Below are 144,179 nucleotides of genomic sequence, written 5' to 3'. Positions count from 1 at the left end.
TTAGGATGCTGTGGCCTTATCAGATCTGCTTGGATCTGCAGTTTAAAATAAATTGGGTTATTAGAATATGTAGTATGGTCAACGCTAATGAGCTGATTGGTTTAATTACATAAGAAAACAGCTCTAATCATTGGAGGGTGGGGGTTTTGATGGTTTTGTTTGTTTGTTTGTTTGTTTGTTTGTTAACTAGTAGCAGCGATGATGCTAATGTTCTCTGTGCTAAATGTCTTCTCATAGCACATTTACTATTTGTCATGTCTGGTGAGACAACCTTGAAAGTTTAAAAAAGGAAAAAAAATAAAACCACAGTGAAAAGCTGTGCCTGATGCTGATTTTCTGAATAGAGACATGTTTTCTTACCTCTCTTCCTTGTCAGATGGAAAGTAATACCCAAAGACTTCCCAAGCTCAGAAAAGCCGTAGAGATATGAACTAACACCCCTCGTCTATTTTTAAATGGAGAGAGTGTTAAATGTCATCTAGGAGGACGAAGTCTACTTACAGCAGCAAGCCTAAGCTGTTCACTGTTCACCTTTTTCACTGCATATCCTGTGTAGTGAAGGTCCTTCGAGTTATAACTTACTGTCATATGATTACTAGAAAAGTAAATAAGTAGAAATGATTAACATATTTTAAAACTTTAATAATGGGCTACCCGATCCCCAGAAGACACCTTTGTCAGCCACCTGGTATCTTTCTGATGAGGTTCATCGATAAGTACATATGCACTGACCCTGATGAAATTTGTAAACCACATCCAGGACAATTAAATACCAGATATTGATGAGCCAGATCAGTCACACGGAGTCACCTGCTCCACTTAATAAATCAGGCCCATGTGAGAAAACACATGGAAGCACCTGACACAAGCCACACGTTGGGAATGGATCGGGAAAGAGCAACTGACTATGAGCCCTGCTGCGTCAAAATCAACCTGTGGGCAGATGGGAGAGGATGACTAGTGAATGCCAGCAGAGAGGTGATCTCACCTGGAAACAGGAAACCAGCACTAGGGATTTTTATCTAACACTGGTGTTCCCTGCAGAAGTCAAACTATTTAACCTGATTGATAGTCTAATGTTCCTTTAAAAAGTGTATTAATCTATTAAAATATCTTAGAAAAAGTAAGCTACTAAAATACCATAGCAAAACCAGCTGCGGTTTGCAGGATCAGTCCACCTGGTTCTTCTGTGAGGGCGAGCTCCGGCTTGCAGTGCCTGGTCTCATCTCTAAATGTAGCATCATGAAAGTTGTTAAATGCTGCAGAATTCACAAATTAAAAATATGAAGTATAAACAGTATGTGCCAAGCAGAATATAAATGGCTATACTTATGCTGTATGGGAAGTGTTGGCCATATATGTCCCATACGCCAGAAGGGTGTTAGGTGAATACTAAATACCTCAAGAGCAGAGTTAAAGGTTGACCCTTATTTACGTTTATTAGACCATATGCTTTGCTGTCAGGGAGCATGAACGCTGCACACTGCAGAGCTGAGAGCAACAGCCCTATCTGTTAATGCAGCTCCACAACTACCATCTTGTATTTTTGATGTGGACCCATTACTGAATGTCAACAAGATCTCCAGGGCCTTATCAACTTAACAACTGAACTATCAATGAGAGTGTCATTGTCTTCCAGGATGTACACCTTGATCCAGAGTGGGTTTTATATCTATATAAAATACATTTAAAGTATTCCAACTTTTTAGTAGATCAAGATGCATAACAGAATAGATGCAATATTTTATGAGGTGTTTTGGTTTTAATACTTTGGAGCCAAGAGTGAGGGTTAGGAGCTGATCACTGGAGGAATTATATGTTTTGAAAAATGTTTTCTGTATATCACATTTGCTGCATGCAGGATAGATGTATGTATATTTTCATTGAAATAGAATGTGCAGTGATATATTTCTTCATTTCAGTCAAATGTAGATGTCTAGCCTGCCATTATAGATGATTAGATAGCTATATTTACTGCTCTGAAATTATTCTTAATAACACCATTGCTCTCAGCCTGCTTCTTAAGCTCCAGAAGGGAAATTGGTATTGTCGTTAATTATTTTCAGCAATTCTGAATACAATAAAACTGCACACACTGGAATTACACGTATGTCTGTTCATAAAAACACACACCCCACTGCTATAGAACAACAGGCATTTAAGAAAAAATGAAAATCCCTCCTGTTTTATCCATACATCATAAATAATAGGTATATCTGTGATGGATGGTGTACGGAATAATGTCTTACTTTTCTCAGCAATTGCTTCACTCACTTATCTTTAGAATACAGCTCTTGCTAACAGCAAAGAAAGGGACACCTATTTTCCCCCATGGCCATTTAAAAGTAATAGGCTCACACTATTTGTCATTTTCATTGCGGTGTGGTTAGTAAAGGAACAGATACTGAAGCCTTATTTCTCACTTGGCATTTGACCATGAAACTCCAAAATTGCAGGTGTAATGTTTGAAGTATCCAGCAGAATACGCCTCATATGCTCCCTCTGCAAGGGGGCCTGGTTTGTAAAATCCAGTGGGCTACATCCGAGGATGAATGAGTCACCTGAAGTCAGACTTAATAGTCTTGTTCATTGTTTGGGTCTTGCAAGTCTCCAATTTAGATTCTCCTTAGCTTGTTGCAGATGTTCCAGAGGTGCGGACCAAAATCAGCCTCTGGAACATAGCACTTTTCTTTCCCTAACCTCCTACATGGGAGCCACACACACACTGGCCCCTCATTATCCGCTCAAAGAAATGGCTAAAGGGGCTTGGTAAAGCATAACCTGCACTTCTATATTCGTTCTGCTCTGTGCTAAGCCAAGAGGAGGATGCTAGAGCGTGCCAAAGCCCCTCATTTTTTACCATGAAAAGGAAAAACAGAAACTACGAGGTACAGCCTGAAAAATTAAATGAAACAAAACAAAAAAAAAACAAACCAAACCAAACCAAAACAAAACACCACCACCACCCCCCCCAACAAAACAATAAATAAGTTTATTTTACCTGAATCTGACATCTTTCTGTTAATCAGGTAAAGCTTATTAATGGATGGGCTCAAAAAATGGGCCTATTTGGCCTGAATTCACCCTTTCTGACATTAGGTGCCTCACATTTAGCTGATTTGTCTCAAGCTGGTTTTGGAGCTCTTTCGGTAATCAAAGGTGTTTCATCTCCTAAGACAGATTTCCCTGAAGGGCAGCTTGTTCCCTTAATTATTTTACACTGAATGTAGCTAAGTAGATGACAGTTTTTCAGAGAGAAAGACAGATGAGATGAATCCCACCTTTGGGGCCCTGACCCACAGAAAATGAATCAGCAATGGACAAATCAACGCTATTAAAATAATTTGAATTTCCAGTCTTAATAACTCTTGAAGGTGAGAGAGAAGAGCTGCATAAACTTAGAAAGAACATTTCTACTTGAAATGATGAAGATGCAAAAATGACATTTCATGTAAGGCACCTGTTCTCATGGAGTGACTCGTTTCCTGTACTTTCCTAACAAAAATATTTCAAGATCCTGTCTCTCCTAAACATTAAAAGACAAGCTTGATAGTAGATATACTGTTATTTTGCACGAGTAGATGCTGCATTCATTTATAAGGCTTTAAAATAATTCTGTTTAGCAGCTTGATCTAAGATGAAGGCACGTGCCCATTACTTATTCCTAGTCAACAAATACAAGGTACATAATTTACACAAAGAGAGCAACATCTGGCACAATCCTTGCTGCTGGGAATAGTGGAAACTGCACAAGGTATCCCCATTATCCTATCAGCCTAATTTTGCTAAGCTCATTTTAATGAAGCGCAGAAATGTGACTGCCTATTCAGCCTCTCATCCTGGGAACATATTGTAATTAACTGCCTGAGCAGCTGTACGGTGGTAGGAGAAGGCTTTAAATGATGTGACTCTGTTGATATTACTTGTGTGAAATGATTCTGGAGATTGGAAAGGAAGATCTGATTGCCTTTTATGGCAGCGTCTAAAGCCTAAATGAGTTCTGACACCTGAAGGAAGAAGAAATAACCTGCAGACTTCACGTCAGCAGTCTGTAAAATGCATTTGGAAGCTTGATCACCGTGACCTAACCTTTGCAATTATTTCAGCCCCTCCAGTTATTGTCACATATTTGATCTTCAAATGTTGTTTAATTGATACTGTGAATGTTAACATAAACTCAATTGCAAAGGAACAGCTATTCACTGTGTAAGTCAATATCTTCATTATCACAAGGAACCAAGATACCACCAATGACTTTTCTCATGAGTAAACAGCAATAGTTCATTGAAAGCCTGCAAAAAAATGAACTTAGAGAAACTATTACAACACTTTATTAAATGGGAGCAAATGGAGTTAGTCTGGCAGACAGCTACAGTCTGTAAGGCAAGGACGGTGCAAGCCTTGAGTAATACATTTAAGGCATTAATAGCAATGGTTAAAATACTGTCTTCTGTAGGATGACATAATAGTTCTGCAAAGCTGATTGCTATCTTTGTTTCTAAGTAGACTGAGAGATTAAGACAAATTATAGTATAGAGTCCATCATGGTGAATTATCATTAAATGCAGCTGTGAGCCAAAAGGCTACTTAAAGACTTCTGCACCTCCGAGTCCTGTTCAAGTCACTTATGTCAACAAAATGAGATTTGAACTGAGGAAGCCTTCTAGGTTACACTCCAACCAACCGACAATCCACCACTACTGAAATTTCACTGCAAAACAGTGATAGCAAATCACCGTGCAAATCCAAGACCTAGCAAGAAAACATATCCTAGATTTTACAGTTTGTTTCTGATCCCAGAGTCCTAATCCTCCACCAGTTGCCACCTTCAACAGTCTGCACCACTCTTTTAACAAAGCCCTCAGGAACATATGTTAAGTTTTGAAGTTGGGCTTCAGTTTAGTTTTGTGGGAAAGCTTTATGTGTCCAGGCTCAGGCTTCCCCTAGGAGGGCATGAGACGTGCTCCTTCATGTTACTGGAGATGTATGCTTTGCTTGCCTGTTTGTCTTGCTAGATGCAGGGAGGGTGAGTTGAGGGTGTCAAGAATGTGCTTAGAATTGTGTGATCACAGGGAAGCTGTGGGAGGTCCAAGAAAGAGTATGGGAGAGAGCAATCTGGTTAAACATCTCATCCGCCTTTAAGAACCTCTGCAGATGTAACCTGGCATCTGTTTGGGAGGGCTAATCCAGTGCAAAAGCTGTCAAGAGGACGTGTGTCTCTGAGTGATCCTGGAGCAGAAGCGAGCAAGGCTGTTCCTTAGAAATGCCTGTGATCTCATGAACATTTTTTGTTTGCCTCTGTCTGTAAAAAACAAGACATTCGCACAACTCACATTTATAGATAGCCTTCATAACCACATATCTTGGCTAGCAAAGATTTTCCTCCATAACTGCTTGTTTGCAAAAATCACTTGATGCATCTTGTTTAAGAACATAAGGTCCCCCGTGACGAAAACATTTCTCACAAGCTAGTTGTGTATTGTTCAGTGCAGAAGCTTCTGGGCCTTATTAGTGTTATTATTTGTATTTCAGAGAGCACCACAGAGATTTGAGAACAGTTGTTCTTTGGCTGGAAGAATGGGTTTCCCCATGAAGAGCTGCTTCAGGGACATTAAAATCGAAAGTGGAAATGCCACAGCACAAAGCACACAAAGTGGCATTCTGACATGATTATGGGGGAATATAAATTACAGCCACATTAGTACTAAGTACTAAACATCAGCATAAATATTTGTCTATTCCAGCTGTAGATTCTAACAGAGATTTAGACACATAAGTGCCTAATAGTAGCAAAGCATTTGTTCTAAGAATATGGATTTTCATATTTGTGCTGTTATGAGCAGTATTAATTCTTCATTTGAAGTACATTTGTCTTCATTATTCAGAGTATCCTTTTTCATTAGCACTGGAAATTCAGTCAGAAACATGCTGTATTCATTCCACTGATTATGAGCTAAACTACCCTCTTGGGTGAGAAATGCAAAATACATTTATTCTGCTTTAATTAGACCTCTAGCAAATCCTTGGCAAATGGCAATTTCGAGCAGAAGACGAGAGAGCTATTTCCTTTAGTCTCTCGCTGCCATGATAGCAGGATGACAGAAGGAGCTAGGAGTTAATAGGAAACATTAACCAAAATTTGCCCTTGTAGCAGCTAGCAGTTCAGCTGTTGTTTCATATTTCTTCCATGACATCACACGCACTTCCAGACTTTAACATTTGTCCATGGCCTTCAGGGAGTGCACACCATGGTAATAAGATGAACTGCTTTTAAAAGATTGTGCTAATACCGTCAGGGCTGACACAGCACTGATGCCAATGGAAGTAAAGGAGAGCGCTGAACTCCTCACCTCCGTTCCTATCACAGGGAGGATGAGAAATGTATACCCTGATGCTGCCAGCATTGCAAGCTGTCTCCAGCTGCCCACAACCAGCAATCAGGATCAAAGGGTGGGCAGTGCCAACATCCACAGTCCTCAAGGTTTGAGTGCCGTGATGGAGGAATAGCAACGGGGTCTATTGGGGTGGGGGGAAGAAGGGGCACTGAAATCTCTCCCTTGCTTTTTCCAAGGAAACCTAGATCTGACCATCAGCTTAAAAATGCAGTTGTGCTCTCCAGGGATATAGGTATACTGAAAGATTATTAAGCTGCATTGGACCATCCCAGTAGTTCTTTATGGACTGGCTGGCCATTGGCAGGTTAGAGAACCACCCAATTTCGCAGCAACAATATTCTTTGTCCTAAAAAAAGGACACTAGCTCATGGGAAAAACAGTGACTAAGGCATCAGTGAGATATAAATTCTTTCCCAGGCCTGACCTTTGCCTGCCAGCTGACTTGGGATGAGTCACTGGCGTTTAACCTCTTTCTCTTAGATGCTTCATCTATTCAGTGAAAATCTTTTAGGGCAGGAGCACCTTCTTAAATTGGTTTGTCCAGCACCAAAGATGACTGAGTTCCCCAAGTGCAACTGCAGTGTATAAATAGTAAGAAGGAGGCCAGCTGGCTGCAGAGTGTAAAAGGCTTATGCGCTCCATTTTTTGGCCTTTCCAAATTGTGTAAACTTACAAATATCAAAAGGAAAGAATCCATAGGCAAAGGAGGGGGGCATGAGGAGGAGGAGGAAGGGAGGGAAACCACGTACTAATGGCTTATGATAAATCACTTGGCAATTCATCATCTGGCTTCTTTGAGATAAAAAGCCAATATAAAGAAATCAGGAGCAATTATGTCCCAGCCTATGAAATGTCTTGGGCTGTGCTCAAGCCTTCATTTTTCAGCTTATGAAATGTCTTGGGCTATGCTCAAGCCTTCACTTTTGATTCTATATGTTTTGCACTTTGTGTGTTTTGTCTCTTCTGCGAATAATGGATTCTACCATCATTATTAGTTATTATTTTCATTATGGTATTTATTATACTCTTGAAGATACAGGATATGGCTGAAAAGTGACCAGACTGCAATTGTAGAATATATTGGGTTTTAAGGAGTTCTTTCATGTGCCTAATGAAGACATAATCGGGATAAGAGGGCTGAAAGCTGAAACTTAAAGATCCAGCCTGGAATTTTTTTTTTTAAAACAAGAGCTGCAGAAATTTCTGCTGGAGCCAAGAGAAATGGTTGATAACTCTCTCTCTGGGCTTTTCGGACCAATCTGAGTGTTTCCCAACAGCCCAGTGGCCTTGATGACATTCAGCATAGCGGGGTGGAATATTGCTATCTTGGCGTGGGTTGCAGCAAAGGTCAGGCTAACAGGGACCCTTTCTGGGCTTAAAAATAAGATACACACAGTAAAAGAGGTGCCAAGCCTGGAGAGCCAGGAGTCTGAGAGAGCTGTTGTAAAAATGCAGGCCTCTTACAGGTTAGGGTGAGGAAAAGTACATGCCATATAGTAATAGGGAGAGTATTCTGTTCATAGGAGTGAGCATGACAAATAACACGGAGAGGCAATGGAAGAAAATGGATTCTGCCTTAGCAAAAAGAGCAAATGGCTGCCTGTAAGGTATTAATTTAGTTGGACAGTACGTCTGTACCAGTCCTCCTCATGGAGTTAAACACTCTGCAAACAGGGCAAAGGGGAGCTCTCTGCCTTGCAGAGCTCACGTGGTAAATGTAAGATGAGAGGCAATAGGCAGGCAAGGAAAATACAAGGAAACCAGCACACGCTGTTGGTCAAAGTGGTAAGGCCAGAGGTTTCAGGAGAGAAAGGACCTAAGCCCTGCTCACATAGCAAACAGGTTTTTTAGGGAGGGCTTTCAGAGGATAATCATGACAGAGCAGTTTCAGAGCTGTCTGTGGGGTTTTCCTGCCATTAGGCGGGAAAGGGAAGGGGAAGGGGAAAGGCAAGGGGAAACTTCAGAGAAGGCACAGAGGAGCTCGCTTGAAAGCACAAAGCAAGCAACCAAGCTGATGCCAAGGCCTGACTGAGGACAGGAAGATGAAGAAGGAGAGGAAAAGAGAGCAAAATGTAGGCGGTGAAATATTTTCAACTATTTTTTCCTGGATGTACTGTAGGTGTCCTAGTTTCAGCTGGGATAGAGTTAATTTTCTTCTTAGTAGTTGGTATAGTGCTGTGTTTTGGGTTTAGGATGAGAATAATGTTGATTGATACACTGATGTAGTGCTAAGCTGTTGCTAAATAGTTGCTAAGCAGTGCTTACACTGGTCAAGGACTTTTCAGCTTCCCCTGCTCTGCCGGGTGCACAAGAAGCTGGGAGGGGGCACAGCCAGGACAGCCGACCCAGACTGGCCCAAGGGCTATTCCATACCATATGACATCATGCTCAGTATATAAGCTGGGGGAAGAAGAAGGAAGGGGGGACATTTGGAGTGATGGTGTTTGTCTTCCCAAGTAACCGTTACGCGTGATGGAGCCCTGCTTTCCTGGGGAGGGCTGAACACCTGCCTGCCGATGGGAAGTAGTGAATGAATTCCTTGCTTTGCTTTGTTTGTGTGCACGGTTTTTGCTTTGCCTATTTAACTGTTCTTATTTATTTTACTTCAATTATTAAACTGCTCTTATCTCAACCCACGAGTTTTCTCCCTTTTACCCTTCCGATTCTCTCCCCCATCCCACCAAGGGGGGAGTGAGCGAGCGGCTGCGTGGTGCTTAGTTGCTGGCTGGGGTTAAACCACGATGGGCAGGAAGATGATGTCACCACAGTGATGAAGCCAAGAGATGGGGCAGGCAATAGTGCAGCATCAGGGCCAGATTCAGGGCCATGGTGAGACTACACATGCACAAAACAGATACAAGAGACAGGCTGAGGTGTTAGGTAGGAGATTGATTGTGGTGCAGTCTTCATGTACTGCCCAGCACAGGATTTATCCACAAAACAGCTGACAGGACAGATTTGCTCTTTTTGATGTTTTTATAATACATGCTTCAGGAGCCCTCAGCCAGCCAGCTGATCTAGCCTCTGTCAGCCATAGGTGGGCCGTTGGCTCATCACAGTAAGCAAATGCAACTATATTGATTTAAAGATGTATGAGTTTCCTGCTAGAAAATCATTGTATTCAATGGTTTCTTCATTGCATTTAATCATGAGAGTAGGTTTTCCATTATATTCAAATGACATTTTTTCCTTTTCTAGGAGACAAATGGAAAAGCACATAACAAATGCATGGAGAGAGGCATTTTTAAACAAGCCTGCACAATGCAAGCAAACTTTAATGACAAGAAAGGTCAGTCTGGCAGGTCCTTTTCACACACAGGTGTGCAGTGCAGAACTTTCCAACTGCTAAACTGTTACTAAAATAGTGCTCAGGACCAAACGAAACCTTCCTTTGCTCTCTCTTTCAACAAGGTTCATCAGCCCAGACAGAAACCTAAACTACTTTTCTCGGAGTACAGTCAGGTTGTTGTTTCTCTGTTCTTCTCCTGGTCTCACAAATCTTGAACTCCGAGTTCTCCGGAGGGATGGAGTTCATGCCCTTGGAGCATGATGGCTAGGGACATGAGAGACAGAGACTTGAAACCCTTCACATCAGGGAAGGTTAAATTCTTGCTTTCTAGGTACTGACTACTTCACTGTCATGGGTTTGAACATCTGTGGTTTGTCAGCCATGTGGATGTGTGCATGGCAGAGGGCTCCTGCAAATATAGCACCATGGGCCAGAAGTTCTCCAGGCTTTTGGATAGAATTAGGCATTAGTGCCCAAAGCTGAATGTCAAGGGATCTTGAAGGTGACATGGGCACCAACCTGATCTGAATGGGTGACAGCAGAGATGTGCAATGTTTGCATTTATATGGACAGGAAACTTCGGGGCTGACCCAAGAGACACGTAGACAATGGACAATAAGGAGAATATCAAGACAACTACCGTTTTGAAGCAGTGGTCTGAGCTGTGGTATCCAAATTCTGCAGAACATTAGTCTAAATTCAGTCTTAATTTAGGTGACTTTAATCTTGCCTTCACTGCAATTACGTGGAATTGAATTGTGTCCTGCACTTACTTCTGCAGTAAGGTCTTCAGGGACACCTAGATCTTAGGGTGGTATCAGAACACATTTATCATCCCCTTACATTTTCATTAGTTTTGTGACTGTGTCTTCCTAACCTGATACACTGTTTCCATTAGTCCTGACACAGAAACAGTTGATCTGACTGAAGGGCCCTTGCCTACCTTCTTCAATATTTTTTCTACGTTTCTAGATCTTGTACTTATTCTAAGTTTGGAAGATAGCTATCTGAATCCATTCTTTCTTAGCCTATCATTATTATTTTTTATATTTAGGTCTCAGTGCAATCGTTGCAAAGAACCTCAGTCTTGATCAAATCTGTTTGCTCTTCTCCCTCTGGTCCTCCAAAACAGTAATTGGATTGTTGCATAAGTCTAGTGAAAATAGCATTTTCCATTTTCAAGCATCAAAGGTCTTCACAAGTATTTATTGATTGCTGTCTCTTATGAATCCTCTTTGAAGCAGGTAAGGTCTGTTACATCTGTTTAACCAATGGATAAACAAGCCTTCAGGTTCTTCATAGAGCTTGAATGACATACTAGCATCGATATTTTTATTAAATTCCTTCTTTCACGTCAAACTCTGATAGGAAATTTCATCCTTCCCTTGCAAGCCTGGGTTTGGACTCCACAGCCCATGAGTTTTACTACCACTCAGTGTTAGTTGAGTGCATTGCAGTGGAGTGAGGCACTGCAGGAGCTGGGGCAGAGTACTGTGGTCTTCCTCTGATCTGCCCACGCTGTCACAGAGATGTCAGCAAACTACTACTGGGAAGGTTTTCTGGGCCCTGCTGGCACTCCAGCTGTGCCTGGGATAATCTGCAGAAGGTGGCACAGGCCAGAAAATGCGCAAGAAAACTTCAACGAAAGTAAGTCGAGGCATTCACATCCCTCTGCGCTCCCATGCAGTGAGATACCAAGGAGCTGAGATCCCACCTCTCCATTTGATCTCCCTCACCTCCTCCAGTTTAATAGTTTTCATATGCCACATGCTTGCTCAGGAACTTTCAAAGGGCAATGAAACATTTTGGCCTTTACACAACTGAAATACTTTTTCAGAATGGCTTGAAATGCTTTCTTTTGAACCATTTTGGCGCCAAACTGTGTTTCCCTACCAGGCATGCAGCCCTGAAGGGGACCCACCAGTCTTATCCACCAGAAACCGCGTTACCTGGATGGAGGCACACACCTACCTTGGATGTATTCTGGTATCATTTTTTCCATGTGAAATAAATTAAGCTCTTTTGGTTTTCTCCAATAAGAGAAACTGCTGGGTTATCCTTTTCTCCACCTGCTTCAGATCATATTTCTTTTTCTCAGGCATGAGAGACCAGAATTCCCGTGCTATTCTAGACAAAGTCTCACAACAGTCTTGTATTTCTTTATCTCCATTAAAAGCATCTTGCCTGGTAATCCTAATCTCGGAAATATGTTTGAATGGATAGTCAGGTATGTCTCCTCTATTTTACATCATGATCTCCCATGCTGCAGCCAAAATTCCTGTTCTCAAGGCCTGTGTGACTTGCATTTCATTCTGATATGTTTTAGGCCACCTCCATCCTATGGTCGTCTAACTCTTCCTAAATTATATCCCTAGCCTGCTCTGAGATGAAACTGCTGCTTAATTTTTATCATAAGCAATTTTCTTAAGTTTATCCCTGCTTTTTCTGTAGCAGTTGTTAATATTTTTTAAATATTATTTTCCAAAGCCAGAGACCTTTATTCCTCTGTGGTAATTTAACCCTCATCACAACCTCTTGTAAATTTTCTTTTTAATTTCATCCCTACTCAGTTCACAGTCCTTTACTGATACCCAGTAAAGTATCAGTATCATCTTAAGTAGTAATTTCTTACATGTCAAGAGAAAAATGCATTGTTGCCTAATTTAGAGAATCTCATATCTTATCAAAGACGACTTCAGATTATTCTAGGAAACCTGTTTTTGACAAAGTCTTGTAGCATATTAATTCATTTCTCTGTACATCTATATTTTCCCTATAAATTTCTTCCAAAGGCTTAGATATAACTGGATTCAAATTAATTGGCTTTTAATTAGTCAGTTCTTTTTTTTTTTTTCACCCACTTCAATAAACCTACTCCAGTCATCTGATTTGACAAGATCTCTGATGAGAACAAGAGATATGCAGAGAAACTGTGCAGAGGAAAAATACTTATCACAATACCACAGGTCAGTTATTTTTCATTAGTCCACTGAAATCCACAGGGCTGATGAAGATGGGCTTGTGAATTCAGAGTCAGATATTACAGTCTTGTCCTTAAAGCCACCCTTTTCACGGGATTTGGCACTTCAGGCCAGGGTGATTTAAAAGCCTGCCATCCCCAAATGACCCTGCCAGATTACTGATTAGGTGTGGTGCTGATTTCGCTGTTGCCAGTAAATGTAAACCACTATCAATCTCAGTTGACTTTAAAACTTCAAGCTGTAAACTGTGCAGGCTGACAACTCAGATTCACAATTGTCTCTGATGTAGCTGCAAGAGTTGAAGAGTTTATCTTCCAGGCTGGTAACCTCTTCAGCTACTGTGGGTAAATCCAGTGTGAATCAGAGTCAGAATTGCTCTTGTTTTCCCAATTATCCAGCTATCAATGCACAAAGAGTCATGAGAGTCATGCTGCAAATCTCTGCTTTCTACTCCAGAGGTCTAAATCTTATCAGAAAAGACATGATTCAAAATACTATAGGTAGACTTCAGCTATTCCAATTGTCTCATCAAGCAGTGACAATATATTCGTATTAATACGAATTTCATCAGATTATTGTATTCCAAGGCCTGGGAAAGAAATATGCCAGGAAATAGATCCCTACTGTTCATATTCTAGGGAAAATTCTGACTATTCATTGCTGCAGTTAATGTTTCAGTTGGCAGCTACATCAATGACAGGCTGAGAGATGTGAGAGCTGTTGCTCTACAATTAGACTGCGCCTTGTGGAATAAGCCTCGATAGGAGCAAAGAGCTTTGTGCCTGCTGCCGAGTGATGGGATTAGCTCACATCTGAGCACAGACATGATCTTGACATGCAGGAGGTTTTTGAAAATTATTTGGACTGAGAGCTAATAAAAGTCTATTGCAGTAGTTGAGATTTGAAATGGCAGGTGCCACAGGGTAGCCGACAAGCACAGAGAAAAGGATGTGGTGGGACATGCTGGCTGCGTACGATGGCAAATAAAAGTTCCTGCACCTTGAAGTCAAGTGGTACACATCAGCTTGCACCCACGCTAGTAAACCATGGTAGTCCCCAAAACAAGGTGGCTGCACACAAACCACGTTGGGGAATGATCCCTGGACCATGCCAGTTGTTGAATTATATCCAGGGACTGCAAGTCGGAACAGGACAAACTCTTGACAGGGAACAGTCTAGGGATTTACCAGTACATCAAGCCACATTCCTGTGCCCAGGAGTACGCTGGAAATTACAGAGGCAGCCTTGGTATGCAAATGATGGAGAACTGGTACTTCACTGGTAGGGCAGGAATGGTGGTGGAAAGGTTTGTGGTAGGGCTTGTTAGCAACTAACCCTCATGATATGGTTAAGAAAGTCACCGATAGGGCTGGCTACTCTACAGGCATGAATTAGAGCACCTGGTCCATCATGTAATAGAGAAGTCACAGCACAGACAAGACTAGAAAGCATGGACTGGTGATGTGCCTTTCCTCCTCAGTGCCGACACTTCCAGGCTGGATGAGGCAGACCCACAGCTCCCGGTGCTGGTTGTAGGGCACTGGTTCACGCTTGCTGACTGCAGAGGACCGGGCAAATTCACTGGCCTCGGAGCCTGAGGTTTGCAAAGTGCATCCTGAATGGGTCTACACATCCACATGACCCACTCTGCTGGGATGGAGCAAAATCTTTGGGCTGCACCTCCCATATTCATGTATATTGGGAAATATTTATTGCATTTTGACTGAATTTCACTCAAAATGTGCTGTTTATCCACTGAGCTTTCTCACCTTTGTATTGGGTTGGCCCGTTTAATAAATTCCTCCTGAGAAAAATAAAAGGCAATGTTTCATCATTCATGTGTCATATGCGACTTTTGAAAACGACCTTGCATGCAGAGATTTTTAATTTCACCTGGATAAAGAAACCTTTAAATAGGAGTTAACAGGACCTCTGCCATGCACAGTCCTTGTATACCTAAGAGCAACTTCTATGAAAAGTAATGGAAGAAAAGGAGAATCACCTACATGAGTGCAAGTGGATTTTTACAAAAGGCCAAAATAGGTGCATTTATAGATGCAAAAAACGTATGCGTATAGATATATGGCAAATATTTTTTGGCTGACAGTAAAAATAAACAATTTCATCTTTCAAGTGACAAATGACTTCTTATTTGGCAGAGTTGATTAAATTTGTTTTGTGGCTAGGAAAAAAATGTGCTGTAGTTCACTGATACAGAAACAATTAAAATAGATTGGTTTTGCTGATGCAATTCCAGGCATGAACTAATTATCCCTTTATGAAATCACAACTGTAAAAGGATAATTAATTTGAATGAGTACAATATATCATAGAGACACGAGTGAGTACAGCACCTATTTTACCTCCACAGTATTTTCTTATAATCTTTAAAAACTTAATTCTTAATAGTGGCTGGTCTACTATTTGCTTGTTTTTTATTTTATATGTACACATGCATTAATGCGTACATTTCCCTCACAGATATATATTTAGACATAAAAATGTTGGGCTTCAGAAAAGCAACAAATTAGCTTGGAGCGCTGTGGAGGAGCCATGGTTTACTTAAATGACACAATGGTTTCTAAACCTTCTCTGAAATTTTGTTGCTTTCACAGGCTGTCCCAAAGAGTTCATACAACATGAAGCAACTCTTACTTTTTTGGATGTTATGTGAAGTAGTAGAAATGTCTCCTGTTTCTTTTGCCTAATGGATGCTCTGCCTAGAGAGCAGAACTCTGTACAACAGCACGTTTCTTGCTGACCCTTGCAAATGCTTTGACATGCAGAAACAGGATATATATTGGCATCCAAAAGTCTGAGATCAAGTGGAATAACACCAGACGAGGGCCACAAGTCCTACAGAAGAATTTCAAGGTATGACATGAGAAAAACGGCTAAAGGAATTTACATCATAGAGTGTGGAGAACAAACACCTGACAGATATGGTGGTAAAAAATATTTGAAGAATGTGTTAAAATAATGTCAGTAAGAGTGGAAATTTAAGTATGCTATTTGGAAGTGATCAGTGATCAGTTGTCAGATCAGTTAGCTAGTGGAATAGTTTATGTAGCGCAGTAATAACTTGGAACCACTGAGGAGGAAGGCTCGGTGGTACTTGCCCATCACGAGCGACTGAGTCACCACTGCTGCATCTGTGAGAAAGGCAAAGGTGTTCCTTGGACACATGAGATGAGACTTTTCCCAGTATTTACAGTGAAATACAAATGTCACTGCATCTCACAGCACCGTGGTGTCCTTATTCCTGGAGCAACCTTGCCTGCTGTACTCTGAGCCAGTGAGGTCCCACACTTGAGAACCCAAACTGGGCATGGTGAAGAAAAGGCCTGTAATGCAACTGGGCTGCTGTGCAAAAGGAAACTGAGCACACAGGGCTTGCTCAAGCTGTCATGACAAAAGGAGAAAAAATTTATTAAAAATTACTTCCTTCCCTCCATTTTTTCAATTGCAGAGGGGCAGAACTAGCTTAATGCAGGACAAATAAACTGGGCATTCAATAGAAACCAGGAGAAAGTTTCCAACTCTCTGAGCACTGAAAGCCTGGATCATGGCCAGTAAACATCAATAACAAGAACAAAGCAATTTTGAGACAGATCCTGATCAGCAGATGGAAGGGATAAGAAACCGTGTGTACCTGTAATAGCAGGAGGCAGAGTCTGGTGATCCTTCCAGCCTAGTATTTTAGGCAAAGTAAAATAGCACAGCTTGATCTTCTAAGGTACCAAAGAACAGTGACCCATGACTCAGGAAATTGTCCTTATTTGTGACTGACCTGAAAAACACACAGGAATTAAACATCTATTTAACTACTGGACTGATTAAACATCTGTTTAACTACTGGACTGAACAAGCACTGCAGGCTAATGTATTTAATTAACAGGAACTAATTTTCATGATGCAACACTGCATTGTTAATATAAAAAAAAATCACCTTAAAGCAAACTGAAAATACAGCATAAAATAAACTGTATTTAAGATGAAAACAATAGGAAAATACTGCAGTACTGATTTTATTGTTCATAGCAGAAAGTTGGTGGTGGCTTCTCTTAACTAACAGAAAAACAGGTTTTACATCATCCAAATGTGAAACTTAAAAATGGGCACAATATATCATGTTCTGTGTGTTTATTCTATTTGAAAGTTGCATTGATTTTGTGTTATCCCCTACTTTAAGTGTATACTATTAAAGATGTATGCCATTTCCATGCTGTCGAAATATTCTGTTATTAACACAGAGGAAGGAGGCTTTGCCCAGTACCTTAGTACCAGCCATTAATACCTACTTGCCAAGGATTTTGGTGGAACTAGAATCATCAGTGCCTTCTATTGGAAACAGCTTACCAAAACAGTAACAAAAAGAGAGAAGAAAAAGGAAAAGTTTGGATGTAATTAAATGGGAAGATCATTCTTTCCATTCTCAAAGCACAGATTCCAGTAACCTAAAGAGTTATTAATGGAGCCAGTGTGCTGATGATCAAAAGAGAAGCTTGAAAGAAGTAAAGATTTTCAATACCATGCTGTTTTCACGCCCGCAGGCCTACAGCCAACGTAGTTATTTCTTATGAGTAAGTGCAAAGCCAGGTTAAACCAATTAATTTTTTTATGGAGAATGTGCTTTCAATTTTGGAGATATAACGAAAACCAGTTTGTATTTGGCATTACTTAACAGGAGGGAGCAGCGAACTTGGTTTAGTTTAATTATTGGGACTGTTTAGATGTTCTTTTATGATGAAGTCATTTAAATCAGTCTAAACAGCTACATGCCAATAATTTTCAACACTTCATTTCCATGATTTACTTGAAAAATTTGATTTATAACTGCCCTACAGCCCTGTGTTGTCTATATTGGGTGTACTGGATTGAAAATACAAATTTCCCTTAATGCTCCCATTTTTCAGCAGAGAAGCCCTAGAAGAGATTAGATAGGGATGGAAAGAATTCCCAGAAACTTTGTATTTTGACAGCAAATGAAGCAAATGAGAAAAATGAAAGAAGGAAATGAAAAGTCAGTCGCCGAGGCGGCCTGTTCCAGTGCCAGCACGATCGGCAGCGGAGCGTTCTAGCGTGGTGCACAGCGGGGTTTCCTGAACCGGGGAACCTCAGGGGAGTGGAGAGACCCACCAGCAGCCCACAGCTCGTGTGACAGCGGCTGACAAGACCTGGGCTGTGCCAGGAGCAATGGCAGCCAAGCCACACCATGTATAAAAGAAAACCCTGGGGAGCACAACAAACGGTGCAAGCAAACAGGGCGTGGTGCGGCAGTTTGCATGGAAGGGTGCACAAGAAGGGTGCTGTAACTCTGCCAGGTCGGCCAGGGAGCAATGGTATCTATCATTGAGTTAGCAGGGCTCACTGAAAGAGCTTTAAACTAGATTTGAAGGGGAAGAGGGATAAAACCAGGCACACTAGAGATAAGCTCTATGATATAGTTGCAATCACAGAAACATGGTGGGATGACTCACACAACTGGAGTGCTGCCATGGATGGCTATAAACTCTTCAGAAGGGATAGGCAAGGACGGAGAGGTGGTGGGGTAGCCGTGTATGTTACGGAGGGTTTTAGCTGTCTAGAGCTTGACGACGATGATGAAAAGGTCAAGTGTTTATGAGTAAGAATCAAGGGGAAGGTCAACAAGGCAGTTGGGAGTCTGTTGTAGACTGTTATGGTTATCTGTTATGGTGGGAGTCTGTTATAGAGCACCCAAGCAGGACAAAGAGGCAGATGAAATATTCTATGAGCAGCTGGGAGAAGTCTCACAATCACTAGCCCTTCTTCTCATGGGGGACTTCAACTTACCAGATGCCTGCTGGAAATACAATACAGCAGAGAAGAAACAGTCTAGGTGGTTCCTGGAGTGTGTGGAAGATGATAACTTCCTGACACAGCTGGTGAGGGAGCCAACTAGGGAAGGCGCCCCGCTGGACCTGTTGTTTGTGAACAGAGAAGGACTTGTGAGCAATGTGATGGTTGGAGGCTGTCTTGGGCGTAGCGATCATGAAATGATAGAGTTTTCAATTCTTGGAGAAGTAAGGAGTGGGGTCAGCAGAACTGCTACCTTGGACTTCCGGAGGGCAGACTTTGGCCTGTTTAGGAGCCTGGTTGACAGAGTCCCTTGGGAGGCAGTCCTGAAGGGCAAAGGAGTCCAGGAAGGCTGGATGTTATTCAAGAAGGAAAACTTAAAGGCGCAGGAGTAGGCCGTCCCCATGTGCCGAAAGACGAGCCAGCAGGGAAGAAGACCGGCCTGGCTGAACAGAGAGCTTTGGCTGGAAGTCAGGAAAAAAAGGAGAGTTTATGACCTTTGGAAGAAGGGGCAGGCAACTCAAGAGGAGTACAAAAATGTAATGAGGACACATGGGGATAAAATCAGAAGGGCCAAAGCCCAACTAGAACTTAATTTGACTACTGCAGTAAAAGACAATAAAAAAATGTTTCTATAAAGACATTCACAACAAAAGGAGGGCTAAGGAGGATGTCCATCATTTATTGGATGTGGAGGGAAACATAGTGACAAAGGCTGAGGTATTCAATGCCTTCTTTGCCTCAGTCTTTAATAGTCAGACCAGTTGTTCTCTGGGTACCCAGCCCCTGAGCTGGAAGACAGGGACAGGGAGCAGAATGAAGCCCCCATAATACAAGGGGAAATGGTAATGGCTGCTCATGGCTTAGACAAGTGTACTCTTGGCTGGGTAAAAAAACTGACTGCATGGCTGGGCCCAAAGAGTTGTGGTGAATGGAGTTAAATCCAGTTGGCGGCTGGTCACAAGTGGTGTTCCCCAGGGCTCAGTACTGGGGCCGGTTCTGTTTAATACCTTTATCAATGAACTGGATAAGGGGATCGAGTGCACCCTCAGTAAGTTTGCAGATGACACCAAGTTGGGTGGAAGTGTTGATCTGCTGGAGGGTAGGAAGGATCTACAGAGGGATCTGGACAGGTTGGGTCAATGAGCTGAGGCCAGCTGTATGAGGTTCAACAAGGCTCAGTGCCAGGTTCTGCACTTGGGTCACAACAACCCCATGCAACGCTACAGGCTAGGGGAGGAGTGGCTGCAGAGCTGCCTGGTGGAAAGGGACCTGGAGGTGTTGGACGACAGGCGGCTGAACATGAGCCAGCAGTGTGCTCAGGTGGCCAAGAGGGCCAATGGCATCCTGGCTTGTATCAGGAATAGTGTGGCCAGCAGGACCAGGGAGGTGATAGTGCCCCTGTACTCGGCACTGGTGAGGCCGCACCTCGAGTGCTGTGTTCAGTTTTGGACCCCTCACTACAAGAAGGACATCGAGGTGCTGGAGCGTGTCCAGAGGAGGGCAACGAAGCTGGTGAAGGGTCTGGAGCACAAGTCTTATGAGGAGCGGCTGAGGGAGCTGGGGTTGTTTTGCCTGGAGAAGAGGAGGCTGAGGGGAGACCTTCTTGCTCTCTACAACTACCTGAAAGGAGGTTGTAGCGAGGTGGGGGTTGGTCTCTTCTCCCAAGTAACAAGTGATAGGACAAGAGGAAATGGCCTCAAGTTGCACCAGGGCAGGTTTAGCTTGGATATTAGGAAAAATCTCTTCACCAAAAGGGTTGGCAAGCACTGGAACAGGCTGCCCAGGGACATGGTTGAGTCCCCATCCCTGGAGGTATTTAAAAGACATGTAGACATGGCTCTTAGGGACTTGTTTTAGTGGTGGACTTGGTTTATGTTGGACTTGATGATCCTAAAGGTCTCTTCCAATGTAAATGATTCTATGATTCTATGAGTGGTGGGAGCCCTCTAACTTCCAAAATCTGTTCTCAAAAGAGCAGCTTGATGATATTCAGTGCAATCAGAGATCCAGAATTTTCACTCACTCCATAGACACCTTTAGCATTCGATCTTTAACAAATCTTAGGGACATAGCCAGTAGTATCTCATAGGAGGTCAGTCTGCTGAGAAAATTTGTGAAGGGTGGGTGAACTACCAACAGACTGTGAAGGTCAAAAGTATTCCCAGTCCTGAAAAGGGGGAATAGAGAGGACCTAGGGTAAATACAGACCTTTCAGCTTGGCTTAAAACCACAATGAAGTTGTGGATCAAATCATCAGACCAGCCATATGTAAGAATCCAGAAGATAAGGAGTTAGATAAGAAAAATACCCATGTGCCAAGAATTAAATCATGACTGAACCTATTTAATTTCCTTCCAAAACTAGATACATGTTCACATGGCAGCGAAGAAGTTTTGGATTTCATACAGTTTAATTGGCACAATTTTGGACACTATTTTCCAAGATATTATATTATAAATAAGAAAGAGCAGTCTAAACAAAATCACATATAGTAGGTGTGAAAATAGTAGGACGCTGTACCTGCGTTTCACACTAGTATTGTTCATAGTGTTGGTTGGGACTTTTATCAGTACTTCTTTGCCAATTTGAGAAAAATGCATCGGGTGGGGTGCCATCCTTTTGCTCAGTGTTTAACAGTGAGTCTTAATGAATTTTCAAATGGTGTGAAGGCACTGCTGAGCCTCTTTGAGAACAAGGTCAAATTCCCAGATGATCCTGACATCTGAAACATGCAGGGTGAAATTCAATATGAAAGCATGCAAGGCAGGAAGAATCCAATGTACAAACGCACGATATGGACTAACTCCCCAGGCAGTAGCTATTCAGAAAAGGAGATGAGGGATATAGTGAGTCACAAGTTGGAGCTGAGTCAAGTGTCCTGGTGTGTGAAAAAGCAAAAATGATCCTGGGATGCGTGAAAAGCAGCATGCAGCCTGCAGAAGATGTGAAGCTGCAGACCCTGCTGTAGACATTGATTAGTATTTGTAATCATATAAAGGTTTTGCTGACACAATAGCGAGAGCAGGTCTCACAGAAGATGTAGTCATAGATGAACTGTTTGCCTAAGATAATGCTAAGGAGGTCAGGAGGATGTCACAAGTGAACAGTCCTGTAAAAACGGGGTAAGGGAGACAAATTTATTAAACACAGGGTGTGTGGCATCCTTTGCCAGGAATGGAATGGGCACTTTTATACATTATACAAAATAACACGGGATTGTTTTGACCAGTGTATAATATTAGGTTATATGACAAAAGGCTCATTTGCACACGCACAGAGGAGCCCAGGGGCACTGGGAGAGCCCTGATACGCCAGTCAGAGACGCAAGCTGGTGCCCCAGCCCCTGCCCTGGGAGCGACCGACTGGCTGAGTGGCAGTTTGGTGGCTATCCAAGGTTAACCCACCCGTATTGAGTTTGTGTGGCAAGGTTTTGGTAGCAAGGGGGCTACAGGGGTGGCTTCTGTGAGAAGATGCTAGAAGTTTCCCCCGTATCTGATAGAGGCAATGCCAGCTGGCTCCAAGACGGACCCACTGCTGGCCAAAGCTGAGCCAATCAGCAACGGTGGTAGCACCTCTGTGATAGCATATTTTAGAAGGGGGAAAAAAACCTGCTGCGCAACTGCAGCTGGAGAGAGGTGTGAGAATATGTGAGAGAAAGAGAATGTAGTGAGCCACGAATGAGATGAGAAACATCAACTTCTTCAGTAGGATTTTAGTCTTATCATTTATAAGGGCATGTGGGAAGGGAAGAGTCTGCTTCATTAAGGCTATCTGATCAAGGATATTTTCAGTGCAAAGGAGGTCAGTAAATTAATGGGATACATGATGAACAAGAACACACAGAGACACAAACCTGGCAGACAAGAGATAAAAGACAATGCCAAGGACCAAAAGTCTCCACTTACTAATTGACGGGACACCAAGAAACTGCAGGCACAGCTTTGGAGAAGGCCACCTGCACTTTGCTACTGGTAAGGAAAGGGAAACAAGAGGAACAGGAAGATTTGGGATACTTTAGGAGCATCCGTGGGACTATGGTTTACATGACAAGGTTTTGGTAACGGAGGGGAGGCTGCAGGGGGGGCTTCTGTGAGAAGACACCAGGAGCTGCCCCTGTGTCAGACAGAGCCAGCTCCAGCTGGCTCCAAGACGGACCCACCACTGCCCAAAGCTGAGTCCATCAGCAATGCTGGTAGTGTCTCTGTGATAACATATTCAAGAAAGGGTCAAAAACGCTGTGCAGCAGATGGGAGAAAGGAGTGAGAAAATGTGAGAGAACCAGCCCTGCAGGCACCAAGGTCAGTGCAGAAGGAGGGGGAGGAGGCGCTCCAGGTACTGGAGCAGAGATTCCCCTGCAGCCCATGGAGGTCCACGGTGGAGCAGAGATCCACCTGCAGCCTGTGGGGGACCCCACGCCAGAACAGGTGGAAGCGCCCAAAGGAGGCTGTGACCCCGTGGGAAGCCCGTGCTGGAGCAGGCTCCTGGCAGGACCTGTGGACCCATGGAGAGAGGAGCCCAGGCTGGAGCAGGTTTGCTGGCAGTTGTGACCCCGTGGGGGACCCACGCTGGAGCAGTCTGTTCCTGAAGGACTGCACCCCGTGGGAAGGATCCACGTTTGAGAAGTTCATGGAGAACTGCAGCCTGTGGAAAGGATTCCGTGCTGGAGCAGGGGAAGAGTGTGAGGAGAAAGGAGTGGCAGACACAACGTGTGATGAACTGACCGCAACCACCATTCGCCGTCCCACTGTGCCACTTCGGAGGGAGGAGGTAGAGAATTTGGGAGTCGAGTTCAGCCTGGGAAGAAGGGAGGAGTGGAGGGGAAGGTGCTTTAAGGTTTGGTTTCGTTTCTCATTATCCTACTCTGATTTGACTGGTAATAAATTAAATTAATTTCCCCAAGTTAAGTCTGTTCTGCCTGTGATGGTAACCCGTGAGTGATCTCTCCCTGTCCTTATCTCGACCCATGGGCCTTTTGTTATATTTTCTCTCCCCTGTACAGCGGAGGAGGGGGAGTGAGAGCACGGCTTGGTGGGCACCTGACATCCAGCCAAGTTCAACACACCACACCCATAAACCTGGATGAATTTTTTGCCACCAAAGCAAGCCTGTGGTCACGCTGTGAAAAGCAAGACCATGGATCAATGGACGCAGTGCACCGACAGCAAAAGATGACAACAGCCACAAGAGTACTTCTTTCCTTCTCATGCAGCCCTTGTAAGACCTCAGCTGGAGAGTAGTTTGGGTCATTCAGGAAAGAAATAGGTCAAATGGGGGATGGACAAAGAATGCTGGACTTTTAATTTCAGCATGATCAGTTCAGGCAAGAACACTGCCTGTGAGAACTGTGAAGTCCATACTGCTCAGAGCTGTCTACAAGCAGGTTAGATCATCATGCTGATGATGATCTAAAGCTGATCTTGTCTTTGGTGAGTCAAAATTCACTAAAAAGCTTATAGGATGTCCCAGTCACTGACAGATTGCAGTGAAGACAGACACCAATTCCCTGCAACAGCTTTCACAGAAAACGATGATACAAAAACAATCATGTAAAGAGCCAGGACAGACTCCTCCTGATGGGAAACATTCCTAATTACATCTGTTTTCAGACCTACATGAGGCAGGCTGCTTCCTTTGCCAAAAGCATTTGAGAGCTGTAGTAAATTAAAGCAGAAGTCTCCAAAGTTTTAACCACACAATCTACAAAACCATATTTCATGTACATCAAGCACATTTCAAAATCAATGACAACCATCTAAAGCAGACGAGATCATTCTAAAAACTCATGAACAATTGCAATGTATTTATTAGCTCAAAAGCACACTGATATGGAAATGTTTGATGTAGCAGAATATATTGTATCAATTTCATTTCTGAAGAAATATATTTTTTAAGCTCCGATTTCTAAATACAAAAGAACAAAATACATGATAATAGATGTGGGCCAGCAAAAAATATATATAAGTAAATCTAGCTTTTTGTCTAGGACTGGAAAGGCCTGTCAGAAGATATAGTAAATGCTAGGGCAGCAGATCTTAATCCCAATAAAGAATGGTCCTTTCTTTAAAGAGTATTTTATGCATTTAAAAAATAGAGACCTACTTCTGTCTCTTTTTTAAGCTTGTATATCAGAAGGAGAAAATGTTCTGTACCAGCCTCAAGTGAAGTTATAGATGCAGCTCCAGAGACAGAAGTATTACTAAAATAGAATTACTGGGGTAACGCATAGACTAGTTTTTACATACTGAGTTCATGATTTCCTTACAAACTGACCAGGGTCCGAGTTGTGGAGAGGACTCTCTAGCCCTGTATAAAAACCAAAAGGTTGTAAGAGGTCAGACAGATCATTAAGTGTTGTCAAGGGGTGCCTGTGAAATGGGCTGAAGTGTCCTGTCTGATATCAGACACCGACAAGGTCTCTGTAGCAGGGACCAGGACCCAGTAATCTGACCACTCCACAAAGCAAGGCCTCCTGCTGTTTGCTCTCCCATGTGGCTCGGTGGCTTTAGCTGTGAACCAAGTGACTTTTACAGAAAATGCCACATCCAGGTGATGGGGAAGCAAGGTTGAGTCCTCTCATACTGGGGAAAGAACTGAATGGAGGTTTCCCAGACTCTGAACATGCTATGGAAAAGGTAGTCAACATACAACGTTGACTCATCTCAACAGAGATGATACAACATAGGTATCATCTCTGCAAGAAGACCGAGTGCTCTGACCACACAGCAGACTGATGAGCATAGCATGCAACACCACAGCAAGCACCTGGATTTCCTTTGTTTGCCTCCAGGCTGCTCCCAGTCAATGTGGAAAAACAGCCCTCATCTGCTACCAGGACATTGTTTCACCCCCCGGAGAGGGAGCCTGCTCCCGGGGAAGGTATTTTGTGGAAGCACCAGAGCAATCCCTGCCCCCCAGCCATACAAATCTTAATGGATCTCAAACAAACTATTCCAAAAGAGATTAATCACTGCAGATGGGGAAAAAACTAGTAGGCAGTTACTGAGACTGGGGATGGACCAGAAACCTGGAGTCAAAGGAGAGGCATGCCAATCCAGCGGTACAGACACATCCTGAATTACTCTATGGAAATGCCTGCTTTCGAATTAAGGATCCTACAGCCACGCAACCATGGGTGGTTTTTACCGAAGTGATTTACTCAATGCAATGTAGGAAGAGTGTGGCAGAGCAAGGACCAGCATGGCAGAGCAGAGACCCTCTAAAAAATCTGTGTTAAACTAGGTCCTTCTTAATTTTGCTCACGAGTTCCTTTCATGTTAATATTCTGCTGCAGCCAGGTGAAGCCAGACACAACACACAGGGTACCGAGTTGCAGGGAATAAACCTTTTTAGCAATGCCTGGCAGCAAGTTAGGATAAGTCAAAGTTCCTCCTCTGTTCTCACCCTCCCAGCAGAGAGGAACAGTGGCAATACCAAACAAGACACATAAGCGCTAAAAAGTGAGATTTTTAAAGCATCAGTACACTTTTAGTAATCTCCGGTGTTATTAATAGCATCAGTATGGGCATTTATTTTCCCTGCACTGAAACTAGAGTTTTAATCCCCTATTGATTGAAGCTGAAGTGCAGGACATACTGCAATTTATGTGATTGATTCACGTACCTTGAGGGAATCAAGTCATCTGTAAACCAAATTTTTTCTTCCCTTACAGGTCCCTGTTAGATAAATGTCCCTGTAAGCAAAATATCTTCTTTAAATTAAGGGCAACAGGTCAAATACAATGCTAGCAAAAGCAGGCAGAACTTCAGTGAAGCCAGAGTAGAAAATTGGACCTGATAAACACATTTCCTTACGTTATGAGAAGGTAACTTGGATTCAAGGAAAATAACTTTTTTAAGACTGAGAAGTTACATGATTCCATACAGAAGATACACTTGGCAGCACCCAGAAAGTGTTATTCTCCTATATATATATATATTAAGAATGCATTTTTTTACCAAAATAGCAGGTTATTGCAAGTGCCCAAGCTAGTGTCCAATTCAAACACCTGGGATGGGCTCTGTTTCTCAGAAGGTGCTAAGCATTCCCCCTACTAAAACTACGAGTCTTCACTCAGGCATAAAATGAGAATTTTAAATATCCCAGTCACTTCATGAAAGGAAGACTGGAAATCTGTTCAGAAACCGCACATAAATCACCTTAGGAATAAAGCCAGAAGGAGGAGACAGCCCTGGGTGCCTCTGGCGTGTGTGCTCATGATCGACGTCTCCTTAAGCATTCTCTTTAAAAGCTTCATGTCAAAGTTTCTCCAGTCTCTTGACAGAGTTTTTGCTACATTCAGCTCAGCAGGGGAAGGTGTGATAACTTAGGATGAAACTCAAAAGTATTTCTGGTTCATTTGAAATAGGAGCAGCCATGACTAGGTAATAGAAAACAAAGTTCTTTTCATTGCTGTGAATCTCAATGATGCCGTCTCAGGCAGGAACGATAACATTTGATTTTTCTTCTACATTTGTCATGCAGGGACTAAGTGCCTTGGGGGAGGGAAAGAAACAACAGCATTCATACATGTATATATTTATTTATATGTTGAATGACAAGGCTAAGGAGCTGGCGATATAATACAGGTGAGCTTTCCGATCTACAGCACTCAAAGCCAAGAGCTGAGTAATTCAGTAATGTAAAGTTTTGATCTGGTTTGTGTAGAAATCTAATTTATATTTTCGGATTTAAGTGCAAGTGGGCAACCGTTGCCTGCCCCAAGAGTGGATGGCAGCCTTTCCAGTCCCAAGGCTGGCCTGTTTCTGTCTTGCTACACATATACCACCTCAAACTGATGAAGCATGCTGTCATATTATAGAGACACCTCTTTGCAAGCTGCACATGAAAGTTGTGAGTAAAAGATTTGTTATTATAGGCTTTTTTCCCCCCCCTTTCCTTTTTTATGTATTATTATTGATGGCAGAGGTAAAGAGATTCAAGACTCCCCTGTGCACAGTATCTTCCCAACAGGGTGAGTTGTATGGAAATCATTACTGGAAGACACCTCTATGAAACAAGGTAAATGAATCACTTCTTCATCTTCCCCACAGAGAATGACTTTTACTTATTACACCGTTACAAAGCTCTCTTGTTAAATTTAGCTATGGAGAAGATGATCTCTCTTTCTAGTCACACCAATGTCCTGACCACTGGGCCGGTGGTTGGAGGTGGGTGAGGCAACATTTGGAAAACTACCTGTGCTTCCAAAGCCATGCTGTGTCGTTGGAATGAGCCTGGATATTTAGTTCAACTCCCTTCTTCCTAAGTAAGTCTTCATTTTCATGCATTCCTGTGCAGCCGCATCTCAGCTGGATGTAATAGTGCCAACATTTTGAAAGGAAAATTGCTTTCTGTTTTTCACAGTATTTCATGCATAAAGTATCCCTAAAATGCAACCGCTCAGCCTGTGTGGAGCAGGGCAGCTACTGAGGCCTCAGGAAACGAGTGGGCTGAGGTCTCTTCTGCTTTTCCAGTCTTGAAGAGGCTAGATCCATGACCCTTACTGTCACGAGCCAGGGACTCAGGACTACATTGGCACAGGGCAGGACTGAGAAAAGGAGGACGACGTTAATGGACGCCTTCTTCAGACTGAGGAGGACTCATTTAATTTTAAAATTATTTGGAAAAACAAATGGTATCTGAAAATTTAGTGTAGTGAAACTAAACTGAAAAAAATGAAAAAATGACGGTTTTTTCCATAGTTGGGTGCACTGTATGTTCATTTCTGCTTGTTTGTCAGTCAGAATCATGCAAAGAAAAGTTTATGATCTACTACCAAGAATAGTTTATCATGTCTGTTTAAATGGCTATGAAAGAGCTTCTGGAGGAGCGTGAAGCTCTATTTATGTTATAGGCAAAATCGCAGTAGCAGAAGACATATTTCTACTCACTTCTTGTGGGAAGTGAGGATTTTATCGTTCCTTTTAAAACGTGTTTGTACATAACTCTGTCAGAAGGTGCCAGACAACGCCATAAACACAAACCCTCTGTTCAGCTGCCCATAAAAGAGCCCGGGCAGTGCCCCAAGCCCAAGGGACTGCTCCTCCTCAACTTCTAGTCCTGGGGACCAGTGGTGGGAGGGCTGCAGGGCATCATCTCCTCCCGCACCGAGAGCCCATGCTGCCGCTGGACCGCGCGTATCTCACTCCCTTCATCTCACCCTGTGAGATACAGCCACTGCCAGCTGCTCTTTTGTTAACGCAGATATTTATATCAGATTTAACATCACTCAGATTTATCACAGCCTTTCCTTAAACCAGTGTGAAGTTTATCCTTGCTGCTCCTAGGGGAAAGTATTCAGAGCCCAGTAAAACAACTCCTCGGAATGACTATCGAGTATGAACTTAATAACAAAACATTGCATCCTGGGATTGACTGCGATATCTGATAGTGCTGCCGATGCCCTTTTCTGTTTTCTCACATTTTGTTACTGTGGATGGGCTCAGCTGCCTTCCTGCAGCTGTACAGCGCAGTAGTTAGGAGGAGATGGAATATGCAAGTTATTTTGTAAGCTGAGGATTAGAGAGGGCCAGGAACAAACAAATGCTCAACAGAAAACCAGCATGAACTGGAAGACAGACACACAAAGCATTTCCCTCGACTCAGCGGAGCACAAAACCATTCACGCCCCAGAAGGGTCCCCACGGTGTCCTACAAACCACGTTTATGGAAATGATGACTCGGAACTTCCATTTCCCCTTGCTTTGCTGGCAGCGCGATTATAAATCATCTCCAGCATTACAAGTGCACCTCAGACACAAAGGAGGTGAAAAAAGGGGCTAATTTTAACCCTTCAGTAATGTTTTCAGGCTGTCAGACCCAAGTTGTGTGTCTTTGTGAGAGCGAAATAGAAGGAAGGACCTAAGAGCACTTGAGAAAAAATTAAAGGTTAGCACAAGCACATCACTAATTCAAAGAAATCTTGCAGCCAGGATTTAGAAGAGCACCGGTACAAAGCAATAGGTTATAAATCCTTGATTCCCTTAAAAACACTAAGGCAAATCGTCGCAAGTTTGTTATTTACTGCCTGCCTTCACAGCTGCCTTTCAGTCTGAGCACTCAAGGAGAAATTTCTCTGGACAACAGACCAGCAGCGATTAAACTTTAAAATCCAATTCATGACTTTAACCCCACAATCTCTTATACTTTGTGAAGAGAGAAATTGGTGTTCCACTTAAAATTTAACAACAGAGCAGGCCCGATCTTGCCAGTTTGCACAAGGTGACAAACTTTTCAGAAAAAAAAAGAAAAAAGAGAACTTATGTTATTGGAAGGTGCTGGAGGGGAGAGACTCTACTGTTTCCATTCGGGGTTTTATATAGAGGATTTTGTAAAGGGAGAAAGAGATCCAAAACATTTATTGGGGAAAAAACATGCAGAATCTGTTCAGAACCCAGGCTGTGTCACTCCAACCCTGCTCGCTTATTAAATGGAAATGGAAGCAACCAACCCAGAATGCTCCATCTACTGATTAAAAAGAGAAAAGAAGAGGGGAGGGAATTGTTATCACTGTATTTGCAGCATAGCATGCTGACTTTTTCCTTTTCTTTTTTTTTTTTTTTTATTTTGGTAACTTACTTTTACAAGTGCTCCATTAATAATTCATGCTGCTTCTAAACGGCAGGGCAGCCGCTGTGTCTTTGTTGCATTTCACAATGGCTGAGTGACAACGGTGGCTCTGACTCCAGGCTACTCTCTTCGACTGTCTGCCGAGAGACACATCGCTGTCCTTCCTTTGTCATTCAGTCCCTGACACAGTTGTGACAAACGCCAGCATGCCCTGTCATTCCCTTCACCCTCCGATAACAGAAATCTGCCACTTTTCAATGCGCGGTCTGCTCTCTTGTCCCCCAAAGAAGAAGCTGTATGTTAATGATGCCTGGTGACGTGCAGGTCTGCTTCTGCTGGTTGCTTTTCCTCCGGTTACATATTTGGATTGACCACGCTTCAAAAAGCACAGACTTTAAATGCTGCTTTGGGATCAGCGAAAGCTTGTATGATAATGGTGTCTCCAGGGGGTTGAGGAGGGACAAAAAGCTCTCTTTTTTAGCAAAAGTGATAGGAGAAAATGTCAGATTTTAGGACAGATAATAAAAGACCACAGATGGAAAGAACTTTATGTTTCCCAGCGGTGCTAAGGAGCTTTTGGGCCTGAGCTGGCAGGGTGCGGCGTAGCCCCCAGCACTGCTGGAGGCTTCCCAAAACCTGTGCAGGACAGTGCGGGCAGGACACGCCGCCTACCTTCCCCATGTGCTGAAGCATCACAAACTGCTTTGCAGAGGTTCGTAAAGAAAACAATCCTGCTTCCTTCCTCAGATGCTTGGAAGCGGTGCGTTTGTTTTCGACGGGCAGCGCAAAGTGTTCTGGGGCTCCCTCTGACTGACAGCAACTTGCAGCCCCCCTCCCTCCCTCCCTCCCTCCCTGCCTGCAACAGGGGCACACGCTTGCTGCGTTCTGACAAAATCGCTCCATTCCCTTAATGTGCAATATCCATTACAGAGCATCTAAGCACCTGTTCAGGATGCCGATTCCAGGAAGGGGCTGGGAACCTTAATGAGTTTCCTAATTTCCAGCACTTTGATCTTCTCACATAAGTGGATGCAGGCAAGTGCAAAACAAGGATTAAGTCATCATAGCTAGAGATGCCAATACCAGTGTATTGAATCCACCATGCCCCGGGAGCAGGCTGCAGTGCCTTAATGGGGCATATCCAGCATTCACCCATCCTACCCTCGGCGAACGTTCGCTACATGTTGCTATTATAAACACAGGGGACAAGATGTTACAAGGGCATTCTTTTTCCCATGGAGACACTGGATGCTGCTGCCTTTATCCTTAGCTACAGCAGCGCTGTTACCAATTACAATCACTAAAGGAGAACAGCTGGCACTTGTTCGAACAGAGCGCTCTCTCCAAAGCCCGCTGAAGCCAATGGCAGAAGGATCTCCTTTCTTTCATTGGATTTTGGATCAGACTCAGAGAAACCTGATGGTTTAGAAAGCAGGTTTGTTTGGTTTTTGTTTTTTTTTTTCCCATTCCTTTGTTAATTCTCCATCTCATGTTTGTGACTAGAAACCATTTTTTCCAATCTATACCCTCAGTGACAGAGGCTAGGGAAGCATTACTCCCACCATTTTTATAAAATAAGAGATGTTAATTAAAAAGCTGCACAGCAGGGCTAGAAATATTAGAAACTAGAAAGGGAGAAAGAATGAGGCAGAACAGCAAGCAGGGGCAGACTTTTGATGTCCTTTGCACATGATGTTTTTTCCCATTAGAGTACTTTCACGGCTGTTCCATGCATTTCTCAAAGCTCAATTCGTCTTGCACGCAGACTTTACTGAAAGGTAATAAGCAACTCCTAGCTAGAGAGTCAATTAACATGTAATCTTTGACATTTTGAATCATCAGCAGCCGCCAGATGGGCTTCTCCTTTATACAGAATGAAACCTATTGCTTGAGTGTTTGAGAATTGATTTGATGTTACATTTTTTCCATATTCATCTAGACTGCTATGTTTTCCAGTCCCATGGTGGGAAAGTGCACTGAGTTTTGCCTCCGAAATTATCAACAAAACTCTTCTTTATCTCAGGGAGTGACAAACTGATCCAACAGTGACTGTGTTGGGAGATTAAAATTTCTTTTCCTCCTGCCATTTCCTTGACCATTTGGGGCCAAATTTTCATTTTCATACGTGTAGGGCTCTGCCCAGTGAGCAGAGGCGGCCTGCCGGGATGGCTGCAGCCGCTGCTGGCACCGCCCTCCGCTAAGGGTTCCCTCTCTTGCTGTATGAGCAGCTCAGCTGCCCCTGAAGCACGTACTGAGCCTGATGCACAATGGTAATATGATCTGAGATTACCTTGTATTATCAGAATGCAAATCCAGAGAAGTTCAGCAGTTGCTTCACAAGGCAAAAACCATGGGGAGAGTGTGAAAGGGTGGGCAGCTGAGGATCATCATCTCTACCTCATTCCCAAGTGGCCCAGACACTAGGTCCTTTATTTGCAGTGCAATAACAATTTGATGAGTTTTGGCAGAATACGTTACAGATAAGATAGTTCACTGGATGATGCAAGTGCCTCAGAATTCAACTTGCAGACTGGTTGGACAGGGACTGTAATTTCTCAGGTGCATAGGAAGCACCTACTGTGAAGGACCCTAACAGCTTTCAGTTGCTACAGCTACAGAAATATTTAATAACGGTAAGTAAATTATCATCATTGCTCGGTAATTTCATTCTGCATAATAAAATGGTATCTGTTAGCTAATAATATGGACATATCTAAATATAGCAGTTGCAATAAGCTCCATCTTGCTCACCTTTCTGCATTACTGTTGGATCCCCACCGGTCTCAACATGGCTGAGATTCCACGTCAGTTCAAACAATTGTAATTAGCTGTCCTTGAAAGATTAACAAGGAAGCAGGATTATATAGAAGGATTAAACATACACATGAAAATAACATACTAAGTTATTTAAGAAAAATTGCTGGTGGACTAATCTCTGGATCACCTGCGAAGGCTGAAATGTTGTGAAATTGCTCTGTATTATAGAGCTGCGCATTTTCTACATCTTGTCTAGCTATGGAGAATGATTGCAATAAACTGTCACCTGTACCCAGAAGAAAGGCTACAAGACTGTTGCAATGATAACTTCAGTTATTCTGGGACACTTGCTAGAAACAGTCACAGCTTGCAAGGCGTTCAGTTCATCTGAATGTCATGCAAATATATATATATGTTTGACATCAAGTGGTCTTTTTGCTGTTTTCTCTTAACACTTCTGAAAACCAGGCAAGATAATAGCAACACTCATGAAAGAGTGATTACCATCATTGTGTTAATGATGGTCAGAGAAGAAAGGCTCAGGCTCAATGAGCTCTGAATTGGAAATGAATTTTGCAAAAGAGGTAAGGAATAAATAGGAGAATCTGAAACCCAAATCCATGAGGAAGTGATTTACTGCAATTTTCTGTGGACTATTTAATCCTAAAGTAGAATGGAATTCAAGCCTTTTAAGGGAGATCTCTGCCACATTAATACATTTGCTGGATCACCACCACAAAGTGGCTCTGCCCACTGCAGTACGCTGCCCCCCAGTCAGATGAAGTGGCTCGCATCTCAGGTTCACTAGATGGTCAATTAAATCAAGCTGATAAAGCAGACGAATTCAGCCAAAAGAAAAATTAAGCGGCACAGAACGTATCGTTGCCAAGGCAGAAATGTAACACGGAGCAGATGCAGAGAAGCTGCTGTACTCCCAGAGAGTGCTGTGCGGGCCAAAGCAAGGAAACGCTACCAGAAATGAACGGCAATATGGTCTACATGATGAACGAGAAAGCCATGCCATGAAATGCATGACCCAAACATTGTGGTTGATTGCTAAAAGTAAAAATGAGAGAGAGAGAGACATTATCCAAAGGGTAATCCAGCAGGTAAGAGCTTACCATCTTTTATGAAGAGTAGATCAATGTAAGAAGGTTCCTAAGGAGAGAAGAAATTAATTGCAGTCAGTGTCGCTGGGGTATGAGCAGAAAGGTCACTAAGGGCCTGAAGCAGGAGCTGAACAGATTGAAGTTCCTGTTACACAGTGTTAGATGGAAATGCAGAATAATTACTTTTGCAAAGGATTAAACTGATTTAAATGGGATGAATCTAGCTGCAGCCCACTGCATTGGCTGTGTGACAGTAATTAATATGCAGATTAGAAAAAAAAGAGTAGTTTACTTTGCATTAAGGCAACATTTTGCTTTCAAACTTTCAGCAACATCTCAGGCCTTAGCATAGACAGATAGTGAGGAAGATGTCTTCCAATGCTCAAAGTTCTTAATGTACAGATGAATTAATTTTCCAGGCTTATTTTTAATGCCGAACAACTTAATTTGGGATTTAGAACTGAAGTTCTGGTTTTACATTACCAATTTAAAAAGTGTTTAGGAAAACAATGTTCAAATTACTTACAAACATACGTAATGAAGTTGGGATAGATGTACTTGCTTTGGCTTTTATTTGTGGTTTGCAGATATGTAAAGGCAACAGAAAGCATTAGACATGCTTAAATGGTCAAGCTAATTATTCTCAAATATTCATATTGCAGTAGCACTCACAAGCCCGTCACGCACTAGGGTCCAACTGCTTTATTCAGTCTGTCAATCAGACCTAAAACTGCATGGGCAGAGCCGAGCGGCTGTAACAGGGTCCATCAGCCGTCCCAGACAAGGCAAGGTGACGAATCGGGTCCAGGGTTCACCCAGGGAACGCAGTGAGGAACGGCAGGAGACTGGGCAGGAGGCACGGCTGCAGACAAAGCTACGGTGTAGGTCTGAGGTCCATCCGGGAGACAGGGGCAGAGGCAGGACTGGAGACAAGCTACCTACAACCAAGGCTGTTTTTTTTTTCCTTTTAGGAAACAAAGCCAGACGTGTCTCCAAAATATCCATGATATTTTCAATGTTGATCCCAGCTTCTAAAATACTTCTGTTGTCTGTCGGTTTTCTGTTATGCAGACTTAATAAGCATACTGTTATACCGGTCATGATGTAGGCAAGTACTCTTGATACCCATGTTAAGAAAAGAGAAACTAAGACTGGAAGCCCAGGTTGTGTTACATACTGCTTGATTTTCAAAAACTTTATGATACTCAAACACTTCAGAGGCATGCAAAGTACTCCTCACCTCTGATGACCAGACCTGGACATCTAGCTCTGTGCAATCTTCAAGATCATCATCCTATGAATTTCCTTTTCAAGATTACTAAAAATTAATTTTCAATCAAAAAAGGAATTGCATCCTTATTTAAGTTATAGCTACCTGTCACTAACTAAAGAATGAGACTGCTTTAACCTTCACTATTTCTATCTTACAAAGAAGGATGGCAAGAATAACTCAGAAGGATTGTGACACTATTTGCAGTCAGCAGACAACCTTATTATAGACAGCCTCACAAGTTTTGTGTAACTGAATGTAAGAAAGAGTTACATCTAGGGAGAAATGCTTTATTATTAGTTGTGCTTTTCTGCTAGGATAATGTACGCGTTACTGGTGAAAGTTTTAAACTACCTCTTTCACTGGACTGACTTCTTAGAAGCTCATCCCTTGCCTACAACACCATGAAAACAAAAATCATCACAAGGGCGCTTAGCTCAAAACACACCGCAGCACGCTGGGATCTTTGCAGGCCGTTACCTGCGGGGAGAGCTGTTGCAATGCTGTTTTACGCAAGACTTGACCTTTGGATGCTGAGAAACCAGCGGTGCAGCTCCTCACCAAGTCCTGAGCAACTCTTTTCCATCTATTTTTACAGCAGCTTTATCTCATATTCCAGATCTTGCAAGAGTCCCCCAGCCACCTGCGTGTCCGAGGCGCAGCAGTTACCACCCAGCTCCCACCTCAACCCACCGTCCTGTTGGATGCTCACTTAGTGGCGATGAGCTCCCAAGCTCATTGGCATCGGAGCATTAGTTCTGTTGTTTCTGTGCTGATGCTTTATAATCTCCACATATGCATAGCTAATTTTGTTTTTAACCACACTAGCTGTTCCTCTCAATCTCTAAAACCTCCTGAGAAGTGATATAATCCCATTGGTTCCCATTTTCATGATACATGCTCCTAAGACATGCAATTACTGCATGCATAATTGCCAGCTCACATAGGCTCGATTATTAGTTTGTAAATCAGGTATTTAACTAGTCTTTCTAAATCACTGGGAGGGTGATTTAAACACAATTTCATATACACTTGGGGTGTCAGCCTCAGTGAAATGGTTTGGGTTCACAGTAAATCACACAGTATCCAAGCCTTAGTGCCTTCTGTTTTATAAGCAGGATCTATCGTCTCAGAACAAGTAAAATCCTTTAATACACAGAATCCTTTTAAATTTCCGAGTATGTGGATAAAGCAAACTGCCTTGAACAAAGGTTGAAAAATGGTCCAAGCTAAGCATTCAGCATAACAAAAGAGCATCAAGTGATCTAAAAGCAGAACAAAAGTGGCAAGGCATATTCTTCTGAATATATAGCACAAGGGAATAAGCATGAATGTCCAATTCAGGTGGATCTTGGCTCAACTGGGAAATACGCAATTAAATGACAATCTGGCTTTATGCTGAGCTGTGATGTAGGACATCTCGCGTAGAAACCTTATTGATGCCTCACAGCACTCAGTGCCCTGAAGTCTTTGTGAAACAATTTAAGCATAAAGTACAGACGCTAGCAGCTAGTGAACTAGGTAGTGAAAAGAGAAAAGAAAGTAAAAACCAAGGTTTGTAGCTTAAGACAACACACTTTCATTGCTTCGAGGGGTCAGCAGAGGGAAAGAAGTTCTGGTGGCTTACCTATAGAATAGTATAAACACAGAATTTTGCTGCTAAACACATTAATACTGTTAAATCAAGACAGACATACTTCTTTCTTGCAACACTACAAATTTGGGCTTTTCAAGAATATCCCTTACGTATGGTTTTGCAAGCTGTGTTTATGCTTGCTTTGGTGTTACACTCCTACCTTGGTATCTACTAATGTCTACCACTAGAGGCTAGACAGCAGCTGTATGGCAAAATACACTCATTTTATGCATCTACAGATGTGGAAAGCTAGTCCCACCCAGATTCCCATGCTGAGAACACTACCCAAAAATGTGACTGTTTGAAAAACCGGATAACAACTGAAAGCATGCTGCCATCGTTCAGCCGGTATCTGTCCTTTTGTGTTTCCACTCCCTCTGCCTCGGAAATACCACCAGAACTCAAGAAGCTCCAGGCTGCCACTTGTTCACAGAGCTACAGACCCATACAACTCTGTGTGGCACCGTCTCCATGCGGCGTTGCATAAAGACACTGCACTGTACAAAGACAGGAGAGAGGAATGCCAGTAAGACCCCTTTCAGCTGTCAGAAAAGCTTTCTTCCAGGAGAGGTTCCACATATTCGGCACCGGTGAGGCCGCACCTCGAGTCCTGTGTTCAGTGTTGGGCCCCTCACTACAAGAAGGACACCGAGGTGCTGGAGCTGAGGGAGCTGGGGTTGTTTAGTCTGGAGAAGAGGAGGCTGAGGGGAGACCTCATTGCTCTCTACAGCTACCTGAAAGGAGGTTGTAGCGAGGTGGGGGTCGGTCTCTTCTCCCTAGTAACAAGTGAGAGGACGAGAGGAAACAGCCTCAAGCTGCGCCAGGGGAGGTTTAGGTTGGATATTAGGAAAAAATTCTTTACTGAAAGAGCAGTCAGGCACTGGCACAGGCTGCCCAGGGAAGTGGTTGAGTCTCCATCCCTGGAGGTATTTAAAAGAAGGGTAGACGTGGTGCTTGAGGACATGGTTTAGTGGTGGACTTGGCAGTGATAGGTTAACGGTTGGACTCGATGATCTTAAGGGTCTTTTCCAACCTTAACAATACTATGATTATATGATTCTCTATGCTTCCCTCCACCTGCCCGTAGGCTTTCCTGCAACTTCTTTATGTTTTGTGTCTGAAGAGGAAAGACAACACAAGGATACCTGGCTTCTCTTGGCTCTGCCACAGAATGACACCTACCCTCTACTCTACTTCTTCTTGTACAGATAAGGAGTAATTGTATTTTGTATTGTATTTCTTAAAATTGTATTTTAAGAACTCATATCAATCCTGCCTACTTAAAGAGTAAGATGTTTGGGGCAAGGATTTTTGGTGTGATTTTACAGCATGTACAACAAGGTAAACCAGTGACTAAATTCTGCCCTGGTACAAACTAATAGCAAAATAAATAGGCCTATATTAACTCCAGAATATAAGACATAGTAATATATTTCCATTTTATCGATTCTTGCCAGATCTTGTGTTGCACTTTGCTTCCTGCTGTAACAGTTTTTAAGGTGATGGTTAAAAAAAAGGCCAAACAAACCAAAACCAAACAAAAAAACCCTAGTAAACTTTGCACATAGTACGTCTTGCTTAGTACAGAATATCAGGAATAGATTTCACCCTGACTCCCTGTTTTAAGTATAACTAAATAAATCTTAGGCTTAACATCTTGCATCTTTACATGAAAGTCTAATAGCATTGCCCTTGTTTTCCTCACTCAGACAAGGCTCTGGAGAGGCTCTGTAGTTACATGCATCACATGGAAAGTTGGAAATTCTGGTGTAGCTTCAGGAAAAGTAAAATTAAAATAGTATTAAACTAATCACTAAAAAGTATAACACAATCACTGTGGCAGGCCCTCTGTTATTTATTTTCTGCTAAACTACATATAAATTTAGATTTTCTGTCAGCTAGTTGGTTTGGTGGGGTTTTTTGTGTGTGTATGGTGTCCCCCCCACCTTCTGACCCAGGAAAATTAAAGCACTGAGATGTGCTAAAGCTTTGCCCATGTTTTTGGTTTTTGTCTTTGTTTTTTTTTAAAATCACACCTTAAAAAGATAGAGAGAGAACTATAGTGGGTCACGTTTCTAATGCATATGACATTATGTTAGCAAAGACCTTCTGCCAGGAAAAAATATTCTATTCAGGCAAATGGGAAAAAAAAATATTCTAAATGAGAAACACATTCAAGTATTACAAAACTAAAACATCTTACTATGATATTCCCAGCCTTAGCTATAGCAGTGTAAGGAGTTTTATCCGGTCACCATTGCACCCTTTTCCACAGCTAACCACGCTGGCTGATAACAGCGAAGTCGCCAGGCGCTCATGATCAGCCGCCTCCCTGAGGCTGCCCGCTGTGAGCGGAGGGCTCAGGTGAAACTCTCTGATATGCTTCAAGGGAAGTGTATGGGAACAAGTTAACGCCCCAGTTTCCTTGGAGTCGATTAGAGAGCTCCTAAATGGCCTTTTCTGCTGTCAAAGCTATCGAGTAGCCTCTAGCAAATGGAAGAGAAGAGCACCTGAGGACCACACTGTCTTCAGTGAACACCTCTAGGTTCAAAAGTGGATATCGGTCTAGCACTTCAGTAAATAATTTTGGTAGTTTCAAGTGTTACTGTCCCCCAGCTGTCTTCTGACCTCACAGAAGAGCACAGTTATGCCAGAAGAACTTGCAAGTACTATGATTTGTAGTAAAAAGTTCTTGCACCGTGGCAGGGCCCAGGAGTTCAGGTCAACACCCAAGGTACCAGAATCACCCAGACAGAAATGGAAGGATCTCCACGCTAGCGGGACTGCACTCTAAATAGACAAGGCTTCACATATAATTCATTATTTAAAGATTTAAAATGCAACCTGAATAGCTAAAACCAAACTTTAAATAGAATGTTGCTGTCTAGGCTAACCTTGTGGCAAGTGAAGGATGGCTGTTTCTGCTCAATAAACTGATGGACCTTTGATCAAGGGGTAAGAGGTATGCACAAAGCAACTGCAGAGCTAAAGACAGGGGATAAATCATCCAGGCTTTTTTACATCAGTTAGAGAATTATAATATACTGGTGTTCCTGAGCATCACTCACGTACCCTATTTCTGTTGAGACATGAACAGGCACTTGCTGTAATGAGACAACACAAGCCACAAGGTAAGATAAGCAAGGATTTTGTTTTGTTTTGTTTTTTGTGTTTTTTGTTTTTTTTTTTTTTTTTTTTTTGTGAAATTTGGGTGTGTATTACAAGTCCTGAGCTTGTTACATGATGAAAACTGATAACATGATCACAAAAAAAAGTTTCTTAATTTGTCTTCCATTCTTTTTCTAGTCTGAAGTTCTTACAGTTGCCCCAGGATTATTTACTTCCCACTCCTACCCCAGTCCCACTCGTGAAGCGTGCTCTCATCAGCAACATGTTCTCTTTAAATCTTTTTTTTTTTTTTTATTCCAATTCTGGCAGCTTGGACTGCATTGTTCTAACACAAAAATATCTCTGTACTAGGTGTTAGCTTTCAGACAGAATAATCTAAAAAGCCAACTACCCGACACCTGTCTTCACCAAAACTGTAAATCATATTTTCAGAGAAGAAAAGGTGTGTCACAGAACTCGTGTCGCAACAGCCACAGAAACTTTCCCACTGATCTACTAACGTGTTTTTCAACTACTCTGAGGATGACCTAAATTCAGGCTCCATGTGGCTGCTTGAAGTTTTGTTGTTTCAGTACAAACTGACATGCTACTTCATTCCCAATTACATGGAGATTTTTTGACTTGGACCTTTTCTATTGTATCTTGGATTTGAACTCTTTAACTCATTCAGTTACCATTAGACGAAGGAAATACTTGACTTCTACCATTTGAATATGGATTTGAACAAGCTACCTAGCACCAAAAAAGTCTGTACTCTATTTTTAATACTCCAAGCCCATTCAGCTTTCAGCTCCCAGAAAGTATTTTCACTCCTAATGGTAGTAGCAAAATAAATACTATCAAGGCTAATCAAAAAGGGGAACCATTTCCAAAACAAATTGTAAAAACATTGACTAGCTCTGTAATACACTTTGATATTTTGTCATTTATTTCATTGCTAGCTCATAAAGAATATTACAAATGAGGTAGCTCCTATGGTCTCATTTTCATATATCTTGTGCTTCCCTGTAAAATACACTTACAGTGTATTTCATTGGGGTGCATGACACAAATGATCCCTTACTTTCCAGAAGATAACATTCCTCAAACTGAAGAAAAAACATAACAAAGCTTGTTCTATAAATTCCTAATTGTTTGATTTCATTCCAAAACACTGAAGACCTTGTGATCCCTTTTAATTACCTAGGCTGATAGTTATTTCCAGCTTTTCAGAGAACTTTATAGCATTTAAAAAATCAGGCAGAGCTCTGTGCAATGTATTGACTGTAATTTCCCTCTTCATCCACTTTCAGCAAACAAGACTGTTAAAAATATTTTTATAGAGAATAAAAAGGTCATTTGTAGCACTGAGATGTTTATTATCGGGTTTTGTATTTTACTGGCAACCACTACGCACTTCAAGTCTTGCATTGGACTTTTCGTGAAGAATAAGTGACACAAGAGTAAGAAAATATAAGTGAGAATTTTGCTCTTATTTAACATCCCATCAATGCCCATCCCATCAATTCCTTCAGAGTAAGCTGACAAGCACCCTTGTTAGGCGTGGCTCTGAATATAAAACAGGTCTTATGTCATTTTGTTCTCCTTTGTTGTTATTAAATGCCCAGAAATCTGAGGTGTAAGAGAATCCTTTGAGGTCAGCTGCCCTGTTCTTCCCACCAGGCTCAGTTCTAATGTCTGCCTGTATTTTACTCAGTGCAATCACAGAGTAACTCAAGAAGAGGAGCTTCTGTTTCAGGCACTATCTTTCAAGCTAACAGTTCTCCCCAACAGGATGTTAATACTGTTATTTGGCCTAATATTTCTTTTGCTCAATGACATCCCACCATTCCGTGTTTTTCTATCACACTAAGCCCTGCCTATTATCCTCTGGTTAAATCCTTAAATATTGTTGACCACCGTACACATGGGCACTTGGCATCAATCACCTGGTCAACTTACATAAACCCAATTCAAGAGAGAGAGGGGAAAGGACAAAGAAAATTTTCAGGAATCCTTAGCTCCAACTTCTTCCTGTCTTGGTTTCTGAGGAGTTGTAGGCTGATATAGAACCAGTTGAGCTCAGCAGAAAAAAACCCACTGAGTTAAAAACAAACAAACAAAAAACCCAAACAAAAAAAAGCCAGTCCAGTTACACCGAGCTCTACTAAGTGTAGCCTTCCCCTGAAGAAACCATGGCTGGTGGAGAGCCCAGGCGGGAGCAGGTTGTCCCTGAAGGACTGCAGCCCGGGGAAGGGCCCGCGCTGGAGCAGGGAGAGGTGTGAGGAGGGAGGAGCGGGCGAGAGGGGCTGGGATGGACTGACCGCAACCCCCATCCCCACCCCTGCGCCCGAGGGGGAGAGGAGTTGGGGGTGCAGGAGCAATGTGTGCATGTAAAAGAGATTTTTTTTTTTTTTTTTTTTTTTTAAAAACTAGGATAACTATTGCCATCCCTTTCCTTCATCCAAAGGGCTTACAAATTAATTTAAGTTTTATTAGGCACCTTAAACTTCATTTAGAGAGCAGAGAGAAGAAAGTAGGTAGCTGCACTAAAACAAGCAAGCAACTCTTGAACTCTTCAGTTGAAGTCCCCTCCTGCACACCGTGCTGTCAGATCAGGAACATACCGCCCAGCTGGAGCCACTTGCCAACCAGATGTTGCTGCAGCTGCAGCAGTCTCTCTCTAGCATTCTTATGTTGAACTTTAGCTCCGTGACAACTGAGGGCTGAGTCTGTACCCCTTGACAAATATCTGTCATAGTTGAGGGCTTTTTATCAATGTGGCAAGCCATTCCCGTAAGCATCAACATGTTCTGTACTCTAAAACATTCTTCTGGTTAATCTGAGAAAAAGGGATCAAGTTGTTCACTGGCAACTTGTTCTGAGAAAGTCATTCTGGGATGGTGAGTTAGCACTGTGATCTGCTTTGTACAGGACTGAAAGGAATTATGTTTACATATCAGCAGAGTATTTGTATCCATTAGTATTTACCAAGAAAGACGTGATGGCTTCTTTTCTCCGCCTCAACCATCTCAAAGATTGACAGAGGGGAACACAACAGACCTGAACAGAATTTTTTGTTAGCAACATACGACAAGAGCTCTGTAATTTGCACCGTCCTTTGAAATGTGTGGTGCTGCTTTTAATCACTTAAAGCCCAATACAGGCAAGTTGAGAACTGGAACACATGAAAGATCACCTAACCAATTACCTGTACCTTGTGGAATTACAGCAGAGATGAATATGATACTGCACATTTATGTGATAATATCAAGCCCGATACTCTCAGGATGTGCCAAAATACATCTTTGTGACTGAGTGAACATGAAAGTCTTCCAAGATGAAAAGTTGTCCTCATTTCAAGGAAGAAAAAAAGACAAATGCAGTAGTGCTGCTATTGATAGAAATGATGTCCGCTAATGATGGGAAAAAGCTGGAAATGCAAATTGAGAAGCTGTCAAGCCGTGTGCAGTACAACTCAGTAACCTCACTACCATCGTATTACAAAAGGGAAAAGAACATCTGCAGTTTATCACATTATGAGCAAAGACGGTATTATTAGCACTACCTAAAGAAATCAGTTTTGCTAATGATGCTGTCTGCAAATGAGCTCATGTCTTTCCCTGTTTAAACTTTCAGATACAGCTCAAACATACCTACAAAAAGCAGAAATTGCAATCTGGTGTAAAAATAAAAGAAACCACAAACCACAAAACAAACTATAACAATCCATATACTACGATTTTGTGAACACCATCTGTTTCAGTCAGCTCTATATGCACTCTGATAAGTCATCATTTTCAGATCAAAAGAATTAAAAAATAAAAATCAATATTCAATTCAATACTAGTTGCACAGTCCTCCGTTGAACCTCACTGTTCTTACAGAAATACAACTCCATATTTAAGCAAGACACGAAAAGACAGCCTCGCCATCTTTTAAGGCATAAAACTGGTTGATAATTCTCCTACCTCCATAAAAGATCAGGTGTGACTTTGGAAAAAAGTTTTCCCAAAGTGGTCAGTCTCAAGTATTCAGTCTGCTTTTATTCCAAGAGTTTGATTTTCAGAAGGGCCAGGTACTTAAAACTTCCTCACTGGGTGAATTTTCACACCTCCATTAACTTTGCTGAAGCTTCAGCAATCTGGAGCATCCTCTATAGGCAGGCACAAAGAGTTCAAGCCAAAACCCAAGTCCCGATCCTGTTGCACACAGCTCCAAAAGGTTCCCTCACATGTCAAACTCTCAAACTCTCTGCCCGCTTGGATCTTAAAACATTTATTTGAACATTTGAATATCTTGCAATATTATTTCTGTCTTGAGATGCAGGGTTTTTTTAGTGTGTTTTGTTTTGTTTTGAAGTTTGTAAAGGCCATGTCCATGTTGTGAGCAAATTTATTGGAATATGAAATCATTTTTCTTTTCCTTTATTAAGACCGAATGGATTAAGTGCCATATTCTATATGGCAGCGCTAGGATGCTGTATGGACTCAGAACTTTATAACTTTAGAAGAAATTTATTAAACATTTTGAAAATCTCAGACTTGCAGCAACATCACTTCTGTAATCTTGTTTGAAAACATGCCATTAAAAGCATTCGTTTCAAGCATATATACTCAGAGTGTTAATTCCTTATTACAGTAGGAACAACTGGTCTAACACTATCATCTCTGCAGTACTTTTGTCTCTAGCTGCGATTTCATACAACCCAAAATTTGAGGTAAAACAGCAAAGTAGAAATATGCAGTTCCTTTCTCTTTTCATCCCATGGATTTTGCAGGTAAGTGATACAGATCCAGTACAAAGCCTCTATTAGTGCAATTTCATGTAAGTTAGGATGCTACAACAGCTGGTTAAAATCACTAATATCAAGAAACGGTGCTGGGGTCGAGAGGAACCACAACCAGCCACAGAAACTAAACCACATCAGAAAGGAAGGCAGATCCCATCTTCTCTACCCAGGAAAGAGAAATTACCTTCTGTGGATACAAAAAATTAGGGATGTAAAAAATTTTGGAACCGCCGTTTCCCATACCCTCTCCTGTGCCTTTTGCCCTGCGAGGTCCAAATTTTCGCCTTTGTGTACAGATGTTCACACCATTCCGTAACGAGGTCCTTCCAGGAGTAGTGTTCCTAATTTCTGTAAGACCTTTGGAAGAAGTCAGCTTCAAGCATCATAATCTTACCTTCCGTTAAGTAAGACTCTGCTGCTGCTAAAATTATTTGCAGCTTCCTTCTTCCACTTCTTAAAATCTTTGCACGATTCCAAGACCTCTCTCCCCTCTGTGCTCCACACGTTCCCAGAAACATCTGATGTGTTCTTAACTGTGCAGATCAGTTAGCCCATCAGTTACTCGATTTATGCATGCATAAGCTTTTAAAGAGTAATATTTGCCAAGTGTTAGCCTAAAGCCAGGATGCTCCTCAGGTGTCAAAGAGGAAAAAACAGAAGATCATATAGTGTAGTAAATGCTAATGAAAATTGCTAGTGTGTGGGAAGAATGTATCATCTTCAGAAACGGGAGCTACTTGACTAACTTAAAACTGTAACTGCTTGTCTCCCCTGAACTGAAAGGTCACTTAACCCTCAGAAAAGATTAATTGAATAAAAGGAGTTGAATCTACACTAAAAACAATCTGTGCTGTTTAGGTAATAACAGAAGCAGAGCTAGCCAAGCAAAATTTTAATTCTTACCTTTTTGGTCATTCCAAATCCAGACAAAAGACAACTGCAACAGCTGTGGCCTCTCAAAACAAACGCTGGGTATAAACAAAGCTCTCTGTTTTCTTTATGCTTCTGAAAAAAATGCAAATCTTTGGACATTCACTTTGTAAAGTACAACGGCTTACATCAAAGAGGACGTGCTTATCTCCTCACAGCATTACAGATGTTGCATATTCTAGAAAGAAGAAAATGTATTAATTACGAAGGCAAGAAATCAATGTGCAGTACTCGGCACAGCTGAGTCCTTCCTGACTTACACCCCGTGAGTTTCCAACCATTGCATTTCCAAGCAGAGTTGGTAAAAGAAATGGAACTTAAGAAAAGACCTGAATTGAAAAGTATTTTTAAAATTAAAAAAAAAAAAAAAGGATACAGAAAATTCACAAAAATGTTTATGCTTTAGTGTAGGAAAATGTGCTATAACTCGTCAATTACAAATCAAACTTTAAATTACAGTAGATATGCATGGCCGTGATATATTGGAATTAAAATAAATGAAAAACCAAAACCCTTCCTCCAAATACAGACACACCTCTCAGACAGAAGTACTGCGTCTATCTGGAAATAATTTACTTAAGAATTCTCGAGTGATGCATAGCAAAATATTTTTCTGTTCCCCCCCCCAGTCAGATAATAATACAATACATTGTTGAACTGATTCAGAAAGGTTTTACTTTAAGAACATAGCTGTTACCACATACGATCATGATGCTCTTCCAAATGTGGTTTTAACAGCAAATGGGCCGTAAATATTTCAATAAATTCTAAGAAAACTTTGAGACTGCTTTCTTCTCTTTCAGATAATAGAAAACATTATTCTTGCAAATCAACACTGAATTTTAACCAGTAATTACAAAACCAAAGTTTCTTATGCAGATTAATCAAGTTGATACATTTGATGCAGCAGTTTCCATCACATTGCAAGTGTCATTAAACACGTCGTGGCTCATTCTAGTCAAGTTTACTGAAGACGTAAGAAATCAACACTGACATTTGTGACCGGCTCCAGCCAGTTACACCAAACGGCAAAAAGGTCTCCATTCTACACATGTAACATCCCCGGGGCTTCTTGTGCATTTTCAAGATTAAATCAGAGGAAACATAGCTACCACCAAAGTTGAATGATTTTCAGTTCTTTTCCATTAACAAATTTAAATTCCCTATGACCATAGTTAAGGGAGAAGCTACAACTAAATGTTTGCACTCTGATTTTGTATAGCATGAATAGAACCTAGCAGACTTAGAAGAGGCAGACAACCAACTTGCTACATTACATCAACATAGCCAAAAGCTTTTTTCCACTTTTCTACCCACAATGTCCATAAATAAGTTCAATCACACAGAAAGATCCTCCTAGATTTCATTATGCTACTTTCTTGATTAGAGACTACTAACTGGGGGAATAATTTGTCAGTCAATGCAAAACAGCATTTTTTACTTAGCTGTGAAAGGGAAGCCAACACTTAAGAAATGAGAGCATTAGAAGAAAACATGACAATTTTGTTATTAATTAATAACTTTATAGCTCAAATTTAAAAATATTAAATCAGAAACAATTCAAGATTCATGGAGAAAAATCTGGAACTATATACATGCATAATTAAGACTATCTAGATTCTTGTCAATATTTACTTAAGTTTTTTGTACAAGTTCTTTCACACAATCATATTTACAAGCACGTCAGTTTAAAACATATGAACATACATCTTTTATAGCATTTACAAATCATTTGAATATAATTTTTTTCTTAAAAACAAAAGAATATTTCATTGATTTGACAGATTTGGTTTCATCATATGGTACCGGACAGGTATTTATCCAGTGGGATGGAAAGTGTTATCATTATTCAATTATCTAAATAACAGTCATCCTACTGGTACCCAGAATTATCATATATGGCTTTAAATACCTCCCAAACTCAAAGGATCATCTCACAAGTACTAACTACAGTCCATCTGTGGTATGGGTCTAATTAAAGTCCCAAGCCTTTGTTTGGGTTAGATCCACAACTTGGCAAACACATTCTAAGCATGCACTCAGAAATAAGCCCTTCTAATTTAAACAAAAAACAACTCTGCTTCCAGTCAGGTCAAATACATATTAAGTATCTATAAAATGGGATGTACGGACTTTTCTAGACATTCTAGCTACCTTTATAGATGTTTTATTATTGTGGGATAACACAGTTTTGAATAGACAATATTCACGGGGATTTACAGGAATCAAGTGAGAGATCTTCTGGGAAGGGGAAGTATACTTCTTCCTCAAAATACGAACATTTTTTAGAAAAAAAAAAAAGTCTGAGGAGGTTTTGTACATAATATCTAAGTTACCGGTATCATCCAACCGGTCAGATCACTATCTAGTACCAAGGTCTCGCTTCACAAGTTAACTGAAAATTTGTCAGCTTGCTTGCTTTTGGCTAGGAAAAAACCCCCAAACTTTTGGCTTTGGCAAATCTAGTAGCCATCTCCTTTGAACGCTGTTCTCTAGAGCTCCTGCACCGACTGTTCCACAGTTTGTTCTTCTACAGGCTGCATAGCCTCCTGAACATAAACTATGAATTCTGAAGCCTCTCCACCCTGTGTATAGACAGTCACTGTCTCAATTCCCTCCACTTCATCTGATGAGACTACCAGGTGATGCTGTTCAGACAGCTCCACTGAAGCCTGCTGCAGCGTCTCTTGAATCATCAAAGTGTGATTGGCTGATTGCTCCTCTTCTTTTACCTACGGAGAAATTGAAGAGGTTACCCAAATTTCACCTTTCCAATAACTACCTGGTATTGTGATGATTAATGGAAATACAGCACAGAAATTAGAAATCAAACAGTTTTGAAAGAAAATGTCAGTTTTACACAAAATGTGTAGTGAGCACTTTTGATTAATAAGTGTATAGCTAGACAGAATACTGAAAGCAGTAACACAGCATCTCAGTTATACGCAGAGAGCTGCAAAGTTCCAGGAACACAGGTCTTTGGAGACAGCTTTAATCTCTCAGCAGCCATTCATTCAAAACTGCTCTTATTTGAATAAATCTGAAGTCAAACAATTCCTCTAGTAGCACTGAGATGAGAATCCATCGAAAACCACATGAAAAAACATCTACTGCACCCATTTCTTTCTTTTTCATTTTCTTTTCCCCTGGCCAACTGATTGAAGTAAAAAATTCACTGTAAACCTTAATGGACTTTTATTAGAAAACTGTGAAATGCAAATATTACTGAAATAGATCCCTAAGACCTACTGTTTTTGAGGCAGCAATTTTTACATTATTGAAAGGATAGTGACAATTGAAAAGAACAGAATTTTTACTGAACATTTTGCTTCTTGGCAAAAAGAAAAAAAAACAACACAATTTGGTATTGAATTTCAAGGAGTTCAAACAGCTCTCAATTATTAAAATACAGTATTTACTAGAATTCAAGAACAAATCTTAATTCTTTACCAGATCCATACAAAATTCCTATGCACAGTACTCCAGGCCAGTAACAACACATCAGAAAACTAAGTCACATAGGTGATAAAATGATGTAGTACTTTTGAGGAGAGAACGGAATAGCAAATTTTTAGATATGCAAAAGCATTTGTTAGATGTTTTCAGTACGATACCACTCCCCATGTTCATTGAAGAGAGCTGTTTTATTTGCTGGATCATAAATGCCAACCCACCAGCAACTGCAACATGCAGTTAATCAAATCCTCTCTTCCTTCTCTTTCAGAAAATGGGTTGTTTTTGTTAAGGCCTATTTCTCTTTCATTTAGGCTTAGCAAATGTTTTATGAAGTAAGCTTGCAGAGATAAATCATGTTTACTCCTTACTGTAAGAAAAGTAGCTGACTGAATTTGTAGGAGGTCACATTCTCTGCAAGAAATACTTTTTTCATATCATCAAGTGCATCTATAAATTGTCCACTTACACAAACAACAGGGAACGAAGACAGAATTGCTGGCTCACCTACATCTCATGATGGAAAGCAAAACTCCATGGTATTTCCAATAACCATACAAAGTGTAAAAAGAAGAGAACAAAGGATTGATAGATATCAGTTTACTGGATCTCAGTGTACCCTGTATCTCAGCGCAGTATATAGTGCGCTCTTGGCAGCACTGAACTCGTAAGCAATTTTGAAAAGAATAGGTCAAACACGGGAGATTCCAAGAAGTGTGGAATCTAAAATACATAAATTAGAAAGGGGCTATTTTTTTTTATTAGAAGCTGATTCAAAAGTTCTTCTCCAATTTTCATTTATACGACATTGTTTTGTGAACAGCAGTATGAGAACAATTAAGTTCAAGAAAATATAATTAAGTCCAGTGTTGTTGCTTAAGAGGGGTGTGGGAACAGAAGGGAAGAATTATAGCGGAGCTTCCAAGCATGTGTTTGACTCCTTAGAGACCAGCAAGGAGAAAACGAAGTTCTATATGTTTGTTTTCCTGATACTCTTCTAATTTCATTTTTTTTCCCTAAGCAACCATTCCCATTGTTGTACACTAACTTTTAACTTTTTTATTCTCTGTTTAAATTATCTGTCAGATGAAGATTTCAGAGATGCACAAACCCCTTAGGACTTCATATCACTTTGAACTTTCACTCAATTCATCAGGCTATACAAAGCTTTTATTTGAACAATAACAAGTATGTTCAGGTGTTAAATTATTCAGAGGTCCCAGAGTCAGTATGCCTGTAATATATTGATGAAATATATGTGGACTTTATCTGGTGAAAGATTTAACATCTAAAGAGAATCTTGCCATTGTCATTGACCTTAATGCAACAGCACAATCGTACCTACTGATGCTGACCCTGGCTTTGTTGCACGGGATTCAGATTATAGGATAAAACTACAGGAATGGGCTGAAGTCCTTTCCATGTTCTGTTTCTTTTAACAAGCATATCTGAACATTTTAACTGAAAGTTACTTTAAACAGCTCCTGCTGAAATTCAAGCTCAACATCCTATAAAAGTGGGTGATTCTGGATGCTTGTCTTGAGACAATAAAATTTGCAACCACCCCTCAGAAAAACTAATTTACGTTGTCACAAAATATGGGTATCACCAAAGTACCCTTTACTAATGCAAAGCCTCTCTTTGAAAAGCAAGGAGCTAAATCATGAAAAGAAACATAGCACTGTTAGCTTTCTTCTCTCGCTCCTCCCCATGCCCCACCCCTTTTTTTTTTTTAAATTCTTAAAGAAACTCTAAGTTCTACTGAAAGCAATAGGAATTTTGTGAATTCATACACAGAACTCCCTCTTCATAACTGTCCTCTCCTCTTTCCCGAGGCTACCTGCTCCAGTGTCAGCCCCTGTGCGAAAGGGAAGGACATACACAGGATCTCCTACCGAAGATCATAACAGCCAGACAGAAGTCTAATCACTAGCAAATTCAGATAGGAAGCTGCAGGTAAAAATGTTAGATAATTGATATCTCACAGCTTGTAATGAATCAGCTCACAATTACAGCCCTCGATGCTAGAGATCCTCAAATACAGAAATAGGGATATCTAAAATTTGGCCCTTTAATTATGTAATATACACTAACTTCTCCTGTGTTAGCGCACTATACGTAAGCCAGAAAAACTACACTACATTTGCTAAGAGCTGCAAGAATGCACAACACAGTCTGACAAGAATCTCGTACAGTCTCCCTTTAGTCACTCTAAATCAAAACCCATAAATAATATTAAATATGGTTTTGTGAGTGTACATAAATAACGAAGAAAGGAAAATAAATAAAGCACAGTTGACATGAAAATGAAATGAAACCAGAATCTCATTCAATTCAATAGCAGCAATCTAATACTTATTCAGTTTTATATGCTTTTGAAATTAAAATGGCCAATAAAGAAAGTTAATTTAACCTCCCTACCTGACTTTATCAATGTGGTTTTATTACCCTTGTCACGCAGGGTAAAGAAGACTAATGCCCTTATTTCTGTTGTTTCTAGCTTCCAGTATCTTTTTTGGACAGCTATCTGTAATCCTTTTAGTTTGACAAATCACCACATTATTTTGGGTATTTACATTTCAAATCAGTTCAATGTTTACATGCTTCTGCTTGGTTCCTATTAGATTGTTCCACAGGGAATAATCTCAAAACGTTAATTTACATCCCTCAAATTGATGAAACAGTGGGACAGCTGCCATCAGAATGAATGAACTCACTACACTCAATTCTTTTTATTGGCATCTGAAATCTTTTGAAGAGTAGCATCCCAGACCTCTTTTCTGTTTGAGAGCCAGCTGAAAAGCATCTGGCTGCTTATCCTTCGCTAAAGAATGACAGTAAGAAGCTGAAGCCACACACAGCTGGCATATTAAATCAATTCAGTACCTGCATAAATATTCTTTACTAGCTAAACGTGTCTCTCTCAAAAGCCAATGGGACTTTCACTCCCATGCCTTCATAAGAAGGTCAACATTTCTAAATTATAAATGTTCTTAAATATCCAAGCACCATCCAAATACATGTAAGTGACATTGAAAATGGGTGTCTCTTACAGGAATCTCTTCCTCTCAAAACAAGCGAGTCTTTTTTAATTTGAGAGAAACTAATTCAAGCCATTAAGGAAAATATACTTCTTCCCTTCCCTGAAAAGGAGTAAAAATAATATTTGCAGTAAGATGCTAAAGCTGCTTTCTTATTCTAGACCTCGTCTTGAGAAATAATGAATATCTTCAATTTTCTTTGAAGTCAGCAGGAGTTGCAGGTCCATAGTGTTTAAAACAGTCTTGCCAGGCTTGACCTAAAATCCTCTACAGGATCTCCCCCTTGATTTCAGATTGAATGCTGCCTTTCAGTTCACCATGAAGAAGAAAAGTTAATCACAGAGATCTTGCAGGATTTCAAAACCTTACACTAGGTTACAGATGCTCCTCTTTATGTCATAGGACACCACAGTAAGAAAATACACAAAATGTCTACGGAAAGGATTAAAAGGAAAAGTGAACATAAGCATTCTAGGTCACAGAGAGCACCTGGATATGTGATGTGCCAGCTTATGTTGGTGCCTACAGGACTGTCTCTGCCATTTTGTTCACTGCCATTAGAATAATTTGAACTCTCTCTCTCTCTGTTCTAGTTTACATATAGATATATTGTGTGAAAAACACACACAGACACACAGAGAAAATGCGGTAATTTGATCATATGAATGTCTATAATGAGCTACAAAACAATCTGGCACACAATAGTTTCAGAATAAGACGACACTTGAATATGAAAGAATTGCTTTGCATAAAATAAAATGCAAGGTGGCAAACAAATCTTCATACTGGCGATGCAGATTTTTAAAAAGTTTTAGCAATTGGCTGGTTGAATATATCCTGACAGAGAGACTGTGACTGGCAACTTCACTCATCTGGCAAAACGCTGTATCACCAGATTTCCTTCTGAGGAAGTATAGCAACATTGCCATCATTTGAAGAGCTCTAACAGGACAGTAATCTCGATATGAGATTTTATCTATATGTTACACAGATGACAAGAACTCCACAGAGGCTGAGAAAACAGGGTCATCTGCCCCACTTAGAACTTTCCTTTGCTGGTACCATCATGTTAAGCATTAAATTGCTTCATATTCTAAAGCAATCACAAAGTTGACAATCAACCTATATATAACGCCATGTACTGGCAAATTTTCTAGATGAACACCAGCACCCAGTATCACGTAGGTACAAATCAGAGCCAGACTGAAATATAAGGTGTGTTGCTGAAGTACAACATGCAGGAGCCTCTGACACGACAGCCATGCTAATATTATTAGATATTTATTTTTGAAGATGTGTTACACTATAAAATTCTGTTCTGTGATCAGCTTCAAGCAGATGTGTAATCTTTGCTGTGCATTGCTATCGCTGTCACTTTGAAGAAAGTGACTGTTACCATGGCAGGATTTTACTGGAGCCTGAGGAGATCACAGAATAAAAGGATGAAAGGAACTAAAATAAAGGGTGAAATGCATGGAAATCCAGTGTTTTCTTAAGCTTGATAAAGATCTGCTTAGTGAAACAGTTGATATACTTACTCTTCAGAGCAAATTATGTAGAAGTCTAGGTTGAAAATAGGTTACTATTCTTTTCACAAATAGAGTTAACACTACACTCCAAGCTACAGAGGTAGTAAGAACATCAGTCCTGTCTCTTATTTCTGAATGGGAGAAAAAGAGAAAGAATTCAGGAGCCAATTACTGCTCTTTATTGTTAATATTAGTGTAGCGCTTTGGATCAGGACCTGGATTGTATCAGGTATGCTACAGGCAAAAAGTATTTCATGCCCCAAAGGCCTTATAATTTCAATATAAAACAAGAGACAGTAAGCAGACACAGAAAAAGGGAGGTGGCGGAGTACAACATAAATGAGACAGTGACAGTTTTGTGTGACAGGCATTAGTATCAAAATACCAATAGCCTAACCACAGATAATTACTGTCGTCATATTTTTGAAGAGTAATTGAGAGAAGACAATGAGGTACAAATTGCTCTTCATTAAAAATCCACATAACTAAGCACAATATGGAAGGAGGCATTAAGAAACTTGTTTGAAAAAAGTAATGAGCAATTAAATCTTCATGGACTGAGCAAAGGTAGGAGTCAAAATCTTTACAGCTAATAAGAAATGGGACACTAAGTCAGAAAGGAGTAAAAAGCCTTGGAAATTAAAACAAGGTTTTGTTTGATGTGGCACAAAAGGGACATCAAGTGAACGGAATAAGAGAGGGTGATCTAAAGAGGAGCAGAGAAAAGTAATCTTTGAATTTTTCTGAAAGAATACAAAAAGGGCAAAACATAATCTGTGAATGTCAGAAAAAAGACTATCAGAGTTAACTGTAGCATAAAATAATGATGCCTTGGACAACCATTTTACCTAAGTGGTTGAAATAAAAGACCATATAAAAGTCATCATGCAGAACAAGTCAGCACCGTTTAGCTAATCATCTGCATGCAAGGCCCAAGAATCCTACCTGAAGAGGACATCAGCTTTCTGGCTTGAATGAAAGCAAAGACTTAACATCCCATAGGGTTGAAAAAGAAAGTGGACTACTGATTAACAGTTGTGCAGAAAGACTGATATAATCATCTTAGTGATTAATAATAATTAGTGATTAATACAATCTTCTTAGCCATCTTCAGAGTGAGCTTGAAGTGATGGCTCTAGAGCAACAGGAAAACTTTAGAGGATAGATGCAATCTTTACTTGGGACAGGTGAAGATTGTCTAGAGTGGCAATGTCATTTTGCAAACAAAGATAATGCAAGTCAAATGTCTGTGTATTACCTAGCATGTGAAGCTCTGGATTTTTGACTAGTTTTTGGATTTTTGACTAAAAAAATTCTATGATTCATTCTATTCTACTACTCTGCTCTCTAGCAGTTCTCTGTATATGAGGCAGTCAGGATTTGCTCTGAATAAAAAGGGATCTCCATGGCTTGGTCAGACAGGAAAAATAATATTGAGGAAAAGATTTAAAGCTTTACACAATCATCTGCTGATGAGTTTCTCACATCAGGACAATAATCTCTGGTCTGGTATGACACATAAAACATATTACAGGCCCAAACATGGCAAATTAGCAGCACATTTGTCTATCAGTATCTAAATGAAAAAAGTCCGAAAAACGGGTAACATGCAACCAAATTTAACTGGTTACTATAGCATACTGATTTAAAACCTTGGTTGCGACTAGGAATCCAAAAATCTACTGGTTCAGTAATTAGAGGCAAAAAGAAAAATTTCAACTTGGACAAAGAACGGTACATAGTTTCTACCTTTTGTTTCAAAGAGATTTGGTACACGTAATATACTGCATTTATGAAAAATAAATGAGTTAAACCAGAAAGTATCTTGCTACCATTACACATTCCTGCTAACAAGCACTGGAAATGGAAGAAGAACAACTATAACAAACACTAGAGCTGATGGACACAGACCAAGAAGGGGCAAGTCTTCTCATGTTCTGGTCAATGCAGGGAGGGATTCAGGAAATAAGCTTCCAAGGATGTTCATATTGTGAAACCAAGAAAATGCACTTTGAATCTTGTCTCGCTGGAGAATAACTTACAGACACTACACACTGAAAGAGTCCCCTCTGCAAAAAATAACAGAAGTGCTCATTTCTGAGGGAAATGTTTCTTCACAAGAAACTCTATTTAAATCAAACAAATGTTTAACTTGGAACAAACTTCTTCTTCAGGATCATTTAATATTCGTATTTGATGTATATGCTAACTGAAAGAAATAACTATACGTCAAGGTAGTTTGTAGTTAAAACACTCTCTCTGTTCTGTCTACATACAGATATATTGTGTGAAAAACAAATCTTTGAGCACAGACCTGCAGACACTGTAAATCAAGGGTGGCTGTGATACTGGGATGACTGCTCATCCTCCAATCCTGCCTTTATATTCAGCACGTGAGCTAGGAAAATAGGCCATCGATATAAATAATGGAACGAACAGCCTCTGCTACCAAAATAAACAAAAAGCCAAATGAATCACTCTCCACCCTAAGGCACGAGGGCAAAAGTATATCTGTAACAGGACACAGAGAGTCAAATACACAGAAAGTACAGTGACTTGTTTTACATTTCCAGTCCCTCCACCTTGCTATGTGCTCTGTTCTCATAAAACTGCTTTCTCCCCATTTTCTTGTCTGTGTTTACCATCCACTATGAACAATATTTCCTGCCTTTTCTAAGCATTTATTAGCCTCTTTCCTAGTTATTCTTCAAACTTAGCACTCTTTGCTCTCACCTTTTCCCCACCTTGTTCCTTTTTCTGGTCTTTAAGCAGTGCAGAACAATTCAAATATCATGCCATAAAGAAGTATCTTCATTAGCTCTGTCAGAAAGACATTCAGACTGGATTGCTACCAACTGAGAAGGACTCAAACTGACAAGGATACACTTCTCCTGCCATGCTGTGGTCAAAGCTTCAGTGTGGATTTTTGCCAATCTCAGATCACACGGGTAGAACTTCACATTAGTAACTTTTTCTCTTGGGCATTTGGTGTGTATTACATTCCTTAGCAGCAGTATGTTTTCATAGCTGTCATGCTACAAGATTTCTCCCAAATTAGATACCAGAAGTTTAACTTTGATAACAGGTTAGTATACTGTCTCTCAGGCAAGAATGAGCTAAACTCAATTTGGGCTCTAGACACAGCCTTTGAAAGGGCTCATACACATGACACTATCAGAGCCAACAATGATTCCTATTTCCCAATCATAATCCAAGCTAAATAGGGCTGATTTTGCATTTTTGGGGTTTTAAAATTGTAAGATGAATCCCAATTCAGGTTGGGATTGGTTATTGCTATGTTATCAAAGTGTTGTCTTTTATAAAATCGTTCGTATGAACAAAAAATATAAAGTTTCCGAAGTCAGAACTGGTTTTTTTTTTTTCCTTCTCAACACCCAGTTCAGGAGCTGGGGGCTTCAAACAGACAATGTCATCTTGATTTCACCTCCATTATAATGTGTACTCATGATTTAAGATACTTGCAATAAGACTACATGCAACCCAGAATAATAATTTAATAGAACACCTCAAACATGGTATCTTTTCTGTCTTGGGACTTAGCAGAAACCAATTTTAGAAATATACCAGTCAGATCTAGCTAATACACTGGACATCTTGCAACAGGCTGAAAAGGACTTATGGATAAACACAGAGTTTGTTTCTGCAGGCAAAAGTCTTGCATTAACCTGGAACACTACAAGCACTGCACACCGAAGGTATCTGAGCACACAGGCTAGAAGAAATGCTAAAGCATGAAGATGGCAGCATTACTGATGGATTCACACATCATTTCAAGGATCAAGCGTAAATGGCACTTTTATGGGTGAAAAGTAAGGAAGAGGACAATGGGAGAAAGTTCCAGGAAGGAAACGGGAGACAAAAGATAGCAACAACGTAGTGTAACATTTACAGCAAGAAATACTTCTAAAGTGTTATAATTTAGGATTCAGAAGAAATTTCTTGGTGCAAACACAGAAATATGAAGGCAACTTGCAAGGGCTAGCTAAAAATGAGATATGAAGGTAAGGACTGATTAAAAAAACCTGGGTAATGTATGTCTTTAGACAAAAAGAAAAAAAAAACAACACAACAGCATAAAAATCAGAACAACTACCATAAATGTTGTTAAGAAAAAAAATGGAACCAAGCTGCTAAGCAAGGACTCGGTGAGGCCATTAAAGAACAAGAGTGGAAATTCAGTGACAGATGATGCTGATATATTGCTGACACCCTGAATGAATTTTTTGTCTCACAATCCACAAGAGAAGCTGAAGGTCACGGAAGAAAGTGTGGAATATATTTTCCAGTAGGAAAGTGAAATATGAACATGTCTTAAGATCACTTCAAGGTTAACAATTAGGAACTCAGCATAATTAGAACCTGACAAAATCATAGGTACAAATGAGTGATATCCCACAGAAAGCAACTCAGTATTGAAGAAAAAAGAAATGTCGACATTCTCAATCGGAGAGGATTACAGTCACGTTAATAACATTTAAAGACTTCTTTCCCTCAAATTAAAAATAGGTGTGGCTATAATTCTGAAGCAGGTGGGAAGACAAGAACTGGAAACTAACTAAAGCTGTATAACAGATCAAACAGCCTTCGATAAAACATTGATTTATACAGAAAATCAAAAGAGAAAAAATTAAAAGAGAAATCGTCATCATCATCATCTACAGACCTCCCTTGGTCCTTGCTCTATTTCCATAAAGCCCACTAAAGGTAACTAAGCAGTCAGCTGTCAGTAGGCGTACTGCCACTCGATCCTCCCCTGGGAAATCACAGATCTGCACACTTCTGCACACACGAACTGAAAAGTCACAGAGGCTACCAGAGAAAGAAATGAGTTGGCATTCCAGCACACGCAAGAAACATGTTAATAGAGGAATGGTGCTTTGAGCATCGAAGTAAGGCATTAGTAAAATCCAGCATAAACTCAGCTTGAGGTGTACTCGAATTCCTCACTGATTTTGCTTCTGTGCGACTTCAAGTTAGGGGAAAAGAGGTGTTTTATATTAACAAGACTCTACAGGGAGGGAAAGAAAACAAAACCAAAAAGCAACAAAAAGACTCTGCACTCTGAGAATTCAATATTTGATTTGATATAGGAGTGGAGCTTGTAACAGTTTGACATCAGACCACTGAGAGTCATTGATGTATACAAGGCAAGGGAAAAATAAGTGATCAATGCTTAGCAGCTTGTAAACTCAAAGGCTAGAAATATGGATTAGAAAGTGAGGAAGAGAATTAATTTGGAATATAAACATTTACTTACAAAAAGCTGTCAGCAAATTCAGATTGTCTAACAAGGAAGACGATAGGTTTTAAGATGAATCAGACATCGATCAGATTTAATACTTGGAGGAGGAAAAATCACTCAATTTTTTAAATTATGTATTTTTTTACATTTAACATTCAAATATCAAAACTCAGTTTGTCCTTGGCAGCTGCTACTTCAACAGTCACTTTTTCCTAGGCTTTTAGTAGAAAGGCCTCAAAAGATGCATTTTTAAGGGAAGAACAGGTTTCAGTAATATTGACAGGCAGCACAGAAAAACTCCAATGGCTAATACTGTATTCGGCCTTTAAACAGATCATATGTATAGCACAGCGTGCACATTGGCAGTGACTCTACTATTAAGGCTGTTCTGAAACTTGCACATAAAGAGGACTAAAATGTCTCTCCTCTTTAATGACCAAATTTAGTTTCCAAATTTGATTCTGTTCTTCTTCAAAAAAATCAAAAAACTCTTACATGGTTTCTAATCAAAATACCTGTTAAGTATTGCAAAGGAACATCTCAAAATGCTTTGTCTTGAAATTCCGCCTTATCTCCCTGACATTTGGATGGCAGGTTTCGGAATTATCCAAATACTGCCTTCACACACTACAGACTTCTCACTTTTGTGGAGCTCTCATGAATTCAACATCCACAACACTACAAAAAATACGGAACTCAAAACTTAGTTCTAGCTCTCAGAATAATAAGAGTTTTGGTTCATTCAAATAAGAAGTTACTTAAACTCTTCAGGAATTAGACTTCTCATGTATTTTCCTTCTCTCACCTATCAACTACATTGAGTGCAGAGACCCCAGTGAATCAATGAACAGAATGGGAAAAGGGGTAAGCAGAGAGGTATGATGAAACAGGAGGAACAAGTGGAGCTTGGAGGACACTGTAGGGAAAAACATAAAATGTCAGCAACAAAGTTAGCAGACACCTGTGAGGAAGAAATACTGAGCAAAAGTCTTGACGTTTGCACTCAATAGCCACCTCAAATTGAAAATTATTCCCTTTTACTTGCTGATTTTGTGTATCTTATCATTCTTAATTTCTGAAGTGCTTTAGGAACACTGCACATTGCAAATATTTTTAGCAAAAACTGTGCAGTATCAAACTTAAAGAAAAATATACGTCCATTAAAGTTACTTCTAGCAATATTTTATAAGGTTTGTCTCATTTTAAGAGGAACTATATTGCCTACCACAAATTATGTCACTTAATTATCAGTAGAATCCACCATTTTTCTGGAAAGAGGATTCATGCAAAAGCCTGAAATTAACAATCAATCTTATACTTCTATTTTTTTTTAATATTGATCTGTATCTTCTGGTCTTGCACAACTTCCCCGGTAACAACAAAATTAACTACAGATCTTTTCAACCAACTACAACTCAATTGAATTTTTCTTTTTTTATCTCAAATGTGGGTGGCCACGCCGACCTTTGTCTCACATAAGCAAGTGCTGTAAGGAACATCTGCAATATTCTTCTGGGAGCTGTTACGTGCCTCCAAATCACTTGTGTTGCAACCCTCATTAGAAAGGCAGTGTGAACTCAGACTGAGGAGAAGTCTCATTTGTCCCCAGGGTACGTGACGTTAGGACCCCACAAGTCTGCCAAATTTCAGCCACGGGACAATACTGCAAAGACTAACGACCACGGTTCATCTCTGGGTATGGTCCTACAGCACTACGGTTGCAGAGCGCGCACAGTTCTGCACAAGCAACGCCCTTCCATGCTCTTCTCTATCTGGATGAACGCTGTGCCAAGGACCTCCTGATTCTTTTAGATGACAATGGAACCTAGTGCCCACGCACAATGCAGGTATGTTATTTTAAAAAGCCTGAAAACACCTGCGGAAAAAAAGCTGTGTTTTCACACACACAGGTACATATATATGTATATTTGTTCATTCATATTTTATACACATGCAAAAATTTATGCATTTTTATCTGTATAAACATATATGTGTATATATGTATAAATGTGTGTGGGCATATAAACACACATATACACGACATGTAGTAAAAAATTAGTTTAGGAAAAATTCTGTGTGTGTCTTGCATGGTCATTCAAAATTTAGCCCATGCAAAATAACACTCATTTCACAATAAATATATGAAAATTAAATATAGCTGGTTTAGAGAAGAAAAGAGCTCTTACCTGCTTTACCACTGTCACAGTGCCAGGTGCCATGGTAACTACAGAAGCAACTGCAGTAGCATCATGGGTTTCCGAACCCAACTCAATGATTTGCTGCAGGATGTTTACAGCTGTTGGATCAAGTCTTTCACCTTATCAGAAAGACAGTAAGCATAAGATCATTACAGTAAAACAGCTCTAAGGGTATGTGAATTTAAGTGCTACAGGCACTCCTTCCCCTCCTGCCTTAACCCTGACTCACAGCACTGTTTATAAATTTCAAATAGCTCAATAACATGACACTTTAATAATAGATCTATGGCAGGAAAGTATTCACAAAACAAATTTGCCCAAGGAATGCATGAATCAGCAAGTGAAGCTACACTGATCAGTTTTATGCTCATTTGAGAGAGATCTAAAAGAATACATTGAATAAACAAACAATAGGTACAACTCATAGTAGTAACTGTAAATTAGGAAGCTGCAAGACTTTACCAATCCAAATGTTTATTTGCCAGACATTCAGCTTAAACAGAACCTGAACTCTGTATCTATAACCACAACAGCTATTTGGTATATTACAAACCTGTGTTTACCATCTGTCTGGCCATCTGCAATACCCCTCAACCTAAAGGAAGTACTGTTATCACTAATGTGCTGAAGGGAAAAGTTAATTGCTTGAGAGAGCTTATGCTTATCATTTTATAAGCATGGGATCAGAACATGTTTGCCTTTTTTTTTTTTTTTTAAATCCTCTTGATGTATGTAGCCCTGCCAGAGGAAAGGCAAGTTTACCAAAAAAAACCCAAACAAACAACAAAAAAAAAAAACCACAAAAACAAACCACCCATACAGAGTTGTACTCCCACTTCTCACAAAGTATGAAAAGGAAAGAGACTTCGGCTTGGGGAGGTGTGGCTGGAGAGCTGCCTGGCAGAAAAGGACCTGGGGGTGTTGGTCGACAGGCGGCTGAACACGAGCCAGCAGTGTGCTCAGGTGGCCAAGAGGGCCAATGGCATCCTGGCTTGTATCAGGAATGGTGTGGCCAGCAGGACCAGGGAGGTGATAGTGCCCCTGTACTCGGCACTGGTGAGGCTGCACCTCGAGTACTGTGTTCAGTTTTGGGCCCCTCACTACAAGAAGGACATCGAGGTGCTGGAGCGTGTCCAAAGAAGGGCAACGAAGCTGGTGAAGGGTCTGGAGCACAAGTCTTATGAGGAGTGGCTGAGGGAGCTGGGGTTGTTTAGTCTGGAGAAGAGGAGGCTGAGGGGAGACCTTCTTGCTCTCTACAACTACCTGAAAGGAGGCTGTAGCGAGGTGGGGGTTGGTCTCTTCTCCCTAGTAACGAGTGATAGGACAAGAGGCAATGGCCTCAAGCTGCGCCAGGGGAAGTTTAGATCGGACATTAGGAAAAATTTCTTCACCAAAAGGGCAGTCAGGCATTGGAACAGGCTGCCGAGGGAAGTGGTTGAGTCTCCATCCCTGGAGGTATTTAAAAGGTAGACGTGGTTATTAGGGACATGGTTTAGTGGTGGATCTGGCAGTGCTGGGTTAATGGTTGGACTGGATGATCTTAAGGGTCTTTTCCAACCTTAACGATTCTATGATTCTATATATAAAACCAAACCATATGAACACCTACTCTAGACTCTCATGTTTTAACCCTCTCAGAGACCTGGACATTTTTTTCTTTTCTTCCAGTTTTTGTTATTTCCTACTTAGCAATCAGTATCTAATCCCACTCTTGCTCTTTCTCAATCTGATACAGAATAGCTTACTTAGTTTTGTGTACCATCAGAATTAAGTTTGTTAGTACTGTCTTGGGAACATGGTAAATGAGCTATTCCACCGTATCACTTCTGCAGTCTGGCTGACTTAAGCAGGGAGAAAAATAATAGCTAGAGAATTGCCATTAGATACACACCATCTACTCCACCAAGATAGCTGATTTCACAATATATTTAATAACATAGGCAGGAAATTTCACATACCTAATAATAAAGTGCAAAACAGAGCGTGATAAGTATTAATGACTTAAGGATACAGAAATTCATAAAGAATGGTCATTTCTCAGTATTTATTCTCAAAGAAAAATGTAACCCCTGCAGAAGTAAGTTCTGGATGACAAATTTCATCATTTCTAATAGTTTCATAGGGTATCATATATTGCCCAGTATACTCAAAAGAATTAGATACTTATGAAAAAAGATATATTTTGTGTTCCAACCTAAAAAATGTAACTTACCATTCTCAGGAGTATATCTAAGGTTCTGTAATGCAGCTACGGCAGCTTGAGTGCCTTGAACATCTTCTCCAGCCTCCGTGATATGGAGATACTGAGTGGATGCTTCTTCAGAAACTTCAGCAGTTAACTTGAAAACAAAACCCAGCCAAGGCATAAATAATCTCACTCTCATTTTAGTAATTGAGAGAACAATGAAAGTTCTGAGTTTAAAGGAATGAGTTTTGGACAACAAATATTGTAACAAGAGTTATAAAAATACCGAGTGAAACAGAATTCAAGAAGAATATTACATGGGAGCTGGGATATCATCCCATAGTTTTCTTCTAGATTCTACTTCAAAAGTTGTTTTAAGCATGTTAAATTATCTTGACTTCATTTGTGTTGCACAGTTATTTTACAACTAACAACAGATTTCTATTGTGTCAGGATCTAGTAAAGACCTGTTGGGCAAAATTAGTTTATAATGCATGTTCTTGCAGATCTGGTAAAATGCCTCTGAAGTTTGAAAATGGCATTTTGTTTTAGAAAAATTGTCCTTTCCATAACTACGTTTTTTCAAGACAAGCTGTCAATATGTATTCCTGCTCTGATTGGATTTCTCTATTTATAGCTGTTTCAGCAACAGACATGCTTGCATCCTGGATGTCCTCTTATTTTTTCAGGTTTGGGCAGCTACTGGCAGTGTACAGAGAATTGTTTATGAAACGCATGTGGACACAAGACTTTGAAGGACTACATTTTAAAATGCTTGCCCTATCTTCTTTGAATAACTGTCTATATAGAACGTACTCCGATATTTTTCGAGGACTTAACATTTTGTCTGTGGATACTCAAAAACTGTTAAACAAGAACTGCAGGACGGCTCTTCCCAATCAGGCATTAGATTTACAACAGGGGCTAGACTGCCTGAAATTTAGCAGAACAGGTCTTAAACTATGGAGGTCAGCCAACCGCAGTTGAGTTCTGGCTTTTTCCTCTCATTGGACACCAACAATAGCCTGCCCAAGCAGTGGAAAAGACTCAAATTGCCAACTGTAATTTTTTTAAAAAAAAGTGTCTAGATAGTTCTGTGGTTTCCCCATAGCTTCTGCATCTACAGTCAGCTCTGCTCTATAAGAGTAATAGCTTTCATTTTAAGACAAATAGCTACACATATGACAGCAGTGGAAAGCTTGAAAGGGTAAGCCCTCTCAAGGTAGCTGCCCTACCCCACCCCAAACTGAGAAAATTCAGGTTGTTGGTTTGTTTCTTTCTAATGCAGCTTCTTAGGTCTAAGTTAAATTTCTTAAGGTCTGATCTTAGTGATACTGTGACTTCCTACATACTTTGGATTGAAGCTGGAAACACAGAACAAATGACAGAAGACTCTACGCTGTATAATAGTACCATTTTTTTAGCTGATCAATTTAGAAATTCAGTTTTCCAGATTCTAACCTTTTCTGGACCAAGACATAAGCTTCCTTCATTAATTCAGTATAGGATTGCAGCTTTGCACATCTTGCAGTTAACACCACTGAATATTTAGCATATAACAAAATGCACTAAGTTTTTCAATTTCACATTTTTTTGCTAAAACTTTCACCATTTCTGCTGCAAATAGAAGACTAGAGCCCTAAAATACAGAAATAAGCACTTACAGTGTTGTCAGTCCTACCAGATATTAAAGCAGTCAAGCTTAAAAGTCATAGCAATGTATGCATTCAAAATGGAGATGAGATCACATGACCTCCTGATCTCATATCAAGTCAAGAACACATTTTTGAATACTACTTCTTCTTATCCTCACTTTTCTCCCTAGAATTTTTTAAAATCTTAGGACGAAAACCATGGCAACTTTGCTTTACCTCCCACTTGGTCTCCCCATCATGTTCCACTAGCTTCATTCCATGCTTGTTTTTAAGATGTCTGTTGAACTCCCATTTTGTACCGTACACAAAGCTGCAAACAGGACACTTAATGCCACCTATAAGGAAACGCAAATAAATCCTTGAGTTATTTTCATATAAATTCTTTTTCAAATCAGTAAGGACCCATTTAATTTGACCCCGTCTCAATCAAGTCACATAACTGTAATGTGGGTTCCCTTTAGCCGTGTCTCCAACATGGAAAAAAAATAAAGTAGGTGAACTCTCACAATGCTTAAAGGGCAATTTTGGATAATGGTAATGGAAGGAGTCTGGAACAACTCGTATATCTGGGAAGGTATAGCAATCCTGTTCCCTGCCTGCATGCCTCCCTTTGGTGGATGTGAAGTTGCAGGAATGCTGTTCCCATCTTTCCCGCCTTCTTGCACCTCTGTCCCTGGGGAACACCTACCACAGAACAATTAGAAAGAGCAGGAACAGACAATTATTTGCATTCGTCTCAGATACAACATGATTTCTGCAATTAGGTCCACGTAAGAAGTATTAGTTTCATCTCTCAGGAGCTAGATATTAAGGGAGACAGCCAAACTATAACAGAGAGAACATTAACTGCAAAGTAAATAACAACTTATCTCTGGCTGAGAACTTGGGCTTGCCTTGCTAACAAAAGCCATTCCAGAAGTGGCACGTACATCAGAGAGGGGAAAGTTTTTTGAAGGAATGGCAACATGCTAAGTTTGACCAACCCCACCCGATTTTTTCCTCTGGCTGCAAAAAATACTGCAAACCTAGGGGATGCCTCAGCCTGTGCAGAATCATTCCCACAGTCATGACTCTCCTTGAAATTCAAGTTTAGCAGCACCAATGAAGACTAGTCATAGTTTCCAAGTGAAATGTTTTTCAAGTCTGCAGGTGTCTATGACTTACGTTCTGCTTTAGGCCCACGAAAACAAAGCCTAGCACCTGCTTTAAATAATTCCGAACTAATGATTTTGCCCTGTAAATACTCTTTTATTTCAAATCACAGAGTTCCTTAGAAACTAGTTTTAATGCCTACTGCATTACATATCATTGCAGCTTCAAATGTAAATTGTATGTATAGTCCAAAAATCTACAAGATGGGTCTCGGACAACCTTTGGATTTAAATATCGGTCCCCTGTTGTGCTGGCCTTCAGGACACAACGCAAACCCACAGTGCACTGTCCTCTTTCAGTAAGTGCTGGGATTTTTTTGAGTTGCTCATAAACAACACTGAGGCCTTAACATTTAACATACACAGTAGTGGCATACTTCAATAACTTTTAAAAAATGTATCTTCTCTAAGACAGCTGTTGTAGTTTTCTCAAGGTTCAAACAAACATTAATAAGTTTTTTGGCACATTATGAAAGCAAAACAGGAAGAGTTAACAATGTAATGTCATCTTCAACCAGCTATCTTTGCTTTTGAGAGTTTCTAGTGTTTATGCTAACATATAAAAATGTAAACCTAAGTTTTCTATCTTCAAAATGATGCATAGCATGAATTTAGCACAACGGTTACTGTCTGAGTATGCAGCATTACGGGCAAAAAAGTAAGTATGACGAAATCATAAGCATCCAATTTTCCACACTAGATTAAACAGCTTTTACTTCTTTTTCTTATGAAAGTCATTTGGTCAAATGTCAGATCTCAGTTGCTTGTAATTATGCAAATAAGTAGTTCTATGTTTTCCCTCTATTGACTAGAGCAGAACAGAAATAATCTGTATGTGATAAATTGTTGCATTAGGTGACCAGAACTCTCTAACAAAGCTAATGGCAAGGGAAGGGCGCTATGCCACTTTAGGAACTATGCCACCAGATGGCTGTCTCCTCATTATCATGGCAAATAATGACTCTTACCCATCACGTTCAAACGCTTCAAATATACTCTCATAAGACAGTTACAAGCCAAGTTCTCATTGCACGTAGTCTTTTATGAATAAGGTGATTACAAAAAGCATTCCGTTTTACAGTAATGGAAACCTACCATATGGTATTCTACCTGGTAAATAGAAATAGACTTTTTATTTTGATAAAATAAAATATAACTACACTTAGTCACTAGAGTCTTTCACTGACACTTATTACTTATTATCCCTCTACAACTTCCCCTTTTTGCTCTCAATGTATTTTAAGTCTTCACCGTTGTAGCAGATGCTCAATACAAATGCTCTATACAAAACCAAAAGTTTCCCTATCAAGAAGCTTTACATTCAACACTTCACAAAAGCAAAATACCTTCGTTCAGATTAGGACGAAGATATTATCAGTTACAGAAAATGAAATTAAATATTCGTTTCAGACCAATCTGTAGTATTAGGAAAAAAACTGCTGTCATGAAAGAGAGGACACTTTTCTACATTACTTTGATATTGAAACCACTATAACAATACACCAGATAAATTAAAGCTGTAACTTTTGTCATCGTGACTTTAATTAAAGAACAAATAATGGAAGCATAGAATTAAACTGGTAATATGTAACTCCACGTCAGTGACTTGATATAAAAGCTCAGGAAAATTAATTTCTAGATGATTCTTTAAAGCAATGAGTAACATACAGAGAAAGTCAACGAATTACACACCTTATCTATTTTCAATACCAAAACTGACGTTTGCAACAAAATAATGCACAGAAATATTACACAGCTCCACAACTTTCTTCCGTCATGGCATTGACATGTGCTCTCCAAACTATTTATTTATTGGCCTAAAGTCTCCATAAGACAATTATTATTTTATGTTAAAAGAAAGCATGTGATGATAGCGGTATAATAGATCCTAGAGGCCACAACTGGATCATCACGTACATACTGCACAAGTTGCTGCACAAACACAAATAGAAAATCCGTCTCCCAGAAAGTGCAGAAATACATAAACAGAACATTGGATGGCAGGGAATATCAGTGAAGAGAAAACAAACAATTTCAGGAAAAAAATTATGTGACTTGCCCAGCACAAAGCAAATGAAACTAAAAAAGGAAACTATCAAATGAGCAAGTAGGCGGGATCCCCCCCAAAAATTAATGGGTAATGCATATATCATATCCTTGTCCCCTATGCAGAATACATCAAATTCTTAGAGTATTTATTTTCCTTTATTACTTTAAAATACTAAAATAAATGTCAGATCATACACTTCTGTTTAAACAAGAAGAATCAAAAAAGACCCCCAAGCAATTCTCTGATCCTGGCTGATCCTAATTTCTAATATAAACCCAGAAATTAAATACTGCTGTCTATCCTTGGCAATGCAGTTGCTCAAATGATCATGTCCCCTCTTCTATTCTATGAATCATTCATTTATTTATAAACTCATTCTAGGAATCTTGAGTAGAGTCCAGCAGTCTACATTCATATAAATATTTCCAGTTAAGATTATTTGCAATGTCTGCAATGTAGTAAAAAACCAGTTGAGAGTAGAGAAGAAGAGATGAATAAGTATGAAGCAATTCACTCTGGGCTCAGTGGGTAACTTAGAACAAGCAGAATACAATACAAATAGATATAGACAGCTTTTATGAGATGTTAATCTCTCTTGGTTTCCCTTCTCACTTTTTTCCCCAAACACTTTCACTTGCTGGTTCTCCCACCTTTTCCTTTTCCTCTATAGTCCTTTAATTTCAAAGGACTTGTTTAATATCAGGTCTGAAGGGTCTTCTTCCCTTATATGAATACATGAATAATTTTCCAAAATTGCTTTTCACATCTATGAATATGGTAAATTGAAACTTGACAGAGGCTAGTCAAGCAGCAAGTTGCAACTGCTGGCCCAAGCAGGTCAGAAACAAATACCATCATACTGCATAACATGTCCACAGTGATCTGTCTGTGCTGTGTGACACTGATACAGATCTTCTGATTCCAAAATTAGGAAAATTTTTAACTTCAAGAGGACTCATGTTTATCAACTCCAAATGCAAATCCTAATTAACTCAAGTTTTCCACAAGGAACTTTTTTTTTTTCCCCAGTGAGATACCAAAACATTGAGAAAAACTGACGTTTCTACAGTATGATAAGAAACCTGCAGGTGTCCTGTTTTTATTTTGAGCCTATGTGCAAGATGCATGTGATGTGTCATAGAGCAGGAAATGAAGCTGGCAAAGGAGGTTGCACATGGGAAAAGTGCACCTACTGCCATGGCTTGCTTCATGGCAGAGTCCTGGTAAGAGGCACTGGCTTCATAGCTACTATATGGATGAAGGCCCTTTAAAACTCAACACAGCAGGTGAACACCTGGAAAGCAGGTACAGCATAGTGGTAGCACAGGAAATATAAACGCTGTGTAAGGAAAGGAAGATAAAGAAGGACACAAAGTCAGAGACGGAAAGAACAGAATACAATATTTCTGTTGGAAGGGACCTACAACAATCACCTAGTCCAACTGCCTGACCAATTCAGGGCTGACCAAAAGTTAAAGCATGTTATTAAAAGCATTGTCCAAATGCCTCTTAAACAGTGACAGGCTTGGGGCATCAACCACCTCTCTAGGAAGCCTGTTCCAGTGTTTCACCACCCTCTCGGTAAAGAAATGCTTCCTAATGTCCAGTCTGAACATCCACTGGCGCAGCTTTGAACCATTCCCACGTGTCCTGTCACTGGATACCAGGGAGAAGAGATCAGCACCTCCCTCTCCCCTTCCCCTCCCCAGGAAGCTGTAGAGAGCGATGAGGTGGCCCCTCAGCCTCCTTTTCTCCAAACTAGACAAGCCCAAAGTCCTTAGCTGCTCCTCACAGGACATGCCTTCCAGCCCTGTCACCAGCTCTGTTGCCCTCTGCACACATTCAAGGACCTTCACAGCCTTCATAAGCTGTGGGGCCCAGAACCACACACAGTACTCAAGGTGGGGCTGCACCACCGCTGAATACAGTGGGATCATCACCTCTTTTGACTGGCTGGTCCTGCTGTGTTTGATGTCCCCCAGGATGCGGTTTGTCCTCTTGGCTGCCAAGGAACACTGCTGACTCCTGTTGAGCCTGCTGTCAACCAGCACCCCCAGATCCCTTTCTGCAGGGCTGCTCCCCAGCCACTGCTCTCCCAGTTTCAACTTGTGCCTGGCGTTACTCCATCCCAGGTGCAGAATCCGGCATTTGGACTTGTTAAATTTCATCCCATTAATCATTGCCCAATGCTCCAATGCGGTGGACAAAGCACGTCCACCACAGAAAAAATTAAAGGCTATTCTCTCTCATCTCACTCTAATGTCTTCATTATAAGACTACTCCTGCATTCTCAACAACTTTATAGGTTTTTTATTTCAGTGGAAAAGAATTATTTTCAGAAGTGCATTTATCTGGCTCCCAAAGGGGAAGGAAAACCTAACTAGCATATCATTAATTTTATTTGTTCAAAACATTATAAATACGAACCTTAATTTCGCATTAACAAAATTCAATCTCAGGTACCTGTTCTTAAGAGTGGCGGCCATGGACAAAGAATTCCTCGCAGTGCTCAGATATTTGGAAGGTTAAACAAAGCTCCCCACAGCGCACAGTTCTTCCTTCACCAGCACGACTACAGAATAGAGGCTTTGAGTACTGACCAAGTCAATATTACCTCTTTAAAACAACTGCAGGTTCCCTGACAACTTTCACTGTCTGAAAATAATCTTAAAATTCTACTATACACTCCTGCGCTGAAATTTATAGACAAAGATCTACTTTTTAAATTATTCCTGTTTTTTTTTTTTTTTTTTTTTTTTTGACAAAAAGGAAAACAAGAAATGTCATATAAAAATAACACAGGCTCAAACTCCTTAATGTAGGTATACATTTCTCCATTATAGTGCAATTATAGAGGGAGAGTCTCAGACTTAAATTTGAGTGCCTTTCTGTGGCATAATTTCAGTATTATTTTAACATGGAACAATGCCTTCAACAGATAAGTGTTCTGTGTTAGACGAATAATTTGGAAATACTATTTAGAAATAATGTCATCTTAGAAGAATTATATTCAATTCATTATCTAATACAACAGCATTATTTTGGTCTCTATTCTTCTTCAACAAAACCAGAAATTTTGAAGATCCCAAAAGATATTATAAAAAGGCTGGTAGTTTCTATTAAAAAAAAATAAAATAGGGAAAACACTTTCTAAAATTATCAGAAACAAAGTAAGAAACTCAACTTTACCAAGCATTAAAATATTTTCAACACAATTTAATATTTAATTTGCCTTACCCCTTTTCTTCCCCACTTCCCCCCACACCGGGCACTAGAACTGAAGGAGCTTTACACCCACAAAGGTACGTGACTGCGTAGTCAATTGTTTGCTTCGGTTCACCTGCTCGGCGTGCGACAGCAAAACTACTTATGTGAGTCAGACAATCTGTTCGCGTCTCCTTTGCTATCACCCAGACACTGCAAGGAATGAAGTACAACTTGTAATACCTGTATCAAGCAGAAATAAAGCAACTAGTGGCATTGACCATCTTTTCAGAAGGATATAGAATTTCATCTGCACTGAAATTTGTGAACAAAAACAACAGCCAGGAATATAACTTTTCATGCTACTATATAAATTTGGTAAAAACTACAGCAATCTTATTTTCTCTTCCCCCTGGCATTCCATTAGCTCTTACACTTAATCCTGAATTTTTGATCCTCCCCAAAATCCTTGTTGCTTTTACTTAGCTTATCTGTGACATCAATTTCTCTAATTGACCGGGTGGCTATATCTAATTAGTTTTATTCGTCTTTATCTTTGTGTGCTACGACTATAAGTTTTACACAGACAGCAGTAACAAGCAGTTGTTCTAGGCAGCATGAGATATTTAGGACTCTTAACACAGAAATGTGATGTAGAGAAATGCAGGCCTGGTGTGACAGCCTTGAGAAGTAGAGACCCAGGATGCAGCACAGTGGGGGCAGGCATGGAGTGATAAGAAGTGGGGCACAAGCTTGGCACTGAAGAACCCACAGCTATAAACAACTCAGAAACTATCAGTTAAAAATACGTAAATCTGGAGCTGGATAAAACTGGTTATAGGGACAACAAAAGTAGTATTTAACATACATGAAGAGTACCATAAACAGTAAATCTGGATTTCATCTGCAGCTACAGACAAATGAAAAAGCAAAGTGAACATGTAACAATGGCCCCAACTGGAAGGGGAGAAGAAGATCATAGAATCATAGAATTGTTCAGGTTGGAAAAGACCTTTGAGATCATCAAGTCCAACCGTTAACCTAGCACTGCCAAGTCCACCACTAAACCATGTCCCTAAGCACCACATCTACGCGTTTTTTGAATACCTCCAGGGATGGAGACTCAACCACTTCCCTGGGCAGCCTGTTCCAATCCTTGACAACCCTTTCGGTGAAGAAATTTTTTCCTAATATCCAATCTAAACCTCCCCTGGCACAACTTGAGGCCATTACCTCTCATTTTATCACTCATTACTTGGGAGAAGAGACCGACCCCCACCTTGCTACAACCTCCTTTCAGGTAGAGAGTGAGAAGGTCTCTCCTGAGCTTCCTTTTCTCCAGACTAAACAACCCCAGCTCCCTCAGCCGCTCCTCATAAGACTTGTGCTCTAGACCCTTCACCAGCTTCTTTGCTCTTCTTTGGACATCAAGATCAACATCATACTCCTCCCAGCAAAGAACTCCAGATGCTGACAACTTACTGAAACGCCCATCCCAAACCAACAGCAGGGGGAAAACCAACCATCTTACAACTCAGAAAAACAGTGGAAGGGTGACCATAACACCAGGAAAAGGAGTAGAAACTAAGAAGTGTGTGTGTTACCATTTTAATTGTAATAATACTATTAAGACTTCTTCTGTATATAAGTACTCTAACTACATTTTATTATTTTTTTAAAATAATGATTAGATCTAGACTAATGGTGATTCTTGAACTAGACTGTTAACATTTCCATTACACTAACACTAAGTTCCTGGCTTTACTTACACAGATAAGGTGTGCTTCCTTTGCCCATAAACAAGATTCTGAGCATAACAATTTGTAACCTGTTTTACCTGTACTCTCTTTTTTCCCCTCATTTCTCTAATGAGGGAAAAATTTGCTGCCATTTACTCTTCAGTCTCTTTCCTTACATTTACTCAACTTTACCTTTAGTTCAACCTTGCAAAATCGTCATAGAAATTTATCAGTAGAACGATAGATATTTATCATTCATTTTAACACATAGTGACACTTTACTTAGAAAAGAAGACAAGGGAAAATGGTAAATGCATGCAACAATGAATAGCACAGGCAAGGTAAATCAAAACTTTGGTTTATTCACCCTTAGGAACCAAGAACAAAGGATGCTGAATAAAAGGTAAAAGGTGACCATTTCAGGATTACTAAAAAGTAGTAATGAGTTATCACATAACGCTCAATAAACTGAGGAACACATATCACACACAAGTTGTACCTTTACACCAAGTTTGCTTCAGGAAAAAACAAACAAACAAACAAAAAAACCCCGAAGTCTTATATCATAGAGATGTACCTTGTTGGATAAGGGCTTCTGCTGCAGGCTCCCCAGAACCTACATTTACATACTCTTCATTAGGATGCTTTCTGTTGTAATGCCTCTTCAGAGAACCAGATATGTTGCAGGAATAGTGGCAATGTGCACAACGGAAAGGCTAGGAGCAATAAGGAAAACGTTAGAACATATTTCCTGAACTCTTCGGGATACAGGTCTAAGCTGCAATGTTTTGATCCCAAGAAACCATGTTCATTTCTGGTTTAGGCTTCTTCCAAGGAGACCTTCCAAAATTCAATATAAATGGAAATTGTAACTAAACATTACCTAAAATTTGGTACTTTTTATTATGTGCAAGACATCAAGTATTCTCAACATTATAAGATTATTACCTACTTTTCGTAATTCAGTAAACTGTGTGTTTTCATAATTGATGATCACAGGTCTGACCACGTGGAGACTTTCTACTACAAGGAAATGACTCAGCTGCCGTAAGCTTTGGTCTGAAAAGGGGGAGTAAGAGAGCTAAAATAACTGAAGGTACAATATGATTGTACAGCCAACCTAATTTAACAGATAACCATACCTGACAGGGTTGATCTCTTCCCTTTCCTTTCCTTCTCTCTCCAACATGCTCCCAACTGCTTCCCTTTCACTGGCACTTGCATTCATCTGACCATTTAGTGAGCTAAGTTTTGGAACTAAATTAATTAATTTTTAAGAACATGCGTCTCCTTTCAACGGACAGGGAGAGACATTTCTAAAGAAAAAAGTTTAGGAAAACAAGCATTTGTGCCTAAAGTTAGCCTTTGAGAGTAACCTTCTGACTGAGATCTGTCACAGTTATAGGAAGCTTGACACAACCATTAGAGTCCTGGAAAAGAATGCAGACATTGACCAAAGTCCTTGGGCAAAAGTCAAGTACCTCAGAATGGGATGCAAAATGTTTCAGGCACAGCAACCAGGCCCACCTAAAGCTAGTCAGCACAAAACGGTTGGTACAGAAATCTTTATTAAGAAGCTGAATTTAAAGCAGGGAAATGTCTGCAGTCAGGGTCCATTGACCAGTACATTCCCCTAAGCTTGTTGCTCATTACCTTCTTTCAGGCTCCAAACAGCAAAAATAAGGAAGAAAAGTGGTGTTTAGTTTGCCTTAACCTTACACTTCAGAAGGTACTGTAACATTCAGCTATTCAATTTTTCAGAGATAGTTACTCTCCTTTTCTATTGCTGGAACACTCTTTTTTTCAAGAAAGTAATCCAGACAGACTGCTGTATTCTTGTACCACTCTCTAAATACTTGCATGTCTTGTATGTTCTCTGCGATCGGATAGCAGGATTCCAAATTCATAGAGCTTGGAAGTATGATGGATTAAATTATCATTAGGTTGCATAACTACTAACATTCCTCTGAGTTTGATATACATGCAAACAACCGTCCCAGAAGGAGGCAATGTGTTACTAACAAACAGACAGTTTTTTAACTCCTTTTGACAAATACTCCTGATTGACCTATTTTAGTGTTTTGCAGTTCTCTTGATAATGCATTGAATAGCCACACTTATATGCAGGCTGACAGAGGACTGAAAAGAGGTCCTGAGGTCAGAATCAGCTATTTCAAGAACTGCATTATGAGTACATTCATCCCGTTAGCCATTAAAAAAGGAAAATGATGTATTTTCATTTACAAAAAATCCTTTTAAAAAGATAAGTCCATAGCAAAACTACATACTTAAGAAAGAAAAATTATTTGTGCAAAATGTATCATCTCTTTAGACAACTTGCTTAATTTTCTTATATGTCTTGTCTTCCAAAATTTAAACCATGAATCAAAAGACTGTCTTCCTTTCTGCTTTACGGAGGTATGTAACATTGGTACTTATTAAGAATGGCTGAAGTGTACTCTTTATAGGAGCAAAATGATTTGTTAGATAATGAAAGATGTTGCATAGGAAAATAGTATGATCTTTTCAAAAAGAAATATGCTCATTGCCAAGATAAAGTGTTACATTAAAATGAATATTTTCATACATACAAAATACTGGATTTTTCTGGAAAACAAACTAGTATCATTTCTATTTCCTGAATATAACATTTCACAATTCATTACATCAAGACCTATCATGCTGAGAACCAATGTGAAATTTAGGAATAAAACCATACTACAATTTATTAAAATAAACCACATCTCTAATCTAAACACTTCATAGAAACATTAACAATCTTCAAAACTCTTTCCAAGACATGTTTCAGACAAATGGGGTGTTTTAAAATTAATTCTCTTCAATTTTCTTCAAGCATACGAACTCATCTATAGTACATTAGACTGGCAAATTTTCAGAGCAAATTAAGGTGGGCAACGAACAGTGATGTATGGGATTCGCTTTCCTGCTTCCCTAGGACATTTTTAGGTACATATTAGATCAGTTCTCTCAAGGTCTGAGAGTCAAAAAACCCAATAATGTTTGTTTTATATTGCAACATACATATATTTTTGGCAAGTAAAGATACTGATTACAAATCGTCCACAAACAAAATAGCCCTATCTCAAAAGTCTGAATATAAAGTCAAAATTCTCAAAATATTAAAATATTAAGATGCGATAATTGTTACCAAACAGGGAAATGTGCCAGTTTTAAAACTGTTGTCTGAAGTTCCATGTATTTCTAAATGACTTATCAATAAGCATGATTTATATGTTTTCTTACCTTGAAAGAGACATGTTGTTCCATATGACGTAGGAGCTGTGGTTTCTGGGCAGCTGTGTAGTCACACACTGTACATTTAAACTGCTTTCCTGAAATGGGAATAGAAAGTGGAATAACTTTTTGCTATTTAAGTTCAAAAAACTACTGATTATATTTCCTCATAAAGATGATTTCCAAAATTCTAAGAATGAACAATGAACAATACTAGAAGTCTGGCACTTGCTCTGCAAAATTTTGGTTAAATAGAACTAAGAGCGGAGTAAGGAAGAAAAAAGGCTCGAGTGTCATTTTCAAATTATAAGCATTAAATAGTCTAGATGCTCCTGGGATAGTCACTTGGGAAAGGAGAAAGAGAATCATTAGAGTGCAGCCTAAATGGAAGAAAGAAATCAATTATTTGCAATTGCAGGCACAGTTATTTTGCTATTTGTAAAGCAGATCTGGAAATCCTTAGAAGACGGATGTTTGGTCATGTTCATATGTTTTTACCTACTTCTGTTCCAAGCACTGAATTGTTATGACTCAAATACATTTAAATGTTCTTGTTTTTTTCCACTGTAACTTTTCTTGATGTATTTCCTGTAGGGTATGACATGACCTATAAGATTTGGTTATGTGTTTAGCACTACTCTTCCAATAATGACTCAAACTATCATAAAAGGATTTTCTACACTGGCTTAACCCTGGATACAGGGAGAAATAAAATACGCTATAGACAAAAATAAGGTTAGAATGGCAAATAATACAGAGGTTTTGTGTTTTGACCTTCCACTGCTGCTTACACAATTTTAAAACAATGGGCGCAAGTTGTTCCATCAACATCAGACCGAATGACGCCTGCTTGCCTTGTTCATCATGACATTGTGTCCTTTCTCATCTAAATCTCTGCAGTAACCCTAAGTCTCACATGCAGTCACGCAAGGCAAGAGAAAGCGCATACTGAGACTAGTTTACACTTTATATGTAGTGACTTATACGCTGCTGGCTACCAAACAGTACGGATAATGGGTAGGTTCTGTGACCTGTTCTTGGAGAGTGCCGATTAATATTTTTTCATTTTTTTTTTCATTTTTCACAAATTTTCTCAAAATGTATGGAGTTAAAGTAACTGTTGGACTTCTACTCTTCCGCATCAATTGTTTCAAAAATCAGGGAGTGGACCAGAAGAGACAATGGGTGCATATCTACACAAACATTGCTCCTTCAGACACCAATCTAAAAAGTCATTGAAAGATTTGAGACAGCCTGTGTCTCTCAAGTACTTGGCAGACTGAAAGTCTGCATTGCACGCAGGTCTTCTACACAACATAATGCAATGAAACAGAGTCAATGCAATTTTTATATATTGCTTTGTGAAAAAAAACATTACTTCAGTTCAGAAGTATCATCCAAAGAAAGGTGTTATTTTAAGTTCCACAGACGAGACATTATACTTGAAATTTCTTTACGTGCCTGTGAGCTTTCTAGTCAGGCATCAATACTGAAAGGACTAACCCTCCAACCTGAAATAGCAACAATAAAATTGAAGAATGAGAACTGGAATTTCAACTAATGAAAGCTGACGCTCAGAACATTCAGTCTAAAATAAAGTCAATACTTTTAACAGAGGGCATGATTAATGACTATGACAATTTGCTTAGAAATAAGATGGGTGCCCTGTCAGGCGAAGTCTTTAAATCAAGTCTGCTTAGCCCTTCCTAAAAAGATACACTACAATCCAGTGGAAATGTGATGCAAAATTATTAGATTAAGTTACAGCCTGTACTCGGCAAGAGATCAGACTTCATGATCGTAAGAGTCTGCTTTTGGCCCTGAAATCATTAGTCTGAGTCCTTCTTAAGGCAAGATGGTCAGATTTTGTCACGATAGATATTCAGGGTTCTCTAACAGGAATGAATTCTCTCTGACATTTTCGAGAAACATCTGTTGCTGTTTGTGGCTTTGCAGAGTGAAACTCCCAAACATACTACCATTCTGTAGGTTTCTCTTACTTTCCCTTCAAAGCATTCTCTCCCCCAAATCTTTTTTTTTTTTTTTTTCCCCTTATGATTTAAAATAACATGATTTCCTTCCTTTTATTCCCTGGGTTTCATACTCCCTTTCTCCATATTTCATCTTTAAGATTCTATCAGTCCTGCTACCTCCAGCCAAATTACAAGGTGTATTAAATACAGAAAGACTTCATTCCTGTATTAAATGCCCATGGCTGGCAAACTGTATTTGACTGACATGGAATAAGTACATGCTAAACACTACTCCAAAAGCAAAAGAACCAAAAGGAAGGATGGAGAAGTACAGTACAGAATATTCTGTATTATCCTGACGGCTTCTTTAAATTCTGGATCTTGCTCAAAAAAGTTACAAGCTTTTTATACTGAGTGTGAAAGTTTCCATATAACACAGCTAAGAAAAAACTTAAGATAATTTCTGATATCTAATTAAAACCAGTTTTTTTGGTTTATTTCTAATCACAAACAGTAATAAGCCTGGACTATGGAATTGTTTTCTATCATGCCAGTCCTGAGAAGTCTGTCTTCTGGAGAGAATAAAGCAGACACAAAAGGACTTTATATTCCACTGGTTAAATTGACCTTGCAGGGCTGATATTTAAACAAAAATTGCCTGCATTCATAAGTCAGGAAGACAAAACTCAAACAGCGAAACATCTTTCAAATTCATTTATTTGTGAAATAACTGAAGAACACTAGCTGTGCGCTAGTAAGAACTTTGGAAGTGCTCTCACTATAGCAAGGGACACTGGGCAAAGAGAAGCTGTCAGCATTCATGAGGCTGAAAGTCCCTTGACAAATCATACGCTGCATTCCTGGTGACAAATATTATCTTATTTTTCACAAGTGATTGACAAGTATGAAGAGTTTACTGGGGTGGACTTAGTGAGGAAAATTACTTAAGACTCTACAGTGAGATTCTGTTTCCACTGAAGCCAATGGCAAACCACATTTTCCGAAGGTACAGGGAATTTCCTGGAACACTTTTGGAAGTGTAAAAAGCAAGGCTGAAGAGCACAAGTCTTAGATTTATTCGTATCACTCAAAAAGGGAGGTGGATCAAAAAGGAACATTCAGTCACCTCAGTTATTGCAGAAGATGATGACAGTCTGAAGCCAGATAAAAAAAGACTCCTTGTAATAACACTGCCTCTAGAGTCAAGGTTTCAGCCTGACCTAGCAGTGAATGAAAAGAGAATATCGTTCCTTGCATAGACTTAAATGTTTAAAACTAACTTCACGCCTTTAAACCAAATCCAGACAAGGCTAGCTCCTGAATGACTATAGTGCCATTCTTAACAGTACCAAGTTTCAAAGCAGTCTCAGCTGAATTGCAGTAATTACCTACACACATATATATTTTGTTCAAGAAATAGAACTAACTCACAGGTAAAAACAAATTCAACTTTCAGTGCTGAATTTCACTATTTGGACATGCCAGATGGTGAAAACAAAACAGAAAGGTTTTGAAATGAAACCCCATGCAGGGATTTTTTTACAGCATCATGGAAAGAGACGAGTTTTTTCTTTATAGTCTGATTGTGCTCCAGATTTTCTTTTAATTCAAATTCAACCTGCCTCCTTCTCCCAGGCAGGAATTAGCTGAGGATTGCATTTGATAAGTAAAATCGTGATTCTTGCATAGGAAATTTATATGTATGTGCAACACCTGCTTGTTATTGGCCAAGTTATTTCAAAATACTGGAAAGTATTTTTTGAATAATGAGTTATTTACTAACTCATGGTAATACTACAGTAACTATATGCTTCCTATAATATGTATCGTATCAATGTAAAAGGGATCATCTCTTTCACTTATACATACAGATATAAGCATACATAAAAATCAATAAATATCTCTGACACAAAAACTTCACATACATTCTGAAGATGTAACACAGCATTGTGCGCTTTCTGTGAAAGGACTGTGCTAATGAATATCCCCAATTTTTTAAAAAAGAGTTTAAATGAAATGGTCAATAGAGAGTGGAATGAGGTTTCACAAGGTTGCATGAGTAACAAAGATCAAGCTACTAAGTAATAATGCACGTCCGTACAACTTATCCTGCTAAATCTTTTACTTCAATTTGATAATCACAGAGGGATAAAAGTATTGTTGTGTCCCAAATTCTGATATAAAAGAGGATATTTTTCTGGATTTGCATCTCACTTTTTTCTGTTATCATGACAGAAATATTAAAATTACGGAGCAAATGCATGTGCGCCTGTGGAGGATACGTGCTCAGGCTTGCCACTGCCTGACCAGACCTGGGGACACGGAGCTGCAGCAGCCTTGCCTCTATTGGGCTCCTGGATTGGCTACCTCCTAACAATATTCTCACAGAATAAAGTAGTAAGAGACTTAACCATGGAACTATTTGTATTTTCAAATTTCTATTGAGATCAACAATTCTCTGTAAGAATATAAAGGGATATAAAGCCAACACAAGATTTCAGAAAAATCAAATACTGCTGAGACATCTGTCTTGCTTTCACAGAAATTAATTTCGTAACGTTTTGAATTATTTCACAAACAGTGTCTCCTGGGAATAAACAGAATTTGTAAGTAGCACTTACTGTTCAACTGAAAAATGCTTGTTAGTAAGGTCCTATAGTATAGACAGTATTTATTGCCCTAAAGTAAACTTGGATTTAATAAACATGCACTTACCATCAGCAGTATGAAGGAGTTTATGGCTCTTCAAAGTGCCTTTTGATTTGAACTTTTTCCCACACATATCACAGAGGTGCGTTTTCTCAGTGCTATGTCGATTCATATGGGCTTTCAAGTTACTCTTGCTGCGAGTGGCATACTCACAGAGAGAACATTTGAAGGGTTTGACACCTAAAAATAAAAAAGTATACTATGAAACAAACAAGCTGTACCTTTTCATGAGAGGGTGGACATTTGCTTGCAAGAAATTTCAGATCATGTGAGCAACATGGACAACAAGGTCAACATTTTAAGTTTAGATTTCTACATTTAAGAAATTTCACTCATAGCTCCTGTGTAAATGATACTGAGCTCTTGACAGCATCACTTAACTTACTAAGAGAAAGGAGTGGTTCCTTTAGAATTAAATACTTCCCTATTGAAGCCAGGTACTGAGTTCAACCAAGCAAAGAGTAATATTTTGGTGTTGGTGTGTCCATCCTTCATTTAAAAGTAGAATCCAGACTGCCTAAGTTGATGTCTAGCTGGTGTACATACCAATTCTCCCTCTAAAAGTCTTCAGATAACTATCATTCTCTACTTACTACAATAAAGAATGAAGAAACCTGTTTTAAGGAGGACTGGTTCATTAAGTACTTAATATGTAAGCAGAAGTTAAATGTGCAAAGCTGTGTTTTAATTTTAATTAGTATCAGATTTGCTAATGGCTCATGCAGTAGTACTTTTTTTTTTTTTCCCCCTTGGTAAGATGCAAGCACTTTATCATTTCACTTCTCTCAAACAGCCCAAAGCATGTAATAGAGAGGTGCACAGTATGTCATCTAGCAGAAGGTCTGCAAGAACAAAGTAAATCCTTCAAAGAAAAGTTGAATAAATCTAAACTGGCAGAGTAGTTCAACAGTTTCAGGAGGCGCTGGCAGTTTTAGATTGATATTCATGACCTTAAAACTAGATTTACAAGCATAAGGAATTATAGCCTACTTTAAACAGACTCGATTGCACACTTTGATTTGGGGATAAATTTCTATTCACCTCTTTCTCTTGCTAGTTAGATGAGATGGGTTCCAAGCTTTCTTGGCAGAATAAACAAACTGTATCTATGGAATACACAAGTAATTGCTCTAAGCCTACAATTTTGCATTACCTAAACTCCTTAATGCAGTAAAGGCTACTGGAGAGGACCACTACTATAGCACGCAGGCAAGTAAGCTCACAGTTAAAGCATTCAAACAAATATGCAGTAATAGTATAAATGTCTGAACCATCTGCATGGGAACAAACACTTTGGAACACTTTGCAAAATATCAGTTCAAGAGTACCAAGTCCCATTATCCCCTTTATGCAGACGGGTGGCTAAAGAATCCAAAATAATGCTCAGACGCCATAGGCAATCTGTTCCATAGATTATTAACTGACTAAAGAGCATACGAGTGGTCTTCCACCTTTTATAAAAATAGTAGATACTGGGTAGACACAAGATTTCACTGGGCATAGATTTTAAGTTCAAGGGATTTTTAACCTGCATGTTGCCATATTACTAGAATTCCTCCTTAAAAAGTCATAAATATGATCAGCATTATCTTATGGGCTTTTCATCACTGTTTATGTCCGTGTCAGCTAGCTGCCACGCTCAGCATAATTTAATTAAAATACACACAGAATTTATATGTATACATCAAAGCAACTGGATTTCAATTGTTTTACTAATAGATTTCCAGACCAAGTATTTTTGGACAAATGTGAAAGAAGCAGCAGTTATTCATGAGAAGATGATACAGAAAATTACTTGTTTTAAGAGACTGAGCATGTATTTAATTCACTCCTCCTTATTCACATCTATTGTAGAATACTTTATAGATGTTTATGAATGAGCTTTGGAAAAAATTGAATCTCAAAGTTATTAATTTTATAAAACATTTAAGCTGTCTATTCATGTTATGAGTGTGCAGTTCCATATGTAATCCAGAATCTATTAAACTAATTATTTAACCTCTACTGTAGCTTAAAGTTTTTGATTCAGGTATAGCAATAAATGTGAATTCCTTTTTATGTCAGCAAAGCTTGTGTGGAATATGAGACTGATTACATGCCCAAAAGCTTAAAACCAGAGTTTTACCTTCATGAGCCCAAATATGACGTTGAAGGTCTGATCCATTCTTCATAAAATAAAAATCACAGTAGGGACATTTCACAGCTCGTTTTCCAATAAGTCCTTTCAGCTGAACTCTTCTGCCAAGAATCTCAGAAATAGTAGTCATTGAAACCTCTGAGAGAAATGTAAAAGGTAATAAAAACCAGAAAGACATGAGGGAATTTGTTCTATAAGTAATACTGAAGAGCTAGATCCTGATTCACTCCAACTTTTTAAAAGCTCTACTTCCCCTACTGCCACTCAGATAAGACCTGAGCAAAGAACATAAGGACCTTTTTTTCCTTTAGGGCTTCTAGTATGTTCTGTCCTTTCTCTCCTGATCTCCGTACTCAGTGTCCCCACTACCTGGTTTAAAAAAAAAAATATTTTAAATACTAAAAAATCTTGGGTGTGCAACTGGCTTCCTTAGAAATAATTTTCGAACCATGAACTTTCCCAATGAGCTAATTTCACACTTTTTTCTTCAATATTTTCAAAAGACTTTATTCAAGATTTCACCCCAGATTTCCACATGTCAAGGATCTGAAGACGATTCACTTCAGTCACAGCTATAATGATCAGAATGCCTGATAATCAGAAACTTTAAAGGAAAAAACAGACTCACAGAATAAATGCGATTGGAGGGGACCTCTAAGGTCACCTACTCCAAGCAGAGCCAACTTTGGAGTTCCAGCTTCAAAGTAACCTCAAGTTGCTCAGGGTCATATCCAGTCCTGTTCTGAACATATCCAAGGATGGAGATTCTGCAACCTCTCTTGGCCCATTCCAGTGACTGACTACCTTCACAGTCAAAACTATTTTCCTAATTTCTAATCAGAATCTCCTTGCTTCAACTCATGTCCCTTCACTGTATAGCTCCAAGAAGATACTGGTTCTGTCTTCTTTTTAATCTCTTATTAGATAGCTGAAGACAGCAACTAAGATTCCTCTCCTAGCCTTTGATTATTCAGGCTAAACACACTCAACTCTCTAAGTTTTTCCTTCATACAATCTAATGTTTTGGTTGTCACAGTGAAAGAGCTCAAAATAATGACGTTTAAATTAAAACATCCCAAGCACACATAATGAAAACATTGCCAAATGCTTTTAAAAAAAATAAATCCAATTATTCAATACATTTTAGATGACTAAAATGTTAAATATCACAACTCAACGAAAGTACAGCACTCATGCAATCTAAACATTAAGACATGAAATCTGATGACTTATTATGCCCAAAATCTTATTAAATTTGAAAGTTACAGTCTAAACGTAGATTTTTGCCACACACAAACTGTCATACCTAGCCTCCTCATGACTGGTCCCAGAGTGGAATCAAAAATCCTGCCTGAACTCATATGCACAAGGAAAACAACCTCAAAAGAGAAATATAAAAGCCCATGAACTGAGCAGAGATATGTTCTAAAGTAACCAAAAAAGAAAAATACAGACATAAGTCTGAACCCTCATCTGCCTTCTATGGCTTAGATCCTTCATTCATGACTGCAGGCCAGTATGTCTGCTCAGTAGGGATCTACAAAAGCTGATGTCTCTCATGTTTCAAGACTATTAACAAACATTGTATTAAATCAGACAGTGGATGAAAAGGTAGATAATTCTGAGAGCTGGGACCAGAATCCAAGACTCCTCCTTTGCTGCTGAGTATCCAAATCATTTGTCAATAAAGCCAAGCTCTCTTATCTCGTTGGTTTGAAATACTGTTCTACCAAAGTCTACAGAGATTTTTGTCCCACTGCCTTCATGGGACTGGAATTCAACTCCATTTCTCTGCAAAACCAGAAGACGAAGGAGTACTGTTTTATTTCATACTTTATACTTGATGAAATAGAAGAGACAAGGGAGGGATCATGCTGAATGATATTAAGAAAGGAACAAGAGGGGAGCTCCAGAAATAGCATTTTAATGATAAATATGAAAGGGTTTCAGTTTGAATTAATTTTTGATATGTCGTTTTAAAATTCAATTCCTTTTAACAGTATCCATTTTTCCTTTCATCTTTATTCTTTTCCATTTACATTTTTAAAAACAATTGCACTGATTCCACTGCAGTACTTGATAGCTTATACCATCAGACCCCTCACATTAACTTGGCTTGTAATTAAATATGTTGTATGAATAAAGGGTTTCCTCCTGATTACAAGGACAGCATGCACAGGAAAAAGATTTGTGCATTAATTCTCCTCCATATATTAAAAGAGTGTTGTTGCATAACTACTGCATAGGCATATCTTAGATGTAGTATTTATTTAGTACCATGGAGATACATCTAATAAATCTAGTATTTTGCTTCGAAGTTCTATTCACCTGCAATACATGAATTAAAAGTGAGGACACAAAATAATAGGTTGTGCAGATTTTCTTTTTTAACCTTACCTCTGTTATAACCCAGAGTTTAAAAGAACCCACTTTCCTGGATCAAAAAATTTACACTATATTTTTAGAGGGATTCAGATACCAAATGAATTGTTCAAATGTATTTAAATCCATGAGTTTAGCACGTCAGGGCTCCAGAGTTAACTGGTATTTCTGGACCCCAGACACAGCAAACACTAATAATTCAGCAGTCAACGGACCAGTGCAGACCAACAGCAACCTGTAAGGGCACAGTACACAATGTACTGCTAGTGAACAGATCACGTTATTTAGGGAGGTCTCCTATACTCCCTGGCCGAGACAGCAGGAAGGCTTTATAGGCACAGCTCTTGAGATTCAATTTCTATGCCTGCTGGGTGACACACCTCCTGACTACAGTATAGCACAGAAGCCTTTCCTCATCTCAATTTGCTGCATCAGACATGTCCCCTGATGTATGACAAGCCCTCCAACCACACTGTTGTAGAGTGGTCTGCAAATAAAGAGGTTTGGTAACTAAAGAGCTAAAGTGGGAGTTTGCCTGAAATTCAAGTGAAGGGAATTGTTTAAAGCACGGGTCTAGCACTATCTAGTGGCAATAGGAAGATAAGAAACTACTGCTTTACCTATTACATTATATTTCTGACAAAGACAAGAAAAGTTACATTTTTTTATTTGGATTTTTTTCTTCCCCAAACTCAGTTTGAGCATGGCTGGTATTTTCTTTCTTAATATCAAATTATGTCAGGTGATAATTAACACTGTAGATGAGTTAATTGAAGTATGTTGGCCAATGCAGTCGACTCTCCTTCATCCACAGTAGCAGCGGGCCTTTCTATCCAACGTAACACAGATACTGAGGAGGAAAGTATGGACACACCAAAGCGGCTCTGCCGAGTTCACATCAATCAGATTTAAATCAGTCCCTGCACCAGTCACTTGAGCACTTTGGCACTGAACTCCCAAGATTTGAGAGATCTGAGAAAGGATTGTTTACTCAGGGCCCAGCACACTGACTTACCGCATTCATTTTATGTTGTGCTTGCACGGATAAATCAGGGCACTAGAGTGTAAGGTATAAAGAGTTTGAATGGACTGCAGTGGTTAGCTTGGATCCAGCCAGGCTTGTCAGCTCCAGCTGAATACTGGCCATGCTACACCACAGCTGGTTCTAGTAAGAGCCCTGCTGCAGACTTCAGCTGGCCCTGGAGGAAAAGCCCAGCCACACACTGACCGAGCATGCGCAGAGTCAGCTCAGGGACCTCTGCATTCACCGCAACTACCTACAGACAAAATAACGTGCAATAAATGCATTTCTGTCAGTTTATGTATGGCCAGTGGGAAATTTATGTCTCATGGGTTGTTACAGGATGTCTACAGGCCTAATTCCGAACTTCCCAATGCTTAATTTGAATTCACCTAGGTCCTCTTTTGGAAATGAATTCTTTGCCAGATGAAGACAGATTTCTTAGCACAATTACCTGATATACTTCACAACACACAAGCTGGAACAATAATTTTTTTCACTCTAAATTCTAACATCTGCAAAACCAATACAATTCTTACTCTAAACCAGTTAAATTAGACATAGAATCTTTCTCTTTCTTTGGAATGTAATCCCATTACACTGCTCACTCTAAACCTTTATCCATTTCTTGCAATAGACTGAGAAATTTTCCTTGATTTTTTTCTTACCAGGGTGATTTGTCTTGATGTGAGATTTTATAAGTCGATCTTCAGAAAATGACTTCTCACACACCGGACAGGAATAACTCTTTTTATCCTTAAGCAAGAAAGAAAGAAAGAGATTGCATTATCAGTCCACTGGTGCAATCACTATAGTGATTATTCAGTAAGACATGGTTCTCAACAAAGTTACAATTGAAGGTTCAGTTTTTAAGGAAAAAATGAAGATATTTATAATGAAGTAACTGAAGGAGAAATATTAAAGTGTTCTAAGCACATCATTAATCCTCGTGAATGAAGGGCTCCAAGTTACAGCACATGAGAATATGCACAATAAATGTAAGCATTATCTTCTGACTGACTCTTTAGAGAATGAAGAGTTGAAAGATCAAGTCACATAACAGAAGAAAATGTATTTGATGTAAGCAGCAATATTCAGGGCTTTTTCATTTTTTTCACAAGTCCACCCTTTCTGAAACCTAAGGATCAGGTCTCATTATTCTGAAGACATCCACCAGCATGTGCATTTATAATACTACTTAATGGCCTGAAATTGAGCAGAAGAGTTAACAATGACAGACGCCATTACTTACTCAGTGTCTACATTTTTAACTACTTTATAAATAGTACCAATAAAGTATTATTCTACTATTTTTATTTTAAAACTTACAGACTACTCCAGCTTTTATCAGTGTCACGGATGTTATAAAAAAATGGAGAGTTTTGATGCAATTTCTTCCTATATGCAATTTTAGTGTAATTGTAATTTTAATGTTTTTACAAACACATCTAACTCCACATAAAAATGTAGAACTTTTCTCCATTAATTGGTAAATTACCCAATTTAAAATAAACTTTGCCCATTATATAAATTGAAGAGGTTGCTCTTTCCAGAAGCACCTGCTGACACAACTGACTGGGTGCTCAACCAAATGAGTGGGTCTGACAGCTAGGCAGATAACCAGATAACACATTACCCGGTGGGAGTTGTGTAGCTACTGCACTACTGAGAGGTCACTGTAAAAGGCAAGCTGAAGCTACAGAATAGATATTTCACTAGTTATTTCAGGAGGACAGAAAACTTCCTGAAGTTCCACGCTGGAAGGAAGATTACTGTATCAAAAAGAGACAAACCCCTGTGTTATGAAAGAGAAATTTGGAGGTAATAAGCGAATAAGGGTCCTGGACTCTACCAGTTTCTGACCTGAGACCAAAGAGCATCTCAGAATAGCGATGAAAAATGTACAAGGAGGTTGTAATCGTCTATATGCTGCAGTTATACATCTATAAATGGACATGTCTCTTAACAGAAAAGCAAAAATTGATGGGTTTTCATGGCAAACAGTTTTTGGAATATGATGCAGGTATTTGCATTCAGTATCACATACCTCTGAGAAAGAAATCCCTGTGTTGAAGTACTTATGAGTTAAAACCAGAAGTAGCCCTAGAACTCATGGGCTGAAATAGCAATAAATAATTTCATGACAGTAGGATATGGGATATGAAGCTCTCACTGCCATTAATATGGCCATGGCACAAGGAGAATTCTGCCTGTGCTGTTAGAAGGTCATTTGCTCCTGTGAGAAAACCTACACGAGGGACTGGGGATGGCAGCTTCTACAGGATTACCACCCTGAGTAGAGCAAGGACAGTATTTTGCTATGATGGCGTTGGGGCAGTCACAATTTTGGGCCCTGAGAATCTCAAGTGAAGAAGGAACAGCAGAGAATACTAGCTGGTTTTTGGAAGAAGATATTCAAGGAGCCTATAATGCTGACAAAATCTTGAGAAAGAGCTGTTAATTTGTGGAATTAAGGTCTCTCAAATGATATAACCCATTATCCCTAAACCTGCTACTGATGATTTCGGACTTCTACCTGAACACGTTGCATGATCACATTCATAATTTGGCACATGTAAGAAAAGCATAAGCACAGTATCATTTAGGGGCTGCTGAGGGGCCAGCTGAAATTTGTTGACAGTTCTCAGTCTGTTCCTCAAAATTGCTATGTAACTGGTTTCAAAATATACAATAAATGAAGAAAAAAAAATAGTATACTTTTAATGTATAGTTGGGTGTTGCTGGTCTTTAATACTCATTGCATGAAGTATTTCTCAGTGTGCCCAGAACACTAAGACAAATACACCGTGCTGTTTCAAAAAGTTAAATAAGAAAAAAACCCCTAACACGCTACTCCACACACATTAAGTAAAATGCTATAATTGTGACAACTTTACATTCTTGCTAATACTCTTCAGGGAGGCAAGGCTATAAGCCTATGCCTGAGAGGAAAAAAAATCAGAATCATCAGTAAATGCATCAAGAGCTACAGAGCAACATGAAAGTACAGGCACCAAGAACACATCTTTCCACATGACGATGGTAACAAAATTTTTCAAAACCAAAATAATCCAAACAGCTTTCTTCAAGCAGTTAGAAGGTTATCTATACCAAGTTCTGCACTAAAATGATCTTCAAAAGCACTGTCTTTTGTAGCGTAACAAAGAGGTTGCGCTTCTGAGCACCGAGTCCCTTCAAAGTGTACCTGTCAAGCCCCAGTCTCTCACAGAAAGCATCCAGCTGAAGCCAAACCTTTCACTGTTGTTTGTCCTGGTCAGCACCACAGATTTTTGGAGCTTACGTTATTAGTTTTGAATGCCTAAGTGTAGTTCTGTCGCTGCTTGTGACAGTGCTAGTCCTTCAGTGTAATTCCATCACTCTCAAAACCAGCCTTTAAGGAATCCTCTGTGGCAAACGATGGATTTCGGAGCACCCAGGTCACAGTACGGAGCCCCAGAGAAGGTCTCCCCACCACGGCTCTAGCTCTTCAGAGTGCCCTTGTCACAGGCGATGACAGAGGCACTTTGAAGGACTTAGGCTGAGGTTGTAGTAATACCTTCACCACATCCTCAGCATGGAAGTTTTCCTCTGGTAAGAACAAAAATTTATTTACACCACGCCTTATCGGAGTGCCTGCCTTTTAAATGCTGCTGAGGTTTTTTTTTTTGAAGGACACAAACAGAAGCAAAGTACCAAGAGAGGTGGATCTACCTTTGTTACAGACCAGGTGCAGAGTCAGCTACTTAAATTCTGAAGTCACTTGACACTGCCTAAGATTTGCTTACTCCCCCTATTAGCCAATTTGAGAAAGTGTAAGAAACTTAAAATAATTCCAAAATAAAGTTAGCTTTCTGACTGAAAGTACTGTTCACATTCCACAAATCAGGAATGAATTAGGTCCATAAATATTCTTAAACCTAGTGAAAAAATTAGTCTAATACCATCACAGAATTTTCTTGTTTATGCTATGTTTCATTATAAAATAAGGCCACTTACATAGGAATCACAATGCCTGTCTCTTTATATAAATGAATTTAAATTGTGTTAAGAAAGCATCAGCTATATTGCATTACCAATTTATAGCTCTCTGAAGAGAATTTTATCTCTCTAAGGCATGTGTTTCAAGATAATTCAAGGGGTAGGTGTACTAGTATACAGTCATGAAAAGAAAAATGAAAAGCCTCTGTATATGTAGTATTTAAACCAACAGACCACTATGAACTTTATTTAATGAATCAAATAGTACTAAACATGACCTACATTGCAAAACATCAGAAACATTAGCAGCCGTTCTATTGCACTCATCAGTAAGGAGACATTCTGATGACCAAGTAGCTTCTCTTATGAACCTACATAGAATACATATGATCACATATTATATGATCTATACAGCAATTCTGCCACTAATTTCAAATGAGACTGTGTGAACTCCTGACTGCTTTGTTATTGATTTCATTAATAGTGTAAAAAAAGCTAAAAAAAGTGTTTAAGCCCAAATTAGACAAATATGTTACAGAAATCAACAATCCATTCCCCTCCTTTCAGTAGTAGTGACATGATTTTATGAGCAGGAAATAAAACAAAGCTCTACTAAATATTGGTACTCTGAGAGCGTTTCCAGCAAGTGTTCCCACAACTCAATTAATATGACATTTGATTGTATAATTTCATATAGGAATAGAGAGCCAGAGCCTGCTTCTGCATCTACTCAGATCAACAGAAATTTAATTTCTAACGCCTATGGGAACAGAATTAGGCCCCTGAGTTACACTTCTGAGGAGTGAAGACGTCCAGAAATCTTCACCACAGTTGTCATGATGTTCAAATAAAAATTTTCATGAAAGATTCACGAGTTAAGCTGATGTCCTATCAAAATGCAACTTAGCTAAAAGGATCTGATGTACCCAGGAGGCGGCTACGCACACGTGTGAAGGAGGCTACAGAAAAATTTGCTAATGGTTAGACAGACTTTTATGAATTCCGGCAAGCAGCAGAAATGACAGCTCACAAAATGACAAGCACCTGCATACAGTACTGCTTAAGCATTTTTTCCTGAATTAACCACTAGTAAAAATGAATGGCTAGCTGACATTCATTATGGAAGCAAGGACCAAGAACAAAAGCCATTTTCCAACCGAGTGCCCAATCATTAGATCATAGATTTTTTGGTTAATGCCTGCCCTTTCCAGTACCTTGCATTCTTGACTACGTAGTGGCACTGCTCCAGAGGAAAAGGTATCACAGCCAGACCCGTGATGGTCTGAAAATGAACACTCCTCAGGAAGGGGAAATAAGCAATCAGAGCTCAAGGACCTCACTTCCTACCCAAAGCTCTAACTACGCTATTACACGAAAGGTCAGCACCGTTATGAAATTTCTAAGCATCCTTCCAAAGACAAGAATCATTTACATCCCGAAATGTACGTGAACGCAGATGCAGGCACCAAAGAGCAAGTGGTAGTTCTGGGTCTGATCTCCTGCTTTACAGAGGTGCTTTTCTTGCAGTATCAATTGCATATATAAATTTAAAGTAATTTCAGAGACGAAACTCTCTGTGCTGTTTATCTGCTCAGCATACTGAGTACTGTAAAACCCACTGGAGGTTGCAAACAAACTCTGGTACCTACATCAGCATTGTTTAGTTCCATAACCATTCCCCAGTGTTACCACTAGCCAGTCATAACTGTAAAAAAAAAAAAAAAAATTATTCTAAAGTCATTATAAACTGCCCATCCCTTTCCTAGGTACTATGACATTAAAATGATTCACACGTGTCATGGTTTGAATTTCTAAAGAGCTCCATAAATGCCAAGAATTGTCAAAAACCGTTATACAAGCCTTAGAGGTAAAAGACGGGTACTGAAAATCAGAGAATATATCTGCAACATTTTGGTTTTAAATCAAGCCGAGCCTCAATTCCCAGAGTTCAAAAGTAAAAATCTTCCCCGTAACAATGATGAGTAGCCAATACTGAGGCAACAGGCAGCACATACAGTCCCCATCATCACCCCCCAGGGAATAACCAATCCCAAAATTCAGTGCAAGACTTGGATCGTGCATAGAGAATAAAATGGGTGGCTATATACTGAGTGACAGGGACAAACAGTAAGCTGCTTTTTAATAACCGTCATTTATCCTGTTCACCAAATAAGACATGGATCCAACTGAAAAGCAGCCGGCAACAAGGTGACAAAAGTTAGGCATTCATACAAGGAACTGAACTGAGATTTTGGTATCTTCTATCTCCAGGGAAGCTTTAAGTTTAGTATTTATTAAGAACTGATTTTGCAAATGAAAATTAACATTAAAGTATCTTTCCACATTTAACTGTGCATAGTTTGTTGAAGTACTATATTTTGGAATGACTGGTTCTGCTCAGTGAGGTATGCATTAAATAAATACACCAAGCAGTGGGCATAAAGGCCAATATGAGAACTGCCAAGTTTAGTCACTAAGTAAATTGTAATACATGACTTTTTCAATCCATTTAAATACCCAAATATATTTGACAGTAAGCATCAGTAAGCATACTTCTGAAAGATCTCGCTGTCACACTGTTTTTAATTATGAAATGCATTTTCTCGGTTCTATTCAGAATCATTAAAATGATCCTCCTGGTGGGAGCCGTCGGACATTCATCACACTTGAAAAACAGGTACTTACGTAAGGATATAGGATATCTAATTTTAGGCTCTTTTTTCTTAAGTAGTCTCAGATATCATTTACACAGATTTTTGCCATCAGATGGACATCACAAACATAATAAATTCAAAAGCAGCCTAAAAGAATGTTCAGTATGTGAGCTTTCTGCACATTTCATAACAAATTCAGATTCTGTTTAAAATACTACAGAATTGGGGGACGAAAGGGGGAAAAAATGTTCCCTTTCGTGTCACCTGTTTTGGTTTGGTTTTTAAAGCTGTCCTGCAGTTATAGAAGACTAGCACTTATCAAGACTGGGAGGTGAAGTGTCCTGTTCTGTTACAAACACCTTTAAGGTAACTTCAGCTGTTAGAAATATCGGCCAAGAGCCCACCTGCTGACCGCAGATGACCTGAAACCACCAGGCACAGTATGTTAACAGCTTTTTTAAGTAGCTATGCAGAAATTGTCCACATCTAGGGAAAAATTAACATAAATCCTTAATTCAAGCATCACATTTCACTAGTAAAAGGAACTGTAACAACAATATTTATCACAGGACTGAGTTGTGATGTTGCTTTCTCATGTGATTAGGAGGAATGTGTCATACGTTTTGCATTCTATCAAGGGTGCGTAAGATTTACTTACAAGACAATGCCAGCAAAACTCAATAATGTTGTGTAAAGAGTGAAGAAAGGCCCATCTGTGTGAATATTTCCTTGTTCTTAAAGGATAAAAGAGTGAGCATTGCAATTAAACAACTGGTATTTTCTACTCTGCTGCAATAAGAATAAAAATAAATTCAGGAGAAGGGTAAATCACCTTTTGGAAGTATTTTACTGCATAAATTATTACAAACCTAAATTACAAGGATGTAGTTCATGCTAATTTTCTGGCATTATCAGTCATGAAAGTTGAACTAAATGAAAGTTGACTAAAAATTCTTAGTTCCGGGAGAGCAGACACTTGCCAAACATCCTTTTCTAGTAGTCAATTTGGAACGAGAAGGAACTTACCAGTGTTCATACACTGCGTGAGTGTATGCACATTATAACCGCTCTGGGTATACACAAGGCTAGAATGTCCCAGATCAACTATACCTTGCAAGCAGAAAGGATGCTGCCACGTGGTAGGAAAAGAAGGCAACACTGATGTAAAGAAAACAATTGTTTTTTCTTAATCTTCCACGAAAAGCATGTAAATAATTTCACTTCTAAAAAAGCACCTTAACAATGAAGAACGAAATCTCATTCCTTAGTTTTAAAATATTTCTTATTCAGAATACCATAATATATTTTTTAAAACATACTTTTGAAACAAATGCAAGCAGGGTTGATGTAGAAAGCATTTTTCCTCAAAAGATTATTCATGTGATAATGTTGGATCAGAACAAGATCACAAAGCAGTGTCCTGCACAAAGAGGGCTTCCCATCAGGTGTGCAGCCCCTTCCATAGTCTCAAAGAAAACACGTAACAGGGCACATTGAAGAAGTAGACCAGACCTGGTTTTAACACTATGGAATTCAGAGCTGGAAGGCTTACTGAATAATACAGGAGCCTTTAAAACATGATCTCTTCATCTTTGTAACCACAACAGAAAATGACAGATGTTCAAAGAGATTGGCTGCAACTAGTTCTATAGTAATTAGGACAGGAACATATTTTCGTTTTACCACAATCATCTATTTAAGAAGGAAGGGAATTCAGTTCCAAGGAACGAAGTAAAGTAACAATAGTACCAGACCTCATTTTACTCCCTCAAGATCCAAAGAATCTGAGAATATTGGGAAAACTGAAGGGAGAAAAATGGATACAGACGTACTCTAGTGGAAAATGCTATGAGAGGCATCAAATATTTAGTTGCTGTAACTCATGTATTCCCTGTACAGAAGTATGCAGAGAGCACTCAGGTAAAAACTCTTACCTATGCCTTCAAATACTGCCACACAATTCCAAACGTTATGATGATGACACTAAATTTAGACAAACATACTGTTTTGTTTGTTACTTACCAGCTCTGTGTGAACTTTAAGATGTGCCTGGAGCTTGTATTTATCTGGAGTAGAGTAGTCGCAATGTTCTGTGGGACATTTCAGCAAAATATTACTGTGTTTCTGAATGACGTGACGCTTAAGGCAGTTTTTGGTGATGGAAGAATAATTGCACTGGGAGCAGTAATATAAATGTTCTCGAGTGTGCGTACGAACGTGCATGTCATAATGCACTTGGTACCAAAACAACTTGCCTGAAAATAAAATTAGACAGAAAGATTAGTGAAAATTCCAACACATACTCAGTTTTCTTTTTGGGCAAAACACAGTTCGAATCCTGTCCCTTTTGACTTTAATGAAAACTTGTCCTAAAGACCCTTCACTACTGAAAATACGTTTACAAAACTACTTTTGTATAAAAAGATTGTGTCATATGTCCTGAAACAGACTAACAAGGGCAACTTTAATACATATCAGTGATCTTTTTCCTAATGAGGAAGTCCTTTAAATCTGTTCTCCTATACAAAGAATCTGAATGCAATTGTACACTAAAAGAGATTGTCAAAATTTTTATTACTTCCTTTCATGTTATTCCTTCCTAAAAGCTTTTCTGACATAACTGCACCAAGAAGTGCATAGCAATTCATCTAACATAAAATGTTACGGTGTTTCAAAAAACTTTTTTTTTTTTTCCCCCCCAAACTTTGATTCCGTTCCCTTGTCAAAAATGAAGGCTACAAAATCCATACCAAGTTGTTTCCCTTGCAGCTATGCAAACACAAAAATTTTCAGTTAGAATAAATGGGAACGGTGTATTCTTCCCACTTTCATAAACTCAAAAAAACAATTACAATCAGAACAGTCTTGATCTGATACTATGTAATGAAAATTTTCATCTCAAAAAACTGGTTCAAAACAAGTCACAAAAAAAATGCCAGTATATTCTATTGTATGGAACGTATACTATCAAACATCCTTCTATACTATGAATTCTATACTAGAATAGTATAGAATATTCTATACTCTATACTAGACTCTGAATTTTATACTAAGCTGATGATAAAGCTTAAACATTAAAGCATGGACTGACTAATGCTGATCACTTCCCTAAATCAGCTGTGTTTGGCCCCAGTGAAAGTTATGAGGCGGGGAGAGGCATGTGGACAGAAATAATCTATCAAATTTCACATCAACAGAAAATTGAGCCTAGCAAAGCATTGGTATGCTGTAGTCTGCTCATCGTTTTTTTGAGGAGATCTGAGTCATTTCACACTACTTATACAGCCCAAAGTAAATCTTGCTGGACCCCAGAATCCATACTGAACTACAAAATTAATACTGCTACAAAGATACACAAATATATCAAAAACTAAACCAGTGGAGCAGGAAAAAGATGGCCCACTATATAACATTAAAAAAAAAAAAAAAAACACAACAAAAAAAAACCCAAAAAACCCCAACAAACCCCACCATTCTACTACTCCTTACCACAATATTCACATTCCAAGTCTCCATAAACTTTCCTTATCCTCTCACACAACTCCGTGTTCATTTGTCTCTTCTGCAAGCTATCCAAGATCTGCATAAAGGCAACAGCTCCGCTCCCACTGTCTGCTGTAACCGCATTAGAAGAGGCTGCCTGCAGACTGATGGCTGCATTAGCTTCTGGTGCTGGCAAAGGGCTTGGGGTTTCTGCTGAATTTTGAATTGGCGGATTGCTTGTTTCTGATTCACTAGAAGGAACAGATTGATTTCTCTCTTCAGAGACTGAAAGGTTCTCCGTCATTGCATTGTTCTGACTCGGATTTAAACTTTTGTCTTCAGTCAGCAAAAGCTGAATTTCTTCACCCTGCTCATTTACAGAGCCGCAGTGATTAACCTCCTCTTCATGTGCAGGAGAAACTTTTAACTCTTCAGAACCAGAAGTACCATTTTTCAGCAGAAAGCAATCTGATGCTACACAGGGTTGAATGTTTGGGACTGCTATGTCCGTTGTCTGACACAGCGTCTCTGTTACATTCTCCACCGGAGGACTTTCAAATTCTAACAAAGGAACCGTATCAATTTTTAAGTCACCATTATGTTGACCATTATGGTTTACATCTGCAGCTGTTGATTCACTTTTATGAGCAGATGGTTGCGGTGTGCTAATAGCATCAGTACTCATGATAGTCGATTCATCTGCACTTTGTGATAGCTGTTCACCAAGGGCTTCTGGCTGGATATCACCTCCTGGCTCAAGGAGGCAGAAACTCTGATTGATAGAACTGTTAAAAACAGAAGTCTCATGCAAATCTGCATGCACTTCTTTGATGTGAGCACGGAGTCTTACAGAACTGACGAATTTCTTCAGGCACACAGAACACACATAAACAAATGGGTGTTTCCGCACATGAAGCTCAAGAGCTTGGTATTTAGTGGCTCCATGACCACAGAGCTCACAAGCAAAGGGCCTTTCATCACCATGAACAAGCATGTGACGGTCTCGATCGAGTTCATTTTTGAATTTGCGTTCACAAATATGGCAGTCATAAAGAAGTTGTCTTTTGCCCTCTCGTGTCATCAAGCGAAGCTCATCAAAAACATCTTTCACTTTTTTATCCTGAAGGTCATGTGTTTCCTTGATGTGCTTGATCAGATTTTTAACATCCGAGTATTTCTTTTTGCAGAAGCGACAATGCTGCTTAATTTTCTTATGAACTCTTTCAATATGGACTTTGAGATGGCCTTTGCTGAGACAAGTGAACGTACAATAATCACAGCTAAACTTCTCCCCTGTATGTTTCCGCATGTGAACATTAAGGTTGGCTTTGATTGCGCTGGCATAACTGCAGTATGAACACTTGTAAGGCTTTTCATTTGTATGAATCCTCAAATGTGCTTGGAGGGAGTGTTTAAATTTGAACACCTTGTTACAGTATTCACATGTAAAAATCTTCAGCTGAGTTGGACCCAACCTAAAAAGAAAACAAACCAGTTTTATTTACAATATTGAGACTCAGTGACATAATATGTCAAAATTTCCCTAGATATCCATAACGGACAGAAATGTTTACTTTATTTTAAAAAGATATTCTCCACAGGCTTTTTAAATTCTGCAACTTATGCACAAGATTATTTTCAGCTTTTCCTTTATTTAAAAGCCTCAGAAAATATTTCGGTTTCAGGAAACTGGGTAGGGAAGCATTTCAGTCATATTTTGCATGAATATAAATGCAAGTACTTCAAAATTACCTGCTAGATTTCATTGCCTGTTCATACGGGGTTTGCTGAATGGCATATTCTTGATATCCTCTTCGTTGTGACGGGTCTTGAACTGTTGCCTCTGGAGGTGTGGGTTCACTTTCTTGGGGAGCAGCCTCAACAGGAACAATTTTTGTGGCTCCTAAAAGCAAGAACAAAGATTGTTCATGAAAAATGTCATATTAAAGTGTGCATTGTCTATAATACACAAGTGTAAACAAAACATAAAACTCTGTAATCATTAGCCCCACTATTTTAATTTCTGTTGTTAAGTTCACGTGTATAAAATGATGGACACTTACCAGAAGTACTTACACCACAGATCTGCTTAAATAACATGCCAGGACTGCTGGTTCTGAGGGTTATTCATGGTGCTTGATGCCTACTATTATGAGATCCTATATCCAAATACTTCCACCTTTAAAAAACTGTAACTTTTCAAAATGAAATTTTAATTTTTCTGTTTCTGCCTCATACTACATCCTTTGCAAACTTCAGTCAAGCTGTTTAATCAGTTCCACAAATAAAGCTGGGGAAAAGACACTGTTTAGTCTCTATTTAAAAGTCTGCACATCTTTTCCTTAAACAGATCTTTTATTGCTTATATTTTGGGGCACGCTGCCATCCCCTCAGAATAAAAGAATACGTTCCATGTGCACTTCTCAGTCTCCATTAGAAGCAGGAGTAAAGGGGCTCTACCGAACGCAGTCAGATCAGATTCTATCCCTCAAAGCCTTACAGTTAGTTGAGGCAAAAATAAGCATGTTTGAGATGTGATTGCATTGAGGTTATTTAGCTGGATGTTCTTTATTTTCTGAACAGTATCAGGAAAAACTTAATGCCAGGCATCTGTAGTTACCATTGAAGGTAATAAAAGTCCATATAAATATTAATTTACACTGAAAAAAAACCCCAAAACAACCTCATGTATATCGAACCAAGCAACCATTATTGATTGATCCTCTTCTTTTTAACTTGTCTGTCTGTAACTCATCCATCCACGTGTTCAATGGGAATACTATTATCCTCAAATTTGAAATTCTACATATTTGTATATGTATTTATGTATTTATATAATTTACATATATTCATGTATTTATTCACATATATATTACAATTATATAAATATTTGTGAAATCTTCATAGTCTACTAACAAGAATTACAGAAAAATCTTTGAAAAAAAAATTTTGCTTTTATTCAGATACTAAAAAAAGAATAGCAAATGAGGGACCATATACTGAATAACAAAAAAAAAAAAACAAAAAAAAAAAAACAAGACATTGAATATGTAGTAATAGATGAACACCCATCCATCCAAGGAAAAAGTATTACAGGACCTGTAGTTAGAGATTGTTCTATCTTATACTGGGGACAAGGAAGCAAGAAAGGTTGCACATGAAAATAACTCTGAATTGAATAACAAAGTTAACAACTTCGGGTAAAACTGAAATTTGCTAGGTTTCCATTTATTTTCTGTTTCTTCGCTATTACATTAGTATCTGATTTCATTTCAATTCATCTGATTAGAAGCTGAGGGGGAAAAAAAAGTACAATATCCCTTTGTGACAGAGGAAAGAATGTACAGTAAGAATCAAAGAAATCTGAGACACGAAAGCCTAGAAAGAGCCTAGAAAGCAAAACACAGTCTTTTTTATATATATTATATTATAATAATGTTAATAATTATATATATTATATAATTATTGCATTATTCTATATTATAATATAGAATATAGAAATAATATAAATACTCAACATATTTTTAACAGACTCTCACTGTTATTCATATATAAGTATATATAAAATGAAACACCTAAATAGAAAGAAGAAAGTTCAAAGAATTATGCATGAGCCATTCCTTTAACAAAAGGATAAAATTAATTCTTGTTCCACTCAAAGAGCACATTCCTGAAGATACTATTTACAAAATATATGCAGCATTAACATAAAGCCTCTGAAACAACAATTATAAGAACAACAAAACTAAACCACAGACTACACTGTCCAAAGAAAACCAGGTGGTTAGCAAATAAATCTAGCTTCCCTAAAAAAAACTTTCAGCCTTCAGACTAGCAAAAGCATCAGGAAAAAGGCAGGTAGAGTATATGGGAAACATCAATAATAAGTGGGGGTTACCCAACAACATGTGTGAAAGACTTAGGGACATTAAGATAAGGAAAGCAGTGCTGTAGACAAGACAAGGGAGAAAGATGGATATCCTGTGGGTCCTTCAGAGTGATTTAAAGTGGGAAATTGAGATATTTTGAGAAGAGGCCATTTGGGAGTATGTAAGGCTATTGAAGCTTTTTGTATCAGATGGGACATCAGCCAACTCTATCAATAAACAGACTGTAATAGCTCTGTTGCTCACTGAACTGGCTGGATCTAAAAATGGCTTTTTTGACTACTGTTTTTTAATAATGCTTTCAGTTCTGTGCTAAAGATTCTGCCAGTTGATCAGAACCGATCTTCCAAGTTTTCAACCTAAATGTTACCAGAGCATATAACCTCTGTTCTTCCTGGCACTCCCTCTCCCACAAATGCCAGGGTGTCCAGCAGGACTGCATCTCCCAAATGGCACTGCAGTAGCCCAGTGAGATGGGACCTTGTCATTACAGTACAGGAGATGTGGTTCAATCAGCAGGTTTAGCATAAACATCATAAAACAGACATTAGACACCAGACCAGTGTTCCCATATTTCAATATTTTTAAAATAGAAGCAAATTCTTCTATATTTAGAAAGACTCAGTTAAAAGAAAATAGACCTTGAACTGCTCTATAGGCATGGCTACCTCTTTCAGGCCTCCCATTTCCTGAATGGGAGATAAAGATCCTCATTAAATGCCCTGCACCAAACCTCCTCTGTGCCCTTCTGCCTTTCAGGATGTTTAAGCATTTCCTGAAAAGACAGTTGAGCTGTTTAATAGGCTTTTGTTTTATCAGTATAAAATTTTAATCACCTAAATTAGGTAGATTAGATAAGTACTAACTCACCAGTATTTTACATACTTCAAGTAGACAGAACGCCCCGGGTCATCCTACCACTACCGCCTACATTCCCCATGCAATGAATAGAGGCAAATACCTCTAAAAGCCTAAAGAAGGAGATCCAATTCTTCGAACATTGATAGAGTACTTGCTCACAGCAGGCATTCACATCCCCTCATGTTAGGTAGTTACTTCCTACCCACAGAAGATACAGAAGCATTAAGAAACATTAGATGCCTCCATCCACTTGGGATGCTGCCTAAGTATGGGCTACTAATCACAGAATCATAGAATCATAAAGGTTGGAAAAGACCCTTAAGATCATCAAGTCCAACTGTTAACCTAGCACTGCCAAGTCCACCACTAAACCAAGTCCCTAAGCACCACATCTATCCTTCTTTTAAATACCTCCAGGGATGGAGACTCAACCACTTCCTCAGGCAGCCTCTTCCAATGCTTGATAACCCTTTCCATGAAGAAATTTTTCCTAATATCCAACCTAAACTTCCCCTGGCGCAGCTTGAGGCCATTGCCTCTTGTCCTATCCCTTGTTACCTGGGAGAAAAGACTGACCCCCACCTCGCTACAGCCTCCTTTCAGGGAGTTGTAGAGAGCAAGAAGGTCTCCCCTCAGCCTCCTCTTCTCCAAGCTAAACAGCCCAGTTCCCTCAGCCGCTCCCCATAAGACTTGTGCTCCAGACCCTTCACCAGCTTCATTGCCCTCCTCTGGACACGCTCCAGCACCTCGATGTCCTTCTTGTAGTGAGGGGTCCAAAACTGAACACAGGACTCGAGGTGCGGCCTCACCAGTGCCGAGTACAGGGGCACTATCACCTCCCTGGTCCTGCTGGCCATGCTATTTCTGATACAAGCCAGAATGCTATTGGCCTTCTTGGCCACCTGGGCACACTGCTGGCTCATGTTCAGGCAGCTGTCAACCAACACCCCCAGGTCCTTTTCCACCAGGCAGCTCTCCAGCCACTCCTCCCCCAGCCTGTGGTGTTGCATGGGGTTGTTGTGACCCAAGTGCAGGACCCAGCCCTTGGCCTTGTTGAACCTCATACAGTTGGCCTCGGCTCATTGATCCAGCCTGTCCAGGTCCCTCTGTAGGGCCTTCCTACCCTGCAGCAGACCAACACTCCCAAATGGACCGGTAGCTACAGCAATCACTGCTGTATCATAAACTAATGCCTTACACATGTGCCCAGAAAGTGAGGAACTTGGTTTCTAGGCTCTACCCAACCTAGCAGGTAGTGAAACCTCATCTCGCATCTGTCGTGGTTTAACCCCAGCCAGCAACTAAGCACCACGCAGCCGCTCGCTCACTCCCCCCCTTGGTGGGATGGGGGAGAGAATCGGAAGGGTAAAAGGGAGAAAACTCGTGGGTTGAGGTAAGAACAGTTTAATAATTGAAGTAAAATAAATTAGAACAGTTAAATAGGCAAAGCAAAAACCGTGCACGCAAACAAAACAGAACAAGGAATTCATTCACTACTTCCCATCGGCAGGCAGGTGCTCAGCCATCCCCAGGAAAGCAGGGCTCCATCACGCGTAACAGTGACTTGGGAAGACAAACGCCATCACGCCCAATGTCCCCCCCTCCTTTTTCTTCCCCCAGCTTATATACTGAGTGTGATTTCATATGGGATGGAATGGCCCTTGGGCCAGCCTGGGTCAGCTGTCCTGGCTGTGCCCCCTCCCAGCTTCTTGTGCATCTCCAGCCTTCTCAGTCGGTAGAGCACAAGAAGCTGTGAAGTCCTTGACTAGTGTAAGCACTGCTTAGCAACAACTAAAACATCAGTGTGTTATCAACATTATTCTTATCCTAAATCCAAAACACAGCACTCTACCAGCTACTAGAAAGAAAATTAACTCTATCCCACCCGAAACCAGGACAAAATACCAGGGGGAAAAAAAGAGGTTAACTGTACTGTTTTTTTCTTTCCAAAAATTCCTTCCTCCAGCTCTATTTTAAATGCAGAATGGACTTCAACTAGACTTTATTTATGCCTTTTGCTTTCCTCTTTTCAGTCAATACCATCCGTTCTAAGTAAATCTGCTTTAAGAGTAATAAGATTTGAGTTCCTCATGACATTCTGACAACAACTTCTACAGATAAGCATTACCCACAGCACGCCTTATCTCTGGCTCAAACTCAGTGATGGCCTCTAATCTCTTACAGTCTGTCCCTTAGAAAAGTATCTTGCCCTTCACTATAGGACTCTCCAAAACTTATCAACAGTCTAACAAGTAATCACAATGGAAGGAATTATTAGGAATGGATCAAAAACAGAACAGGAGACATCATCAACCAAATTCCTACTAAGATCCAACTAAATTTTGTGAACCTCCTACAACTTCAAGTATGTATGACAAGAAGGATATACTAGAAAACAGTAACAAAGAGAAAATCAGAAGTATTTTGTTTGGAAAAGGGATACATATCTGAGAGACGTTCAGCCTGGAAGAGAGATAAATGAAAGAGGAATAAAGACCTCTAAAACTAGCAGTATTGTGAAAAAAAAGTGAATAATCATTCTCTATCTCATAAACCACAAACAAAGAGCAGTTCGAAGAAATAACCAGTCAGCAGGCTTAAAGCAAAACAAATGAATGTACCCTTTCACCCTGTCTGTAATTAAATCATGGAACAATTACTGCACTATGTTACAGAGACTGAAAATATAACTGTATCCAAGAAGGGATTTAGATAAATTAACAGATATGTATTAAATATGATGACCCAGATGCAACCACCAGCTCAATGGCTGTCAAAATCTGGGAGGTTTTACTTAAGTTTCTTATTTCCTTCCTATAGAGATGCTGCAAGCTGCCTTTAGAGACAACAGATGCAACTAGATCAATCTTTAAGCTATGGATTTTTTTTTTCTTTTTACATTTACAAAAACCTTCAGAATGTAGGTACTTTGGTCTGTATAGGTGAAATAATTACTTAAGGGTATGAAGTGAATATTTGTTTCTTACGATCTCTTTTTGAATTAATGTATTTTTTCCATTTCTACAATATCCGATGGAATGTGCTCCAAATGCACATGACCCCTGGTAAGACAGTTCTGAAAGTGAAACCAACAGAAATTAACCCTACCCATAACTCTCAGTTTCCCATGCAAACCCACCCCTCACCCCCAAAATAAAGCTTTAAATAAAGCCGAAGAACCATTTAATATTTTTATAGGTTTGCTCACAATGAAGTTAAACACATTTTAACTCGGACAAAGAAACTGAATCACAGACCTGTGTGTGGTGGGATGAAGATTACTACTCCTTTCAACAGAGCTGGACATTAGACTGGCTGAGCGAAATCAATCTGTAACCCCATGGTAATATAGATACCTGCTCACATTCAGAAGGGAAAGCTTTAATTTTCCTAACTTTGCTTAATTCCACATTTGCTTTAAATCAACATAAGGTCAGCTTCTTTTCTCTAGCCCTCCACTCAACTACGTGTTCATGATGCCTTAGAAGTGCCAGCATAGGAGTTTGTGAAGATGAAGAGGACCAGAGAATGGATCTGGCTACAATTTACACCGTGTGTCTCCTTCTGCAAATATACAATTAGTTTTCTAGTGTGTTTTACCACACAACTGCATAAACACGTGCAATGCTCCAAAGGACAGGAATTTGTGGCCAGGGGGTGGGGTGGGAGGACAGCACTGCCCCTGGGACAGCAGTCTATATGTACCGGGCCTAATGACTTAAGCCACTCCGCTACTTTGAGGAGGGGTAGTCTCAATCCTCCTCCCTTCCCCTGGGAGACTCATTGTGTCACTGCTTTCCCAGTTTCCAAAATTGTGTGGCCCCAATGTGAGACAGTTCCGTAAGCAAAACTGGTAGGAAAAAAATTCTCTGTCACAGAAAATGAGTATGTGCAAGTGCACATGTATGTGTATTTATTCTGCCAGTTTTTTGAAGCAGTTTACCACAGGCTGACACAAGCACTAGTGCCAGTGCAAGAAAGGGGAAGCAAACTGGGAAATAAGAGACAAGCAGGAAAGCTCCCTTGGCAACAGTCTCATATTAAATCCATTCAGATGTGTCATAAACCCACAACCATCCTTCCGTGAGCTACAAAAAAAAAAAAGTCATCTTCAACAGAAACAACCGTTATCAGTTTAACAGAAATGACTGTCATCGGTTAAGCTACGTCAGTCCCAAAACAGTAAGCAAAATGACATTCTTCCACTTCTTCCCCGCTTCCCAAAATCTTGATGGGAGAAGGAACCAAGTGTTCATAAATTGCAGCACAGGGTACAGCAGCAGGAGAACACAGCTGGCCTATTATGGAAAGTGGTTCCTCAGTGGAAATTGGGATGAGAAAAACCTGCACAGCGTTGTATTAAGAATTTGTAGGAGAAAAAAAATCCAACTCCTTTAGAAATCAAAAAATAATTAGCATAAGAATTTAAATACTTGATGTTATTTTTGTACATCTTAAGCTCTATCAAAAAAAGCAAGAAGTCTACTATTGACCATCTTTACGAACTTAAAACAACTCTCCTAGTAACAAGCCGAGTCCTTAAAATATTACAGGACTCAGATAAAACAACAATTTAAACATCCAAAGTAGCATCTCTCCTGAATCAAACTAATTGAGCATGAATAATAAATTTGTTTTAGAAGCGTTGATAATATTACAGAATTTAAACATGGGAAATAAAATACATGAAAAAAACAGAAGACAATATTTGGCAGAGTTTACTCGCTGGTTCCAAAAAACAGACGATGAACAAAAGTATCTGCCATTCACCACAAAGTATTTTTAGATGTGCATATAATTGTAGTTATTCATTCTCATTCTTAATTGCGATGCTTACAAAAAACTGTACTCCGTTTAATCTGATACAAAGCATGCGCGTTCATGAACAGAGCACTCCCTCTCTTCAAGGTCTTTGGGTCCCTCCAGTTGTAGAATCATAGAACGGTTTGGGTTGGAAGGGATCTTCATCCAGCCCCCCTGCCATGGGCCGGGACACCTTCCACTAGACCAGGTTGCTCAAAGCCCCATCCAACCTGGCCTTCAACACTTCCAGGGAGGGGACATCCACAGCTTGTCTGGGCAACCTCTTCCAGTGCCTCACCACCCTCATAGCGAAGAACTTCGTCCTTGTATCGAATCTAAATCTACCTTCTTTCAGTTTAAAACTGTTACTCCTGACCAAGAGTCCCTCCCCATCTTTGCTGTAGGCCCCCTTTAAGTACTGGAAGGCTGCAATAAGGTCTCTCCACAGCCTTCTCTTCTCCTGGCTGAACAAACCCAACTCTCTCAGCCTTTCTTCATAGCAGAGGTGCTCCATCCCTCTGATCATTTTTGTGTCCCTCCTCTGGACCTGCTCCAACAGGTCCATGTCCTTCCTGTGCTGAGGGCTCCAGACCTGGATGCAGTACTTCAGAGGGGTCTCACCAGAGCAAAGGGGCAGAATCACCTCCCTCCACCTGCTGGCCATGCTTCTTGTTATGCAGCCCAGGATGTGGTTGGCTTTCTGGGCTGCGAGTGCACGTTGCCGGCTCACATCCAGCTTTTCATCCACCAGTACCCTCAAGTCCTTCGCTGCAGGGCTGCTCTCAATCCACTCATCACCCAGCCTGTATCCATGTTTGGGATTGCCCCAACCCAGCTGCAAGACCTTGTACTTGGCCTTGTTGAACTTCACAAGGCTTGCACGGGCCCACCTCTCTAGCCTGTAGGTACGTCAACACGTGCACAGAAAAATAAAAAAACTACCACTTTCATTCAAACTGCATTTACTCTGTGGATTAATGCAAGCTTTCAAATTTCTAAAGCTGTAAATCTATTACCTTTCATATGCCTCCCAAGTAAACATGACAGAAAAGGAACATGGGGAAAAATCAATGAGGTCCCACTGTCCTTTCTGGGAAGTTAAAAAATAACTGATCTGTTTGTTCAAAGGGATTTTGAAGACATCAATTTAGTCATAATCTACTGAACATATGATGTAAAGCAGTGTCCAAAACAACAGTGTACAGCAAAATTACAGCAAACTGCTAATGTAATACTCCTAAAAGCATCTTTCATTTAAGAAGGGAGACATACAGTCTGAATATTTCCTCTATACTGTGGATAAAATACAAGTAATTCTTAAAGCCTTCTCTATTTTTCTAATTGACAGAATGCTTATCTGACACCTTCAGTGGGATTTTACTGCACTGGACATGAAAAGGGATATTTCCATGCATCTTTAAAGCTAGATAACAGGTGGCTATGGAATGCTAATGCTTGAAGAAAGATGACTAAGTTTTGATAGTGCTTAAGCACTTTTAAACTTTATTTTCAGCTTAACTTTACAGATTATCTAGCACACAGAAAGCAGGGAAGAAGGGGAAAATGTTTCATCTATTTATATTCTTCAACAGCAGTCTATCGCAATAACTCACCTCTTGAGCACATGATAAATCTCCAGAAAAATGGAATAAAAGACTATGAAAGATCTTTATAAAAACTCCAGGTATGTATTACCAAGGAAGGGGAACAGCTCAAGAATTGATAGTGACATTAAAATATAGTTAGATCATGGAAATTAGTGAAAAACATAGAAGGAAAAGCAATGAAAAATAAATTAAAACATAATTGTATTAAATAAAATATTTTTCTTTTGACTCTTCAAAGAGTTAGCCACTTACATAATATCTTCTAGAATTTCCAAATTATGAAAAGTATGACGATAATTCATAACTCTTTTAATAACAATGACTTTTTTATTACATGTATTCTAGCTGGGAACTTGAACGTAATAAGATTACTAATTGTCAATCAAGTAAATGAGAGGACCTTCAAAAATAGGTGCAGGTTCACATTTGACCGTAAATCCCTTTGGTTCATTAAAGCCTTTTGAATGTAATATGTACTTTGCACAAATAGCTCCAAAGTTGAAGCTGTTTTAATATTTTGAGTCACTCAAAAAGCATATGTGAAAAGAAAACCCAAACTTTTTGTTTTCAGAAGAAAAATTTTACTAGGTAGTAATTAAGGCAGCTATCTCCTCTAGATTTTCATTTCCTCTCCTGTATCACATGGTTACTACATTTTCTTCACTATGTGTATCTACTATTATTTCGTTTGCCTCTCTAGGCTAGTTTCCTAAGAAGATGGGTCTTTGATTGCTCTGTCTACTGCCTGTCCTTCCCCTCTTGAAAATTCTTCCTGCCAGAAACGTAAAGATCTCAAAGACAAAAATTCTTACAAGGTTCATAAAACTTAGCACCAGGAGAGAGGAGACCCCAATTACAGCTCTTCCCGAAAGCCCTGAGGAAGGGAGGGTGCATGTATAAATCCATAAACTAACACGTATATGAACCCATTTACTAACACTAACACCTACATGGGCGCCTTAACCAGGCATCGCATGTTCCCCTTTGCCCAGACAAAGGAGTAGAGGACACGAGGGGAGCCTCACACGTGGCCGTGAGGGGAATGGGCACCAGGATGGGGGAGATGCTACGTGCGGTGGGGCAGAGGCAAAAGAGGTGGGAGACAGTGGGAAAAGGAGTGTTTAGTAACAGCTAGGGAAGAGCCCAGGGTTACATCACACGAGAGAACGGCACCCGCGGGTAGTGAAACGAAGCAGCACAGACCTCAAACCACCCTGAAGTCAGCTTTCCACACTTCCAGTGCTCACCAGTCCTCTTGCACCTTCCCCCGTATTTACAATATCGCAAGACCAAATTTTTTACAGCTCAGCGTAAGTCCAAAACCCTGTGTGATGTTTCTCAAACAACGAATTTGAAGGTGTTCTGACCTCCCTTCTAAGCGCTCAGGATATTCATAGGTGAGCTCATCCAGCTTCCTCTACCATCGCAATTAGAAATCCATTTTAGCAAACAAAATCCAAGCATATCACAGATCTCAATATCAAAAGATATTAGAGAACAACACAGAAAATCCAGCTAGCTTCCAACCCACAACAATAAAATAAATAAATACATTCTAGTTGTTCTGAGAGCTATAAGCAAAACAAATATTCAGAAATGTTACCAATAATGAAAAGGAGAATAATAAAGCTACAAAGCTTAAAATAATGCACAGCACTATAAAAAGGGATTCTGTCAGTCAGGCAAGTGACTGGTTTATATAAACAGGCAAATGCACGCCTAGTTTTAAAATAAATAGTTTGAAATTATTCCAAAATCCTTCAATGAAAAGGCACTATAAAAATTTATGGATGAAGAATCCTTTAATCATTGTATAGGAACTTTACTTGACTTTCAAATATACATAGATATTTTCTGTCAAACTATTTCTATGCATAAATATTAAGTTTTATATATATATACACATTAAGCTGTTTGTGTTTTCATAATCAAATTTACATTTATCATAAATATACACACACATCAAAGGCTGAAATAGAGATATTCCAGGGGAAAAATACTTTCCTTTTCTTTGGTCACTGATTTTTTTCAGTTTCTTCTTTAAAACTACTCACAGACTGAACATAATTGATGTTAATGCGGATAACTACACCCAGGTCCATCATTTGTCGTACCTATGAAGAAATGTGATGGTAGTTCTAAAATTACGTAGCTGCCAGATGCAGAGATTCTGTATCAAGATGACCAAATACTACTAAATATTTTTCAGATCATAAATATCCTAAGCAGTTCAGTCTTAGACCAATGACTATTTTATACAGCATCAGCATAGACAAAACCAAATTTGATTATATAATCGGTGATTCTGATTACCTGGAATAGCTTCATGGGCTGTCAAAACCACACTTATAATAGGATTTTTAGCTCCTGAAACTTGTTCATTCTCCTTAGTTGATGGTGTTTTCTCTGTTTTCTGAACTCTGGGCCTCTTTGGAGTTTTTTCTCGCTCATCTTCCTTCCTGTCAAGGTCAACGTCAGAATCATTACCTAAAGAGCAAACATCAAAAAGAATGTAACTATGTACAAGAAATGCAGGTAACACAGTCACTAACACTACAAGAAAGAATCAGGAGAAAATTAATGCTACTGTAGAAAGAAATACATGTTATCAAAACGAGACATGTTGCATGAGTCCCTAAAGGGAAACTTTGTTCCCTCTATTTAATAAAACTAGTGTGATACTTATACAAATAGAAAAAATAGACAAAATAAAGAAAAAAACCAAAATTTTAAAAATGGACTCTCAGAAACATTTGTGTTTCTAAATTATCTTGACATTATTGTGGATTTTTGTGAAAATTCTACAAACTTTGTAGAATTTCTTATGACTTCACCATTAATGAACAAATTATTTTTCTCCTTTCCGTATCTAATTGGATTATTTCTCCTAATACCGGATTCATTATCCATCTTAATTAATGGAAAGTATTCCAATAGTCTCTCTGCATTAGGCTTTTTTTCCCCGCTGTTACTCTGAATCAATAGCCAGGAACATACTTTTCTCTTTCAGTGTTGATTCAAAAAGAATTAAGGTTCAAAAGAGTTCTTTGGTTCAACCTAACTCCTGACATCTAACTCTTCATTTTGAAGGCCTGCACTTCTAAGTCATCCCCTAGCTACTGCTGTTCAGAATGTCTTCAGCCTCTTAAACTGGATACCTTTTGGACCAGTTAACTAGAAAGAAATGCAACAGTTGTATTCAAAACACTCATCTGAAATAAGAATGAATAATCAGTAATCAGATAAGTTGTTCCTTGAAGCTATTTCTTCCTTAAAGCAAATGAGAAATTCCTTACTAAAATTCTAAAAAAAAATAAAAAATAAAAAATAAAAAAAAGCTTATATATAAAGACTTAGCAGTATAAAGAATAAAACCAGAGAGTTGCAAGTTTATAGCAACAAAATTTCTTTATAGTAGATGAAGTGGTAGAAAATGCAGGCTAGAGAAAACAATCTTGGCAAATTAAGGCATTATGCAAACGTTCCAGAGGTAATGAGTAAGGAAAGCAAAAACTGATGGAAGAAAGAAAATTATAAATGAACCCAGTGAATTTCAGATGTTTTTCTTCCCTGAACATAAAGCAGCTGACACAATCTCCAGAATAAGTCATTTAATGTATATTCATAACGTGCTGTAGCTGCTCTACTGAGATAGGGAAACAATATATAAATAAAAACCAGTAACAACAAAGCTGTAGTGTGTTTAGAGTTGTTTATGGCATGCAGATAGCAAAAGCAGTGGAGAGATATGCTACATGGAAATGGCTGTGTTTTAATTCCAGTAATATTTTGTTACTATTCAGCTGAGATTCAAACAAGTCTGTCTCCCATAGTCTTACCTTAACGGAACAAGGGGTTAAAGAGTGCTGGGTGTTCCTTAAAAAAACAAAGGGCACAAGCACAAACTAAAGCATTATAGTTAGGACTGATCAAGTAACTAGCACCTGGACAAACTGCAAGCTCTTTACTAGATACAAAACCAGAAGGAAACAAGCTATGTAAGAATTAGTTTAGGTTTCGCAGGCATGCTGAGGCAGAAATGTGTATACTGACAACTGTTAATGACTTGATGCTAATCTGTAAATCTGAAATTCATATTTACAATACCTAGAATGAGCAACAGCCACATAGCAAACTGAATTCAAACACTGTTAGCAAGCCATCTTTCTATGGAGTCACATTAGCAATATTTTTGTCCCAGCTTCCAGTTTCTAGATTATAGAAAATTACGCTCTGCCTTGAGAGACCGCTGCTTTTCAGTGCTGGCTAATGATTTCTTCAATTTCATTAGATAAATTCCTTGATATATGCCTCTTCTCAACTACCTTTTTCTCTGTAGATTTCTATGATTTTGGAAAAGATTGCTGCTTTATAGGTATAAATGGTCTCATTATGTTCCCATTTAACTGCTTAATATAGTTGTAAATTATTGATTGATACTCAAACCACGTAATTCTAACACTGACATTTCTCTGCAATACTTCAAAGGGATATTTGAATATAAAGAAATATCCCCTGTGACCAGAATCTGCTTGTGCAGTGTTTTCTTTTGGTGGAATGAATGGCAGGGGGAAGAAACAAAACACATTTTTCCATGTTTCCTTCATGAAACAGCCTCTGTTAGTTTATTATCAACAATAAAACAAATTGTCACGAATTTCACAGCAGGATCAGGCCACCAACAGAAGAAACTCTTCTCATAAAGAATCAGAATACACAAAGAATGTAAGCTGTTTATTAAATTGTGTTTCCCTGAGGCTACTTCACATACTGTTAAACAACAAATACAAAAAATAATTCGGTTAATTACTCTGCTTTTGTTCAGTGGACAGTAAGAGTTAGTGATAGTTTTAGGGAAAAAAAAAATTGATATGCCTGTGGACAAAACTCTAAGTTATTTTTTGCATGTTTTACTTTAACAGAAATCCAGAACTATAGATTGAAAGGAAAACTGTGATTAGGACAACAGGCTTTTCTCCATTTTGCTTGGGATCACATAATGAATTCCTAGTAGGCATATGAATAGAATCCAAGCACCCTACTCCTAAATCCTCCTTTCTAACCATGACAAAATAAGAATTAGTAAGTTTAATGAGGAAATAAAGTGTTTGAAACCAAAAGACAAATCCATTTTATTGTCTTTTCATGTGAATCTAACTTTATTAACCTTTGAATATTGGAATTCTAAAAAACAGAAAAGGAAGAAAAGGATGAACCACAGAGTTGAGTTTGTTAGTGATCCACACTAATGAATAACTACTATTACCACAGTAACAAGCTAACAAATGTTTCATGCTGTTTTTTTTTTCCCTAATGTGCCTCTATCAGGCAGATCACTTTGCTAGTTCCTTCAGTTCAACCAAGGGTAAAAGCTGTGGAAAAGAACAGACCCATTACGATAAATATAGCTGACTATGACTCCCTGCTTTCAAAACAGAACTCCAAAAATACTATTTAAAAAGAAATTTTAAAAGAATATACAGAATTGCAAAATAAAAATGTTTATTAAAATGTCACTATTTCATATGTACAAAAACCTTGTACATGGATGCTAAGCACTAAATATGAAGATTATGGCCATGTGAAAATACTTTTTTAATAAACCCAAAGCTGGTAAGTACTTCAAACAAAGGACTGATTGTCAACTTTCACCTTCTTAATATGAGCTGAGAACATCCAGCAACTAACAGGACTACATTCAGTATCTGCAAAGATGCAAGGAAGGTATTGAGTGCTATGCAAATTTTGCTAACACAAAAAAGCCCACACATACATTGGCCAAAAACAGGCAAGAGGGAAAATTCAACTGATTTACTGATCGTACGTCTTCAACTAGTGCTAAATACCTGTATGAACACTCTCAACAGTCACATGACGCATTAAAAAAAAAAAAAAGACACCTCTTCTCTACAGAGTGGTCAAGTCAAGTTCTGGTACTTAAACATTAAAATTTATTCACTGATCTGATGATGCACGTTGATGGCAGTAGCCCCATTCTTCCCCTTTCTGAGAGGAACAAGTATCTTCCAGAAGCGATTTGTTGATGAAGACCTGGAGCTGCACACGTTGCCAATACCTTTTGCTGCAAACATAACTATTTCACAGTTTGTGTGCACCCTGATAGAGACTGAAAAAAAACGCCACCAATGCTAACACTCTCCATCAAACCACCAAACCAAAAAAAAAAATCTTAACTCTCAATGACAGCTGCTTTCTTCCTGAACTCTCTCTGCACCAAAAACCCTGAACTAGAAGGTGTGCTTTAGGAAAGGATAGAGAGGGAGACAAAAGCATGTTTTAATGAAAAACAAGACCTTCAACTTTGACCACAGGCCTCAAACTGCCTTTCCATAATATGGGACCATCTCATCACTAATTTAGTTGTCTTCCTGGAAAATACTACTTAAATGTTACTACTGTGGATTAGAGAGTCAAAGTAAGTGTTTTGTCTCTCACAACTAGGACATTTCATCTGTATAACACAACAATTCTTGTTGTATTATAAAGGAACACCCGTAAGTGATTTTAAGATGATTTAGGAGAAAATGGAGTATGTGCAACTTAGAACGGCTAAGCAAAGCTTCTCCGCGCGGTAAGGGTCTTTGCTCGCTCCTAAACAGATTTATTGAGATAAACTGCCTCACTTTGCATCTCCCTTGCTAAGCAGTCAGCTTAGCGCTCTGTCAGCTGGCACTGCGATTTAACAGACAAATAAACTGACCTCCCCTATCTAGCGACACACATTTAAATGCCTGCTTCTGTTTGCGCAAGAAATACAACGCCGTGCCTGTGCCTTCTGACACATTTAAGGAATGGTCCTGTCTGTGTTGGTGAGTAAAGCTACTGTCAACTCTGAATGAATCACTGCTTTCAGAGTCCCGTCGAACTAGATTATTCATCTGTCCTATGATTCTATTTGAGTCGTTAATTGAAGGCACCGCTCTCTGCATTCATAATTGGATGTTCGACATTTTGCAGGCCCAGCTACACATCCCTAATTGGCATGTTTTTAAACTACTCTTCATTCAGATTATTATTTTTTATCCCCTAAAAGATGCTGGTATTTCATAGTAGCAAGAGAGTAGCTTGGGAAAAAAAAAAAAAGTAAACTGGCCATTCAAAATGAACACATACAATTGCTTCTCCTGCAGAGACTGACATACTACTCGCAGAAAGAATTCATTTAAATTAGAATCCAGCTGATGGCAAAAACATTTTAAACTAAGGCCAAAAGTGCCATCTTTAGGAATTATGCAGGCTCCTAATTCACTAGGAATGGATGGTTCACTCCAGAGAAGAGAATCTGGGCTGTCCACTGCTGTAATCCGTCTTCCACCCAAATCCCATTTCCCAGCCATCAAACACCCTCTCTTCTATCTGCCAGAGATACAGGTACGCTGCAGTGTGGGAGAAGGATGGTGGTTAAAATAATCACCTCTTGTGTATCTCTCAAAACAAGGGAGTTTAGAGGCAGCTGCTGGGGAACTGATCCAATCCAGCAAAAGCCAAAATCCCCAAATCCACCCCATCCCAGCGGTGGGGGCTGAAGCAGCTCAGTCTTCTGGCTGGGAGCAGACACGGTGAAGACCCATGGCTGCTCAGGAAGAATCTCAACTCTTCTAGTTTTGTCTTAGGACAAAAAGAATAGATGGCAGTACCTCCAGCCACCCATATCCAAATTATTAGCCAAAACCGTCAATGTGGTTTAACCAAATAAAAACAGAAATAGGTGTACACACAGCTCTGCTTAAGTCACAGCAACTTTCTTAGGCAAACAAGCCCTCTATTAAAAAATATATTTACTAACCATGTACATGAGGGATTTGTAAGCAAAATGGACATTTTTTAATTCTATGCAAAAAATTAACACACTTTTTTCTTGCTGTTTTAGTGAATGGGCCCACAAGGTGAAGGCAATCATTATGCATCAAAGGATTAAATTAGATGCACAGAGGATGTCAGTAACCAGTAAAGCTTGGTGACTCCTGAAAGAGTGGGAGAACGGTCAACGAGACACTGATCTCTGAGAGGTCAAAGTGGATCTCTAATCACAAAAGCAACAGCAGAGGCCTATTACATCCACCAATTATTCCTCTGAGCAATAGATAGTGCAGTTTCAATACAGTTTTATAGTCATTTATTCATGGTAATTTTAAACGTCCAATATGATAAGGATTTCAACACTTCCCTTGTTGATCTGTAAGAGATAGCAAAACATTTTATTACTTGGAACTCATTCCTAATATTTCAACTTCAGCTCAATACATATATTGTTTCTCTCAATAAAGCATATCACGCAGAATATCAATATATACCTTTTCAGTATTTATATGTTTAGCATATTTCAGCAATAGCTAAAACATTAGTGTGTTATCAGCATTATTTTGGTCACAAATCTAAACCACCACATCATATGAGCTGCTACGAAGAAAATTAACTCCATCCCAGCCAGACCCAGTGCAAAGTGAAAACATACTTGATTATTAATCACATGTCCATACAGTGCTAAACTTTGCAAGAAATTAAAAACATGAGAAAGTAGTAAAAAAAGTACTTCAGAAAAAAACCACAGAAGCATTAGAAAAACAGATAAAAGTAATTTCAAGTTGGAAAGGCATGGATAAAAAGGGGGAAAAAACCCACCCTGTATATATTAGGTCAGAGGTCAAATACTAAGGGAGAAGAACTTTCAGTCAAAGCTCCTTACGATTTTTAGCCATCTACTCTGAACTACTGTGCCTGAAATGAGAAAGAAGATATTGTAACTCTGGAAGGTTCAAAGACCCTCAATAAAATTCTGCATCTAGCTCTAAGAACTTCAGCCAAGGAGAAATCTCATCGAATTAGAGGTTTTGGTATGCCTTTTCTCATATACACTAAAATAAGTGTGATTTCAAGAAGTTTTTGTCTCGGGGATAGTTTAATCTAGAAAATGGTATCAACCGCATCTGCTCAAGTAACTGAAATATCTGTTGAACATTATACACACACAAAAACACACACACAAAATAAATACCTGGTGTAATACTTGCAGTACTATGTGCTGAGACAGCTACACCACTGAGTATGATACATTTAGATTCAACACCATCCAATGACAATGAAGCTACAGAAAGATCTCCCCATGATCAGTAACTGATGACAGAATAACCTGGAATTGAACCAGATTAAGGCACCCACAAGCTACATTTTTAAATTGCCATTATAGACAGAGCTCTAGTTAATACAGTCAATGAAGCCTACGAGCAATTCAGCTAACCCTATGTCACTCCACAGGCTCCGCTAAAGTACTGACTTGATCTTTGTTGAATATCATTACAGCTTAGAAAACCTAGTGCATAAACACATATGTGCAGACAGGTGCTAGTCTGGAACAGACTCCCACCTACAGCGACAATAAATGCAAAGCAAAGCACATTAAAGAAAAAACAGTACTGATAAAACAATGGGCTCTAAATGGACTCTTACAACACAGGAAAGATCTGGCTGTCTAAATAGTCCCCTGAAAACATACGTTCAATACTCAGCAGTAGTCAAAAAAGCAAACATAATCGGAGGAATCATTAAGAAAAGAGTAGAACGGAGAAGAAAAATAATTTATGCCATGGTGTAAACCAGAGATGATCTTGTGTCTTGAACACCACTTGTAGTTCTGGTCCTCCATCTCAAAACAGCTACAGCAGAGTTGCTGAAAACAGTAAGACTGACCAGATGCATAAGCAATTTCCATATAGTCTGGTCTGTTACTTAAACTCATACAGGATAAGAATAATCTTAACGCAAATATGAAGATTTCTAAATTATGAACCTTAAACAAGAGGTTAATATGGCATTATTATTCACCATTTCCCAGAGTTATAGAGCAAGATGGCACCCAATGACATGAGCAGCATCAGGTTTAAGAAACAGTCAAAAGTACCACTATTTCACAAACTATGTAATAATGCTCTTAAACTCATTAACACAGAACATACCGAAAACTAGAAACCAGACAGCTTTGTAACCCACTTAGATAAATTAAGAGTTTAACAGCTTTCAGCTGCCAATGATACAGGTGAAACCTCCAGTTCAGGGACTGTCAACAGCTTTGACAACTAAGAATCTTGGTGCATTTGTCCAAGTACTTTTATTTTTAAATTATGAACAGGTCCTCATGAAATTACATGAACAGATAAAAAGTACATTTACAATTTCATTATTTGCTTGCCTTTTCAATTTTAGACTTTTTTGTTCACATTTAGAAGGTTCATCCATCATCCTCAAAACTTTCTTCGTAACAAAATTTGAGTCTGATAACACTTAAACAGCTCAAATGTTTTTTGAACTTTTTGGTTTTTTAACATGTTTTCTGAGCTGGTAAAGCAACACGAGTACGACAAACAATCCTAGGCATAGACCATATTGTTCTTGTCCACTCCTCAGAAAGTTTTGAGTCTCTCAATGTAATCACATTTTCTTACAGGATAATACGCATGCTACTTTTATCTACGTATTCAGAAATTGAAAAGTTGTCCCAGAGCAGTTCATATGGTAAAGCCAGAAGTGAAAAGTTTTCCTGTGATGGGACAGTAATTAGTAGATGGCTGAAGACTGAACTTCCCATATGTATTCCAAGGAAGAATTATCCCTTCAGGACAAAAACAGCCCCCAATACCTTCACAGATTGCAGTCAAGGTAGGAAGCTTTGGGCTGGAGACATTCTAGCTGCACTACTCACCAACAACTGGAAGCCCTCATTATTTGCTGCTCAAGAATGACTTATTTTGCTTGATTGCTTTGCTTTGGCCAGAGAATAAATTAAAAAAAAAAAATTCCCTTTGCCCAAAATTGTGGTTGTTTTCTTTTTAAAGAAAAGACTGAGCAATTTACATTGAAAAATCTGTGTTTTGTAGAAAAACAGATCTAGGTAAGATTTAAGAGTTCTAATGAGCTAACAGGTCAAGAATATTTAATTTGAGTTTATACTCTGATCTGAGATTTAATTTTAAAACGACATTAGAAAAGGCAACATTGCCAAAATAATGCAGATGTTAGCATCATACCTAGCACATACAAACAGCAAAGGGCACAGACACTTGTGATGTCAGCCATGAGACAGCTGGAGTGAAGGTCACCATACATAACTGAGAAATCCTACCACTGATGATAAGAAAAAGATAACCAGGTACTTTATCAAAGCAAGAGCTTCTGTGCTCTGTCAACATATTCTAAGCTCATTTTAATTATTCTTTGCCACAGAAGTTAAATTCTACATCTCACTGAAACTAAAATAGTGATACTAGTTGCGTACCGTAATGACAGACTGGACACAAAAGGGTAATAGAAAACTGGAGAAAAATCAATGGCAAACGTTGTCTACCAGTAGAATCAACAGGATATCACGTTAAGCAATTATAGCAAAAGTAAAAACCTAATTTTAATGCAAACACAAAACTCACATAAAGTTAGACAACTTGGACAGATGTATTACTTTGTATGCATGTGACATTCACCTTCGAGCAAAGTTAGGCAGTTGGACTAGATGATCATTGTAGGTCCCTTCCAACTGTTCTGTTCTGCTCTATTCTACGCGAATATTCACTGCTGTCTTTTTAAACAGGCTTCCTAGAGGGGTTGTTGATGCCCCAAGCCTGTCAGTGTTTAAGAGGCATTTGGACAAGTGCTTAATGATATGCTTTAACTTTTGGTCAGCCCAAAGGTGACCAGTTGGAGTACGCGATCGTTGTAGGTCCCTTCCAGCTGGAAATATTTTATTCTGTTCTGTTCTATTCTAAAACTTTGAGAGGCTGAATATATTCAAATCAATTCTAAGGCTAAATTTAAACAATGAACTCTCATACTCCAAAGACAGTCATTCACATGAAGTTTTATAAAAGAGAAGAGGGGAGTTCGGCATTACTTCTTATACAGTAAAACAAGCCATCCAGAAAAGCAGTCTTTAAATCTATCAAAAGAACAGGACAGAATCCAGGCTTCCCAAGTCACACAACAGAAACACTTCTACAGGATCATCCTTCCTCACTTATGTGTGATACTTACCTGTGTGGCCATACCACTTCTCACTGGAAAACTGTAATCCTCTTTGTGAGATACAGAACAGCTGCTTATGCAAAAGAAGCATTTCAGGGAGTTTAAGACAATCATTAGTGCAACAAGCATTTTGACCTTTTTGAAAAAAATTAAAAATACCTTGTCTAACTTGATTCTCAGTTTTGCTTCATCATGCTTCTTATGTTAAAAGAAACAGACAATTCAGTTCCATTTAAAATTAACACTGGGGGTTACGAGTTGTTACCAATCAGGTTAAAGGAGGGAAACATACTGTTTTAAAATGTCCTTCATGTACTTTTGTTGGATATTTTCTTACCTCCATCTCCTTCTTCCTCTCCTTCATTTGAAACAATAATGCAGATATGTTTCCTCAGCTGACGTGTGTTGGAGAACTTTCGATTACATTTCCTACATTCCAAACTGCCTGGTGAGACTTCGGCCAGTTCCGGTCCTTCTTCTGTCCCAGGCGGCGTTTCTTCGCTTGGAACGGGGTTTTCTGCCACATCTTCATCCACACAAAACTTCTTAGTAGACCCTTTTGGTCTGCCCCTTTTCCTCTTCACTACAAGAAGCTCTAGAAAAGAAAGTTAAAGTTAAAAAGAAGCTATAATTAAATTTCACAGCTAATTAGCTAATACCCATCTGATCACTGAAAAGTAGGAATATTAAATGAAGTTCAAGAGCCTCTATCCCTAACACTTAAAAAAAGGTTAGCTTTGTACAAACTTATTTTTAAGCAATGGTATTTGTTGGCATTTCTGCTAGCTGCAAAGCAATAACATTTGTGTTACTGAGATCGGCAAATGTCAAAGTGCCACAGTTTCACATAAATTACACTGCAAGCACTCTTTTATATTGTTGTATAACTGTATCAGGAGAATTTACAGCAGTTCTGAAACATTTAAAAAGGCCTGGTGGCAACCGCTGCGTAGCAACTTACACAGGAACAGGAGGACTCATATGGGCAACTGATATATCACCAGAACTTCTGAGGCTTATGATAGTCATTTCACGTCCTTGCTCCTTGTTTTCCTCTTTCCAGGACAAAACACACCTCGATCTACTTTGAATTAGCAATGCCAGAATTATGTTTTTAACAATAGACATGACCATAAATTCCAGCTGTCTCCCTCTACGCAGCTTGCCACCAGCTAGCCATTCATGCTGCATTGTACTAATCATAGTTCAAAGCACCACCTAAGATTAGGGAAACACAGTAACTGAATAGTAGTACATTGTCATTCATCTGTTAGCACATAACCGAGTCTACCAGAAACATCATCACTTGCCTAGAAAAAAGAATTCTCTTAACTGTTAAAAATAAAGCAGTATATTAGATAAATTAAAAACAAAACAAAACAAAAAAACCGAACACTTATTTCAAGGATGATTACTTAGAAGCAGAAGTTTTAAATTAGTCATTAAAAAGATTTTAAAAGTAAGGTGCTGTTCCCCCATGAACACCTTAATTGTTTCTGGGGATTTTACACTCATCACAGACTCACTGAAACCCATCTTTACATTGACTGGTATTGGATGCGCAATGGCAATATTCTGGGAAGGCATTCTGTGCTATGCTATATAATTATGTATGCAAAGACATAAAAAAGGTACTTCAGAAAGAGAATAATGAAATAAACTATATAAGCCTATTTTTATACTGTTCCTTCATAGGAAGTGTTCATATAGAGCTTCTCCAAATTAGTCCATTTAATAACCAATTGTCTCAAAAATGTTCAGAACATGAGTAGCACAGAACATTTCCATTTATGAGGCCTTCATGTTATTATACAGCAGAATTATATTCAATTAATCCCTTGAAGTTTAGCTAAGCAATACCTCTGTCTCTCTCTCAATCAAATTCTACTGAGGTCTGTGACAGTTCCCATGAATTACTTGTCTGGGATCATGCTACATAAAAATAGACATCCACAACCAGACCTCCAGGGCACTAGGTCCTAGACAACATTTTTGTAAAGCTTATTTTTTAAATAAATAAAGTTGAATAAAATTAAGCATAAAATTAAAATAACTCCACTGTTGAGCATTTTTAACTCTTCATAAGTTAGACCGTAGACCATGTAGATCATGACACACCAGCACTATGGATTCTGCTGGGCTTAATGATCCTCAGTACAGTGTTTGCCTCAATTCACTAAAGGACAACACCCTTAAAGGGCAGGATTTTCCAAAATTACTTTATTAGGTACAGGAAAAATGCAATAAATTGGTAAGACTATACACTGGAAGTATATCACAGATTTTTCTCCTCTGGTTTTCTACCCCTCAGCTTTAACTCAATTACATGTATAATTAAAGTTACACATGTACAAAACACCTTCAATTAGCCATTTTAATGTTATAATGGGACAAATATTTCTGACTCTGGGAAGAGTAGGACATGTAAGCGATCCCTGTCAAATGGCCCTTTTTCTCCAAACCTGTGTGAGTAGCTCAACACAGTCACCACGCTGTTAGCTGTAGCGGGATTCAAACAAAAAGTTTGTGAGAAGTCACAAAACACTTGTGCAAGCGTTCACTTGAATATCCTGAACAAATCTTAATGGCTAGATGCATTATGCAACACAAATCCTTCCTCAAATGTCAGTATAAAAAGTTCACATTTTATTTAATCAATTACAGCAGCATATGGCTGTATTCACAATCTTCTGCACAAGGTGTCATACAAATATACGCAAATAAATCTCATCCACAGCCTTATATTGTTACTATTATGTGCATATATCACAACACCTAGGAACACCTCTTATCGCCCAAGCCTGAATGCATGCTCCAGTTGCATCCTGTGTTCAAGTAAGGATGAGGCTGATGCATACACAACATTTTTGAGCGACCTTAATGAGTTTAACTTCTTGGAGAACATTACGATACCCAGATTCTAACTTTCTTCTGGGTTTCATAATCAATAGATCAGGCCTGGAGACTGCGCTGCAGAGAGCATGTATCCCCTAATGCAGATACAGCCTATAAACAACGATCCATCAGGGAATATTATTATTATCAGATGAAGCTAGGGCCATCCATGCTGTCCCTCAAACCATTACCAATCTGACTAAGTAGAAGCAAAAAAAAAAAAAAAAAAAAAAAAGGCAGAAAGAGTTTTGACAAGCACTTTGAAGGAGATGGAGATCTTTATGAAAAGTTACAAAAGGAAACCCTATGCAAAACTGGAGTGCGTGTGACAACAGTTACCCAGTAAATGCCTGTCATTTCCCAAACAAAGATGCCACACTCCAGAACCCGACAAAATGTGAGCTATGCATAATTTGTATAACAGCAACATCTGCCCAGTACCCTTGGTTCCACTTGATAAAATTTCTAACATCATCCTACTAAAATGGTTAGCACAAATCAACTCTAAATATATCATGACCTAACTGTGGGAAAGTGGCGTGACTAAATAAAATTCTGCAGAGAGCACTGCCAATAAAATAACATTAGAGTAATAAACACATATTACTTGCCTAGCATTTTAGTTGTTCACAGTACTTATAAAATCATTAATTTATTACTCAGGCAGAACACAGAGCTCCATTAACAACTCAGCATTCACTTGTCTCTACCAATTCTGGAGTAGCTACAGTGGTTACTAATACTTGGAAGAGAAACTATGCTTTCAAAGGACAAAAAGATGTTCATTTATCAGTCAACGAGTACTAAAAGGAAGCTGTAATTTCTAGACTGTCATCCATCAATCACTTCTCCTTTTAGTGACAACACTGAATTGCTACAAAAAGTGGTCCACTGAGAAAAAATTGTATATTATAAACCTTTAAAGTTTTATCTACTGCAGATTCCGTAACAGGAGGGAAAAAATTGATGCTTTGAAAGAACAACTCTTCAAATTCCTACATTCAACTGTGAAATACCCTATTTTTTAAAAAAAGAACACAAGAGATAATTGAATAGGACTTCAGAACAGACTACCCTCTTCTCCAGTCAATCTGTGTGATGGAAAAGAAGAAATATTAGAGTATGTCTATAATGCGAGTTGAAATCTATGTGAAAGGAATTTACCTTTACATTCTTACTGACAGCAGATGGCAAAGAGTTGGGCTACATAATCTGAAAAAGGTGGCATCATATGACCATATCAGATGACTAAAAGTGTTCACCAACATTAATGAAAAAGGTAACTTACAAATACACAACATATGAATGTTATATTTTATATAATTAGATTTGCAAAGTTATTTTCTTAAAAGCTGCATATGTCTAATTTCTGCTGCTTCAGATCATAATGGTAATTACATACTATTCTCATAAATGTACAAATGCATGCTTAACTACATGCAATACAGAAAGTGCACAATACAAAAAGAAGTTTACAGAAGAGCCTTTTTACTAAAAGGAATATATTTCAAAGTACCAGTCTCACTGTGGTCAGACATACAGTTTAATGAAGGGCTAAAAGGAAATAAAGATTTAAGAAAGGAAGATGCATTCTGCATGACTAAGAAATCCATTCTGTACAATTAAAATAAAATCAGAATGGCATTTTGAAACTTGATGTAGATCTGATATTTATTCATCTTCTTCTGATACACTGTTAATTTTAGGCATTGTGTGAACTAATAATCTGGTGCAATTTTTCCTCACCAACCATCTGGCGAGATAGCAGCTACAGTTGAACACTATATGACCATTATTAGAAATATCTTCTTATGTTGATGAAGTTAATATAACTATTGAATTATTGCTGGTAAATAAATTAAGCAATATCACATCCATATGTTAATGATAAAAAAATTCTTTTAAGTATGATATTAGAGTGCTTTTTTATTCATAAGCACATACTTTTTAAAATCCAGAAATTATAATGATTGGAAAATCCTAGTAGTTGTATTAAATAAGAGGTTTGCCAACAATAAAAATCCATTGCTCAGTAAGGGTCTAAAGAAGATATAATTATGAAGTCAGTTATTTTTAACCCATTGCTAATATTACAAGGTATTGCAATTATAATCAGTTAAAAATAGAATGAACATAACTTCTTCCACTGCAGGGTAAAATTGTTCTGTATAACTAATTCAACCTTTGACTACCAGATTGCTTTATTTACTAGTGCCAATATCAAGGCACAGTTCTAAATTATGAATCATGCCATTTCCTTTTTGGAACAGAACTATTAAAATTATCTGAAACACAACAAGGAACAAGTTAGACAACTCAAAGCACACCACCATTCCTAAGCCTTAAGAGCCCCATCCACGGTGTCCTGGTTGCTTTCCATGGCTATTACACAATTACATGGCTATTACACAGCTTCAGATTAAAGCTGTAGGAAAGAGACTTCACTGTACTTGACATTTAAAATGAATGACCTAATGTCATCATCCTCTGTCACACGCTGAGTTTATCTACATCTGTCCTCCGACATACTGCGCACTGGATGAAATTCAGGTTGGCAACGTACAGTGACAATAGAAACAAGCTATGTAAATCGTTCTATACACAATGCAGAATCATCATACCACAGGTTATATTAAAAAACTAAATTACTGTTCGAAAATTACATTCCTTTCAGTTTATGAATGTACCTTCTCCATCTTTGTTTATGTTTGTGGGTACTGTTAGAGGTTGGAGAGGAATAATGATGTCATCCACATTGATCCCTTCTTCTGTATGCTTCTCAGAGACATGAGACAATAGTTCTGATTGATTTGGCGAAAATAAGTTACAAAGCTTGCACATGAAGATGGAATTGATCCCTGAAAAATAAGGTTAAAAAGAGGAGTTAATATTCCCAAATTTTAGATGTTTATTTATATTACCACTAGTTATAGAGATTTTGGTTCAGTTAACACAGTAACTATCAGTTAACTTAATGGACTTAATAGACAGTAATGAGCTGAAACGAAGAATGTAACACCATTAAATTAAGACACTCATAATAAATCCCAAAATGAATTAATTGAAGAAGTGATTAAACTTCTACCCAGATCCTCACAAGACAAAATATTTCTTCTGGCTCAAATCTTAGAAATAATAAGACCCAAAAGGAAGCAGGATAGATTAAGACCTTTTTTTCCCCTTCTAGCCTCAGACAATGTCACAATTTTATATTTTTCAAACATCTGATAAAATTATATAAGACATTAAGTCATCGTCCAGGTTTGACATGTATCACACTGGTATAAACGCAAAAGATTTTATCCTTTAGAAAGTAGCTCTGAAATACAGAGAAGCTGGGCCCCTAATACTAACTTATGTTCACAGACCTTGCTGTTCTTTCCTACATCTACTTAACGTTTCTACTTACCTCACCTAAGCAAGTCTAATTTTCTAATTAGCTGTGTAAGTGCTGGAAACAAAAGAAAGTTAGAAAGAATTAAATAGCATAAAAGATAAAAGGAAACTTTCCCTTCACTATAGTAACATCTGTTAGAAAATAAATATATTTTACAATAAATGAATGTTTTGATTGGTCATTTTTGCCTTCGCACGTTACCACGAGCATACACTGTGAGTTAAAAATGTTAAGTGCTTGGTATCAGGGGTCATCATCCTTAGATGTGGCTCTGCCACTAATGAAAGGGTGGGGAGGAAGGTCAAAACATCTGCAGCACTGTAGACCACAAAATGTTTCATCTTATGACAGCCACAGCTATGCAATCACATCATCTTCCTTTCTCCCTCTGGCCATTCACTTCAGAGCTGTACAAACACAAATATTTTTCTTCTTTTATCCCAATATTTGGAAAAAATACCAGGCCTCATCTTGACCCATCTATGTGGAGAAAAATGGGCAGGAATAGGAGGAAAATTTAAGCAGGGGGAAAAAAGTTTTGCTCTCAGAACAAAACACGTCATATTGGCCTCAGAGGCAATATTAATATTTGACATTAACAAAAACATCTAGTATGTCATACACTTTGACATACAAGTTCTATGAAAAATTCCTGTTGAGTCAAAAAAAGCTCCAACAAACTAAAAATTTTTGAAACAGTAGCAAATGAAGAACTTCATTAAAACCTTCCTTGGTCAATGCTTTAAACAAAAATTTTACAGAACTTTTTAGACAAAACTTTGTGGGTTTTTTTTAGTTTGTAGGTACTAGAGTTGTGATGTGAAAGCAAAGCCACAACAGAGTAAATAACAATAAAGAAGGGTTAATATAAAGTTAATAATTCAGAAAAATCCTGCTAAAAAAAACCTCACAAAGTTTTGGCAGAGAATTAATTCAGAGGACTTTGCTTTCTAAAACTGCTGTCATTTGTTCTAATGGTTTGATTTTTCAACAGTCCCTGCTCCCTTTCACTGTCCAATGAAACCTTCCAACAACCAGGAACCAATTTTAACAGCACGCTTGTTTCTCAGCTACCTATATAAACTCCTGGCCCAGAGGTTGGTTTCAATTGCTCCTCTCTTCTCCACCTCCCTAAGGAAAATTAGGGACATAGGCTCACTGAAATCAGACTGGAACAACCAATGTTATTTGAGGTACAAACCAAACCACGGATTAGCTGGACCAAACCACAGATTAGCTGAATAAGTACAGAAATAAAGTGACTTTTTGTGAACTTTGGGATGAATCTGGAGGGAAGAGAACAGGAAAGTTGTGTTTTGGGACCTGTTTACAAAACAATCCCAAGCAAAGATCGCTACACCTATTCAACATTACTCCCCTCCCTTCATGACACGCTTATATGGTTCACCCCACTCAAGAAAAATACGTCTTTAAGGCATTCTGAATGTTAGGAACAGCAGAGTTGACCCTCTTTTACAGTTATTTGCACCTGAAACTATAACAAAATCACCCTCATCTTCAGAAATAATACAACTACCTCAAAACTAAAAGGCAGAGTATGCCTACATCTCTTTTAAAACATCTCTGAAAAACAACTCAAATACTGTTCCTGTTGTTTGAAATATACTTTATATTACACACACAAGCAGCTATGTAAAATACATAATACACTCCACATGTTCTTAGGAGCTCAGTAGGGTTCCTTCTCAGGCATTCTGCTGTCTTGAGCACACACACATATTTCTATTTTGATTGCAGTACGTTTATAATGTAAATGTTCCTTTGAATCAGTTTCTTTGAACTAGTTCTGCTCTAGTTAGTATTCTTTTTTTTTTTTTTTAAGTGAATGAAGCTTGTTATTGACCCAGCAGATGTAAATGCACATTTAAGATTCACACTACAAAACCTATGAGCATTTACCAAAAGGTTTAACTAACACCAAACATTGAAACTCCATAATTTAGCTGACACTTCTATATTGAAGTTTTATTTGCCACTGTTTCTGCTTCCTGACCTGCTAGTTGTTTTCCCTACAAGTTCAGGCTCACTGCTTCGTGTCTCCCGTCTCCTCCTTCAACAGCTGTAATCAGTACTCACACGCCACTTCATCTCTCACTCCTCCCAGAGAGGACTTGGAGAGGGACAGAAGAGCAACAAGAATCCCGAGAAGTCTGTTTGGTTGTTTAAAAGTGCCTGATTACACAAATCCTTGTTTAAAGTCTTTCCAAGAAGCATTCAGGATTCACATGAAGTAATAAAACCATGGGAGACCATCAAACAGAAGTAAAGCTGGAACAAACCCAGAAGTGAACAGACCTGGCGGCGGCGAACACTGTGCGTGATAGCGAAGGTGCAGAAAGCATCAGGAGAATATGCGGAAGATGCGTGTGCTTTGCTCAGAGGTGGAAACAAAACTGAGGAAAGAAATTATTTTAGGAAGAACGACTGGAAAAGGTCATAAAGCAGAGGATAAACTGTGCTGATCACGGGCCTAAACAACTAGATTAGGAGTAAGCAAATGATAATTGATTAACCAGTTGCTAATTAGGTGGTGTAGCAATAGAGCAATGAATTATAGTCAATTAAGTGTAAAAATCAAATAAGCAATAAGTTAATTAACTATGCAGGGAATCAATGCTTAATTAGTGAATAATTAATTATGTGGGAAATCAACAGAGCAATTAATTAGACAGCAATTAAATATGCAGAGAAAGAAAGGAACAGTAATCAAGTATGCAGGTAAACAAACAACAGGAATTCCAGCCAAAACCAATTTGGAACATTCCATTCACTAAACATGCTTTGCGTTCATTCATTATCTTCAGTTTGCCCATCTAAACTGTGCTAAGTGTACAGTGAAATAAATATTACCAGTTATTTTCTTCTAAAATGGAGAAGTGGCAAATTAAGCTATAGTGTAAGTGAAGCCATTTCAATTTTTCTTTTTTAATTCTTCCAAAGATCTCAGGGTATTTCTTCATTAGCCAATTTTTTTTTCTTTATACCAACCATGTATACAGCAAAGGGAGATGAACAAATGGATTACTAAAGACAAATAGAAAATTGTAGACTAGGAAGCAGGTTCCCTTATTCCCAATCCCTTTCACAAAGCATAAACCAGTAACTGCCCTGTTTCGCTTTAAAGTTGGAGTGGGGAGGAAAGAAAGGGGGAGAAAGAGGCAGTTACATTAGAAAAATCACTGAAATTAACAGTATTTAAGGGAATCAGGTAATATATTGTTGTCATATGTACTTTCAATCATTGTATTACAAAACCTAGTCCAGAGTTCATTTTAACTAATCAAATACTTTAATTTGGCATAAAAGGTAGGCTAGGGGTTGGGTATTGTTTTGTTTTATTTTTAAATAACCGTTATCACAAGAAACACAGAGCAAGGAAATGAATCTGCATTTATGTGCCATAAATCATCCTAATGTATCCAAAATTTTTCACCACTCTCTTCAATGCAGGCAATAGTTAAAAACTTCTGTAATAGCCTTTGGAGTTCTGCAACTGTTAAAAGGAACTAGAACTCTGTAGTTGAATACAAAAATAAAAATTCACCAGGTATCTATTGGCCTGTGGAATAACAAAGTTGATATTATGCATACTTATGCACCTGGTCAACCTTGCTACAACACACAGCAATGAAGTTCAGAATATGAGTGAGTAGTTATTTCCTTCTAAACTCAGAACAGAGCTGAAACAAACCTTGCTGCCTCATCACCGTCACATCCTTAACAACAAGAACTTTGTGCAATTAAAAATCTTGTACGTCATTCTTAGACTAGGATTTTGTCTTGTTGGGTTTTTTCCTGAGGTTTTTTTTTTTTTTTTTTTTTTTTTAAATGACAGTTAGGTATTTCTGATTGTATTACAGACAATTAGTAATGCTAATGGTGAAAGTGAAAAAAAGAATAAAGTATATCAAACCTAAAAGATTTCCTCCCATATTCAGCATATGTAATATAATTTCTTGTGCCATGCTCTCTACCAGACTCTCTCTTCTCTCTCCCTGTTCCTTACTACGCACTTCCAAGCTTTCAACATAACTACTCATGTTAACTTGTACTTCTGTTTCCAAGCTCCTTTTTTCTTGCTGCTACGAGAACTTTGCCCCTCTCTGTTGAGGTCTGGTTGGAATCCAAAGGTACTTGTTCTCAGCTTAAAATTATAAAGGTAAACATAGCTTCCAGGTTTCACAAGATTTAGACATGTCAGATCTAAAGCTACCACAGCCTTCATTGAGCGTATTATACCGTATGGCTACCAGATACTGTCCTACTGAATCCTGACAGAGACTCTGATTAAGTAAGGAACTGTATTTCCAGGGTTAACATCCAGTTACAGCACAGAGAAAACCACCATATCTCTTCTACAGCAGTGCTTCGTCCTGTAAAGACACAATTTAAGCCACTGATTTGCCATTTTCTACCCCAGTGAAACAGCTAGAGGATCTCCATGTACTTAGCCACAGATGCGGTTCCTCACACACCTGATCCTAAACTCCCTTTGCTTCTATCTTCCTATCTACAAGCACATCAAGGTTTGCTAAGAAAGGCCCTGTGGTGGCATCAGTTTCTTTAAGGAACCTGCTGGAATTATTAGCAACACAAACACGTGCCTTCAGCTCAGAATCACGTCCTCGGGTCTCTTCTCCCTGTTCCACAACACCGGCTCCTTCTCCAGTGTCTGGCTGCATTTCCAGTTTGTTGCAGGTCACTTAACTCCCTGCTCCTGTTCACTGGGCAGCTCGGACTCTTCGTCACTTCACCTGATGTGCAGGTCCACAGGACCGCTTAGTCTTCGCCACTAAGGTGTTCCAACTCTGGAGTAAGTCATGCCATAGCACACAGCATTTGTCGCAAATTCAATTATTAAGTGAAAATTTTGTTTTGGTTTGGTTTTTTTAAATGTTGTCTGTATGAAAGCTCTTAAAAACAACTGTATGGAAGTCCTTCTTCTGTTGTGCATCCAAGGGTACAGCCAGGAAACAGAATGCAGTGAGCCACGAATGAGATGAGAAACATCAACTTCTTCAGTAGGATTTTAGTCTTATCATTTATAAGAGCATGTGGAAGGTAAGAGTCTGCTTCATTAAGGCTATCTGATCAAGGATATTTTCAGTGCAAAAGAGGTCAATAAATTAATGGGATACATGATGAACAAGAACACACAGAGACACAAACCTGGCAGACAAGAGATGAAAGACAATGCCAAGGACCAAAAGTCTCCACTTACTAATTGACGGGACACCAAGAAACTGCAGGCACAGCTTTGGAGAAGCTACTGGTAAGGAAAGGGAAACAAGAGGAACAGGAAGATTTGGGATACTTTAGGAGCATCCGTGGGACTATGGTTTACATGACAAGGTTTTGGTAACGGAGGGGAGGCTGCAGGGGGGGCTTCTGTGAGAAGACACCAGGAGCTGCCCCTGTGTCAGACAGAGCCAGCTCCAGCTGGCTCCAAGACGGACCCACCACTGCCCAAAGCTGAGTCCATCAGCAATGCTGGTAGTGTCTCTGTGATAACATATTCAAGAAAGGGTCAAAAACGCTGTGCAGCAGATGGGAGAAAGGAGTGAGAAAATGTGAGAGAACCAGCCCTGCAGGCACCAAGGTCAGTGCAGAAGGAGGGGGAGGAGGTGCTCCAGGCGCCCGAGCAGAGATTCCCCTGCAGCCCATGGGGAAGACCATGGTGAGGCAGGCTGTCCCATGGAGGTCCACGGTGGAGCAGAGATCCACCTGCAGCCTGTGGGGGACCCCACGCCAGAACAGGTGGATGCACCCAAAGGAGGCTGTGACCCCATGGGAAGCCCACACTGGAGCAGGCTCCTGGCAGGACCTGTGGACCCATGGAGAGAAGAGCCCACAGTGGAGCAGGTTTGCTGGCAGGAGTTGTGACCCTGTGGGGGACCCACGCTGAAGCAGTCTGTTCCTGAAGGACTGCACCCCGTGGAAGGGACCCATGCTGGAGCAGTTCATGAAGAACCATCTCCTGTGGGAAGGACTCCATGCTGGAGCAGGGGAAGAGTGTGAGGAGCAAGGAGCGGCAGACACAATGTGTGATGAACTGACCGCAACCCCCATTCACCATCCCCACCTCCAGCCACAGGGATGGGACCACTGCATGTCCCAGGCGCAGCTCCTGGGGGGACCGGAGAGAGTGAAGTGAGGAGGGGCTCAGCCCCAGCAGCTGGAGTGGGACCATGGGTCACAGCCCCTGCGCCTGGTGCCAGCTGCTGGGCAGGGGGGACAAGCATCTGCATCTTCCCCGAACACGGTGTGTGGGTGTAGGTGCTGTGGACTGATGTCGTGGACTCTCTGTCCATGCCTACCAGCCGAAGAGAAGGACTTGGCTGTCTCTACTTATATTTTATGTGAGCCCTATATGTAGGTGCTGTTGAAGGCAGCACCTCCCCTGTCGGTGTCTCGTGTCCGGTGTGTGCGGACCGTGTCTGAGGGATACATACTCAGCTTTGCCGCTGCTTGAATCTGCAAGTGGGAAAGCAGCAGCCACATCCATCAGCCTGCGACAGGGACTCCCCCAGGACACCCCCCCGCATGCTGCTGCTGATCTTTCTCCAACAAGTTTTACTTCCTTAAGGTGTGCCACTCTCAAATCTCCAAGCCCATACCTATAAAAACAGGTATGCTTGAGGACCAAGGAAAAACAAATCTAAAGTCCCACCTAAATATATCTCAGCACTGGACTATTTCAGAGATAACTGCCTAAAATCTATCACTAATTTCAAAATATTCCTAGAATAATTACTCATTCTCATAAAAACTCCCAATATCTAACACTGTAACAATGTCTACAACTAGCTAACACAAATGATACAATACAATCAGAAACAAATTGTAGTTTCATCTACCAGTAAAGCATAGCACAGCACTGCATTGCTGTCCAACAAGCTTATGAAAAAAAAAAAAATTATGTTACTTCAGTACCTGACTTCCTCACTGTCTTGCCACTGCTCTCCCCCTGCACTATGTTATCTTGAAATCTGCAATTACTAGATCACAGCTCTATTAACTACAAGCGGTCTTCATTCAATGGAGTCAAATTTTCCATTAAAATACTAAACAATGTAATAATACACTAACAGGAGAATTACTGAGGAAATACAAGGGTTTCTGTTCAAATCGCAAGTGCAATAAAAAGTGGGCACAATTCTTCCAATAAAACTCTTGGGTTTTTTATTAAAGACCTTTTCATACACAAATGAGCATGTAAGATATTCCAGTGTCTAAGAACAATAAACAAGACTTTTCCTTGACCGTTTCTTTAAGTAGAAGTATTGAAATCGTGAGACAACAGTTAATATGAGAGCAACGTGTAAGAAGCCAATAGTTTGTTTTTAATACAAGCAATGTTATTTCTCAGTAAAAAAATGGCTTGAACCAAACAGGAAAGAATTGGCACATACAGTACAATGAATTGTAATATCCTATAATAATGTCAAATACATTAATAATATTTTTCTTAGACATCAGATCTTATTCCTCTGTGCACGTTAAAGATTTTTTCGTTTTCAATGCTATTTCAAATATACTAATTTTTCAAAAACATGTTATAACTTATCTCTGATTTTTATTGCTTCACTGGAGGGACGCTTTTTTTGTTGTTGTTTTTTACTTAAAATCTACTTTCATCTGTTTAAAAAAGAGATCAAAATATTTTTTAAAATACTGTGAAATGTATGATTATGTGTTTCTAATACCTTCAAGTAATCAGTACTATTTCATAGCTTCAGTAAAATGTAAATAACTGTCCGCTGCATTTTTCTATCTTACAAAAAAGGATTTTTAAATGAATGTAAGTTTTGATTACATACAGTTTAAACTCAGAAGGCTATATTTAGGCATAGATTTATTCCTTAGACCTCTCCTCAACCTTGTAACATTTTAGTTATCATTTTAATAAAGACGCTGGTATAAACTAAGTTTGTTTCTCTTCATCTGCTAGAGTAAAAAAATGAAATAAATCAGTATTTGTCTCCTGCTATTTTCTTTATTTTGATTCATCAAGAAATGCCAAGGATTATGGCATATCTCCAAATCAAAGGCATTATCCTCATTAAGTGTTAAAAAAAAAGTATACAAAACCTGCCACCATTTGCTACCATTAGAACAGCGGCATCGCAAGTATCTGATGTTCAAAATAAAAGCAGCAGGCCAGAGAGAACAGAAAGCTATTTTAAGGCTTCCTTCACCTGAATTTGAACTATTCTGAATAGTAAGCAACTGTTTTCTAATTCTCTGGTATAGGATGACTACTGAGACAAAACCCGCTATACAGAATACATTCAAACAAGGAAACGGAGCACCTGACCATGTCTGTTCTCACTTTTAGCTGCTAACTAAAATTGGGACAACTTAATTTCATTAGTTAAAGGCCACAAACGTTTTTTTATTTTAACATTAAGAAAGAAGGTTGTGGCAATGTTGATATAGGATGCATTCCTGCAAAATGTAAAAGATGATACTAAAATCAATACCGCTTAATCCGGTTTTATGGAAAACCTAATCATCTACGTTCAACATTTTTCCCTAACAAGGCCACAAGTCTAGTTCACAAGGTAGACTACATCTATAGAGGCTCTCAGACATTACAGAGAGGTACACAGTATATAAGACTAAATTACATTGAAGTTTGTGAATATTTCTGGTTAAGAAATAAACTGCATTGAAAAATCTTTAAAATACAAATATACTAGGACAGAGAAAACAAAAGCAGGGTATAAAGCACTAGTTAAGGTGCTTGGGACATGAATGCACGACGGTGCTGTTGTGAGCAGAACTAAGTTGACAGTTTCCTACCTACCTAAGGGAACATTACAACTTGAGGAAAAAAACAGAGGAGCAACAGGCTTCATCCAACCCAAAATTTAAGAGATTATGAAAATGTTTTTAAATTGAAGACTGAAGGGTAGGTGACAAGTGCAAAAGACCACAAAGATCAAGGTGATTCACTTTGCAGTGGTAAAATCATGAAGACTATTTTCAAACGGTGGATGATACAGAAGTAAGCAAAGTTTTAACAAGAAACAACAAAGAACAGTTGAAACAAATTGTTGGGTTTTTTTTCCTTTTCTTCATAGTTGCTTTTAAAGAAAAAGGTAAATCTCCATACTACTACAATAATGCAAGAAGCTTAATACGGTGACAAAACCAGAATGCGTAGGATTATTGACAGACATGCATTCAAACAAGTTTCTGGAAAATATCGTTGTAATGCCAGTGGGATGCTACCACCTCAAAATATTGGGGACAGAAAGCACGATGTATTGTTTGTGAAGCAATGCCATCTGTTAGAAGCAGCTTAGGGTCAAATCTGATTAACAGGCTTTTTTAACAAGTAACATAATCCCTGAGGACTGAAATACTCTCATTGTACAGAAAAGCACAGTGTTAGGACTACATTAGCAACAGTCTGACCACAGTGGTAAGAATGACTGTGACACACTGAAGGGGATAAAAGAGGTTACAAAGACAGAAACAACAATATGTTTTAGGCTTCAATTACCCTTATGCAGATTGGTTAAATGTCAGGTCAGGACAGGATGCCAAGATTAAATGTTCAGACACCATTAATGACTGCTTCACCCAGCAAGCAGTCAGGGAAACCACATGAGGAGAAACAGTTCTTGACTTTATCAGAAGTAAAACACAGGACCACATTCAAAGTGACACACTCTGTAACCGTGTCTTAAAGAAGCACTCAAAAATCCTTTAAGAGTGGTAAAGAGCCAAATGTTTGTGTTTAACTTCAACAATGTGAACTATATAAAGATAAAAAGCATCTTTAACAAAACAAAAACAAACCATAAAAAGGACTAAAAAGGTTTCAAAGAGTTAAACCCTTGAAAGCAGCATGAAGACTATTTAAAAGCATCATATTTGATGCTAATGATCAAAGAAGATTTTAGAAAGGGAAAGAAAAAAAATCTAGCACAGCTGAACAGCAGTGAAAGGAAGCTTTAATACAAGAAAACATCTTTCTAAAAATTAAAGTTTTGTCAAATGAAGAACACAAAAGAAGATTAGAAATTGTGACAAATTAAATGTAAAAAACACAGCAAGGCAGGTCAGTAAGGATAATCTCATCAATCTGAAAAATAAAAAGCAGAATGCAGCATTTTTTTTAAAACACCTCAACAGTAACAGGCCTGTCTGAGAGCCTGTGTAGTAGAAAGTGTACGAAAAGACCCTTCAAAGAAGGTGAGCCTGTAGCAAAACAAGCTTTTCAATTTGCTCTTGCTATATCAGGGTTTGGAGAAGTTTTCTATAAAAGATCTCTCAATTCCAGCTAACACTTTAAAGACAGTCTCAAAACAAAGCTAAGAACTGCACTACTCAGAACCAAAACCTTACAGTTATAATAGACAGTCCTATACAAAAGATGGTCCTATAACACATAAATCTACAAAAAACAGAAAAGAAGATTACTACTGCAAAAGTCCATACTGGACTTACATCTTCGGATATTGTTCCTCTAACTCGAAAAACTAAAAAACTAAAGTCATAGTAATAATAATAACAAAAAAATAATCCTTAAAAGGTACAAAGATAAGGACAATCAACAACACAGCACTGTTCCAGATGAGCAGCAGTTAAGTAAACTACAGTTTTTTCTACCTGTGAAGGATGGAGCTGAGAGGTGGAGAAAAGACAAAAAGTAAAATGAAGAACTATGAAATCACGTGTGTGATAGAGGAGATGACCAGCAAATGATCCCTCTGAAACCACCCTCTGCTCTTTTTAGGTGATCTCTCCCTGCACTGGAAGAAGCAGAGAACATGAAAGGAGGCAGTTCTTCATATAACCATAAGATGGGAACACATCTACTCGGAGTTAAAATTCTTGGAAGGGAAGTCCATCAAGAACTAGTAAGTGGAAAGATACTATTCGGGGCTCAGCAAGTCCGTAAGAAGGCCTTAGAGAGTATTCTGGACAAATATCACTGTGCGCTTGCCCTGTTCTTACACTTCTCTATTCAGACATCCATCGTGAGTCACCGTTAGAGACACAATGTGTCAGGCATGGCACAAAATTAAGATCCGGACTATGTATGCTTTCTCAGATTTCTTCTAAGTCACAACTGCACTACACAAGGTAGACTTTAACACAGCTCAGTTACTGTAACATTCAAATATTACAGTATTTCACCAACACAACACAGTACCTCTGAAAATCTCCAAATATTCTACATGAAGACATCATCATCTCCAACACAAAGGCAGAGAAACAGACTAGTAACAGGTTAGAGTTCTGCTTTTTGGTAGATCAATTTTAGATGGTTAACCTGAGTTACTGGAAGACTAAGTAACCAGGTTACATTGACTAGCTGCAGAGTTGTCCAAGACATTACCAGAAACCAGAGCCTGCCTCACGCCAACAGCTGCCCCAACAGGAAAAGGGCACGGGGCTCTTGATTCTTTGTCTGAAGCGTGTCCTCACACTCTCACCATAACCAAGCACACTGTATTTAACTAGTCTGTTACTAGATTTGTCAAAAGAAACTTGAGTTTAAAGCTACTGAAATTTAGCTAATGAAAGCAAAAAAAGCATACATATTTTTTCTTTTACATGTATCAGCTTTACATTCCTGGGAAAAGTTAATTAAAGTTCTTCAAAAAAAAGACACTGCCTACACATGCTTATCTTGACTAGAATATACAAAATTCAGAACTGGATGAAAAAAAAATGTTCTAATAACTACGAAATTAATTTATCTGCAGCAGTTTAGAACAATCAGTTTATCGAACATATAAACAAGGTATCTTTCCATCATTAAAAAAAAGCACCTTAATAGATACACTTACACCAAGACTTCGGTTTTTTTTAATGTTCTAAGACCGCCCTCATGTGGCTAAACGCAACACTGTTGAAGTTACTACTAAAACACACCATCAGACAGTATCAAAACCTAAGCCACACTACCAGAGACACCGAAAACATTTGGCACCTCTCAAAGAACAAGCACGAACTGTGTGGCCAGCCATCGGCATCAGGATGCCCTGGCTGAAACGCTCTGAACGTGATTTGTGGAAGCACACTTAACAGAAATGCATTTGTACTCAGCGACAGTTCTGCAGTTGCAACATCATAGAGGACACTCGTGACAGTTCTGGGTTCAATCACCCTCAGAACACTTTTTATTAAGACAAACATGCGTGAATAAATAGATTTATTAGCAGCAGTAGTCGTACTAGTAGTAAGAGAATTAATTTCTCTCCTAAAGTTTGATCTGAGAACATAAAGCAGTCCTGGAATGCTCTTACAACAGTACTTAAGTAACACAGCACCTGTTAGATATTCTACTATTTGGATACAAGTTTTCTCCTGATAGCGCTGTTCTCTTTAGCATAAAATTCTGTTTGAGCTGTCCATAAATTCTGTCTGAATTGTATGTAAATACTCCATAGGACCGCCAGAAATAACTTATGATTCTAAAAATTAAAATGTCATCTCAGGGAATGACAACCAAGGCCAAATTTGAGTATACAGGGTAATTAACTAGCACTAAATTATTGCAACATCACTTCACAAACTTGTACTGCAACGAACACACAGGGATTGTGAAATGCAGAAAGCACATACACAGTATTACTATAGCTATCACGCCTCCGTAATTTTACTTACACGCATAATCCCCATGAAAGTCAGGCCAACATAAAGCACAGAAAGGCCCGAGATGACAATGCAGTGGAAGCATCTAACTTTAACTTGTTATCTCCCTTCTGCAGCTGAACTCTTAAGGCTCTTGAGCTAAAACTATTTACACAAGCTGTCAAAGGAAAGCGCGAGTGTTTTCAACCCTGACGTGCATTAGAGCAACACAAACAGCAGGCAGCCCGGCAGCTGCTCGTTTCCAGGCGTTCCCCGCCACGCTCCTGAACAGGAGGGACGGGACAGGCAGCCGGGGCTCCCCGGGGCTCCCGAGCCCGGCCTGCCCCAGCCCTCCGGCGCCCTCCCAGGCCCCACTCGGAGCTCCCTGACCGCGGCGGGACCTGCGCGGCCCGCCGGGCCCTGCCCGCCTCCTCCGCCGGGAGGCCGCGCTGGGGCAGCCCCGGCGCCGCCCCACAGGCACAGAGCGGCCCGCGGCCCCCCTCAACCCCGCCGCGGGCCGCCCCCCGGCCTAGGCCCCGGCTCCCCAGGTGAGGCAGCTCCACAAGCCCCCAGGGCGGCTGGCAGCCGCTGCCCCCCACCGCTCCCCCGCGCTTTGCCGCCAGCGAAGGAGCGATGGCGGCCGGGGCGGGGGGAGCCGCGGCTGGCCCGCCTGTCAGGGAACTACTTCTCGTGCGGATGCAGCGTGACGACAGACGCCCGCCGGAACTACTTCCTCCCCCCCACCACCCCCAGTCAGCGCCGGCCCCGCTGCGAGAGGATCCCTCCGCCCTCCCGGCCCGCCGCTTGCGGCCGGCCCCGCGCCGCCCCGCTCACCTGCAGCCGCAGCCTCCATAACCGCGGCGGGGAAGGGGCGGGGGGGGCTGCGGGGAGCCGGCCGGCGGCCAGGCGGGGCCGCCGGGTTTAAAAAGAAAAAGCCGGGGGGGGGGGGGGAGGGGAAGGGAAAAACAAAAACGACTCCCGCGGGCTGCGCCGAGGCCCCGCGGGCCTCCCCCTGTGGTAAAGAAAATATTATTTTAATGGGAGGGGGCGCGACTGGCCGCGCGGCGGGTTATGGCGAATCTGCCGCGTCCGACACGGCGCCTTCTTCCTCAGCGACGTCGCGCAAAGAGCGCGAGGGCAGGGAGCGGGGGGGGGGGGGGGGAGGGGAGGGGCGGGGCGGGAGAGCAGCACGCGCCGCCCAACGGCTGAGCCGCGGCCGTTGGGCGGCGCCTGCGCAGTTGCGGCGTTGCGTCCTGACGCGGCCCTTCCGCGCGCGGTCGCGCTTCCTGGTTTCCTCAGCCGCGGCCGCCGGGCCGCCGCCGTGAGGGGCTGGGATCGCGGCGGGACGGGGCTGGTGAAGGGTCTGGAGCACGGGTCCTGTGAGGAGCGGCCGAGGTTGTTTAGTCTGGAGAAGAGGAGGCTGAGGGGAGCCCTTATCGCTCTCTACAGCTCCCTGAAAGGAGGCTGTAGTGAGGTGAGGGTTGAACTCTTCTCCCAAATAACAAGCGATAGGGCAAGAGGAAGTGGCTTCAAGTTGAGCCAGGGCAGGTTTAGGTTGGATATTAGGAAAAATTTCTTCACTGAAAGGGTTGTCAAGGATTGGAAGAGGCTGCCCAGGGAAGTGGTTGAGTCCACATCCCTGGAGGTATTTAAAAGATGGGTAGATGTGGTGCTTAGGGACATGGTTTAGTGGTGGACTTGGCAGTGCTAGGTTAACAGTTGGACTTGATGATCTTAAGGGTCTTTTCTAACCTAAATGATTCTATCAGATACATGGAGACAAGGGGGATGCTCCTCCAGTCACCACCCACGCCGCAGCTGACCCAGGGCTTTGCCTGCTGGGGTGAATTCTCCGTGCCCCACTCCAGCGTGCGGGCTAGGAGCAGCCTCACCCCTGCCCCAGGACCCTGAGGAGGACGGGACGTGCACGTTTCATACTGACACAGCCATTCCATGCCGAAACCATTTTAGTTTACCACCAGTGATTACAAACGCCTGTCTTAATGAACCTGGTACATCTGCGTGTTTACTACAAGATAATTGGACATGCTTGGAGGAAAATAAAACTTCCACCATAAGTCCATAAACAAACATTGATGACTTGTAGTTCAGAGGGGTATTTAGCCTCATGCCTAAGACGATGACTGGTTTATGAGTTAATTTTTCAGAAGCCTTACATTTACAGTATATCAACATGTATCAATAACATGGTGAATCCCAATAACTTTTTGATCCAGCTTCCAAGTTAGGAATTTGGGTATTATTTCTCCAGCTTTTTTTTTTTTTTTTCTTAATAGGAGCCTGAAGACAGGTTCTTCCATGACACAGGACAACCAGTGCTGCTGGAATATTCAAACACCCACCTCTGCCTCATGTTTTTCTGTTTTGTTTTGTGTTTTGTTTCTACGCTAACAATCACTGAATACCAGTTTTATCACTTTCACTCTTAAATTGTCATAAGTGCTGTACATATTCAATATTAATGAGTTTAGTGTTGGATTCCATAATGTCTGTTACTGTAGTTCATTTCAGTACAAATGACTGTAGGAATCTCATTATCCTTCTGAAACATTAACGGTATTATATTGTATTTTTGTCATACGGCGGATGTACTCAATTAAGTGTAAAGAGTAAAAATTGTGAAAACAAGAATTAATTTCAGTATTAATTACAGTAATAAACCTAAATAATTTCCTGTTGTACGAGAAATAATGCATACATATTAACTGAGAAATAGCTTATAAAAATATTTTTTAAACATCGCTGCTTATTGTGACAAGTAAAATTCAGCCACAGGGAGAAGGCCACGAAACATATGTTTCTTAGTACGACAAAACAGTTTTTCACCTAGAAAACATCTGTATGATGATCCGCATCATAAATATTGACTCCTGAACCCCAAACCTGGTTCACCACCGCTCTGGGGCTGAGCCTCCTCTGCTGTCGCTTGGGCACTTTCTGACCATTTCTGCTGTATCCCACCGTAACGTCACCAGTGCTCAGCCGTTAGGGCAGCCTGGTGATCTTCCTGCCATGGTGGAAGCAGCCTCTTTACCACACCCCATCTCCAAAAACAGTGGGGACTAATATCTGCAATATTCCTCTTTTATTTTTGTTTTCTAGCCTTTTCTGCCGGATGCTGAAATAATTAGGATCTTTAGCCGAACAGCCAGCCTCACAGTTTTACCCCCTATTTTATTCTTGGAAGAGTCTGTTGGCCTGGAAAGAAAAATCCATCACGTATAAGGGCTCATTGAAGCAATATAAATATAAAAGAAGACAGAGAACAAACTACAGCCCTGTCAAGGATCTAGCAGGGGTGGGAGTGCAGAGATTTCGAATGGAAACGTTAAGATCATTACAAATGGAAGCGTGAACGTTGGGAGCAGAAGGAGCTGAAGACGGGCACGCGCTCAGCAGGTCATCGATACCACGGCATGTCGACGCGTAGCTCCTCAAGATGCCCAGGTCAGGAAAGCGGAGGGCAGGCAGCACCCGGAGAAGACACCAGACAGTAAATCAGCAGCGTTGCAATGACTCACGGGGTGGGGCAAGGTGAACACACAAAAGATGAAAATTACCGTCAGCTCCTAAACAGCGCAAAAGACACATCTGAACACCGAGCTCGCTGGTCGAGGAACAACCAGGAGACATGATGATGGGGACTCGGTGGCCTGTGTCCCTTGTCCTCTGTGTCACCACGAGTAATTCTGGCCAGAATATCTGAACAGACATCCTTGGTGCTTATGCGTATGAAAGGGTGTGTGTGAGGAAGTGAAATCATTTGTGTGTAAAACAAAGTCACCTCTCCTAGCTGGCGTCACATTCTGCTCTGTTACGCTCCTCACAGCAGCAAACCGTCCTCTGTTGAGTTTTACTACAGTAGGTGCTACAGATGCAGATATGAAAGGACAGAGAAAGGTTACTGCCAAGGAGGGGTTGGCCAGAGCCAGGCTGAGTCTTGGGCCCCAGCAGAAGGACTTTGAGCAGCCGTACTCTACCAGTGCTCACCCCGCCAATATTCCGCTTGCTCAGAATGACTTGCATGAGACAGCTTCTACAGAAACGTGCCACTTTTACTTAGAATTTATGTCAGGGACCCAAATACAAGTCAGAAGGGAAGGAAGACCAGACCTCTCCAGAGGCTGTGGTCACACTCCTCTGCTAATTTACTTAATTTGTCTTGTTTGATCTGAATGACAGAGCAACATTATAGCAGAGTCATGCATGGATATTCTGACCTGATGAGAAGCAACATTTAAGAGTCCGCCTTTGTCCTTAGCTTGCTGCCTGGACTCGCCCTCTTCACCGTCTGGACTCCTAGTGCCCCTTTTTTGCCTCTTCCCATCCCTGCTCGCTACTCCATCTACCAGCTTCTAGAGAATGTTTTCTACTAGGAGCAATCAAGATGAAAGCACGTGCATGCTCAGGCACTCACCACCCATGAAAGGAAGGGATTGTGCTCTTTTTAGGACATGAATAATATTCATCCTTACCTTGGCATTGAAAGAACATTCTCTGGTCCTTGAGTCAGCGAGCCTCACTACAGCACGTAGGGTGGATTCTCCTGCCAAGAAAAGTACTTGTCCCAAATCTTTCACATAGTTAGAACCACTGGTTGAGCATCAATACGACACGTGGTTTGTTAGTTTTTACATACAGTTATTTCATACAGTTCTGCTTTGCACAATCACAAGGCTGCTTCTTTACCAAAGACGAAAAATCAGAGCTGGAATGTCTGAGCTTTGGTGTCTGGCCTAGTCAAAATGTTCTGGGAGCTCTGTCTCTTGGAGGTCAGAAGCGGAGGAGGGAAGCTGCGCCTGCTGGGGTGCCTGGCCAGGTCACAGAGCCAGATTAAAGCAAAAAGTCTTTGCAACTCTGAATCACAATTTCCACGGCTTCAACAAAAATATTCTTAAGTTCTTCCAGAAATTCCACCACATGCCGTCGTATTAAAACCCACATAACTCATCACCAGCACGAGTTCAGATGAGCTCACGCACAACAGCTGACCCAGCTGACAGGGTAACGAGCATCAATTGTAAGTGTCCTCTCAAAGCAGACAACAACAGAAGATGCCAAGATACAACGGAGTTTCAGTGGTACCTTCTGAAAACAGAGGAGGAACAGCATTTATGGATTGAGTCAGGCTCCTCGAGGCAGTATGGTCTCTATACTCTGATTCCTTCCCTCACCTCACGAGGGAATCTGATCCTGGTGTTTATTCCTCTCATTCTGTCCTAGTTTCCTTAATAACTAAATTCCAGGTCTCTACCCATGCATTCCCTGTCTCCTGCATATCTCCTTGTCTGACCTCTGTTGCTACCTTTCAGCTCCCAGTCGCAGTTTTCATTCGCAGGTGTATC

General features: G+C 39.5%; 1 protein-coding gene across 5 annotated transcripts; it reads right to left on the bottom strand.

The window, feature by feature from the left end:
* Window positions 1-47,032: 47,032 nt before the first annotated feature.
* ZFAT (zinc finger and AT-hook domain containing) lies at window positions 47,033-139,748 on the bottom strand. Of its 5 annotated transcripts, none has more exons than XM_082313348.1 (16): window positions 139,648-139,748; window positions 125,486-125,656; window positions 120,241-120,498; window positions 110,187-110,360; window positions 98,468-98,618; window positions 96,722-98,190; window positions 95,255-95,487; window positions 87,269-87,356; window positions 83,186-83,335; window positions 81,067-81,240; window positions 76,388-76,476; window positions 73,701-73,839; window positions 65,196-65,314; window positions 63,352-63,478; window positions 61,128-61,258; window positions 47,033-48,387 (listed from the first exon to the last, which is right to left on the bottom strand). In XM_082313348.1, the coding sequence occupies exons 1-16, from the start codon at window positions 139,664-139,666 to the stop codon at window positions 48,148-48,150; spliced, it is 3,732 nt and encodes a 1,243-aa protein (XP_082169474.1). In that variant the 5' UTR covers window positions 139,667-139,748; the 3' UTR covers window positions 47,033-48,147. The 5 variants fall into 5 exon arrangements, with proteins under 5 accessions (XP_082169474.1, XP_082169473.1, XP_082169475.1 ...); XM_082313347.1 differs by lacking the exon at window positions 139,648-139,748 and adding an exon at window positions 138,847-139,217; XM_082313349.1 differs by lacking the exon at window positions 139,648-139,748 and adding an exon at window positions 126,208-126,248.
* Window positions 139,749-144,179: the final 4,431 nt, after the last annotated feature.

This window comes from Platalea leucorodia (assembly GCF_965183815.1).
Source record: "Platalea leucorodia genome assembly, chromosome: 1".
Classification (NCBI taxonomy): domain Eukaryota; kingdom Metazoa; phylum Chordata; class Aves; order Pelecaniformes; family Threskiornithidae; genus Platalea; species Platalea leucorodia.
This window is presented reverse-complemented; position numbering and strand designations above follow the sequence as displayed.

What these genes read in the sequence shown, in the direction of transcription:
- ZFAT (XM_082313347.1), bottom strand. Translation starts at nt 138,919, where the DNA reads ATGCTTCCACTGCATTGTCATCTCGGGCCTTTCTGTGCTTTATGTTGG. An exon ending in CAGGCAATGAAATCTAGCAG is followed by an intron (nt 98,191 to 98,467) that starts GTAATTTTGAAG and finishes TTTTCTTTTTAG; the next exon opens with GTTGGGTCCAACTCAGCTGA. An exon ending in ACTCCTTCATACTGCTGATG is followed by an intron (nt 76,477 to 81,066) that starts GTAAGTGCATGT and finishes TTCCCATTTCAG; the next exon opens with GAAAGCAGTTTAAATGTACA.